Source organism: Marmota flaviventris, chromosome 2 (assembly GCF_047511675.1).
Source record: "Marmota flaviventris isolate mMarFla1 chromosome 2, mMarFla1.hap1, whole genome shotgun sequence".
Lineage (NCBI taxonomy): Eukaryota > Metazoa > Chordata > Mammalia > Rodentia > Sciuridae > Marmota > Marmota flaviventris.
In genome coordinates this window covers 71,016,150-71,160,328 of record NC_092499.1, presented here as the reverse complement: position 1 = coordinate 71,160,328, position 144,179 = coordinate 71,016,150, and the positions used below count along the sequence as shown (strand labels likewise).

The 144,179-nt window shown below is 36.1% G+C and overlaps 2 protein-coding genes, 1 long non-coding RNA gene and 1 pseudogene across 4 annotated transcripts; 3 read left to right on the top strand and 1 right to left on the bottom strand.

The window, feature by feature from the left end:
- Positions 1-30,058: 30,058 nt before the first annotated feature.
- Positions 30,059-76,020, top strand: Hif1a (hypoxia inducible factor 1 subunit alpha). 2 transcript variants are annotated; one of them, XM_027929464.2, is made up of 15 exons: positions 30,059-30,416; positions 53,732-53,922; positions 54,498-54,643; positions 54,727-54,811; positions 58,600-58,712; positions 59,362-59,564; positions 63,576-63,682; positions 64,989-65,136; positions 67,332-67,552; positions 68,208-68,494; positions 69,796-69,918; positions 70,039-70,457; positions 73,342-73,450; positions 73,907-74,033; positions 74,667-76,020. In XM_027929464.2, exons 1-15 carry the CDS (start codon positions 30,382-30,384, stop codon positions 74,816-74,818), a joined length of 2,466 nt encoding a protein of 821 aa, XP_027785265.2. In that variant the 5' UTR covers positions 30,059-30,381; the 3' UTR covers positions 74,819-76,020. The 2 variants fall into 2 exon arrangements, with proteins under 2 accessions (XP_027785265.2, XP_027785263.2); XM_027929462.2 differs by having other exon boundaries at positions 53,729-53,922.
- Positions 51,904-78,956, bottom strand: LOC117794885 (uncharacterized). Its single transcript, XR_011706639.1, has 3 exons — positions 78,692-78,956; positions 54,079-54,183; positions 51,904-53,954 (listed from the first exon to the last, which is right to left on the bottom strand). It is a non-coding gene; the product is annotated as an uncharacterized lncRNA (long non-coding RNA).
- Positions 78,957-81,392: 2,436 nt separating this feature from the next.
- On the top strand, positions 81,393-81,488 carry LOC114088307 (U6 spliceosomal RNA; annotated as a pseudogene).
- An 8,525-nt stretch (positions 81,489-90,013) lies between these two features.
- Snapc1 (small nuclear RNA activating complex polypeptide 1) lies at positions 90,014-118,311 on the top strand. Its single transcript, XM_027929663.2, has 10 exons — positions 90,014-90,195; positions 93,178-93,337; positions 93,492-93,632; positions 94,320-94,424; positions 97,450-97,608; positions 98,927-98,995; positions 99,815-99,877; positions 103,790-103,940; positions 115,888-115,986; positions 116,940-118,311. The coding sequence occupies exons 1-10, from the start codon at positions 90,068-90,070 to the stop codon at positions 116,972-116,974; spliced, it is 1,110 nt and encodes a 369-aa protein (XP_027785464.2). The 5' UTR covers positions 90,014-90,067; the 3' UTR covers positions 116,975-118,311.
- Positions 118,312-144,179: the final 25,868 nt, after the last annotated feature.

Genomic DNA, 144,179 nt, shown 5'->3' with positions numbered 1-144,179 from the left:
GATTGGGTTGTTTGTTCTCTTATTGTCTAATTTTTTGAGTTCTTTGTATACTCTGGATATTAGGGCTCTATCTGAAGTGTGAGGAGTAAAGATTTGTTCCCAGGTTGTAGGCTCTCTATTTACCTCTCTTATTGTATCTTTTGCTGAGAAAAAACTTTTTAGTTTGAGTAAGTCCCATTTGTTGATTCTAGTTATTAACTTTTGTGCTATGGGTGTCCTATTGAGGAATTTGGAGCCCGACCCCACAGTATGTAGATCGTAGCCAACTTTTTCTTCTATCAGACGGCGTGTCTCTGATTTGATATCAAGCTCCTTGATCCATTTTGAATTAACTTTTGTGCATGGCGAGAGAAAGGGATTCAGTTTCATTTTGTTGCATATGGATTTCCAGTTTTCCCAGCACCATTTGTTGAAGATGCTATCCTTCCTCCATTGCATGCTTTTAGCCCCTTTATCAAATATAAGGTAGTTGTAGTTTTGTGGATTGGTTTCTGTGTCCTCTATTCTGTACCATTGGTCCACCCGCCTGTTTTGGTACCAGTACCATGCTGTTTTTGTTACTATTGCTCTGTAGTATAGTTTGAAGTCTGGTATCGCTATACCGCCTGATTCACACTTCCTGCTTAGCATTGTTTTTGCTATTCTGGGTCTTTTATTTTTCCATATGAATTTCATGATTGCTTTCTCTATTTCTACAAGAAATGCCGTTGGGATTTTGATTGGCATTGCATTAAACCTATAGAGAACTTTTGGTAATATCGCCATTTTGATGATGTTAGTTCTGCCTATCCATGAACAGGGTATATTTTTCCATCTTCTAAGATCTTCTTCTATTTCTCTCTTTAGGGTTCTGTAGTTTTCATTGTATAAGTCTTTCACCTCTTTTGTTAGGTTGATTCCCAAGTATTTTATTTTTTTGAAGATATTGTGAATGGAGTGGTTGTCCTCATTTCCATTTCAGAGGATTTGTCGCTGATATACAGGAATGCCTTTGATTTATGCGTGTTGATTTTATATCCTGCCACTTTGCTGAATTCATTTATTAGCTCTAATAGTTTCTTTGTAGACCCTTTTGGGTCTGCTAGGTATAGAATCATGTCATCTGCAAATAGTGATAATTTAAGTTCTTCTTTTCCTATTTTGATGCCTTTAATTTCTTTCGTCTGTCTAATTGCTCTGGCCAGTGTTTTGAGAACTATGTTGAACAGAAGTGGTGAGAGAGGGCATCCCTGTCTTGTTCCAGATTTTAGAGGGAATGCCTTCAATTTTTCTCCATTCAGAATGATGCTAGCCTGAGGCTTAGCATAGATTGCTTTTACAATATTGAGGTATGTTCCTGTTATCCCTAGTTTTTCTAGAGTTTTGAACATAAAGGGATGCTGTACTTTGTTGAATGCTTTTTCTGCATCTATCGAGATGATCATATGGTTCTTATTTTTAAGTCTATCGATGTGGTGAATAACATTTATTGATTTCCGTATATTGAACCAGCCTTGCATCCCAGGGATGAATCCTACTTGATCATGGTGCACAATTTTTTTGATATGTTTTTGTATCCGAGTCGCCAGAATTTTATTGAGGATTTTTGCATCTAGGTTCATTAGAGATATTGGTCTGTAGTTTTCTTTCTTTGAAGTGTCTTTGTCTGGTTTAGGTATCAGGGTGATGTTGGCCTCGTAGAATGAATTTGGAAGTTCTCCCTCTTTTTCTATTTCCCGAAGTAGCTTGAAAAGTATTGGTATTAGTTCCTCTTTAAAGGTTTTGTAAAACTCTGCTGTATACCCATCCGGTCCTGGGCTTTTCTTAGTTGGTAGTCTTTTGATGGTTTCTTCTATTTCCTCAATTGATATTGGTCTGTTTAGGTTGTCTATATCCTCCTGACTCAATCTGGGCAGATCATATGACTTAAGAAATTTATCTATGCCTTCACTATCTTCTAATTTATTGGAGTATAAGGATTCAAAATAATTTTTGATTATCTTCTGTATTTCTGAAGTGTCTGTTGTGATATTGCCTTTTTCATCCCGTATGCTAGTAATTTGAGTTCTCTCTCTTCTTCTCTTTGCTAGCATGGCTAAGGGTCTGTCGATTTTGTTTATTTTTTCAAAGAACCAACTTTTAGTTTTGTCAATTTTTTCAATTGTTTCTTTTGTTTCGATTTCATTAATTTCAGCTCTGATTTTAATTATTTCTTGCCTTCTACTTCTTTTGCTGTTGTTTTGCTCTTCTTTTTCTAGGATTTTGAGATGAAGTATGAGATCATTTATTTGTTGGTTTTTTCTTTTTTTAAGGAATGAACTCCAAGCAATGAATTTTCCTCTTAGAACTGCTTTCAATGTGTCCCATAGATTCCGATATGTTGTGTCTGTGTTTTCATTAATCTCTAAGAATTTTTTAATTTCCTCCTTGATGTCTTCTATAACCCATTGATCATTCAGTAACCTATTGTTCATTCTCCAAGTGATGTATTCTTTTTCCTTCCTTCTTTTATCGTTGATTTTCAGTTCCATTCCATTATGATCAGATAGGATGCATGGTATTATCTCTACTCCTTTATATTGTCTAAGAGTTGCCCTGTGACATAATATATGATCTATTTTTGAGAAGGATCCATGTGCTGCTGAGAAAAAAGTGTAACTGCTTGATGTTGGGTGGTATATTCTATATATGTCAATTAAGTCTAGGTTATTAATTGTGTTATTGAGTTCTGTAGTTTCCTTATTCAACTTTTGTTTGGAAGATCTGTCCAGTGGTGATAGAGGTGTGTTGAAGTCTCCCATGATTATTGTATGGTGGTCTATTAGACTCTTGAACTTGAGAAGAGTTTGTTTGATGAACATAGCTGCACCATTGTTTGGGGCATATATATTTATGATTGTTATGTCTTGTTGGTGTATGGTTCCCTTGAGCAGTATGTAGTGTCCCTCTTTATCCCTTTTGATTAACTTTGGCTTGAAATCTATTTTATTTGATATGAGTATGGATACTCCTGCTTGTTTCCGAAGTCCATATGAGTGATATAATTTTTCCCAACCTTTCACCTTCAGCCTATGTATGTCTTTTCCTATCAAATGCGTCTCCTGTAGGCAGCATATTGTTGGGTCTTGTTTTGTGATCCATTCTACTAGCCTGTGTCTCTTGATTGGTGAGTTTAAGCCATTAACATTTAGGGTTATTATTGAGATATGGGTTGTTCTTCCAGCCATATTTGTTTATTTATGTTACTAAACATGGTTTGTTTTCCTCTTTGATTATTTTCCCCCCTTTACTGTCCTACCTCCCACTGTTGGTTTTCATTGTTATTTTCCATTTCCTCTTCCTGTAATGTTTTGCCAAGGATGTTTTGAAGAGATGGTTTTCTAGCTGCAAATTCTTTTAACTTTTGTTTATCGTGGAAGGTTTTGATTTCATCTTCCATCCTGAAGCTTAATTTCGCTGGAAACACAATTCTTGGTTGGAACCCATTTTCTTTCAGTGTTTGAAATATGTTATTCCAGGATCTTCTAGCTTTCAGAGTCTGTGTTGAAAGATCAGCTGTTATCCTGATTGGCTTACCCCTAAATGTGATCTGCTTCCTTTCTCTTGTAGCTTTTAAAATTCTCTCCTTATTCTGTATGTTGGGCATCTTCATTATAATGTGTCTAGGTGTGGGTCTCTTATGATTTTGCACATTCGGCGTCCTGTAGGCTTCTAGGATTTGGGGTTCTGTCTCATTCTTCAAGTCTGGGAAGTTTTCTCATAGTATTTCATTGAATAGATTGCTCATTCCTTTGGTTTGAAACTCTGTCCCTTCCTGTATCCCAATGACTCTTAAATTTGGTCTCTTGATGTTATCCCATATTTCTTGGATGTTCTGCTCATGGTTTCTTAACAGTCTTGCTGAGCTGTCTATGTTCTTTTCAAGTTGAAATACTTTATCTTCATTGTCTGATGTTCTGTCTTCTAAGTGTTCTACTCTGCTGGTAGTATTCTCAATTGAGTTTTTAAGTTGGTTTATTGCTTCCTGCATTTCTAGGATTTCTGTTTGTTTGTTTTTTATAACCTCTATCTCCCTGTATAGTTGATCTTTTGCTTCTTGGATTTGTTTATGTAATTCATTGTTGAAGTGATCTTTCATTGTCTGATTTTGCTGTCTGATGTCTTCCTTGAGACTCCAGATCATCTGAAGCATGTATATCCTGAATTCTTTATCTGACATTCCATCTGCTGCAGCTATTACCTCTTCTAACGTTGAGTTGACCTGCATTGCTTGTGGTCCTTTCTTTCCTTGTCTCTTCATACTGTTCGCGTTCCTTTCTACTTGGTGAAACTGTTGTGCTATTGAATTTTCCCCCTATATATTTATATTGGTCTTGTATAGTTGCAAAGTCTCCCTCGCAGGCGCGGGCGGCGGCTCTGCCCCTCCTCCAATTGGGGCAATGTGCCTACCACGCCGGCAGGCCACTGGGCCTGTTCTGCCGGTTGGTAGCAGGTCCGCCGACCTTGCAGGCGCGGGCGGTGGCTCTGTCCCTCTGCGGGCCGCTAGGCTTGTTCTGTCGGTGGTCGCAGTTCTGCCTACTTTGCCGGCGCAGGCAGCGGCACTGCCCCTCTGCAGGCCTCTGGGGCTGTACTGCCAGTGGGTCGCAGGTCCGCCTACCTTGCAGGCGCGGGGGGGGTGCAGCTCTACCCTTCCTCAGGCCACTGGGCCTGTTCTGTCTCTCGGTTGCAGGTCTGGCCTGTTCTGATGGTGGTCACAGTTCCGTCTACCTTGCAGGCGCAGGGGGGAGGGGGCGGCTCTGCCTCTCAGCAGGCCGCTGCTCCTCTTCTGCCGGTGGGTCGCAGGCCCGCCTACCTTGCAGGAGTGATTGGAAGCTTTGCCCCTCCACGGGCCACTGGGCCTTTTCTGTCGGTGGTCACATTTCCGCCTACCTGGCAGGCGCGGGGGGGGGGGGGGGGGGCTCTGCCCCTCAGCAGGCCGCTGGGCCTGCTCTGTGGGTGGTCACAGTTCCCTCTACTTTGCCGGCGCAGGAGGAGGGGGCGGCTCAGCCTCTCAGCAGGCCGCTGCTCCTCTTCTGCCGATGGGTCGCAGGCCCGCCTACCTTGGAGGAGTGATTGGAAGCTCTGTCCCGCCGCGGGCCACTGGGCCTTTTCTTTCGGTGGTCACAGTTCCACCTACCTGGCAGGCACGGGGGGGTGGGGGGTGGCTCTGCCCCTCAGCAGGCCGCTGGGCCTGCTCTGTGGGTGGTCACAGTTCCCTCTACTTTGCCGGCGCAGGGGGAGGGGGCGGCTCAGCCTCTCAGCAGGCCGCTGCTCCTCTTCTGCCGGTGGGTCGCAGGCCCGCCTACCTTGCAGGAGTGATTGGAAGCTCTCCACATGCTTCTTTCATGAGGTAACTACATTTTATTATAACTGTTCCGTTTACTGTCTAACTCCCCAGGTCATGTGTAAATTTCTTGAGGGCAGGAGTTTTATTGTACTCATGGTTAGATTGCCAGTGCTGGATATATTTATTAAATAAATCAGTTAATTGGCTAATAAGTTCAGGGTGCTATAGGAAAGTACTTTGTGAAACACATCTCACCCAGGCCTAGGGATAGCAAAAAAATAGAAAGGAGATGTGTGTGTGTGTGTGTGTGTGTGTGTGTGTGTGTGTCTTATCTTAGAAGTCAGTACCTAAACTAGACTTTGAAGGACTACTTGGAAACATTTTGGGTAGTTACGAGAGCAATTAGGTTTAAAAGTCAGAAAAAACATGCAATGAAGAGAGCTAGCATGATGAACTCGGGAATTTTCCAGGGACTTTGGCTTGATGGAGCCTGGTTCATAAAGTTTAAGAGGACGGCTAGTGAAAGATAAAGACATTAAACAAGGAATTTTTTGTAGTGCTGGGGATTGAACCCAGGGCCTTGCACAAGGAAGGCAAGCACCCTACCAAATGAACTATATCCCCAGCCCTTAAATAAGTGCTTGAAACATGCACACTTGCATTTACAAAGGGCCCTCTGGCAGCTGTGTAGTAAGGCTGGCTGCATGAAGAGCAACTGAGACAAGAAATGATCCGGGCCTGAACTTGGACTCTGTGAAAACATACTCAAGAATTAGAATTGGTAGGACTTGGTAAGGTAAAGAGAAAAATAAAGGTTAATCTAGAATGATGAGTTCAATTTCACTATGGGTTTGAGAGTTCTCTGGGCCATCCAGATAGAAATATCCATTTGGACTAGATAGGACTGAACTCAGATATGGTCTAAACTGGATATGTGGGACAAGAGTGTCCTTGGGACTGATTGGGTAAAGTTAGAAAAGGGCAAATTTATGTTTGTTGAACAAATCTTCCAACTTTGAACTTTTTTTTTTGTTTGTTTGTTTAGTTGTAGATGGACACAATACCTTTATTTTATTTGTTTTTATTTTTATGTGGTGCTGGGGATCAAACCCAGTGCCTCATACATGCTAGGCTAGCGCTGAACTTCCAAGCCACAACCCCAGCTCTGATCTTTGTTATTTTTTTTTTTTTTAGGTGTAGATGGATACAACACAATGCCTTTATTTTTATGTGGTGCTGAGGATCGACCCCAGGTCCCACCTGTGCTAGGCAAGCGCTCTACCGCTGAGCCACAATCCCAGCCCCTGGTCTTTGTTATTTTTTTATAACAAAATATTGAGGAAAAAAATGAGAAGAGGCTGAAGATGGAATATGAAGTAACCAAAACAAGGAAGAAAATGAAAAAGCAACTCAAGAGAGAGATGGAAAACTAGCCAAGGATAGTGGTATCCTAGAAATTAAGAGAGGTGTTTCAAGAAGGAGGAAGAAGTTAATGGTCCAGATTCCACAGAGTGGAGTGAGATGAGAATTCTAAACATCTATTGAATGGAGTATTTTAAACCCAAGTAAAGGAAGTTTCCTGAAGTAATGAGAATAGAAGATAGTGGGAATAAGTAATGATCAGCAAATGGAAAAGTGAAGGTAATTCCTCTAAGAAAACTTGGTTGTAAAGAAGGACAATATCTGAGCCAGGTGAGGTGGTGCACGCCTCTAATCCCAGCAACACAGGAGACTGAGGCAGGAGGATCGTGAGTTCAAAGCCAGCTTCAGCAAAAGTGAGGTGCTAAGCAACTCAGTCAGACCCTCTCTCTAAATAAAATACAAAATAGGGTTGGGGATGTGAATCAGTGGTCGAGTGCCCCTGAGTTCAATCCCTGGTAGTACCCCTCTCCCCAAAAAAGTGACAGCTAAAGGGAACTGAACAATTAAAAGTCTATGTTTAAAGTGAGCAGCATTTGAGCCTATTTGAACTGAAAAGGGGGAAATAATCAGAGTGGAGGTTGATGATAAAGGTGAGAAAGGAGATAAGTGATAGTTCCAGATCCCTGAAGAAAAAGGAGGTGATGAAATCCAAATGCAATAGCAGAGATTAGCTGCCGATAGGAGAGACATCTCTTCCTCAAAAGAGATAGGATGAGAGTAGATGCAGGAAAGTTTGTCAAGGGGAATACAGAAAGTCAAGTGAGGTCTTGTCCAAGTGCCTCTATTTATGAAATGTTGGCAAGGACAATTACTGATAGGGTTGGGGAAAGGACAGCCCAAACAGCAGTTGGCTAACCATTTGTATATATACTGTAAATGTTTACCAATTTTTATGAATTAGAGAAACATAGGGTAAAATACAATTGATGCTGTACTGAACTATATACAACATAATTTAATATTCAAATTTCATTGCCTAAGGAATATATATGTTCCTCATTTTATGATGAGGTTATATCCTAATAACCCCATCAAATATTGAAAACATCATGTGTCCCAAATACATTTCATACACCTAACCTCCCAAACATCATACTTAGCAGCATAGTCCTCTGGAGAGCATCGATTTTTTCCTCTTGTGATTGTGTGACCAACTGAGAGTGTTGTACCACATTTCAATATCAGGGAAAGATACAAATTTAAAATTCAAAGTATGGTTCCTTCTGAATGTACATCACTTTCTCACCATTGGAAAGTTGAGAAATTCTAAATCAAGCCAATATAAGTCGGGGACCACCTGTATTTTTATAAATACCGACCATAATTACAGTATAATCTGCTTGAAGAAGTGTAGAAGGAAGAGAGGAAGTGTTGGTTGTAGAAGCTTCTGGCTGACTGTTTCACTATAAGCAGATAACCTCCTCTATAATAGGAAAAAAAAGTGGTTTTCTCTTATCATATTCTCAGCACCACTTATAACAACAGACATATAGGAAAAACACCAGCTGTCTTTCTTCACTGTACTCACACTTAACACAGAACACTCCTGAGACCAAATTGTGTGGGGTTTCTCCTGTACCAACCAGCTTTGGGCAGCTGGGTGTCCTACAATTTAACTCAATTCTGACATTATCTACCTGGAAGAAGCATAAGACCCCACAGGTTTAGGGTTTGGTCTCACAAGACTGCCCCTCACTTCAATCACAAATAATAGGCCCCCAGGTTGTGTCAGCTTCTGTCTGACTGGGCCACAAATAGGATGTTCCCATGCACCTACACATCAGCTAAGCATTGGTTGCAGACCACTCTTAAGAGGGAGTACAGAATCTGGCAAGATCATTTCCTAGCTGAGGGCAATGTCCAGAAAGACACAGTTGCACCTTATCAGTTGGTATTCTCAGTAGCTAGTACATGGTAGCTATATGCCATCCCTATAGAAGGCTGGCTGGAGCACCATGGAATCCACTGAAGTCTACCCTGCACATCACAGGCCCACTTGTTTCTGACATGTTTGATACATCTAGGATTAACTTTTCCATAAGTTTTTTTTTTAAACCTCCTAGTTTCTGGGCAACTTAGAAAATTTTGTGGAATGAAATATAATCTCTGCTGCTGCAACTGATTTTAGGGTCATAGCTGATACTCATTATCCTCCACCATCTACTCTTATTTAACACCTCTTTTGGTCTAGGAAACTGGCCTGGTAGGATAACTCAGACCCTCATCCCTGAGGAACCTGAGCCTCCAGTTACCATTGCCCTCCTCAGGTGGTGGCTATTGATGGTGTCCATTTACCTATAACCGAAGTGCATGGAAAAACCAAGACAGTCCCCTGTGGATCACAAAACACATTCTTTCCTGTTCCCACTATGAAGCAATAGCCCTACCTCCTCCTCATGATGACAGGCAATTATTCTTGTCAGGATAGTGATTATTTTTCTCACTTATTTAGTCACTTGGCAAATGAAGCCCACAGTGACTAGGTGGTACCTGAAGCTTAAAATGCAGTGAAATCTTTATTACGCCTTGGGAAGCAGGAATGGTCTCCAGACCCACAAAACTCAAAGCAGGAATGGATAGTGCAGATTTCTGAGGTGGGTCACTGGAAGTGATGATTAAAAAGGGGGACATTTACATTCCTTGATTCCAAAACCCTTGTATTTTTTCTACCAGGAATACATATAACATTGTTTTGGGAGATGGTATTGTCAGATGGAACCTCAAATGAATCTTTAAGATGCTATTCCACCACCCTGTTAGGTGAATGGATGATATGATATATGATAGAACCAGTGGACCATGGTCATGTGCCATAGCTGCACTCCTTTGCTGAAACATAGGGTATATAGAAGAATCCAGCTCATGGGCAGCACCAGCTACATGACTACTTAATGGGTGATGACTCAAAATCAGATGCTGTGTCTTTAATATGACCCAATAGTCTGCAGAGCTGCTTCTGGGTGGCTTAAAGTTCTTTGCAACAGAAGGCCTGGCCTTGTGCCAGAACTCCCAGAAGTCTATGTTGTGGTTTTCCTTTCAGGACTTGCCATAAACTCCAATGACTTTTTTTCACCACCAATATCTCTAATACATGCATTTTGAATGATAGTAATATTGCCCACAAAAGGGAAAAAATAGATTCTTGGGTGGGAAAAAAAAAGGCTCTGAAGTACTGTAATGGTTTGTGATTTTCTAGAGCACAGCCCATTCTGATAAATATATATTTCCTTATTAGTATTAGTATTTTATGTTTCTTACTAGATTTTCTTGGGCATCACATGAACAATATTGACATTGACCTCATGAAAAATACACAAAAATACATAAGATCAGTTTTAGAAAACTATGACGAATAGATGACTGTGATTGGCAGGCTTCCCCTTGATCACTGTTCTATATTGGAGTTATATGGTGAGCGGTTGCCTTTGGCTATCTTGTACAGTTGTCTGTGTTTAATATTCTGTGTTTTTGTGTGTGACTTGGATTTTGACAATACTAAAAATAGTTTTTATGTTATTTAAGCCCAAAATGGTCATTTAACCCATCATCAGTTATGTCAAGTGCTAAAAAAATACTGTTGAAAATGTCTTAGTGAATATTACCCTATGGTTTATTAAAATTCTATTTAACTGAAGAACAGTCTGTGTCTTATATTTTAATAGTTCTTTTCTGAATTAGGCCATTAAACCATTATGACTTATGGATCTTTTGAGAGGGAAACATCCTGATAAGGTATGAATATGTAAAAAATGTTTCAAGAATCTCACACAGAATTTTAAGCCTTGTAACCCTGCTACTTCACTAGTTAAGAAGAACACACAAACAAATGATGATAGTCTTAGAAAATTTCAGAAATCATTGCAAAATTTGGTCATATTCATATAGTTACTGACACTGTGATATAAATGTAGACTCTGTGATTTCAAGTTATGAATCAAAATCCAGTGTTGTTTTAAAATCAATGATGCAATTCAAAGATGTGTCTGTAAGTCATCGAACAACATTAAAAAGCAGTTCACTTTGAGTTGAGTTTTGTGCATGGTGAGAGATAGGGTCTTAATTTCATTTTGCTGCATATGGATTTCCAGTTTTCCCAGCACCATCTGTTGTTGAAGAGGGTATCTTTTCTCCAATGTATGTTTTTGGCACCTTTGTCTAGCATGAGAGAACTATATTTCTGTTGGTTTGTCTCTGAGTCCTCTATTCTCTACCATTGGTCTATAAGCCTATTTTGGTGCCAATACCATGCCATTTTTGTTACTATTGCTCTATAGTATAGTTTAAGGTCTGGTATACTGATGCCACCTGCATCACTCTTCTTGCTAAGGAATGCTTTGACTATTCTGGGTCTCTTATTTTTCCAGATGAATTTCATGATTGCCTTTTCTATTTCTACAAGGAATGTCATTGGGATTTTGATTGGAATTGCATTAAATCTGTATAGTGTTTTTGGTAGTATGGTCATTTTGACAATATTAATTCTGTCGATCCAAGAACAAGGGAGATCTTTGCATCTTCTAGGGTCTTCTTTAATTTCTTTCTTTAGCATTCTGTAGTTTTCATCATAGAGGTCTTTTACCTCTTTCATTAAGTTGATTTCCAAGTATTTTATTTTATTTTTGAGGCTGTTGGAAATGTTTCTATTTCAGAGGATTTGTCACTGAGGTACAGATATGCCTTTGATTTATGGTGTTGATTTTATATCCAGCTTCTTTGCTGAATTCATTTATTAGACCAGAGACCCTGTGCCTAATAGAAGAAAAAGTATGCCCAAATCTTCATCATGTCAGATTAGGCTCTGACTTCCTTAACAATTCTCCTATAGCACAAGAAATAAAATCAAGAATCAATAAATGAGATGGATTCAAACTGAAAAGCTTCTTCTCAGCAAAAGAAATAATCAGTGAGGTGAAGAAAGAGCCTACAAAATGGGAGCAAATTTTTACCACACACACATCAGATAAAGCACTAATCTCGAGGATATATAAAGAACTCAAAAACCTGAACTCCAAAAAAACAAATAACCCAAATAATCCAATCAATAAATGGGTTAAGAAACTGAACAGACACTTCTCAGAAGATGATATACAATTGATCAACAAATATATGAAAAAAATGTTCAATATCTCTAGCAATCAGAAAAATGCAAATCAAAACTACTCTAAGATTTCATCTCACTCCAGTCAGAATGGCAGCTGTTAAGAATACAAACAACAATAAGTGTTAGCAAGGATGTGGGGGAAAAGGCACACTGATACATTGCTGGTAGGACTGCAAATTAGTGCAACCAATGTGGCCAACAGTATGGAGATTCCTTGAATAGCTTGGAATGGGACCACCATTTGACCCAGTATCCCACATCTTGGTCTATACCCAAAGGACTTAAAAACAGCATACTACAGTGATGCAGCCATATCAATGTTTATAGCAGCACAATTCATAATAGCTAAATTGTGGAACCAACCTAGATGCCCTTCAGTAGATAAATGGATAAAGAAACTGTTGATTATATATATACACAATGGAATATTAATCAGCATTAAAAGAGAATAAAATTATGGCATTTGCAGTTAAATGGATGGAGTTGGAGAATATCATGCTAAGCAAAGTAAGCCAATCCCAAAAAACCAAAGGCTGAATGTTTTCTCTGATATGTGAATACTGATCCATAATGGGTGGGGGGCGGGCAGGGAATGGGAAGAATGGAGGAATTTTAGATAGGGCAAAGGGGAGGGAGGGAAGAGAGGAGGCATGGGGTAGGAAAGATGGTGGAATGAGATGGACATCATTACCCTAAGTACATGTATGAAGACACAAATGGTGTGACTTTACATTGTGTACAACCAGAGAAATGAAAAAATGTGCTCTATATGTGTACTATGAATTGAAATGCATTCTGCTGTCATATATAACAAATTAGAATAAATAAATACTTTTTTAAAAAGCAGTTCACTGTTTCATTAAAAATGAAAAATTTGCCAGGTGCCATGGCATATGCCTGTAATCCTAGTGACTCAGGAGGCTGAAGCAGGAGGATCACAAGTTCAAGATCAACCTCAGAAAGTTAATAAAATAAAAATAAAAAATATCTCAAAATAAAAAATAAAGGGGCTGAGGATATAGCTCAGTGGTAGAATGCTTCTGGGTTCATTCCCTGGTATTGAAGGGAAAAATATCCATTCAGATTAAGTAAATAGTCATGGACAACAAAATCCTTCTAATGGCAACTGTTTGTTTCTAAAGAATTAGTTTCAGGCATGTGCCATTGCACCCAGCAAATTTTTCATTTTTAATGAGCCAATGAACTCTTTCCAATGTTATTTGATGACTCACAGGCCCATCTTTGAGTTGCATAATTACTTATAGATTTTTTATTTATCACTATTGAAATTGCAGAATAGTAATTGCAAATTTCAAGAAAGAAAATTTGTAAATTCTTTAGAAACTATATTATAATATCTATTTTTCTGCTTTAAATTCCAGTTTGATGAAACCTAAGTACTTCTTATCTGTATTAGGTGTCTTGGGCTTCTAATGAAGCAAAATTCCATAGTTAAAAGACAAAAGCTTACAGCTCACCTAAGTATACTGTATCTTAAAGTTCTTGCAATAAATTGCAATGTGTATTAATATTGACAAGTTGCAGAAAAATGTTATCCCAGCCTTTATCTCTTTTGCATTATAACTATAAATAAAATAAAATCACATTGCAAATATGATGGCCTTTTAAGAAATTTTGTGTTAATAAGAAACAGTATAGGGGCTGGGGATGTGGCTCAAGTGGTAGCGTGCTCGCCTGGCATGCGTGCGCCTCTGGGTTCGATCCTCAGCACCACATACAAACAAAGATGTTGTGTCCGCCAAAGACTAAAAAAAAATAAATATTAAAATTCCCTCTCTCTCTCTCTCTCTCTCTTAAAAAAAAAAAAAAAGAAACAGTATATGATGCTTTTTCTCCATACAGAAGTCAAATGATTTTCTGTAGAAAATTGTCAACAAGATTTGTAAGCCTTCTTGATATGATAATTCATTTTTTTTCAAAAAGTGAAGGAGACATACATTTAAGAAAAAGATTTGCCAACATAAAATACAGTTTATGATTTTCATTTTTCATACATTTGATGAAATACCATTTCAACTTCCAGCAAAAGTAATTTTGATAAAAATGAATATCAGCAGCCTTCAATAGAGAACTGGAACTATTTTAAAGCAATTTAATGAGAAAATGATTTCATGTATACAGGAGCAAGCTGTAATCAATGGATCACTCATTGAGAATAATTCAGATATTATTCACACAATCTAAATATTCAAACATCTAATCAGAAAACATGCTAGAGTAGCATGGCTAAAGAACCCCAATCCAGAAAACAGTACTCATTGTCTTGTAACCCTGAATGACATTTTGCTAGTAGAAGTCCCCACCTGTTTAGGCAGGAACTCCAATTCCCAAAATATTTCTGAGAATCTCAGAGGAATGTCTCACATGCATTAATTAATTGGTCTAAGTCATTCATTTTCTTGTGTCTGGAATCTGCCATGCTGAGTCTCTGCTGCAGTTAAATGCCAGCTGGAGACCTGTTTAAGTGCTATTGCTTGATACTGTTTCATGGATGTCCCACATCAGATACAAATGCTTGCCTACCATGTTCTCAACTTTCGCAACACTGTAACAGTTCAACAACACTAAACCAAAGTGAGAAGGAAAAGTTTTCTCCCCTTTAAATTACCCTACTTAGGGGTTGCACAGCAACCTTTCTTTAAACCTTAATGCATTTAAACCTTAATGTATAAAACAAAAGCCCCAAATGCAGAACTATTTGCTTCAGTCCCTTAACTTTTACATCTAAATTCAATTCACTCCAGGACTTTCCCCTATTGGAAAAATTGCCTTTGAGATTCAATGGTCCTTTTATTATGATTTGCTGCTTTGGGATTTTTCAGAATCTATGGGTGCCTAGATATGACTGAGATTCAATAATTAATATAATTCTAGTTATTTTCTCAGAAAACTGATCAGCATCTGCATAAATCAAATCAAATGGAATAGATGCAAATAAAATTAGGTTTAAAGGAATTTGTCTATATCTGTCCATAGCTGCAGTAGAACTTCAGGTTTGGCCAAATTAGGAGCCCTATTATAGTCTCATGATAATTGGGCAACTTAAAAAAAAAAGACATATATATTTAGGCCAGGTGAGGTGGCATACACCCGTAATCCCAACTACTCAGGAGACTGAGGTAGAAGGATTCCAAGTAAGGTCAGCCTGGGCAACTTAGAGAGACCCTGTACCAAAATAAAATAAAAAGGGCTGGGGATACAGTCCAGAGGTAGAGTACCCCTAGGTTGTGTGTGTGTGTGTGTGTGTGTGTAAGTGTGTGTGTTTACAAGGGGAAAAAAACTAAAACAGATATCCTGGAGATATGGTTTTTAGTATTTGTCACTAGTATTCCATGTGATCTCATACTCTGAACCTAGTTCTTAGTGCACTATATTAACTAGTTTTGCAAGGTAGTTTTGAAAATCAAACAGAGTGATAGATGTAAAAGTGCTTTGAGAATATTAAATGTTCTATTCACATGTGAATAATTCTTATTTTTGTTATGTTTTATAAATGAGACCCTGAATATAGTTATCTAGTTATGACATTCACTGTGTGTTTCTAAGTCTTAGTCTTCTAAGGACTGTGTGAGATAAATTATTTTAAAGGAGTTCGTCAAAAAGTACTTAGAGGTCATCTAGTCCAAATCCTATATTTTTAAGATGAGGAAACTGAGGTCCAAAGGGGGAAGGATCATCTAGATTGTGGTAATGGTACAGATTGTACAGAATGGAGCAAATGGTACAGGATGAACAGGAACTCCAGATCTTGGTCCATATGTATCACTCATTTCATCATACCTAGAAGAGAGTTTTCAAGGACATGACTTCTCCTGTTTCAGAGATTATTCCACACAGCACAGTTTTCCAAGATGCATATGCTTTAGGCCTCCAAGTAAGTTATGTAATAGTTATTCACATAATTCCTTCTTTCCAGAGTTTCTGTATATCAGTATTCATGAAGCCCAGTTTTTTTAAAAAGCAACAAAATGATATTTGTCAAGCTCCTTTTCTGTAATGGGCACTATTTGAGATACTGAAGATAAAAAAAAAATTAACTAGACAGACAAATAACATAATAGAACTTATATTCTACTGAAATAATAGACATGAAAGTACTATATGTGTGCTAAAAGTAACCTATTCTTTAAAGCTAATGGGATACATAACTAGTGTTCTTTTTGGCAGTGTATTTCTTTAACTGGAAGGCCTTATTGGAATATTTCTTCTCCTTCCTGAAGTAATATTCAAGCTTCATGTTTCCCAGAGCCATTTTTCACATTCTTAAGCAACTTAAGAGTATTTTATCTACAGAGGCCCACCTACTATAGGAAAACCACCTGTATGTCTCAAGTATCTGCCTCATGCTCAATGACACAAGTGTTTTGCTGGTAACTCAGTGGCATTCATTCTCTAAACATGGAGCAGCCCTTGGCTGAGCAGAAAGGAGGATGGAACAAGCTTTTAACATCTGTGTCTGGTCATTTCATTCTGCCTCCAAATTTTGGAGCAGTGATTCATTCAGCTATTTTATTCTCCATTTTATTTTCCTCCTTCTTACCTGCTGATACTCGACTATACATATTCCTCTTGGAACAAGACCCATAAAACTCTGAAAAGGGGAGCTGAGATCCAGGAGTCAATGGACCATAGACAGAACTAAGATGGACAGTTAAAGATTATGATGTAGACAAAAATCTGGGTGATCAACCAACTGATAGTTGAAATGTAGCCTGGTAGGGATCATACCAAAGAAAGGAAAAAAATTAGAATAGTGGGATAGCAAAAGTGGAGAGGACTTTTATAGTATCATTTCTAATCAACTTAGAAGAGGTATAATTGATATACAATATTTTTCACTTTATGTGAGTTTTATGTGTTTTGAGGTATGCATACATTTATGCATCTACTACTATACCAGTATTATAGTGTTTTAGGAAACTGTCCTATATTCCCACTGCATACTCTTTCTCAGCTGTTTCCTCCTGCAGATCCTAGCATAGCAAAGCTCTGGAATTTGTCTTTGATCCAACAGAAAGTATCAATGAAGTGCCAATATCAATGAGACCTTGAAGCAAACTCTTGTCCCTGAACCTAGTGACCAGAGATCTTGCTAATAAGATGTGAAATGGGACTTGGAGAATTCCCATGCATCAAGAATAAGAGTTGTTCTGCTGCCTGGTCACGTGAGGGATGTGGAAAGGTCAATTCAAGGATCCAGACTTTATCTGTCAAAGACAAAAACTTTTAGGAACTCATTGGATGATCATTTAAAAAAAAATTTACTTATTTTCTTAATTGTAGTTGGACACAATACCTTTATTTTATCTATATGTGGTGCTGAGGATTGAACCCAGAGCCTTGCACATGCTAGGCAAGCGCTCTACTGCTGAGCCACAACCCCAGCCCCTGGATCTTTCTTTTGTCCCTTATGACCCCAAAAGAGTGGGCAAAAGGTGCGATGTGGAGGCATAGTCAGCACTTAGAAGGTATTAGTTAACGTAAAGATGAAGAATGCTTATAATTCCCAAGATTCATCCAAAATTTGGCACATAGTACATGGTTAATATTATGATCCTTGATAATAAGATAATCCTGTGAAGCTTTGGCTTACTTGGTGCTACTGTTTAATTTACACTTTCACAGGAGAGAAGCTAACCTGTCTTTGCAAGTCCAGGTATAAAATTAATCAACTTCTTGTGACTGACTCTGGTTCTTTACAGGCAAGTTCTGACATACTTAACCAAATGAAACTTTATAAGTTTTCCAATATAGGAGCCAAATGGCTAATGTTTCTGCATTGCCCATGAAAAAAAATCAAAGGGAAAACTTTATCCACCCAAATTTTGGAAAATATGAATTGTCAATGACTTAGGGCACATGGAAAAAAAAGCAAAGTTAAGATAAATATTAAGAAATGTAAGATCCTCCATTTATTTCTACTTTAATTTTTCTGTTACAGTTTTCCACTTAAATGGTTATTTTTTAAATCCCCAGATAAAAACAGTACAACTTATAGTGGAAATTAATATCTAGAGGAAAGTATATAAGTTTCTTGCTCACTGGCAGGTCTGATATTTGGTTACTGTTTTTCTTCTGATAGAAATCACGGTTGTTGGGGCTGGGGTTGTGGCTCAGTAGTAGAGCGCTCTCCTAGCATGTGCAAGGCACTGGGTTTGATCCTCAGCACCACATAAAAATAAATAAATGAAAAATAAAGGTATTGTGTTTAAAAAAGAAAAGAAACCACAGTTGTTTTGGAGAGAATGATTATGTTACATACTAGTATATAAAAGTAAGAACTTCTGTCTAAAGATTTAGTTTGAAATTCTCTTACCTATGCTGCATTACCCAACTGCTATGCTATACTATGAAAATAAATAAATACATTTTCTTTGTAGCATTGAAACAAATTGGGTAGAGATGTACAGAAATCCTGGAAGTTTCACTACCCAGCAAGAGCTTCTTATTTAGCAGTTTTGAGCCAGAAGTTCATCAGACTCTATATAGAACTTGAAGTTGCTTCTCATTTAGAGACATGGACATATTTGAATTTTGCCTCAAATAAAGAATAATTATATAACACAAATTTGTGTCACAGCCATAATATGTTAAATTTCTAGCAGATAAATTCTTTTAAAAAATTTATTTTAGTTGTTAATGGACCTTTATTTTTAATTTATTTATATGTGGTGCTGAGACTTGAACACAGTGCCTCACACATACTAGACAAGTGCTCTACCATTGAGCTATAACCCCAGCCTATAGCAGGTGAAGTCTTAAAACTCATACTACATTACATAATTCTTAAATGGATAGTGTACTTTACGTATTTCACGTTCATAAAAGACAGATAAATCTAAGCTGGTTTGAGCTAGATTTTGAAATTGTAGTCATTTACAATGAAGAGACAGCATTCTTAGGGTTTAAAAAAATGATGTAATACATAAAATCAGAGTAGTCACTTTACAGATAGTATGGATAAAGGAAAGGGGGAAACCTAATTTTTTAACTAGGTAGAAAGCAATTTTCCCTATTTGTAATTCATTTAAGGTTAATAGCTTTTACAAACAGATAAGGAAATTGATATAATGTGGTTGGCCCAAAGCAAACTATAATATCAAAGTTGGCCTTTCTGTAAAAGTTTGTCTTTTCAACTGTAAAATGTCTCTCTTGTTTAAGCTGCCTAGAGGTGCTTAATTTTATTTGCAATCAAATTTAAACAATCCTTGTTCATAACTATTAAGGTGTAACATTAACTTAAAAATTCTTGTGAGTTTGCAGTCTGCTTCATCATACATGTGCTCATTTTATCATAAGACATTTAAAATATTATGTGTGCATATGAACTTATAAGAGATAACCTCCAATAATATTATGACACGTAATAAATTCAGCTGGTAGACAAAGGGTATACTACTGTACTATTGTGTCTTTTGTACATAAAGGGAAGGACAGGAAACACATTTATTTTGGTATAGTCATTGAATCTCTCTAGACTGATGAACAAATATAGTTGACCCTTGAACGACACAGGTTTAAACTGTGCTGGCCTGCCTACATGCAGTATTTTTTCCTAGATTTGTGACACTTTGAAAACACTCTCAAGTCTCATAGCCAGGAAATATTGAAAAAATTAAGAAAAAAAGTATGTCATGAATGCGTAAAATATATGTACGTATGTAGGTAAGTTCTATTTTATAATTTGCTGCCATAAAATAGGTACAAATCTATTATTAAAACTTCATATTTGTTAACATTTATGTGATAAACAATTACAGACTGTACAGCTCCATTTGCAGGGGAGGGAAACAGAAAACAAATGATAAGATACAGTATAAGAGCACAACTGCATAAAAATTAACTGTAGCTCCTACTGTACTACTTTAATCCTTTCGTGCCACCTCCAGTTGCTATTGCAGTGAGCTCAGGTGTGAGTGTTCACTTAAAATACCCAATGAGGCTAATCATTTCTGCATGAGTACATCATTTCTTCAGTAAATTATATATTGCAGTAAAATGTGATCTCTCTTTGTTCTTCAGCATTTTCACCATGTGTAATACATATAATATACAAAAATATATGTTAATCTATTATTCATGTTATTGGTAAGGTTTTTGGTCAACAGGTTATTAGTAGTTAATCTTGAGGGGAATAAATTTTCTACAGAAAATTTCAACTGGGAGAGGTAGGTTTAGAGACCCTAACCCCTGCATTTTTCGAGGACCAAATGTAATTGATCATAACAGTTACCTCCGAAGAGAAGGAAGAGGCAATGGAGGTCAGAAGAACTTTTCTATATCTGCTCATTTGCTTGATTTGAAATGTTGTTAACCAAATGCAATAACATATACACATGCAGTTATATTATTCCATTTTAACTTGTTCTAAAATTGACACTCCCAGGAAGATGAACTATTTTTTCTCCCTGCCCCCACCTTTCATAGCTGGGACCATTGCCTACACACATTTATCATAGTTTGAATAGCATGACGGAGTGCCATAGTCTATAATTCTGTTTTCACTGCTTCCTAGATTTCTGCTTGGTATTTTTGTCCCTTTCACTATTAACTTACTGATAACAAATGTGTGCACCACAACTCCCACTTTATAGGACTTTCATCATTCCTAAATGAAAAAGAAAATCTAAAATAAATAGCACAGAGCTTAGAATGTATAAGGCACTGAAGAAATTCTTGTTCTCATGGGCAGGGTATCAATCCCAGATTACTGGATTGCTGAGATTAAAACTGTTCCTGCCCATGAGAAGCTCACACTTTACAAAAGCACACAAACCCACAGATTAAAATAATATTATGTTTCTCCCATAGCAGAATGGATACTCAAGATATATTGAATTAAAAATGATAATAATGATATCTTCTAAAAAAGCCAACATATTGGTGTGGTCTGGAAAATAGGGGAGGTAGATTTTTAAACATCTTCCTTCTACTTATTAATGAACTCACCCTTCTACAGCCAAGCTAGCTACTCTTTAGCTATTGAGGTTGGTGATTTTAATCATTTTAAATTAATTTTATAGTGAAGAAAAATGTTAAAATTGTGTAGGTGTATGTGTCGGGAGGGAGTATTACCATTAATTTTCAAAGATGAGATTCTATTCCCTTTTCCCTTATGTCTTTCATTTCTACAAATGGAAAATCTTACAGAGCTGTACCTTTTGAGAATTTTCCAACTGATTTTGATGTTGAAAAATACCTAAATATCACTTTCCTTTCTAAAGAAATATATCCTACAAATTTATGACTATTGCTTTATTCAGAAAGATTTGAAAACCTGACTTTGGAAGGTTATTTCTTTCTCTTTTTTCCTTTCAATTAATGGGCTATTTCTTAAGCTTACAGAATATTTGAACAGAAAGTAGTTTTTAATGAACCCCTTTTTCCTCCTGCATCCTTAAATTCAGTATTATCAACATCTAGCAATAGTTTGGTACATTTGTTACAACTGATTAGCTACAGTCCGTGGACTTCACTCTTGTGTAGTGTATTTTATTATGGGCTATTCATCCACCATTGGAGTACCAAACAGAATAGTGACTCTGCCCTAAACAGCCCCTGCGCTCCACCTATGCACCCTTCCTTTCTCCCCCTCCATTCCTGGCAACTGCTTATCTTTCACTATCTCCATAGTTTAGCCTTCTCTGGAATGTCATATGGTTGGAATCATACAACATGCAACCTTTCAGATTGGCTTTCTTCAATCAGGAACATGCATTTAAGATTCATTCATGTCCTGGACTGGGGTTGTAACTCAGTGGTAGAGCATGTGTGAAGCACAGGGTTCAATTTGCAGTATGGCTTATAAATAAATAAAGATCTATTGACAACTTAAAAAATATTTTTCTAAATATTTATTTTTTAGAAGTAGTTGAACAATACCTTTATTTTATTTATTTATTTTTATGTGGTGCTGAGGATTGAACTCAGGGCCTCGCACGTGCTAGACGAGCACTCTACTGCTGAGCCACAATCCCAGCCCTTAAAAAAAAAAAAAAAATATATATATATATATATATATATATATATATATATATATATATTTAAAATTCATTCATGTCTTTAGGTAGTTTGATAGCTCATTTCTTTTTATTGCTGAGTAATATATCATTGTACAGATGAATTAGTTTGTTTATCCATTTACCTACTGATGAATTTTGGTTGCTTACAAATTTTAGTAAATATGAATAAAGCTTCCATGAACATTTTTGTGCATGTAATCTTTCAACACCCAGGAGCACAATTACTGGATCACATGGTAAAACTATGTTTAGCTTTGCAATAAACTGGCAAAGTGTCTTCCAAAATAGCTGTACCATTTTATATTCTGACCAGCAATGAATGAGAGTTCCTGTTACTCCATATCCTCACTGGCACATGGTGTTATCTGTGTTTCAGAGTTTTTTCACTTTAAGAGTATTTCATTTTGGCTTAAATCTGTAATTCCCTAATGACATGTGATGTTGACCTGCTTTTATAGTTATGTTTGTCATCTATACATCTTCTTTAGTAACGTTTGTTCAAATCTTATGCCCACCTTTTTATCAGATTATTTTCTTAATGTTGAGTTTTAAGAATTCTTTGGGTTTTTTTAAATTTTTATTTTTTATTTGTACTTTTTAGTTATATATGACAGGAGAATGTATTTTGAAATATTGTACATACATGAAGTTGAACTTCCCATTTTTGTAGTTTATGACTTCTTTGTATGTCTCAGATACAAGTCATTTATCAGAAATATATTTTACAAATGTTTTATCCCAATATGTGGCTTGTCCTTTTGTTTTCTCAGCAATGTAGTTTTCAGGGGGAAAAAAATTTTAAATGCATTGTCAAACACCAAGGTTACCTGGAATTTATCTTGTGTTATTTTCCAGAAATTTTATAACATGACATTTTACATCTAGGTCTAGGAACCATTTTGAGCTAATTTTTGTAAGATGTGTAATAAGGTCAGAGTCTGAATAATAATTCCCCTCCTCTTCCTCCTCCTCCTCTTTCTCCTTCTTTTTTTTCCTTTTGCATGTAAGTGTCCTGTTGATCCAGCACCACTTGTTGAAATGTCTATTCTTTCTCCATTAAATTGCATGAGTCTGCTTCTGGGTTCTGGCCTGTTCCTTTGCCAATACTGCAGTGTCTTGATTACTGTAGTTTTATGTTCAGTCTTGTTGTTCAGTGATGTCAGTCCTCTGGTTTTGTTCTTTTCCATATTAACTGGTCTGGTTTTTGCCTTTCCATATAAACTTTGGAATCAATATGTTCATTGATTGATTCCCACAGAGTTAGCAGCTTGGGTTTTTATTTGGATAGCACTGAATCTGTAGATCAATTGCAGGGAAGAATGACATCTTAATAATACTGTATTTTCCTACCCATGAATGTGAAATAGCTTTCCCTTTATTTAGATTACCTTTAATTTCTTTTTGAGCTAATTTTTGTAATTTCCCTAATATAGTCCTCATACACATTTTATTAGATTTCTCTCCCCCACCCCCACTGCTTTGGTGTTAATGATATTATGTTTTTAACTCAAATTCCAATTGTTAGTTGCTGTGTATGGGAAAGAGATGACTTACCTATCTATTTTAACCTTATATCCTGTAACCTTGCTATAGTGGCTTGTTTAGGGAATTTTTCTTTTCTTCTTCTTTCTTTTTTTTTTTTGGTCAATTCTTTGGAATTCTCTTTGCTACCCTTGTCCTTCAATTCTTTTTCGTATCCTACTCTTTTTCTGTTTCCTTGGTTTTATTTGTGTATTCTACATTTATTTCATTTCTTTTAACATACCCATTATACCTTAAATTTTTTCATTATTGCCCTGGAGTTTGTAATATAGCTTTATGACTAATTCAAGCCAAATTTTAAATATTACATTGCCTCACTGGTTGTGCAAGTACCTTGCAATAGTTTTTCCATTTCCTCCCTTCTGTCTTTTTCAACACTTATGTCCATAAGCTAGAATCCATATTGCATTTTTACTATTATTTTTCTAAATAAACTGCTGCATGTTTGAATAATTAAGAGTAAAAAAAATTAAATATTTTATTTACCCATAATGTGTTCCTGCTATAATGTCTTTTCTTTCTTCAAGTTTCAAGTTTCTGATCAATATTGTTTTTTTTTTTTTCTCTGTAAAGACTCTTTTAACATTTCTCATAAGGCAGGTCTTTTGGTAATAAATTTCCTCTGTTTTATTTGTCTAAGTCTTCCAGACTTCCTTTTGAATAAATGAGGATACTGATACTCTTGTAGAGGATAATTTCACTGAATACAGAATTTTAGATTGGTGAGGGGGTTTGTCCAATATTTTAACTATTTAATTCCACTCTCTTCTTGCTTGCATAGTTTCGGAAAAGCAGTTTGAAGCAATTCTTATCCTTCCTTCTCCATAAGATGTTTCCTCTAATACTCTCCTGTTTCTGTCCCCCTTCTTTCAAGATTTTCTGTCTTTAATTTTTCCAAAGTTTGAACAACACACTGTGCCTTTGTGTAGATTCTTTGGTATTCATCCTGATTGGTTTCTCTGAGATTTTTGGAATTGTGGTTTGGTATTTTTCATTAATTTTGGAAAATTTTCAGTCATTGTTTCTTCAAGTATTTCTTTTTCTCTTTTCTCCTCTGATATTCCCATCATAGTTAGATTGCCCTTTTTGCCACTGTCCGACACCCACAGTTCTTGAGTATTCTGTTATTTTTCACTATTTATTTCTTTGCATTTCAGTTTTGGAAGTTTGCATTGACGTGTCTTCAAGCTCACTCATTCTTTCATGAGCTGTGTCCCGTCTGTCCATGAGTCCATTAAAGGAATTCTTTATTTCTGTTCTGTTGTTTCTTATTTCTAGCACTTCCTTTTTATTCTTTCTTAGAGCTTTTGTGTCTGTGCTTACAGTACCCATCTGGTCTTGTATGCTGTCCACTTTTTTCATTAGAGTCCTTGGTATATTAATTGGTTGTTTTAAATTCATGGTCTTATAATTCTTAACTCTCTGAGTCTGGTTCTGGTGTTTGATTTGCTCTTCAGACTGGTTACTGGTGAAGTTGTTGGAAATGAGGTTGCTGGATCAAATAAAAACTCTATTTTTAATTTTAAGGCATTTGTACCATTTTATATTCCCACTAATAGTGTACAAGGGTCTCTGTTTCTCATATCCTCCCAAGCACATATTTCTGAAATTTTGGGTGTGTGCAGGGTTTATGTGAGTTCATTTGTTATGCTTTGTTTTGTTTTTGGCAATAGTCATCCTGATGGATACATTGAAGTGATTGTGTTTTTAGGGTTTGTTAATAATCAACAAAATTGAAGTGACTAAAAATGTTTGCCAATGGAAGTTTTAACAGAAATGATGTTAAGCACCTCTAAAATGTGAATTAAATTTTTCTGGTGAATTAGAAAGATTTGGTCTACCATTCCTTTTTCAGAAAAATGACATAGTGTAATACATGGTGTATACCTCTATGGTTCTATTGTTGATAAAGTCCCATTTGGGGCTAGGGCTGTAGCTCAGTGGTAAAGTACTTGCATTGCATATGAGAGGCACTGTGTTCGATCCTCAGCACCACATAAAAGTAAGTAAAGATACTGTGTGTTTATCTACAACTAAACAAATATTTTTTAAAAAGTCCTATTTACTTAGTAACTTTAGTTTCAAAAATTTAGGACAGAAATTGAAATGACAATTTTATATATTTAAAAAACTATCCTTAAGATGTTGTCTTTTAGTTCTTCTGGTGATTTCAACTGTTGTTATGAATATTTCTTTAAAATTTCATTGGGTCATAATATTAAAGATCATTTTAAGATATGATTTTGAAAATATACTGTCTTGTAAATGGGAAAATCTATTTTTTCATCTTTTACTGTTACTTGTTGAAAGCCAGACATGTAGTATCAGGTAAGAGGAACACAGTGGGGCTGGGATTGTGGCTCAGCAGTAGAGTACTCATCTAGCAAGTGGGAGGCCCTGGGTTCGATCTTCAGCACCATATAAAAATAAATAAACAAAATAAAGGTATTGTGTACAACTAAAAAATAAATACAAAAAATGGGAACAATACATGGGTAGATCTTTTTTAAAAAAAGAGGAACATAGTGAATAGGTCTTTATTAGGAGGCTTCATCTTTATCTGACTAGGAATAGGCTATTACTGTTTTCTGGGCAGACTAAATATTCCTGAGTGTCCTTGTTTTTGTTTCCCATGTTGTCTTTGAATGTTCCTAAGGCTCTTAAAATAGTGCCTGCGGCATGAGTTCTTTTAGCTGTAATGTCGGGTTATTATACAGGAGCCCATCTAATGTGGTGGTCAGGTGGGGTTGGCGGTAGCATTCTGTGATTAGATCTCTGTTAGAAAGCAGGAGATGGAAAAGAAAAAGAAAGAAGGCTAGAACTGGCTGGAGTTGGATCATTACCTTTCTTTAGATTGGTTAGGCTTTGGTAAACCCCAAAGTTGCTAGGCTCTGATAAAATAGTTTCCCTTGAGGGCAGATCTTGTTGAGAAGACAGAAGGGGGTAGGGGGTGGGGGGCAGGTATTTTAAAAGGGCTTTCCCCTTTTCATTGTCAAAAACAAAAGATTCTTCTCAGATCCTTACAGAAGGAATTGGATGCTCCTAGAGGTAAATTCAGGAAAGTAAAAATATAAATAAATAAATAATTGGTAACATGTATTGAGGGCCTTTAGGCCGAATCCATTTGGAATTTTTAATTCTCCATAGTCCACATGGAGCCTCCAGCAACTCCTCAATTACAGGTTAAAGTGTTTCTACAGTTATTAGCTCTAGTTGTGACACTGGCTTGTACTCCCAGCAAACTGTGATCCTCTAGTATCTGCCAGTTTGTCTCCTCATTTTTCAGGGTAACAGCTTCCCCAATTCTCTGGTGGATCTAAGAAGAGTTGTAGATATTCTGTGCATTTAGTTTTATTCCTTGTTGTGAGGATGGGACTGACAGTATCCAGACTCTTTGTGTGTAGAATAAGAAACTGGAAATCCCTGGGCATTCCTTTGCAAATTCATGGTGAGGATGCTTATTATAATTGAAAAGTGCTAGTGTCAAATTTCCAGTCTATTCATAATCTCCATACACTCAGACAAATTTTATACATATTTATACATATTTATTTTGATTCTTGAAAGGATAAAAATTTTAGTGCCTACTATTTTCTAAGCACTTTCCTTCCAAATAGTACACTTTTTTTGGTAGTTGTTCATGTTATGAATACTTTGAAGAAAGTGGTGAAAATAAGAGCAATAATAAGAAGCCAAGAATCACTTATTGAACACTAGGTCCTCTTATACAGTTTAATATGCTTTAAATTGTACACATCTAACATAGTGCACTTTTAAAAGACTCAATGCTCCACAGTTCTTGGTAGTAATCCAAAATTAAAGTGTTGCCTCCTTCTGAATCACTGTCCAATTCTTAGTAAATACGGGTGAAAGGTCAATGGAGTCATTTGCCAGTAAGCCTGTAGACTACTTAGAAAGTTCTGCAAAGCGAGTTGGAATGAACCTTGAACATTTACAAAGATTAAAAGTGATTAAATAATACTGTTCATCAAGATATACTTATATAGTAATAGTAATAATCTATGTACATTTATTAATAGATAGTTGCAAAGAGATGATTTAAAATGTTATAAGAAGTTTTGCTTTTTAAGATTATTATAAGATGAATTGAATGGGAGGCTACTATTTGGCTCCTTTATTTTAATTTTATTATTATTTTTTATTAGTTGCTTAAGACAATACAATGATGGCTCCTTTAAATAATATAAAAACTACTTGTTGAATTAAACTGCTTTCCATGTTCATATCTGTAATTATATAAAATATTATACTTTATACATCTTTGCAAAGGAAAATTGAACTTTAGAGTAAGTTTAATACTCAAAAAATGTTTTGATTGAATTATCATTCTGCTAAAACTTTTGAAAGGATGACAAAAATTTTAAGTGATTTATTTTTGCTATTACAATATGCTCATTTTTGATGTCACAAACATTATATATTACATTGGCCAGAGATTTTTGCTTACAAATATTAAGAGAAGGGAAATGACTAAAGATCTCTGCAACTATCTTCATATCTGAAGATGGGAACTCCCTGAGCAGTTCCAATGAAAACAGATAATATATGTGAATCTGCATTCTTGAATAATCAAAACTGACTAAATGTAGCAGAAGCCCAAGTGATCACTGCTAGCTGAGGCACAAATTTGGGGATAGTAAGAATAATGAAAATGAGACCACCTACATTTATTGATTGTTTCCTATGTGTCACATGTTGTTCTAAGTGCTTTATATATATTATCACATTTAATCATACCTAATCCTGTAGCATAAATATTATTTTCCCATTTTACAAATGAGTAAACAGAGGCAGGAAGAATTTAAATGATATGCTAATATCAGAGACTGTATTCAAGCTCACTCTGGATTCTGGAGCCATTGTTCTTTTTTAAAAATATTTATTTTTTAGTTGTAGTTGGACACAATACCTTTATTTTATTCATTTATTTTATGTGGTGCTGAGGATCAAACCCAGTCCTCCCAAGTGCTAGGTGAGGGCTCTACTGCCACCCGCCCCCCCCCCCCCAGCTATTGTTCTTAACACCACATTTTCAGAATATTACACTAAAATGTTCCCAATACATGGAGTTATTCTTTCTATAATTTATTAAAAACAAAACACAAGTAATAATTTTTGGTCCTTGCCACTTTTCAGAAATTTCCAAGGGTTCCTTTGAAGAATGTATGTCATTTGGTGTTAAGATTTTTAAAAACAAAAATACAAGTAAGATCACTCTGTAAACATCTTTATAGGTCTACTGACCAGTTAAAAAGCAGTGCTATATGGATTGGTTGTTGTCTTATCAGAGTTGAATGTTACATAGGCCATTGTTTTTATATGGGAATGTAATTTAAATCCACTACAGGTAGCCACATTAATATACAACCCAAAGTTAGATTATAATAATACACTAATAAAGATGAGAAGTAAACTAATCTAGTGTCAAGCAAAGTTATATGTACAGTGCTTCTTTGTTGAAACAATACATTTTTTAAAAAGTAAAAAGACTGACAATCCTAAAATGTATGATTCCAAAAAATGATTAAGTTTTATTCAGTATCTTGTGAAGGCATGTTAGCAAATAGGCAATACCCCCTTATCAAGTAAACTGGTTAGGTAGTCCCTTTCCCCTCTGTCCTCTACACAATTAACTTAATTCAAAGAGGCAAGTCTCAAACTTAACATAGTCTTCCCTCTTTTCGAATCCATTTAAGATTATCTTTGGCTCTTTTAAGAGGGGCAAGAATACAAAATAAAAGTCTATCTAAACTATTTCCCTGAAATTCAATTTTACGTTGTAAATTTATTAGTGCTAAAACCATTTATTTGTAAATGTTCAAAATAGTTTCAGATTTTAAGGGAATAGTTTAAGATTCTAAGGGAAACCTGTAACTTTATTTTCCTTGAGGGATTTAGAGCAAGAGGCATTTGTTTGTTTTATATTTTAATTTGTATTTGCTCAGTAATCAATCTTCGTTACAGAAAAACTTAATGGACTTGAGGAGTTCCCCAGTGTTCTACAGCAGAGCTGGTTGACACAGGCCCGCGCTTGGGTAACTTAGCAAAGAATTACTCCACCATAACACATCTGTGAAAAGACACCAGAAGGCTTGCTGCCACGACACAAAGTCTGCTTTTTTTTTTTTTCAATTGGAAATTCAGAAGAGCTGGGCGGGCATTCTGTCCAGCATTGGCGCTGAGAAAGAGAGCGGGAAGCTTATATTACCGCACTGAGAGCAGGAAAATGTGATGCAGGCTTGGGACTTGGCAACCGAATCCCTTCTCAGCAGCGCCTCCCAAAGCCAACCACTGTTTTCCCTAGAAGAAGGCACAGAGTCCCCAGACTCCGGCTCAGCCGCACCCCTAACCCCTTTCTCTCTCCTTCCCAGCTGCACACAGACGAGCACGTGAACGAGGCAGAGCGTCCCAGCTGTGCCTCAGCTGACCACCTCCTGATTGGCTGAGGGCAACGTGGGCTGGGGTGGGAACTGGCCGCCTGCACCGCTAGCCATTGGCTCTCGGAGAACCCGCCTCCCCCTCAGGTGAGGCGGGCCTGCGGGAGCGCGCGCCGGGCTCGGCGGGCGGGCGCGCTCCTCGGTCTCCGCTCCCCTCCCCGCGCGCCCGAGCGCGCCTCCGCCCTTGCCCGCCCCCTGCCGCTGCCTCAGCTCCTCAGTGCACAGAGCCGCCTCGTCTGAGGGGACGCGAGGACCGTCTTCGTCGCGGTTTCGGCCAGCGCGTAGGGCCAGGCCTTGACAAGCAGCGGGAGGAGAGCCTGAGCCGGACCTGGATCCCTGTGATTGCCGCCTGCTCCTCCCACCTCTGGTCTCACGAGGGGTTTCCCGCCACGCGCCCCCCCACCTCTGGACTTGCGCTTCTTTTCTCTCCGCGTGTGGAGGGAGTCAGTGCTTAGGCCGGAGCGAGCCTGGGGGCCGCCGGCCGTGAAGGCATCGGGGAACCGATTCACCATGGAGGGCGCCGGAGGCGCGAACGACAAGAAAAAGTAAGCCCCTTCCCTCGGCCGGCCGCCTTCTCCGCTGGCGCCACGGGCCGCCCTGGGCTCCCCGGCCCGCCTCGGCGTTCCTGGGGGGCAGGCCTTTTTGTTTCTGCTTCTCCCCTCCCCTCTCTTTCCCCCAACCTCGCGGGCCGGGCTCCCCCGCTGTCCACGTCGCCATCTTGTCGTGGGGGGTGGGAGACGCCTGGAAAGTGCTTTTCAGGGGCTGGGGTCCGAGCTCTGCTCGCCCCCCCACTCCCGGCCGCGGGGGCCTTGCGCCGCCCACCCTGCCGCCTCCGAAACCCTGCTTGCTCTGTGCCCGGTCCGGAGGGGACTTTACCTAGCCTGAAAACCCCGGGAAGAGAAATGAGCCGCGGCTCCGTCGCCGTTTGCACCCCGAGCTTCCGCTCCTTCCCGCCCCCATCCTCTCCAGTTCCATTGAAAACTCGGCCCCGGGGCGGACCCTGCGCGCCGGCGTAGGCTTCCCTGTGGGGTCGGGGCCTTGGTTCCCGACCGAGGGGTTCGCGTGGTCACCTACGATCTGGTCCAGCCGCGGAGGGTGTCTTTGCCTTTGTGCATTAGGGGTTTATTGCGATGGCTTTAAGATGCTAACTTTTTAGTTTGCACGTGCAGGTTTTGTTTCGTTTTGTTTTAATTGCGTTGAAGAACTTGCCTAGTCTCAGTCACAGTAAGGGAGGGGAATTTGGGAAAATAGCAACATTTTAAACATAACTTCACAATTGGATACTTAACATTTGTATCACCTGTCACGAGAGTTCAGACATTATAAATGAATATAAGCCTCATTCATTCTTGAAAATATTGTAGTGAAAATGTTTAAACTTAAGCAATTTTAATGAGATTGAAAAAATAGTATATGATTAGAGCAAACGAAATACAGAAGTAAAATGTCGTAATTTTTTTTTTACGACTGTCTTGTTTTTCCTGAAACTGAAGTATATATCTTCAACACACATCCTAAGTAAGTAATCATTCTGTAGAACTTAATGAGGTTTGAGTCTAAGGAGCACATTACAGAAGGATTAAGAATTGTGATTCCAGTTAGTGGTACTAAGAGCGATCCCCCGCCCCTTACACACAGTTTTGTCTACTTAAGAATTTTAACCTTGAGGAAATCATTTTAAGGAATTCAAGATTTATAGTGAGAGTTGTGGTTAGTACACTGGCTTTACTGTTAAGTCCTTCCACTCTTCTGGGAGAGATTAACTTCTCTTATCAGTATCAGCAGAAGATAAACTTGTTTATATTCTTGCTGTTTTGTAGATTGCATGTCTTGGTCCTTATTCAATGAAGGTTTCAAGTTATCATTTTATGCACACCAAAGAAAACCCTTAGAAAATTAAAAAGTGAACAAACAGTTCTAGATGTAATTCAAGTTACCAGAATTGCAATTAATATCGCAGAAGTGATTACAGTGCTTTTGATGAAATGACGAGACTGCTGTATTGTAAACCAAAGGCAGATTACCTCTATGTAGTGGCAATTCTCCATAGTATATGCTGAGTTCCTTTTAGTACAATGCATTGTTATACACCAGTCATTTCCCTTTTTATATGCAATATTGTATTCATTTCTTTGCCAATCATCAGTTAAGAATATTAAGAACAGGCTCAAAAGGAATGAATGAATGAATTAGCTGCTGTGCATCAGCCCCAGTTCTAAATTAGTTTTTTCAGATTTTCCTCAGACTCATCTATTATTTTAAAATTTGTCATTTGAAAATTTAGCAACCTCGGATCAGATGACCAGATGGGATTATATTTCTTAATATAGAAGTTCCTAATGTAACTAAAAAAACAACAGTATGTGGTGATGATTACTCTCAACCTTTAGATGCTGCTTATTAAAGCTGTCCTTTTGTAACTAAGGTTTTTTGAAAGATAAGAAATTGAGGGGTGGGGAATTTCTTCTTGCCACTTACCCTGTTTAAATTAGTTATCAAAGTTGGGATGGGGAAAACAATTTTGTGTTTTAAAGAAGGCTCAGAAAACTCAAAACCTGGGGAAATTGAAAGAAATCAGAATAGAGAATATGTAATAGATTTAACATGGAGCATTTCATGTTGGGGCTGCACTTATTTAATAGCACATGCTTATAGATTTTTAGATTTCAAAGGAATGTCAAGAGGTTCATTGTTCTGTTTCAGGCTTCAGGCCAAACTCTCTCAGAGTTTTCCAAAACAAATAGTTATTGGATCATTAAAGTAAAATCTCTGAAAATAGCCATTTCTGAATTTCCTTTTTTAACTTTATCCATCAAAAGTCGAGAAGCTTTTTCATTTGTTAGTAAACTTTTTTCTTGTTACAATTTCACTTTGATTTTCCTTTTGTTTGAAGAATCTGCATGTCTGGTGGTTTAGACCTTAGGATATGGAGGCAGATACCTCTAGTTAAGCATCCCAGCCTTTCCCACTTGTGAGTTTGGGCATGTTAGTGAATACTTCTGAAACATGTTTCCTCCTTTTGAAATGATGATGATGATGATAACTGTTTTAGCAGTTATTGTGAAGATCAAATGAAGTAATTTATTTTAAGCACTTAGTATGACAATGCCTGGAATAGAAATCTTGATAACACTTGTGTACTTAAAAATAAGTGATACCTATTAATGTTCTACTTTTCACTTCAACAACACTTAAAACTTATTTTTGCAGAACATTTCAAATATTTCTTTTAGTTTCTTTTCTGTCTTCATCTTTTCTATAGCTCTTAAAACTGAAAAAGCTAACATTGGATTCTTGTTAAAGCAGTACATCCCTGGGCCATGTTGGTATCTAGCATCAGTTCTTTTTCCTGAGCATCTGATCTATTCTAGGCGTCCTCTTAACACCAATGTTTTCTCCCAAAAATGGGCTACTTTGAATTTACTCTGAACTAATAGTCAGACATTTACAGCATGACATATACTAGTCATGCTGTTTATTTCATCAAGATATGTGCAAGGTGTTACAGTTTTAGAACTGATATTAACTTAAAGCATTTTTTGTTCTGATGTCAAAGTTTAGATAATTTTATAAATATTAATTTTTGTTAAAGATAATGTGACAAAATACTGCCAGTGAAGCACCTAGATGGTAGAAAAACTGTCCATTGTTTTTTAATTTCTCCAGAGTTAAGACCATTGACTTCCTTCTCAAGGCAAGGCTTCGAGTTTATATTTTTTATTTGATTTTTGTGGCTTAGTTTGTATGAAATCTATATTGGTGCCCTCTTCTACTGGTATGTGTTTATGGAACTATATGGAACTATCCAGTCGTTTTAGTGTTGCGCTTCATTCCTGTTATCCATTGCAAAGCACCTTGTGCAGTTTAGAGAAGGTCCAGTCTTTCTACCTTTTAACTTCCATTGTCTTTGTGGCTCTAATGGTGTCTGGGCTCAGTTTAGATTTTGTGGTTATGTTCTATTGTCATACGTCAAGAATGATGTGTAGGAGGTTAAGATGGGTTAGTCTCTGATCTTTCTTTTATTTTAAGAACTCAAAATAGTTTATGATCCTTGGTGGTAGAGTAAAATGTTTCCATGCATGGATGTTCAAGATTAAAGTTATAAATTACTGTGCTTTTACATAAATGTCTCCCCTTAAATGCAATTTTAATAAAGTAGATACTTGAAATACCCTGTCCCTTTCTTAATTAAGATTTTTGAAACAGTCTGTTTCTCAACTAGGCGCAAATAATTTATTATTAAATGTGTTTTTGGATTGGTTTCCTATCAAGAAATTAATTTTAATTTACAGGAAGAAAGTTTGTTTTCTTTTCACTTTAGGACTAGTTATTCAGTTGGGGGATTTTACCCAACCTTCTGTGGCTTGTGATGTATGTGTTTTGTGATTTGTTCTGTAAGATTAGAAAGAATATGAAAGTAAGACAAGCCAGTGTTCTTGATGATCAGTATTTTTGGTAAAAGTATAGTAAGAATGTTTAAATTAACCACTGGTTTTAGAATTTAAAAAATAATTTATACACCTCTGTCTCTTCAAGGATCAAAATAACTATTTGTGGTGGGCGTGTGGTTCAGTGGAAAGTGCTTGCCTGGCGTGCAGGAGGCCCCAGGTTCCACCCCTAGCACTACAAAACATAAAATAATTGGAGTTCAATAAGGTTGATGAGTAAATCAACCATTCTTCTTCTTCTCCTTCTTCTCCTTCTTCTCTTCTCCTTCTTCTTCTTCTCCTTTTTCTTTTTTCCTTTTTGTGGCACTGGAGATTGCACCCAGGGCCTTGTGCATGCCAGGCAAGTATTCTACCAACTGAGCTAAGCATTTTACCAGCCCTAAATCAACCATTCTTTAAAAAAAAATAAACATTAACTATTTGTGCATTGAGTTTGATATTGATGTTTTCTGCAATGAAAGTTAATAAGCCACAGCTATTTGCCAGAAATAATTCTTTTAGAAGATTTTAATATATAAAATTTAGAACTTATTAAACACAAACCTGGTGTGGTGGCACATGCCTGAAATCACAGCTACTTGGGAGGCTGAGGCAGGAGGATCTCAAATTAGAGGTCAGCCTCTGAAACTTGGCTCAAAAATGGGGAGGAGAAAAAAAAAAGAGGTAGTGGGTGGTGTAGCTTGAGTGGTAGTGTACACTGAGCTTAATACCCAGTATACAAATAAATAAGTAAATAAAAGTTAAGTGATTACCCCATGAGTTCCCCTGCTATAGCTCTTGAAGTGATGGTGTTGCTTTTTTTTTTTATTAAAAACACATTAGTGCAAAATTTCTCATCCTAATCACTACTAAGTGTGCAATCAATAGGATTAAGTATATTCACATTGTTGTATGATCAATCTCCAAAACTTTTGCATCTTGTAAAACATATTGTTTATACACATGAAACAACTCCCATTTTCCTCCTCCTTGGAGTCCCTGGCATCCACTTTCTGTTTCTGCAGATTTGACTATTCTAGATACCTCATACAATTTATATCTTTTTGTGATTGGCATATTGCACTTAGGACAGTCCTCAAGGTTTATCCTTGTAGCATGTGTCATAATATCCCCTTTTTAAGACTGAATTATGCTCCATTTATATGTACCATATGGTTTATTCATTACCAAATATTTGGGTTGTTTTTACTTCTTGGCTATTGTGATGTTATGAGCCATAAGTGTGTAAATATCTCTTTAAGGTTCTATTTCTTTTTAAATTTGTTTTGCTGTTGTTGATGAACCTTTATTTTATTTATTTGTATGTGGTGTTGAGAATTGAACCCAGTGCCTCTCACATGATAGGCAAGTGCTCTACTACTGAGCTACAATCCCAGCTCCTGAGGTCCTATTTTCAATTCTTTTGGATATGTTTCTGGTGAGGTTGCTGGACCATGTAACAACTCTATTTTTAATATTTTTAGGCAATTGAACCAGTTTATATTGTGATAGTGCACAAGGGTTTCTGTTTTTCCATATCCTCCCCAGCACTTATTTTCTGATTTTTTGGGTGTGTGGTTGCAGGGTTTTTGTTGGTTCATTTGTTATGTTTTGTTTTGTTTATCCTGATGGATATATTGAAATCATTGTGTTTTTAGGGTTTGTTAATAATCAGCAAACTTGAAGATAACTTTAAAAAAATGCTTGCCAGTGAAAACTTTAACAGAAACGATATTAAGCACCTCTATAGTAGGAATTAAATTTTTCTAGTGACTTAGGTTTGATCAACCAGGACTTTTTCAGAAAAATTACATTGTATAAAGTAGTGCATGATGTACACCTCTATTGTTCTTTTGTGGATAAAGTCCATTTACTTAGTAACTTTGTTTTCAAATATTTAAGACAAATTTAAGCAACATTTTTACAAATTATCCTCAGATGTTATCTTTTAGTTCTTCTGGTAATTTCAACAATCATTATGAGTGTTTCTTCATTTTTAAGTTTCATTAGGTCATAATATTAAACATAAAGATTATTTCAGGATTTGATTTTGAAAATGTATTGTCTTGTAAATGGGAAAATTCAGTGATGGAACATAAGTTACTCTTTCTTCTTCACTTAGTTTTAAAAGTCACAATGCGTTTATGCATATTAATATGAAAATGTCTATCGATACAGTAGTTTTTACTCAGTTACACATGCTCTCTCTTTCCTCCATTTTCCTAATAGTCTGTGAGAATATATTTTTCTAAGTGAAAAACACTATAGTAAAATTAAATGTAAGGTTTAAAGTAAAAAACTTAAAAGTCTTTAAGGGTTGGAATATATTTCTGTACTTTTTAATCTTTTCTTGTAGGTTTAAATGCAAAGCAAATTTCTTTAAATTGATCCCTTTTTCCACAATAAAATCAGATACATGTTTCCATGGGCAAAATCCCAAATAGACTGAAATTTGAAATTTGTGATATAAAAGGGAATACTGGCACACAGTGAGCTCTTAGTATTTGAATGAACAAATGAATAAATGGATAAACAAAGAATGCACAAAAATATTTTTGAAGGATGCTTTTTTTTTTCTTTTAAAGTATTCATTACCCTTTGTTCTGTATCTACTTTTTCATAGGAATTTTTCTCAGGTTCGAGAATCTGTCTGCTACTTAATCTTGAATTTTAAGTTTTGTTTGTTTGTTTTTGGTACCTAAAATTGAACCCAGGGGCACTTAACCACTGAGCCACATCCCCAGCTCTTTTTTCTATTTTATTTAGAGACAAGGTCTCGCTGAGTTGCTTAGAGCCTCACCAAGTCGCTGGAGCTAGCTGTAAACTCTTGTTCCTCCTGCTTTAGCCTCCTGAGCTGCTGGGATTACAGGCATGTGCCATCTGCACACAGCTTGAATTTTAATTTTTTTGTCATCCATTTGATATTTTCAGTACTTATTAGAACCAGGCTGGAGAACATATTTCCTTAATAAATATAGCTATGTAACATATACTTGGTTGCCTTGAAAGTAACTCAGTATCCTTCTTTGAAGTATGTTAAGAGTGACTGTGTGTGTATCCTTAAAACAATTATATAACATGTAATAAATGAAATATAAATGATAGCTATTGTTCTACAGGTGCTTGGTGCTGGTAATATAACATGACTATAATGGAAATGTTCTTCAAAAAATGCATAATCTACTGGAAGAGTCCTCATGGAGCAGATTGTTTAAGTACAACCTTAGTGTCAGAGAGTTTGAATTAATAGTTCTTGTGCCCTGTTTACAACCTTAAGGAAGGTATCTGGTTCAGTTCTATTACAGTAAAATGATAAAATTCCAGAATTTCATAGAGAATTTAGATACACTTCAGGTCTAGCCTTTATGTTTCATATAACTGCAGTGCAGCCCTTCTTAGAGAATATTGTTCACACATGAGTGAATGTACACATACCCTTGTTTGTAGTGTTATAAAAATAGTTTAACATTGCCCTATTAATACATAAAATTTTTCTTTTTAAAAATTATACAAATGATACATGTATCTGTTCTCATTGTAAAAAAGTATTTAACTATAAATACATATAGAGTAAAAATTAAAAGTCCCCTTCACCACTACCACCACAATCACCACTACTGCCTGATCAAAGAATTATTCTTAATAATTTAGTATGTCTCTAGTAGATCTTTTTCATTTATAGAATTTATTATACATAATTTGGAACATAATTTGTTCTGCCTAGCTCAAGTGTTTTACATTTTTTCATTTATCATTTTTCCTTTAACATTATGTCTTGGCTGCCTTTTGTTGCTAGTATAATAATTACTTTTTCTCTTTATAGCTGAACATCTCTTGGTGTGGATATATCATAATTTGTATAGTCAATCCCAATTGATGAACATTTGGGATCTAATCTATCTAATTCAGGGGCTCTCTACCACAGAACTACATTCCCAGCCCTCTTTATGTTTTATTTTGAGACAGAATTTTGCCAAGTTGAAGATGGCTTCAAACTTGTAATTCTTTTGCCTCAGCCTCTGGAATCTGGAATTATAGGTGTCTGTTTCTGGCAGTATGTTTCGAATGTATTGCCATTATGAGCAAGGCACAATGAACATAGATGGGAATGTGTGTGTGTGTGTGTGTGTGTGTGTGTGCGCGCGCGCGCGCGCGCGCGCTTGCTTGCGTGTGTGTACATATAATTTTATCTATTCAAAATCACAACAAAACATTGGGAAAATAAATGTAAATACAGAAAAAATATGCTTATAATTCTATCACTTAGTGATAACCAGTTAACTTTTCCCATATTCCATTTTTTTAGTGTGTGTACATGCATGTTTTCATTAGCTAAAATTATACTATTTGATGTACTTTTATATCCTTTCTCACTTTTTATGAGTATTTTTTGCATTTTAAAAGTTTTCCAATGTCAGTTTGATCCACTGAAGCTTAGAGGCATTACAGAGGCTTCATGACTAAAAGCACTGGTGTCAGTAAAATGACTGCATTTGAACCTAGTTCTGTTTCTGGCTAGTTTTGGCCTACCTTCTCTGTATTATATAACGTCTCTGTGTCTTAGTTTTTTTTTTTTTTTTTTTTTTTTTGTCTATAACTGTCTTAAAGTTAGCACAAGTAAAGTGTTTAAAATAATGCTTAGTCAATATTTGTATGATGGTGTTTGCCATTGGTATCTTTGGTATTATTAACCTTGTATTAGACACTGTTTTTAAAATTTTTGTTAGTATAAATTGCTGTGAAGATCTTAGTTCATAATCAGGAATACAAAGACTTTAAATTTAAATATTAAGGCTTTTGATAGCTAATTTTGGATGACTGCCTAATGATTCTTTAATCTTATAAGGCATTTGATTGTGAATGTTAATAATCATAGGATACCAAGACTGGCTTGCCAAAGAATGAGAAGTTTTAAATTAAAATTCTCCTAAGAACTATTTAATAGAGGCTAACAGCATCAGCATTATTCTGAAGTTTACATAGCCTTTAAGAATTTTGGGGGCTGGGGATGTGGCTCAAGCGGTAGCACGCTCATCTGGCATGCGTGCGGCCCGGGTTCAATCCTCAGCACCACATACAAACAAAGATGTTGTGTCCACCAATAACCAAATAACTAAATAAATATTGAAATTCTCTTAAAAAAAAAAAAAAGAATTTTGGGATTGGGGATGTAGCTCAGTGGGAGAGTGATCCTCTAATATGCTTGAGGCCCTGTGTTAGATCACCAGCACTGCAAAAAAATTTTTTGTTAAGACAGTTATTAATAGTCAGTATTTTGATCCACCAAATCTCCCCCTTTCTAAATCAATATTTGGCAGTTTTGAGAATATCTTTTTGAAGAACATTTGAGTGCTTTTTTGGGTAGGTGGGGGGTTACTGGGGATTGAACTGAGCTACTTCCCCAGCCCTATTTTGTCTTTTATTTAGAGACAGCCTCACTGAGTTGCTAGTGCTCATCATTGCTGAGGTTGGCTTTGAACTCATTATCCTCCTGTCTCAGCCTTCTGACTGTCTGGGATTACAGGCATGTGCCACTGTGCCTGGCCATTTGAGTGTTTTTTAGTAGTGCAAATGAATATCATTTAGTATCTAATATGAAATCCTTCACTCCTCCTGATTTTGAGTTTCGAATTTTTATTTTTTAGTTGTAGTTGGACACAATACCTTTATTTTACTTATTTATTTTTATGTGGTGCCAAGGATCGAATCCAAGGCCTTGCATGTGCTAGGAGAGTGCTCTACCACTAAGCCACAACCCCAGCCCGAGTTTCCAAGGCTTAACAGTTATATAATGTTGTAGTTATAATTTGAAGCATAAACGATGATCTGTAGCTAGAGATCAAATTTATTACTGACTATGATTGTAAATTAATTGGTAGATGTAATCCAAGATGGTAATAAGCTTAAAAATCCCTGAGTCTTAAAAATCTGTTAAATATATACCATAACATAAATCTTGTGTTGAATGCCGTGAAGAGCACATTTATTTTTCGGATCTATGATATAGGTATCTTAAGTTTGGTGATGAAGAAGTGTATCCTCAACAATTTTTCATTTGTTTTCTTCTGTTTTGATATTCCCATGCAAAGTCAGTGAGCCCACATCCTCTCCAGGATTCTTGGAATGAACCACAGGATCTTTATATCAGACCTACAAAGTGTTTCTCACAACCTTTAAGCTGTCTTGTCCAGACTGACCTATCTATTCTTTCAGGCATTTCACTCCTATGTCTGAGCCTTTTCTTGCTTCACCTTAATTTTTCTTCGTGTTTTACTTCACCTGTATCTTCTCCTTTTTATTCAGTTGTCTTTTCTGAGATTTGATTGATTAAAAAGTTAAAGAATAATTCTCCTTTGACTTTCCTTGATATATGTATGAAAATTCCATTACTTTCTACTTTCTTCACAAAATGTACTTAAACCCTAGTGAAAGATATGAATAAGAATAGGCATGACACCACTGTCTTCTCCCATGCTTATAGCAGACATAGCATCACTCTTTTTCCATGGATAACATCATTTGCTTCATGATTTTATTCATAAAGTATTTCAGGCAGTTAAACCTTGTCATACCTATTATCATTCTTGCCATACTGTGATACTAAAACTAATTTTAAAAGAAATCTTTTGACGTTAGGTACAGGTGTATTCTGTTTTAATAAAACCTGCTACAAAGTTGGGAATTGATTGATTATTCTTATTGCTTTATAATGGCCTTTAAATAGGAGTTCCCTGGATATATTAAAAATAATTTGATTTGGCTAACCTATTTTTTAAAACATTTAATGTACTTTGAAAGTTTTTGGTGGATGGAAAAAACTTGAGAACCACAGGAATTCAGAAAGAAATATAATTACCTATAATCTCACTACCTAGAAAAGAGTGTTGTCTGTATTTTGGTGACTATTTCTATCTTATTTCTACATATACATATATGTGTGTTTCAATAACTGTGGAATTAGGGTTATTTATTATGTTTTTTAAAAAATATTTTTTAGTTGTCAATGGACTTTTAATTTGTTTATTTATATGCAGTGCTAAGAATTGAACCCTGTGCCTCACATATGCTAGGCAAGTGCTCTACCACTGAGCCACAATCTCAGCCTCTGTTTACTCTGCTTTTAAAAAAAATTACATCTACATTTTTTTCCAGTCTAAAAAGCATGGAAAAGATTCTTAGAATTTTGTAGGATTGTGATGAGGATTAAATTAGATAATAGTGTATGTGGTTAGTATAGTATATGGCTCTTAGTAGTCTTTAGATATTGAATATAATCTATTTACCCATTATTACCTTTATATTTAAGTCTGGTCTCAAAGTAGGAAAAGATATTATGAATACATCACAATGACAGATTCTTTCTAAGACTCTGTTTTTTACTATTTTTCTCAGATTTTTGCAGTTTGTTCAGGAAATAAAGAATATGACTAAGGAAATGATTTACGTGGAATTGTTGAAGGGTTATCTAAAAATGTTTGACTTTCTTATGTAGTGAGCATTTAAGTACTATTACATTGCCATTAAATATTATAAAATTTTTTGTTTACCACACTGGGGATTGAACCTGGTGTACTTTACCACTGAGCTACATTCCCAGTCCTTTTTATTTTTTATTTTGAGACAGGGTCTGGCTGAGTTGACCAGGCTGGCCTCTTAACTTGTGATCCTCCTGTGTCAGTCTCCTGAGTTGCTGGGATTAGTCTCTGTCACCACCGTGCCCAGCTTTGTAGTAGTTTTAAAGGCTGAATGATATTGCATTATGTAAATGTCCTATCATTCCCCTATTTGGGACATAAATTGAATCTAATATTTCCCTTATTAACAGTTTTATGATGAATAGAGTATAGTTGATGGTTATTTCTTAATTCTAAAAAATAAAGTCACTCGGTTAAAAAGTGTAAATTTTAAAGCTTTCACTACTATTGCTTGTTTGTCTTCTGGAAAATTTGAACTATTGTACATGCTCTAGTAGTACTTGAGTATCATCTTGAACTCTATCATTAATGTTCTTTTTGAATTTCAAAATGGAAGCTTGGTAAGTATATTAGGATTCTTTTTATTGTAAGTAACAAAGTACAACTCAGAATACTTTAAAGGGGGGAAATGCAGTTACTGGCTCACACAGCCTAACTTTGCTATAAGAAACAGTTAAATACAGAATTTTAAATGATGTTCTCAGAGTGTAATCCCTGCCTTTGTCTAATTTAAATATTACTTTGCTTATATATCTTTGCTCTCTGCATGCTAGCTAGCATCTTTGTATTGCTGACAGGCAATACAAAATAATATATCTATGGTATGAAAGATAGAAGATAGTAAGTGGCTTCTCTACATCTGTACCCATACAGTTTATGATTTAAAAAAAAAATGAAAAGAAATTCCCTTTGTCTTCTAGTGTGCTTGTATCAGTTTCCTGGAAGAATACCAATTTACCCTGCCTGGACTATTGTTAACTATGTGATTGGGGTTTCCTGATTACTTGTTAATATCTTATTATATATTATTTGGCTGTCATGTAGATTTTCACCTCACACAGAGGACCCTTGATCAATGCTGTTATTTTAATAATGGTCTGTGGGTTTTTTTGCATATCACCTGAAATTATATTCTATAGAGCTTCTTCAAACATAGTCATTCTGAAATTGTTCTTGCCATAACTTTTGGGAAGCTTAAATTCTCTTCTATGGAATAGTGTTTTCATTTCATCTCCTTAAGAAAAAGATAGTAAAAGCTAAGATCAGATCTTGAGCTGTACTACTTGTGCCACTTTCTCACTGTGTGCCCTTGCACAAGTTGCATCATCTCTCTAGGTCTCACTTTCCTCATCTATAAATTGGGATGATAAGAATAATTTTCTTATAAGATTGTGATGAGGATAAAACAAGATATTAACCCATGTGAAATACTCAGAACAGTTCTTGGAAAAGGTAAGGATTTCATATAAAGAAACTATATTCATATTATTATAGTATCTGTTAAGTAGTTTTCAGAGGAGTTTCACTCCCTTGAACTCTGATGAAACTGTTTGGAATCACTCAAGCCTTCCTTGGGATAATCCAATACAGGCTATTCCTTTGGGCCAAGCCACGGTGAACCTATGTTGAAAAAACAGAACAAGATGAATGGATAAAGAAAATGTGGTATTATGTACACAATGGAATGTTACTAAGCTTTTAAGAAGAATGAAATTATGGCATTTGCAGGTAAATGGATGGAGCTGGAGAATATCATGCTAAGCAAAATAAGCTAATCTCAAATAAACAAAAGCCAAATGTTTTCTCTGATATGCAGATTCCAGTTCACAATGGGGGTGGCACTAGGGAAAAATCAAGGTATTTTGGATTAGGCAGAGGGGAGTGAAGAGAGGGGAGGGGATAATAGGGTCAGAAGGATAGTAAAATGAATTGGACATTATTACCCAATGTACATAAGTGATTACAGGAGCGGTGTGATTCTATAACATGTACAACCAGAAGAATGAGAAGTTATACTCCATTTATGTAAGATGTGTCAAAATGCATTCTGTTGTCATGTATAACTAATTAGAACAAATAAAAAACATATCTAAGTTTACTTATGATCAAACCTGCACCAATTTGATTTAATCTGCAAAGGATAGATATTTATTGAAAAAAAAAATTAAAGGGAAAAAGTAGCATTAACTCAACAGTGAAATAGTTAATGCTACTTTTCCTTTAAGTGTTCATCACAGCTCTAGCACCTTGGCTACAATAGCCTTTAACAGATTGTTGTGCATTATTTATTCAACAGATCTTTGTGTATCCAATTTATTGAGCTTGGCACTTTTGATGGTTCAGGCCACAGTTGAATATTCAGCTTTTTGTGTTGAGTCATCTAGAGCATGTTCCAGTTTTTAAATTTTTTTAGTATAATGCAATTTCAAAGCTGAAGTTCATGTAAAATATTGACTTAGATATAAGTTTAATCACTTAAGTATCAACTATTATAGGAGTATTATCTATAGTCATGTTTACTAATTTGTCCAGTCTATTTTTAGAATTTCTGCGAAATACAAAAAGCATTCTCACAAGACCCTCTATTCATTTTGGGCAGCTATACGGGGTAAAAATGGGAGTTCATAATCTGCTTGAATATGAAATATGATATGTCAAGAGCTTTGTAATGTTTTGAACAACTAATAATAAAAAAATAAAAAATAAATAAAATTTAAAAAATAAATGTTAGAAAGTTCTTTATTCCAGTATTTCTCAATTCTGACTAATATTTAGATGTCTTCTAAAGGAAAATAATCCTTGTGAACCTTTGATATGTGCCCAGTGACCTCAGTCTGAATATACTACATTAAAAAAATGTGACCCTATTCTTTTTAGTGATCATTTGGTGCAGGTTTGATCATAAGTAACCTTAAATGAAGCCTTGTAGCTGGAATACAGAAGTATGTAGACATGATGTAGGTGATCCAGAATATGCTTTTTTTTTTTTTTTTTTTACATTGTCACCAAAATGAAAACAGTTTTAAAATTCTCAGAATGTGCCTTCAATACTGCTTTAACATTATTGAATAAACCCCTTCCATGTTGTAATTCCCACTTATTACTCTCTGGAGTATCATAAATCACTAGATCTATGACATACTTTTCTGAAGGTAGCTATCACTTTTCTTTCTTCTCAAGGAAAAAATTTCCCAAACTTCTTTTATCTTTTAATATAAAAGTATTCATTTACATATCTAATTTGTGGAAAGGCATAGACCATATTTTAAAATGTAGCTTCATGTTTTCAGGTGGAATCTGAGTCCTGCCATTTACTGATCATGTTTAAAGACTAGGAAACAGGCCAGGTACATGGTGGTGTATGCCTGTAATCCCAGCAGCTCGGGAGGCTGAGGCAGGAGGATTCTGAGTTCAAAGCCAGCCTCAGCAAAAGTGAGGTGCTAAGCAACTGAGACCCTGTCTCTAAATAAAATACAAAATAGGGCTGGGAATGTGGCTCAATTGTTGAATTCCGTTGAGTTCAATCCCTGATACCCATCCCAACCCCCTAAGAAAAAGACTGAGAAACAGGATCCCAGGGTTACTTGGGAAATTTTATTTGGTAACATAGGTTAGGATGGATTAATGTAGGTCAAAAACAGAGACTCTTGCTTCAGGAGAATGTTTCCTGTGTCACCATTTCCAGACTCTTCATCATGGTCAAGGTTTAGAACTAAATGGAAAAGTTTTTTTGAGTATGATTTCTATGTATGTGCTTTTGTTCCAATCCATGTGATTTTTTTAAAATTTTTTTTAGGTACTTAATTACTATAAACTTATACATTCTCCTTCCTATTCAAGCAAATGAATTATTTCAAGGACATGTTCTTCTGAATATGCACAAAGTTTAATGTCGCTGACCTTCTTAATTACTTAGACCATGTAAGACAGGAAACTAAACTATTTACAAGCTGAAGAGGAAGTACAGTTGTTGGCCATCTGTATCTTTGGGTTACACATCTACAAAATCAACTAATCATAGCTAAAATATTCAGGAAAAAACAATTGCATCTGTACTATATATGTGCAGATTTTTTTCTTGCTGTTATTATTCCCTAATCAATACAATACTAGAAATGATTTAATGATACAAGAATATACACAGTTACATGGAAATACTGTGCCGTTTTATGAGACTTGAGCATCCATGGATTTTAATATCTGGGAGGGGTTTCTAGAACAAGACTCCTAAGAATACTGGGACACTCCTGTACTGCAAAGGGAAAAGAGTTAAGAGTAGGTGATATGATTTGGGAAAGCCAGTAACCCAGCTGTCATCCAAAGATGGTGATATCTTAACTCTGATGTTTGTGGCATTCATTAAGTAGGGTCTTAAAAGGTGATTTTTCAAAAAATTGTTTCAGAGGGCTGGGGATGTGGCTCAAGCGGTAGTGCGCTCGCCTGGCATGCGTGCGGCCCGGGTTCGATCCTCAGCACCACGTACAAAGAAAGATGTTGTGTCTGCCGATAATTAAAAAATAAACATTAAAATTCTCTCTCTTAAAAAAAAAAATTGTTTCAGAGAAATGGCGGCGGGGGTGGGGTGGGGGTCCGCACAATTATCATGTTCTTCAATTGATCATATTTGAACTATACTGATATTTTTGAGGCAAAGTTGCCTTGTATTTTATTAAATCATTCATTTTTGCTGTTTTTGTCACTGGTTTTACCTCTAGCATCTTATTCCCAGCAACTGCTCTTTACTAAACAAAGTATTGCATGGTATGTGTATTTAGCTATAGTCAAAAATAAATTTTCCTCATTGTTTACAATATTTGCTGCCTTCCTTGGTTAAACTTCTGCTATAAGATCTAGTGGTTCTCCAATTTCTGTGGCATAAGAAAGAAATCAACCAAGTATTTAATGTGCATTCAAGTTTTATTTGCAAAATGAATGTTTTTTTCATTTTAGATTACTTTACTAACTTATGCTATAAACAAAATCTGTTTTGATCCGGAAATGGTATTGAACCTCTAAACAAGTCTTTGAGCCCCAACTAAATATAAGGTAGTATGTTAGATAAATAAAAGAAAAAGTGTGTGTGTGTGTGCGCGCGTGCGTGACGTTTTTACTCCAAGATGGAGGATATCAAACTTTAGCTTACATCACAATTCCCTGGAGGAGTGCATGGAGTTTTTTTTTTTGTTGTTGTTGTTTTGCGGTACTAGGGATTGAACACAGGACCTCACTCATGCTAGGCAAGCACTTTACTACTGGGTTCCCTATCCCCACCTAGACCTTTTTATCTTTTGAGACAAGGGTAGCTAAATTGCCTAGACTGGCCTCAAACTTAATATCCTCCAGCTTTATCCTCCCAAGTAGAGTAATTGGGGATTTACAGGTATGTGCCATCTACCCTGCTCCACAGAGGAATTCTTAAAAGCACAGATTGCTGGATTATTCTGGGGGCTATTATAGAAAAAGACTACAAAGTGCAAAGAAACAAGGAGATGAAAGAAAGATTTTTTTACTCAAACTTACATCAGGTATGCTTACTTTTATTTAAAAGTGCAATATCCATGTAATCACAGTAAATTCGAATATTATGCCTTGTTGGTAGTACTGACATAGCTATGCTGGTTAATTGTGATTGTAATATATGGAGCACAAAAGCACTGATGAGCACAGATCAAAGATTCCCCAAAAAGAATGCATAAAGGGCAGTTGGCTTTTCTTTGCCTAAAATCAAAGCCATATACCAGATTATGGCCAAATACCAAAGTTAAAGTCAGACTTTCACACATCTCTGCTGAAGACACAAAGATGAATGAGGCAGTTTCCTATCCCCAGTTTCCTATAAGGGTTGTTGAGGAAGACAATATAGCCAAATAACTGGCATGATCAATTCAACTGGGAGAGAGAGAGAGTTTTGAAAGACAACCCCAGAAACAAAAATGAGTAGACTCTTGAAAGTTTCTTGTGTAAATTTACTAAGCCGTATATTGAGAAGAGTACCACAGGAAGATGATAGAGTGAGCAAGCCAGAAAGGAATGAAATAGGGTGCTCTTGAGTAACTGCAGTGTGGCAAATGATGAAGAGGTACACAGGAATTAGGTAAGGGTGCTTCCTTTTTAAGATAATTAGATTTTGTCCTTGTGTACATTGGTAGGATTTTAAGCAGGATATAATATCAGATTTTTTATTAATGATGGTGATTTGAAGGCAGTCATGGTTAGTAACAATGATCGTCAATGGTTCCCAAACGTCACTATGTATCACATGCATCTTGGGAATTTTTAAAAACCCAAATTTTGGGACTCTGCCTCATATATACTGAATCTGAATTTATAAAGGAAGGACCTACAGATTTGAAATATGTAATATCTCCAAGTAATTATGATACTGCCAGACTAGCATTTGTGAATATAGCATTAGGAGGCTGTTTAATAGACTAAGTAGGGGATCATCTAAGTTCCCCAAGAGCTGTTCTGCTCATTACTATATGGTGCATGGTACTGCATATGCGCTTTAGCCTTTATTCTTCAGTTTGGCCTAATATAAGTTAGAACTTTGTAAAAATGGGTAAAATCATAATAAGGAAGTTGTTGTAACTGCCGCACATATGCAGTATCATGCATATGTGCAATTTAGAGTAGAATTGTATATTTTACTGTTTGGTACCAAATTGAATGTTTCCTGAAACATGCAAAAAATCTAGTTTTCCCAAGTAGGAGCACTCAGCCAGGTTAGTCAATAGTCCTGTGCGAGTAGCAACACAATGCTCAGTCAAGGGAGAACAGTTAACTGGATTCTCTTATGGAAATGTGAGATTTTATACCAAGAAGTTATTGTTTTTTAATTTGTTTAGAGGTATTCTGTTTTTTAAATCCCTTCATATGTGCTGTGAAATATAAACCAAGAACTAGTAAATCTTTCTTTTGTTTTCCTGTGAAAAATGATGGAACTGAAAATGTCAGCATTAGAACTTGAGCGTTACCTTTCAGTATTTATGCCATGATCATACTAAATTCTAGAGGCAGATCTTTTCTTTTCTTTCTTTCTTTTTTTTAATATTTTTTAGTTGTCAATGGACCTTTATTTTCTTTATTTATATGTGGTGCTGAAAATCGAATCCAGTGCCTCACACATGCAAGGCAAGCTCTCTACCACTGAGCCATAACCCCAAACCCAGATCTTTTCTTACTTAAAAACCAGTCTCAGGAATATAGCTCAATGGTAGAACCCTTACCTAGCATGTGCAAGGCCCTGGATTCAGTCCCCAGTACCATAAAAACAAAAAAACAAACCAACAAAATTCTCAGAAAGCACATCTCCCCTTAGAAGAACGCATATTATGTGCATTGGTTTAAAGTGTAGATCTAAATGTTTTTAATATTAAAAAAAAAGACTTCAGCCTTTATTCTAAAGTTTGGTCTAATATAAGTTAGAACTTTGTAAAAGCAGATAAAATCATAATAAGGAAGTTGTTGTAACTGCCACACTGATCAACAAGTAAAAAACAATAGTGAATTAAAATTTTCAAATAGCTGTTCTGTACAGATACAAGTCCAGTGGAGTCTACAGCATAGATTAAATTACAGTCCTCTTGTTCTCTCCCCTCAGTGGTTGGCTGGTACATATTTAAAGGTTGCTTTGAAGAGCTGGTAGACAGTGAAGCAGAGAGCACTGATCACCATTGCAGTAGGTGCCTTTCAATTAAGATTTTGACTTTACAAGCAGACTCAAAAAAGGCTTGGTAATGAATCCCTCTGAATAGCTTAGGGTCAAGTTTTAAATTCCAGAGCCAACCCCAATAACTTCTTTATGCCTTTGGATTTGTGAGGTTGACAAATTTTAAACTTTGTAATAATAGCCTACACTTATGAATACATGTCTTGGTAATTAGAGTGAGTTTTTGAGAAGCAGCGTAGTCCAATAGAAACTATAGCTAGACTGCTCAAGTTAAAATCAAATCTTACCATTTATTAACTGTGTAACCTTGTGTAAGCTATTTAACCAGGATCCTTATCTGTAACATGGTGATGATAATGAGAATTAAGCAAGTTAATAGGTGAAAAAATGTTTAAAAAACCACCATGTACATAGTAAGCATTGTAGTAGGTGTTTGAACTTAAAGGTGCAGGCAAAAATGCCAACTAAAGAAGCAGCATGAAAAACTTCCTTGTATTTTTCTTGAGCCTGAGACTTTAAAAAGTATAGGTCAATTAAAATAGAGATGGGTTGGCAAAAATTAATAAATACAAAGATCCAACTTGTACTCTGAACAAAGCCAGAGTTTTTCATCAAGTAGAACTGAGGGCTATTTTTCAAAAATTTTATACATTAACTTTAGTAGAAATAAGTCTGATCATTTGCTAATGTTTTAAATGCTTATGGTTTATCTTCAGTTATTTTTTGTATGGGAAATGGGGTATTGATTCCCCCCGGGTGTCTTTTTTTTTTTTTTTTTTTTTTTTTTTTTTACAGAGTCTTACTAAGTTACTTAAGGTCTGCCTTGCTAAATTGCTGAGGCTGGCTTTGAATTTGCTATCCTCTTGCCTCAGCCTCCTCAGTTGCTGGGATTACAGGCATGTGCTACTATGCATATTAAGCAAAAATACTACCACTGGGCTTAACTTCAGTTCTTAAAGTTACTTATCTTTATAATCAAGAATGCTTAAAGGGTTTGGGGATGCAATTAGTAATAGTAGTATAAATAGATGACTTAATGCCTGCAGTTATTTTTTGCAGTAATCTCAAGTAATAGGCATTCTTTTTAAAACAATTGTTTATTCACAAACTTTACATACAAGCTTAATAAAATGGGCTTAAAATGATTTTTCTAAATATATTTTCTATACAAAATTTCAAGGCATAATTATTGATATGTACAATACTTTTTAACTTTTATTTTATTTTCTGTGGTACTAGGGATTGAGTCCAGGGATTTATGCATACTAAGCAAGAATACTACCACTGGGCTACATCCCCACCCCTTGACCATACTCTTAACAGACAAATCAGTAATGGACCTTGATCTGTACTTCAAAACAACATAGATGTAATTGATAATTCATTTGCATGCTGAAAATATGCTTAGTTCCTTCTAGTCTACACACCTTTTATTGTGTGATCTAAAGAATCGTCTTTGTGGGACCCAGATCCCTGACAAATAATTCTTGATCAGTGCTGTAATTCTGTGGTATATGACTGATAAAGTAGGCCTTCCTGTGAGTAGACAAGAAATTGGGCAGTTCAGATGCTGAAACTCCTAAGAACTTTGAAAGCTTTAGCTTAAAAAATAGAGAATTTTTTTTTTTTTTTAAGAGCTCCCACTCACATGGGAAGAACATCATACACATTTCTCCTTTAAACCTTTTACTATAGGGCTGGAGGTGTAGCTTAGTGGTAGAGGGCCGGCATGCTTAGCAAGTGTTTGAGACCTTGGCTGGGTTCAATCCCGAGCACCTGGTTGGAGGTAGGGCTGTGGGGGGTGTCATTTATTAGGTCCCCTGGTTTTGATTGGTGCCTTGTAGAGTTTTTCAGCTCATATCATATTACTTGTTTTCTTGAAACTATTTTCTTCCAAAATTCAGGCTCATGCTCAAAATTTTTTTTCTTACAGTCTACATGTACTAGCTTAAATGTTGTAACCAACAGTATTGTCCTTTAAATGTTTTAACTAACCTCACATTTCTAATGGATTTGCCTTGAAGATTATTGCCATGCTTTATACAAGTATTTCAAAAGGTATGGAGACATATATCACCATTGTTGATACTTTTAAATGCATGTAACATTTATTATAAGGATTTCAATTTTTTACCATGTCTTTCATTTGGGTAGTTATTTGTTAGTGGCTTAGATTAGTTGAGTACTTCAGAAAAAGGAAGCCAGTGAGTTTGATTCAAGTTGTTTGTAAGATTCTGAAACCTGAACCAATTATTGCATTTAATATTCAGTTTTATCCTAAAGTTGATCGATACTCTTTTTGATGATTTTACTTAAACTGATAGTAATGCTTCCCATAGCTATCACTTTCTCTCACCTACCAATTGAAGAGGGGGAAAATTGTGAAGGAAAAGCATTTGTTTAGTTGGTATGGATCTGACCAAAGAGTTTAGGGGGGAAAAGAAAAAAAAAAAAACTATTGTACAATTTATTTTAAAATTTATTTGAAAACATTTAGTCAGTGAGAACAATGAAGCAGTTCTAATGCACCTAGAAAATAACAGTAGCAGGCTGTTGACATTGTTGCATTTTCATGGAGTCTCAGGGTCTAATTTTTATTGTAGAGAACTGAGAAAACCATGCTTCATAAAGATAATTAGTTACAAATGATAGCTTGAACTGAAAATTTTTATCAGTTACTATAATCAATGTTTACATTTTTATTAAATCATAATAGTCACATAAACACAAACTTAAAAACGATAGTATCTCTATCGTCAAAATAAAACTGTTAGGTATTTTCATGTTGTACAACATAACTGAGAAAACTGCTTGTTACTTGAGAAGTTGTTTTTATGATTGTACCTTTTAGCTTTGAAGATCTTTTAAAGGGAGAGAGACTTGAGGTAGAGACAATTATGTACTTCATTCATAGGTTATGAGGAGGATTAAGTGAAATAAGGCTCTGTTACACTGCTGAATGCTCAGTAAATTTCAAGGGCTGTTTTCAACATTTAGTAAATAATTGACTAACAGGATTGAGTTGAAGGGCAAAGAAGATCAGCTGAGTATTTAAAACAGGCAGCATTTTATATTAAGAGAAAACTGTGGAAGAACAGATTTGCTTTTAAAATACCTGCTTTTAAATTATTTGCTACAGAATTGCTGATTTTAACCAGCAGAATCTGTTTCCTCATTTGTAAAATACGGATACTATTTAATCTATTAGGCACCGATTACAGGGCAGTGTTTTGTACATAATAGGCTTTAATAACAATAGCCATTAAAGAAGCAGCCAAGAAAAGAACCAGATTTAGACTTAACTTCAACTCCATCAATAAGATGGAGCTTAGTAGTTAAGCAAAGGAAGTCAATTTGTGTGGTCTGACTTTTGAAAATCTGGCTGAATTTATTCTTGGAAGAATTCCCTAAAGATTTATCATTATATTAACACCTTTATTATCTTCACCAACCTGTCCCTTTAAATTTTGGTATTGTGCCACATCTTTATTTCCTCCATCCTCCTGCATTTTTTTGTTTTATTGATTTTATTTTTTTAAATACACGACAGCAGAATGCATTACAATTCTTATTACACATATAGAATACAATTTTTCATATCTTTGTGTATGGAGTATGTTCACACCAAATCATGCTTTTATACATGTACTTTGTTTTCCTGCATTTATTTTGTACCCATTACTCCAGTAATAGATAAAAGGCTGCTAAGGAAGTAGGCAACCTGAAAAAAGTAGCTTATTATAGCTTAATATGAATTTCTATAGCTTACTGTTGGTGTTCCTCATTTGGTAGGTAGGGTAGAAGAGTAGAACAATACTGGGGTCAAAAGAAAGTTACATTAAAAATCGGTGTATCTACTTAACAACTATCTACTTAACAACTCCTGTTCTCAAGTTCTTATGTACAACTTTAGGTTGGTTTCTTTTTGTTTAGACTACATATGAAAGACTATTAAGTACACACTTAGATATGTAGGTCTCTTGAAGTTTTTAGCTAAAATAAAAACGTCTCGAATTTGACATGCTAAAGAGGAAACACCTGCTTTGGCAAAATTTAAACCTTAATCTTGGTCTTGTGAGAGTTCCTTATGTTTGCAGTGATCCAAAATTGTAGAGTCATCTTGTATAAGAATGCATTAATCTACTAGACAAATCTCTTACGATTTAATTACATGGCATCTTCTAATCCTGTGGTAAGAAAAATGTAAAATTAATTTTATTCAAGGTAAGGCATATTAGCTTATATACATTTTTTGTCTCTTTTTTGTTGTTTTTGTTGTTAAGTAGGATAAGTTCTGAACGTCGAAAAGAAAAGTCTAGAGATGCAGCCAGATCTCGACGAAGCAAAGAGTCTGAAGTTTTTTATGAACTTGCTCATCAGTTGCCACTTCCCCATAACGTGAGCTCACATCTTGATAAGGCTTCTGTTATGAGGCTTACCATCAGTTATTTGCGTGTGAGGAAACTTCTGGATGCTGGTGAGTTGCTTTAAAAAGGATATATAACAGGCCTGGAAATTAGAAATTAGAAGTAATTAGAAATTATTATTAGCAGGTGGTCACTGATGATTTTCTTTTATGCCCATGGATATAAAATTTATATTTACCTCTGCCTCCCTTTTCTTGTTTACCTACCTTCTAAAATATGGTCTTTCTTTTTGTTTTTTGGTTTGGCTGTATTACTTCAAATAATTATGAAAAGCAGTTTGCAAAATCTTAGTCCTCTCAGCCTTTATTGTTCTGTATTAAAATGAAAGCAATGGGGAAAAATTTAAATATACAGAAAAAGCAGATACTGTAGATTTTTTTAATGTATTGTTTTATTTCTAGATGGACACAATAACTTCATTCCATTTATTTATGTGGTGCTGAGAATCGAACCCAGTGCCTCACGTGTGCTAAGCAAGTGCTCCACCACTGAGCCCCAGTCCCTGCCTAGATACTGTAGATATTAAGAAAAGTATCTGGGAGAAAACTTTATAATAACATCTAAACATTACATCATTTAAGTCATAACTTTTTAAATTATTTTCCTCCTCTTCACACCTTTTCAGGTGACCTGGATATTGAAGATGAAATGAAGGCACAGATGAACTGCTTTTATTTGAAAGCCCTGGATGGCTTTGTTATGGTGCTCACAGATGATGGCGACATGATTTACATTTCTGATAACGTGAACAAATACATGGGATTAACTCAGGTAAAATGTCCACATATTAAAAGCCCTTTGGATGTTTTTATGATTTTATGATGTAGATCTAATTTTTAAAAATATGTTTACAGTTTGAACTAACTGGACACAGTGTGTTTGATTTTACTCATCCGTGTGACCATGAGGAAATGAGAGAAATGCTTACACACAGAAATGGTAAGAAAAGTCTATTGTTTGATTTAATGTGACAAGAGGTTTTACTTAATCAGATATGTTACTAATTTTTAAATGTCGTTATTGTACTCATCTAAGGCAAAAATGTTCTTTCACATTTAGTAAAATGCTAACACTGTTCTTTGTTAAAACTGTTCTACTTTTTTTAGGAATTTCATAGAAATACTTTTTTTTGTTGGGTGGGGGTACTGGTGATTGAACTCAGGAGCACTTGACCACTGACTCATATCCCCAACCCTATTTTGTATATTATTTAGAGACAGGATCTCACTGAGTTGCTTAGTACCTCTCTTTTGCTGAGGGTTCCTTTGAACTTGGGATCCTACTGCCTCAGCCTCTGGAGCTGCTGGGATCACATGTGTGCCACAGCACCTGACTACAATTTTTTTTAAAACTGACCTAACTTCCTAAATAATTATACAGACACATACACATGAATAGTAAAATGTATAAATTAAAATGAAGACCAAGAAAGTTATAAATTAAAATAAAACAAAACATTATGGCAATAAGAATTGAAAATGACAGATAACAGGATTTTACAGTTATTAAAGCTAAGGTGCCAGTTTAGATCCAGGTTTTTTTGAGACCCAAGAAGAAAAAAGGATAAAGTTGACTTAGAGTTTTAAGAGCACAATAACTACTTTGATTTCTCAGGATTTTTAAAAAATAATTTGAAGTTACAAATTACAAATTTTTGTAATCATGAATGCTCACACATTATAAAAGACATAAAACTTTAACTCTTGTGATTTGTTAACAATAACAAAATATTCCAAGATTTTTGAAAAGTACCTTTTGAATTACAAAAATTTAATAATTAAAGTTTTTTTCACATTTGTGCCTTCCTCAGCCAAGTATACTCATTTAATTCTACTTTTCATGACTGAAAGTTACCACAATGAAAATTTATTATACTTTGCTACCCTCTGATTTAAATAAGTTTCTCCGCTTCTGTTTTAAACAACTTCAAGTTTGTAGTACTTTCTTGAATAATATTTAAGGTTTCCTTTTTCATCCCATTTATTATAATAATAGCTAACCTCTATTGAGAGAATACTCTGTGGACACTTCAGTGACCAAGACACTGTCATCTTCATTTTATAGCTTGAAGTTCTTTGTTCCTCATAACCCTGTGAAGTTACTGTTGGTTTCCATTTTACCAAGGAAATTGGGGGTACCTAGTTACTGGGTAACTTGTCCAGTATTACTTGGTTAGCAAATTGCAGAGCTTGGGTTGAACTCTGGGAGACTGCTTCAGTCCATGCTTGTTAGCACTTATGAGCTTTTTTAGTATTCTTGAATTCTAACTACAATCTTGTTTTTTTTTTTTCATCATTTATAGGTGCCCTGTTTTGCTTTTTAATTTCATTTTATGTTTTTACTATGAAAATGGGAAACAAATGCACAATTTTTAGGTTTCTGTGTAAAGAACAAGTGAACTTAGAATTCTGTGTAAAAAATAAGTAAATATGCTCTAAGCAAGGTCCTAAATGGGTTTTCAATGAGTTAAATAGTTTTTAGGCTTGAGGTTTATATTGACTGCTTGGGGCTTCCTGCCACTAGACCATAAATGGATACTAGGCAGTCTTGTTTTGATTTAGCAATCATGTTAATGTGTTGTTTGACATCAGATTAGTCACTTAAATGTGTTTTGCATCAAATGTACTTTTTTCAGGCACACAAATTTTTTTCAAATCAATCCTAATGTGTTAATAAACAATGCAGATTTTCACTTATTTGAGTGCTCTTGCAAAGCATTATATTTTAATGATACTTAAGAGCCTGTAGTGTGTTTACACAAATAGTCCGATTATTCGTTGAATTCTAAAAAACTTTTAGAATTCATAAAATAAAAAATATGACTTCATTTTTAGAGAGCTGAAAATATAGTTCTTCTTTTTTTGTGGAGGGGTTGGTAACCAGGGATTCAACTCAGGGGTACTCAACCACTGAGCCACATCCTCAGCCCTAGTTTGTATTTTTATTTAGAGACAGGGTCTCACTGAATTGCTTAAAGGGCTTCGCTAAGTTGCTAAGGCTGGCTGTGAACTCTCCATCCTCCTGCCTCACCCTATCAAAGCCCTTAGTTTCCAAAGAGCAGTTTAATTTGAACTTAGATTATGAAGGACTGCAAATACCTCGAGGAGTTTACCCACAAATCTCTACTGCACCTTTCATAACCATCATCACCTGCCTCCATAATACACCTATATCATCATTAAGACCAGTGTGATTTTGTGGCATTATTTTAAAATCAATTCTTAATGCTTCTAGGGAAGGCAAATTCAGTCCTAGAACTCATCTTCCTTAAGAGTCTAGCATTTCTAGCAAAGCATACCTAAATTTAAACTTACTCTTTTGTTTCTTTTCCAATTGACAATGTTCTTCAATATACTAACCTTAAAATTTCTAGATTTTTTTTTAAAAATTATCTCATCAGTGTTTACAGATTGTACTTCTTCATTTGCCTTTTGCCAACCTTCTTTTTAGTCCTACTACTGCTACTGGCTGAATCCCTCAATACTATCACTCTATCAAATTATATATTTAAGTTGAACTCCTCATTTGGGTATCAGAGTCCCTCCATAGTAATAACCCTAACCTTTCCTTCTAATTTTGTCTGACTACTCTTCTACATGTACCTTATCCTACAGACACACTGTACTGTGTACTATTTCCTGAACATGTGCTATTTTTCCTTTCTGTGCTTTTCATTCTCCTCCTTCTTCTGTAATACCCTTTTAGCCCATCTCTACTTACTGAAGTTCTAATGTCTCTTTTTCTGAGAAAGCCTTCTTGGTTCTCCCTGATGAGAATTTACTTCTGATCTGTTTCTCTTAAAAGCATTCTTAAAAAGTCTTGAGTACTAATTCTGTATTGTATTGTTGTTGACCTTACAAGAGCTACTGCATGCTTAACTTCTTCAGGAAAAGGAATGTGTCTGATTATTCATCTTTGTATCACCTGCAACATATAGTTCAAGTTCTGAATAATGAGTATTTTTGTATTTGTTTTGAACCAGACTGACCAATGAATGAATATAAGAAATCAAAATATTATTTGCTTAATCACCTGAGTGTAATCTCATTATTTAGTTATGATGTTTGGAACGGGAGTAAATAGACTTGAATTTATTTATTTCTGTAATCCCACCCCACCCCCACCCACCAGTGCTGGGTATAGAACCCAGAGCCTCAGACATAGTAGGCAAGCCTCTACCTCTTAGCTATATTTCAAACCCCTATTTCTGTAACCTAGTTATTCAATCTGGGTTTTTTCCCCAAAGTAACACAGTAGAAATAATTTCTTGCCTGCTTTCCAGGATAATTTAAGAAAAAAATAATATATGTAAAAATGCTTTTTTGCCATTAAAAAACTTGTTGTTTTAAAAGTTCTATAAATACATTGTTACTTATTGAGCTATCGCATTTGGTTATATGAAGAGTTTGCTGAGGTTCTTTGTTTGAGCATACTTAGCACTGATAGCATATATGTTGATAGGGCAAACTTATACCATTTTCCTGTTTCCTTGTAATTTGACCAAATTTACTGGCTTGAATGATTACCTATTATACCAATATGCCGTCCTCCTGCCAAGTGAGGGAACCACTTAAGTATTATAAATACTAGTACTGAGCGGAGCCTGTCAATTCTCTTGTATATGTTAGAGTGGGTAAGGCTATGAATATGTTCATGCTGAGACTCACTTTTATTGTAACAAATTCATATGTTTAGTGTTTTAAAACTTTATTTCATGTTTTCATTAGGCCCTGTGAAAAAGGGTAAAGAACAAAACACACAACGAAGCTTTTTTCTCAGAATGAAGTGTACCCTGACTAGTCGGGGAAGAACTATGAACATAAAGTCTGCAACATGGAAGGTAAATCATTTTTTTTTTGACTTACGACCGATTATGTGCTTGATTTATAAATAAATTCATACATCTAGACATTGCTAGAATTAAAACAGCTTCACAATTGTGAGGGAAAATTTATAGTTATTCCTTGGATTTACCATTTGCATTTTCAAATGATGAGTGTATAATTCTCAAAAATCTAAAAAAATGTAATTTTACAACTTGAGGCACAGACTAAATTATGTGTTTTAAGATTTGTGTACCAAGCTAACTGGATCAGTTGGCTTAGTAAACAGTCAGTGTTAGAATCCTGATAGAGTTTAATTTTCTACTCATTGTATCGCTTCTTTGCTCAGTGTTGAAACACAGTCATCGAGGCAGAAGCAGCCAGCAACCACAATAATCAGATTAAATGAAGAAACAAACACCAGGCTTATACAGGGTATTACTATCATTATTATTAATGTAAGAGTAATGTAGGGTACTTAGGAAATATGTCATGGGGAACATGCTTTATTAATTTTCAAAAAAATACATTTAATCCACTAATGACAGTAAATTTAATTAAAGCTTATTTACCTGTCAGACTCAGCTATTTATCTCTGTGTTTTTATTCTCTCTAGCATTACAACTTAGAAAAAAAAAATGTTCCATTTTTCTTCTTCCTACCCAGGTACTTCACTGTACAGGCCATATTCACGTATATGATACCAACAGTAACCAATCTCAGTGTGGATACAAGAAACCACCAATGACATGCCTGGTATTGATTTGTGAACCCATTCCTCATCCATCAAATATTGAAATTCCTTTAGACAGCAAGACTTTTCTCAGTCGACACAGTCTGGATATGAAATTTTCTTATTGTGATGAAAGGTAAATTAGACATAAAATATTACTTGAAATTTTTAACTTGTCTAAGGTTTTTTAAATATTCACTGAAGACTCAATGGCATATTATGTGTTTTCAGTAAGATTAATGGAATGATATATCCTGGAACCTACTATGTACACGTTACCAGGTGCTATTCAAAAATTATTTGATGATGTCGTTTTCTTTAAGGACTCTTATTATTTAAACAGAGAAAATAAATGTCAAAGTAGCATGTTTTAAGGAAGATAACTTGTGGTTATAGACTAGATAGCAAAAGTTTTTTGGTCGGCCTCATCTTACATCTTTTTCAAGAACCATCAATCCTGCTTGTGCTTTCTATCCCCATTTCCCAAATTTATTTCTGTAACTACTTCTTTGTAATTGCCAACTTGATATTTCTGTCTGGCTAGCAATTTCTCTGTATTGTAAATGTTTTTGTTACTGAACTGTACCACTGTTGTTCTCACACAACATAAAAAAATAAAAATAATTATTTTCTTCCTATAATGTCCATCATTGTTAACATACCACCCATGGGATGTTTTAATGACTAATGCCTTTGCCTTTTCCCATTCTGCACTAAAAAAAAATTTTTGTACTTTCTAACACATTCTCACTTTCTACATCTTTCCTTCTGCATTTAAGAAGAAACTATACTGTTCTTGTACACAACTGTCATAACATTTATTTTATGGTTTTATTACTTGTCCCATTATTTACTTAAGGTTATATAACACAGTGTTAAAAACTGATTCTGTAGCCAGATTACTAAATTCTCTGGTGCCTAAATCAAAAGGATCTTAAACAAACTAATTCTTTTCTTTGAACATTAGTTTCTTAATCTTTAATAACACCTACTTTATGGGATTAACTTGAAGATCTTATGAGAAAACCAACTTTAAGCACTCAATACAAGTAGACAAAAATTGCCCATCCTTTGGACAAAGAAATGTTGATAAAGCACTTGCTTTGAAATCACATAATCTTGCATTCAGACCTGGCTTGTAGCTCTGGTACTTAGCTGTTGTAAGACTCAAGATTCCTTATCTATAAAAATAAGGGTCATACCTCAAAAAGCTGCTGTGAGGACTAAAGGAGTTTGTTGAGTGCCAAGTACGAATAGGGAATACCTCACCATAGCTATCCAACTTTAAGAAAATGAAGATACAAAAGCTAAAAAACTATTTCATGGTGTTTATTGGCAGTGTTAATATGAATATATGATGGAATAGTGATGTCCACCCTACTTTAGAGGAATTTTTTTTTTTAACTTGAAGTATAGGGATAGCTGAGGAGAAGGGAAAGAAATGGAGTAAAAATGAGAAAGGAATGACATTTATCTCTGGGTCTTTCAGAAAATTAGCATGATGATTATGACAGAGAAATTAAGACCAAAAGCATCTAGCCTAAAGATCTAAGAGAGGGAAATGATTGTTTTCTGGTCAAAGCTCTTTCCAGCAACTGTAACCCTTGAGCCAAGACATGGAAAAATATTTGTCCAATTTTAAGAAAATCTAACACATTAAAGTAATCCACTTGTAATTATTCAGTACATTTATTTGAACATCTACTATGTTCATGCCACAAAATAGAAATATATATGAACAAATCCTAGAGTGAATTTGTAGAGCAACTGCTTTAGTTCACAGGTTTCCCCTATCCATTAAAAATACTTTTTGATCAAACTTTCTAGATCTTTCCTCCCCTATAAAATTAAATTTATCTTGTTTCTTCCTATATGAATAAAGTTGACCTTCAAGGAAAACTATCAACTGTTTATATTTTGACTTCTTGACATCCCTTAGTAGTAAACATACCTCAGATTGAGAAGTACTAACATCTGATTAAATAAAAACCTCCTTTAAATAATATACACGACTCTCATCAAAGTGATCCTCTTGTCGCCTTCTCCAGCATCATCTCTTTCCACTTGCCCCCACTAACCAACCACACCTACATGTACACCATGTTAAGCATTTTCTCTTTGTACTGTACCTTCTTCCTAAAGTGGCTTTGCCTTCTCTTTGACTCTCTTTTATACAAAACTCTCTCACAAGAAGCTGTCCCTCACCCTGACCATTTCTCCTCATGATAGAAGTAGTTCCTCTGATTCCTAGAACAGATACACATCATTGCATTTAATACCTTGTTTCACAAGTTGTATGATAAGTGCACCAGAAGATAAGTCATACTTAGAACAATGCCAGGAGCAAAGGTTATATAGATTTGCATAGTGAAAAAGTATTTAAATTCCATGAGAATTTTATTTAAATGCGTAATATACATAAGAGCAATTAAAACTGTTTTTAGGTTTGGGGTTATAGCTCAGTGGTAGAACACTGGTTAGTATATCAAAGGTCCTGGATATGATCCACAAATAAATAGTTTAAGGACAGTATTTGTTTTTGTAATGCTGCCACCTAGTGTTGATGTGTTTGGGAATATCTTTGTGAAGAATTAAGGTTTTTCTTTTGCTTTTTTTTTTTTTTTAATGTAAAAGTAATGATGTAATGACTATAAGCAAGACAAAGCAATAGAATTGTGCTTCTCTTGCAGACTAGGGACAATGAAATGTTTAGCTACAATTTTCCATACAAACATGAAACAATATTCATATAGAATAAACACCCTCCAAGATAACTGATGGGTGATGAACAAATACACCAAGTTTGACCAAAGCAAAATACAAACTGAAAAGTGTTGGGATTGTTCATGTTTTAAATTTAACATGCTTGTTTTATTTAAAAAATACCTATAGAAACTCATCATAGATTGCTTGTATTTCCAGACATTACAGAGAAGGCATACTCCATTGTTAACTGTTGTTAAAGTAATGTTTAAGTTTGAAATTATTCTTACAACACATATTAAAATAACTTTAGATAAAATGGCTTCTTCCAACAATTAGCTGGTTTATTTAAAAATTTGTTTTGACTTTTCTCCAATAACGTGTTTGCTTTGGTTTTGATAAATAAGGTTTCTATTTATTTTTGAACAAGCTATTATAGCAGGTCTTGCCTTAGAGCAGTATTAGTTTTATACCTTAATAACAAAGTTGTATTGCCTGTGTCCTTTCTGTAATTAGGTGTTTTTGGTTTTTGGACACAGTGTAATATAGAATTTTTGTTTGCTCCTCAGTAAAAAAGTCCTTTGAAATCAAGGCTGAGAAATCTAAACATGTTTTGGTCCCAGAAAAGCTTTGGAAGAGAATATTTCTGTTTAATATAGTGTTAATAAGAGCACAGCCTTCTCTTTCTCATAACATGGGTTCTCATGAAGTATTCCAAACTGGATACAGAGAATAAAATCTAGTCTCTATTCTAAAGGAATTTCTAGGAAACCAGATGGAATAACTAGATTAGTTTTCCACCCATTTTCAATTTGATATCATTGTTTCATCTGAAATTATTCCTAAAAGTTCATATAACTAATTTTAGAAACTAAATAATAAAGCATCTTCTAAAGCCTTCTTAATGTCTGTTCCTTCACTTCCCATTTAGTGTAGGTACTCTGTAGATAAATGTCAGTGACTACCTTTACAAATTTTATCATTTAGCAGTACTTCATATCTATATATGTATACTTTGCAATGTGGGTACAATAGAATGTGATGAAAACAGGTAACAAGTTTGGGTGAAGGGAATAACTAATGGTCAAATAGAGGACTTACAGAAATGCATGGTGTTGTACTTAATAACTGTAGGATTTCTTTCTTTTTTATATACTTATTTTTTAGTAGACTAATTTATTTTTATGTGGTGCTAAGGATCAAACCCAGCACCTTGCACATGCTAGGCAAGCACTCTACAGCTGAGCCACAACCCCAGCCCAATAATCGTGGGATTTCTAAAGGTGAGATATAAATTTATTTTAAGCAATGGGCAGTCTTTACTATTGAAAACTCACTTGTCCATAAGGCTAATGAACATCAGTTACTTTGGAGAAGCAAAAAATAATTTTTAATTAGTCCTTGTTCTTTTTTGTTGTTGTTAACTTACATTTTTTACTAACAGAATTACTGAATTGATGGGATATGAGCCAGAGGAACTTTTGGGCCGCTCAATTTATGAATATTATCATGCTTTGGACTCTGATCATCTGACCAAAACTCATCACGACAGTAAGTATAATAAAGGGGAAACTCATGCATATTCTAATTATTTAATCTTTTCTGTCTATACATCTAACTTTCTGGTTAAAATTAGTCTTTCTAGACTAAATTGTTAACATACCTCTTCATAAGGATTTTGGTCATTAAATCTTTGAGATTTATTACAATGAATACCAATAAAAGTAGAATCATTTAGTAATATATAAAACATTTAGCATTTTAAATACAAAGACTTTTTTTTTAATAACTTTTATTTATTTTTATGTGGTGCTGAGGATCGAACCCAGGGCCTTGCACATGTGAGGCGAGTGCTCTAACGCTGAGCCATAACCCCAGCCCCACAAAGACTTTTAAAACAACCAGATATTATAGAATATTTAACAGCATCCTTTTCAGAATCCATACTTAAATAATTGGATCAGTGATTGGCATACCGAAGGCATTCAGAAAATACTTGTTCAATGAATGTGAAGGTGTTCAACATCATGTACATGTGATAACAAGTACTCTTGATAATAAGATGATTCTTAATTTTATTCAAATGAATGTTATTTAAGATCCAAACTTAAGTTAAACTTTGGAATTTCTCACCTGCCTATTTAATCTATCTAAACATGACTTCCCAATGTGATTAGGAAGGCCCAAATGTCACTTAAAAAGTGTGATTAGCCTTGAATTACAGAGCCCAAATCCATCTGCATTCAGGGCCTGAATACTCATAATAGCATCAATATGATTTATTCACTGCTTTTTTTTTTTTAATCTTTATTTATGTGGTGCTGAGGATGGAACCCAGTGCCTCATATATGCAAGGCAAGCGCTCTACCGCTGAGCCACAACTCCAGCCCCTTATTCACTGCTTTTTTCCAAATAAGTTAATTTTACATTGCATGAATTGCCAAAAACCTACATTATGGTATCAGTTTATATTCAAATATGCTAAGTGCAGTTTTTTGAAGTCTGATTGTCTAGAAATTAGAGCAGGAATTTAAGGAAACGGTAGTATTGCTTTCTTGTAATATCAAGCAGTGATCATTCTCTAGTCTGGCACTTTCAACACAAATCAAAGTAATTTCAGCCACTGTTCTCTCTTGGCTTTTTGTTTTATTTATAGTAAAGATTGATTGGGGGGGGGGGGCATGTTTTCAGCTATCCTGGGGCTTTCTCCTTCAATTTAAATAGTTAACAACTGATACCACTAAAGTAAACATTTCTCCCCTTTTCTAAAACAGTGATCTACATTCAACATCTGTCCATTTGATTGAAAATTCAAAGCTATTTCCTCTGTATCGTTCTTTTTCTTTTTCATTCCCAGTGTTTACTAAAGGACAAGTCACCACAGGACAGTATAGGATGCTTGCCAAAAGAGGTGGATATGTCTGGGTAGAAACTCAAGCAACTGTTATATATAACACCAAGAACTCTCAACCACAATGCATTGTATGTGTAAATTATGTTGTAAGGTAAGCTGGCAAATAAACATTTTGGGGAGACCAAGTAGTTAAGTTTTGGGACACTCTTTTTTAAAAAATAGTTTTTTGTTGTTGTTGTTGTCAATGGACTTTCATTATTTTTTATTTTTTTATATGCAGTGCTGAGAATTGAACCCACTGCCTCACATGTGCTAGGCAAGTGCTGTACCACTGAGCTACAACTCTAGCCCCTTTGGGCACTTTTTATAGGAAGAGGAAATTGTAAATATTAATTTTATTTTCACTTTTCTATAGAATTATGATTTTCATGTCAAATAGTTCACAGTGATTCCACTGAATACTACCAGTAGTTGTCTATCCACACTTTGACTCCTATTTTTTAATAAGACCTTGAAAAAAAAAAAAAAAACTTGATCTATGGATTAGTTTGCTTTAGTCTTTCAATTCTAGGCATATACTATCTACATACACAGCTCAAGGCAGCTGTTATTTGTGTAGGGAGAATACTGGTCTTAGAATAGTCTTATGTCATAGCTCTGCCACTCATTAGATCTGTGACCTTGGAGAAGTCTCATTTCTCCTAATTCCATCCATGTAGGTAAGATAATACCTGAAAAGGTTTTAACAAAGACTATATGAAAGTCTGGGTGAGGCTGCTATAAAAGGCTATAAAGTGACATGTGGCTTTTGTTATATTCTTGAACTCCTCTCTTAGTTCATTAGTTTGTAACTATATGGACATCTTAAACTAATCTTGTATTAGCTTTATGCCAGTAGAATCTACCCCATTTAGTCTGTTTTCCACATTATCACAACATTCTAGTTCATCTACCTGACTGAGCTTTCTATGTAGATATCATTTTCTCACTGTTCTTTTTAAAAGATTTTAAATAGTTTAAATATTTGAGCAAATAGTAATTCATGAATTGGAAAGGACTAAACTCAAAGGGGGCTTGGGCTCCATTGATGTACCATAAAGGATAGACTTTTAATAGTGAATTTTGGAGTAATACATCTTTACAATTTTTTTTTAAAGATCCCTTTATTACTCCCAAGATAAACTCCTGTCTACTTGCATGGCATCACTTCTTGTTATCATACTCCCTTGTTTCCATAGATTTAGCTCTTCCTCCAAAATCTCTGATCTTCCTCTTAGGAAGACTTTGGTTATTTGTTTTTATTTTTTCCACTTGTGACACTATCCTTCAGAGTTTCAATTTTGTGTCAAAGAATTCTTGTGGGGGCTGGGGTTGTGGCTCAGTTGTAGAGCGCATAGCGCGCTTGCCTGTAGGCACTGGGTTCTATTCTCAGCGCCACATACAAATAAATAAAACAAAGGTCCATCAACAACTAAAAAAATATTTTAAAAAAAAAGAATTCTTGTGAACTGGGGTTGTAAATCAGTGGTAGAGTACTTGCCTAGCATATGTGAAGCACTGGGTTCGATCCTTAGCACCACAATAAAAATAAATAAAAGTATTGTGTCTATCTACAACTAAAAAAATTGTTTTAAAAAAAAGCATTCTTGTGTGACATTACCATTATGTAAGAATACTCTACTCTTCCCCTCACCTCACTTTGCCTAATAACTACATGTGAGTTCAACTTTCAACTTGTTAGCCTTTCTGTTAAGTAAGTCTTCTCTGTTTTAGCAGTGATCACATTTGCAATTTTATTTTCACACGGGGTTATAAACTTCTTGAGGGCAAGGTTTGGGTATTTTGATTTTTATATCCTCTGTTCATTCCACAAAGTGAACATTTAATATGTTAACTAAAGTAATAATAAAATTTACATTGAAGCCAAACATAAAACTGGAGCTATTGTTCATCATCCTTCCCCCACCCGTATTCTGAAGGTGTTACCACCATATCATCTTCCTACCCCCAAAGAAAACAAGTGCCCCTTTTTAGAAAGAGTATAGTCATCTTACCCTTATATCTTTATATTGTAGAACCATCCTTAGGCCATGCTTCATATATTAGTCCCAAAGAGTTGTTTTGTGCCAATTTCATTAGTCAAATATTTGAGTTAACTTCTGTGAATTTTATTAGGTCTTTTAAAACATATGTGACGAGTATGCATGAGAGATCATCCATCTCAAGGAATATTAAAATGTTCATTTTTAAAAAGGAGAATGTAAGAGACAAGATCATTTCATAGTCCCCCTCACCCTTATTGTTTCAAGTAATCATTTAAGAATTACTAATCTCTTTTTTTGACAGTGGTATTATTCAGCATGACTTGATTTTCTCCCTTCAACAAACCGAATGTGTCCTCAAACCAGTTGAGTCTTCAGATATGAAAATGACTCAGCTCTTCACCAAAGTTGAATCAGAGGATACAAGTAGCCTCTTTGATAAACTTAAGAAGGAACCTGATGCTTTAACTTTGCTGGCCCCAGCTGCTGGAGACACAATCATATCTTTAGATTTTAGCAGCAATGGTGGGTAGTTAGGTATTTTCTTAATCTCCTAAACTATGTTTGTTGCTATACGCTCCATAAAATGTTAGTCGTCATTTGGATACTGCTTATGTTTTGTTTTAATAGTCTTCTTGAAATTATTCACTGAAATATTTTTACTCTTATGATTTCTTTGCATTCCTGCTTTTTAAGTATTTTGGAGAATTTTGCTCCTAAATGTCCTTAAGGTATTTTTTCTTTCTGCTTTAATTTTCTCTAGCTACTCTATTTCTATATACTGCTGTCAGATTTTCTGTACTATTTAGTAGAGCCATATTGCAGTCAATGTAGTTGAATTAAAGGATAAATAAGAAGTCATACCATAATAGTAAACACTGAAAATGGGAACTAGATTATTGTAATTTCAAACTAGGTTAAAATTCAATGTATAGAAAGGTTAGAAATGCAGGTCTATCCCATATAGATTAGCAGAAGGTGCCAGTAGTAGACTAAAAAGATAAGTCAAGACTTATGATTATACCATATCTGTAAACTTTCCAATTAAGGAAAACATGGTTTACATTTGTCACCATTTGTCACCCAAGTGAATTACACAAATCTGGTAAAAAGAAACAACCTTCTATGGGTTAAAATTTTTATATTCTTTAGGTTGACTCATTTTTTTTTCCCCCTTCAGACCCAGAAACTGAAGACCAACAACTTGAAGAAGTTCCACTGTATAATGATGTAATGTTCCCCTCATCCAGTGAGAAATTACAAAATATAAATCTGGCCATGTCTCCATTACCTGCCTCTGAAACTCCAAAGCCACTTCGAAGTAGTGCTGACCCAGCACTCAATCAAGAAGTTGTATTAAAATTAGAGCCAAATCCAGAGTCACTGGAACTTTCTTTTACCATGCCCCAGATTCAAGATCAACCAGCCAGTCCTTCTGATGGAAGCACTAGACAGAGTTCACCTGAGGTAGGTGCCATGATAAGAATAACTTTCAGATTTTAAAATTCAGGTATATATTTTTTAATTTGATTTACACTTATAATTTGGACATGTCACTTTATATATTAATCTTTTGGGGGAGAAGCAGTTTTGTTTGTTTGTTTGTTTGTTTTTAATGTGGTACTGGGGATTAGAACCTTGTGCATGTGAGGCAGGCACTCTACCAACTGAACTATATCCCCAGCCTCTTATGTGTTAATCTTAACACTCTAAAATTATGTATAAGCTATCAGCCTAATGTAGAATTCAACATGTTTTAGGCTCAGAGACAGGAACATGAGAAAGAACTGGCTTCGTATAAACCTGAATGTAAAACTTAGGTTATTTACATATCCACAGAGAATACAACTACTTATGTGTACTCCAGGTAGCTCTAGCCTATACCTATCACCTCTTTGAACTAGAAAACTCTCCAGTGACAAAAAGCTTAGCAGAGTTTAAATGGGAAAGGGCTTTACAAGTTCTGTGCCCAATTTAGTTCAATTTTTATCACTATTTTGTAATTCTGGATAAGTATAGCATGAAAATACAAAGTCTTACAGATTATATATTTAGTGATTTTCAATCTGATTTCTTGATATTAATAGTCCTAAAACTCAATAAAAGAACCTCCTTTTACTAAAACTATGATCAGGAGTAGGGCAACTTTGATCTGAATGGTATGTGAGGCACAAATAAGTCAATAAGTGGTAAATAATCCTACATTAAAGTAATCAAAATTGGCATGCTAAGAGTAGGAGATGTGAAATCTCAGTCTTTTGGAAAATATATCCTTTGCTCTGATTGCTTAGTTGAGTACCACAAAAAATGTTTGATTATTTTGTCTTTGACAAAAGTGAATTAAAAAAAAAAAAAAAAAAAGCTATAATGGGGGAAAGTAAAATTTTATACTTAAAGTAGCTGTAAGATTTTTAGGTAGATCACCACAGGAGTATGCCTTCTCTGTACAGAGGCAGATTCTAGTGAACACATCATCTGCTTAATTGGCCAATTAGCTACCATTATGGGTTAGGTAAGTTTTATTCTTTAGAATAATAGATGAGTGCATCTTTTAATCTTAATTTTACAAATGATGTCATATAGTGTGGAATATGTATATTGGCAAAATTCGTTCCAGTTAAAGCTCAAGCATGTAACTTTTTGTTAGATTGTTTTGTTTATTGGATTTTGTCTATGTGTTTTCGGAGGTCTGAGGTGGAAATTGTAGGCTAGCATAACAGATGGAGGCTTCTTCAGGGAAACATAAACACATTTAATTCCTTTTACAGCCTAACAGTCCCAGTGAATACTGTTTTGACGTGGATAGTGATATGGTCAATGTATTCAAGTTGGAATTGGTAGAGAAACTTTTTGCTGAAGACACAGAAGCAAAGAATCCATTTTCAACTCAGGTATATGGATTTGTTTATTTTGTAATGAGTTTAATTAATTTGTAGTCTAAAGTTACTAAACTTATTTTTCTTTTACAAGGTATGACCATTGTAAAAATTCACGTATTTGTTGTTTTACAGGACACTGATTTAGACTTGGAGATGTTAGCCCCCTATATCCCAATGGATGATGATTTCCAGTTACGTTCCTTCGATCAGCTGTCACCATTAGAAAGCAGTTCTTCAAGCCCTCAAAGTGTGAGCACAATTTCAGTATTCCAGCAGACTCAAATTCAAGAACCTACTATTAATACCACCACTGCCACCACTGATGAATTAAAAACAGTGACAAAAGATGATATGGAAGACATTAAAATACTGATTACATCTTCGTCTCCCACCCATGCACCTAAAGAAACTACTAGTGCCACAACATCATCATATAATGATACTCAAAGTCGAACCGCCTCACCAAACAGAGCAGGAAAAGGAGTCATAGAACAGACAGAAAAATCTCATCCAAGAAGCCCTAACGTGGTATCTGTCACTTTGAGTCAAAGGTATTTATATGTAACACTGAAGTTATAGTTCTTCTGTTATATTAAAGTTATAGTTCTTTTATTATATTATGAATGTGATGTTACATGATTTGTAAACAGAGCACTGGCATGGCATATATGAGGCTCTGGGTTTAGTGGCTAGTATTGAATAAAAGTTACTCTTATTTTTCATTGGATATTTGTACAACATTAGCTATATTATAGGTTAAATGTTTTTTTTTTTTTTTTTTTAAGGCGGGGTGGGAGGCCTGTACCAAGAATCCTACAGTGACTTTAGCATTGCTTCTATGGAATGAAGCAATGTTTGAGCAAATATGTGGCTATAATCCAATTTTTAAGTTATAGCTAGGTGTGGTGGTGCACACCTGTAATCCCAGCCATTCAAGAGCCAGGTGGGAGTATTCCAAGTTCAAGCCTAGCCTCAGCAACTTAGGGAGGCCCCAAGCAACTATGAGAGACTCTGTCTCACAATAAAATGGGCTGGGGATATGGCTCAGTGGTAAAGCACCCCTGGGTTCAATCCCCAATACCAAAAATTTTTCTCTATGTAATTTGTAATTGGATTTGACATGTTTTAAATTTAAAGCTATAATTAAAGGAAAGAGGTTTTAGGTAGTCAGTATAGAGAAGAAAAGTGATTGCTTTACTATATCTAGACTGAACCAGCTGTCAACAGCAATAGGAAAGAACTACCATAACCAGAGTATATGCCCTTCTTCCCCTGTCCTGCATCCTACCTTGACCTACAATGCCAGGGAAAAAAATCTGGGGGCTTTAGATTTAAATTCAGAAATAGTTTACAAATTACTACAACAATGACTGACTTCCAACCCTGAGCTCCACTAGGGCAATGTCAGTGTCTTAGGCATTTGAGTGATAGTAATACTTAGCTCAGTTCCTGACAGATAGTTTTTGCTTGCTGGAGTGATAAAATGGATATAATAATATAAATGATAATAACCTGTTGTTTACTGCATACTATCAGCTATAGAAGATGGGATATTCAATTTTCTGATCAACTATTCCTTGGATTTTTAGTTGTCAAAACCAAATCTAGGGGTTGGGGTTATAGTTCAAGTGGCAGAGCTCTTGCCTCGCACATGTGAGGCACTGGATTCAATCCTCAACACCACATAAAAATAAATAAAGTATGGGCTGGGATTGTGGCTCAGTGGTAGAGCGCTCGCCTCGCACAGGTGGGACCCGGGTTCGATCCCCAGCACCACATAAAAATAAAGGCATTATGTTGTGTCCATCTACACCTAAAAAAATAAATATTTTTAAAAAATTAAGTAAACATTAAAAAAATCTAATATCAGATCACTTAGTTCTATAACATTAGCTACAAAATCATGGGTACACTTGTAACTTTCAAGTTTATATGGAGGCTTTTTTCTCCCTCCTTGTTAGGTAATTATTTACAAAATCAAAGTGCTATACTAAACCAGAATATTTGTAGTTTTAGAGTGAGAATTAAAGATAAATTACTAAAAGTACTACTACTACTAAGTACTTACATGATGACTGAGTTATGTTTCATAAATACAATATATTTATAAGAGTTTTAAAACCTGCCTGTCTATAGACTAGAGATTTTATACAATTTTTAACAGAACAAAATGCATATAGAAAGGGAGTTAGAGTGATATTGCTTACCTCTCCACATTCTCAACTATCTGGACAGACCAAGGAGCCATTATGATATATATTATGAGAGGGAGGGGTTCTAAAAAAGCCAAAATAAATGTAACCCACATATTTGGCTCTTTATTACAATTCTTCACCACTTAATATTAGTTTTACATACAGGTAGCACGGGTTTGATAACCAAATCAATACTAAGGGCAAAATTAACAATAATGAGAAGGCCAATAGAGGAAAGGGTGGATCTGGAGACCTGGAGTGTACTTCCATTTGTGCAACTAATTAACTGTGGGACTCTGACCAACTTACCTAATAGGCTTCAGGTTTCTTAATTATAAAATGGGTATGACAATACCTGTCATACATACCTTAGAACTGGAGCAAGTTTAAAATGAAGTAATGAATATGAAATATTTTAATAACTGAAACACTAGACAAGCGTGAAATCAATCTTACATTACAGTAATCCTGAGAATATTGGTGTATTCTTAATTAAGTGGAAAAAAGGCTAGTTTCTAACTCTTTTATCTACAATAATGACAACTGAGTTTTGTTTGGTTCTACTTTATAAAATAGGGTTATGGGGGCTGGGGATGTGGCTCAAGCGGTAGCGCGCTCCCCTGGCATGGTTGCAGCCTGGGTTCGATCCTCAGCACCACATACAAACAAAGATATTGTCTCTGCCGAAAACTAAAATGTAAATAAAATATTAAAAAAAAAAAAAAAGAGCTGGGAATGTAGTCCAGTTGGTAGAACACTTTTGCCTAATGTGTGAGGCTCTGGGTTCAATCCCCAGTATGGCACCCCTTCTCCAATTTTCTTTTTTTTTTTTTTAAGAAATAAAATAGGGTTACATATGGTTTAGAAAATTTTCTGTTGTAAAAAGTGAGCTTCTGAGTGAGGGGTATAGCTCAGTGATCTTGTATTATGCACAAGGCCCTGGGTTAAATCCCTAGCTTTTGCTTTTTTTTTTTTAGTTTTCGGCGGACACAACATCTTTGTTTTCATATGGTGCTGAGGATCGAACCCCATCCACTCACATGCCAGGCGAGCACGCTACCGCTTGAGCCACATCCCCAGCCCCTAGCTTTTGCTTTTTAAAGTGATAAATGTTAGCAGTCAGGAAAGTTCCATTATGTACACAACATTATATTCCTTAATGTTGGAAACTAGGGCATATTATGCATTTTGTTTAAAAGAGCTTGATTAGATATTTTATCTAGAACATTTTCTTTTCCAGAAATACAGTTCCTGAGGAAGAATTAAATCCAAAGATATTAGCTTTGCAGAATGCTCAAAGAAAGCGAAAAATGGAACACGATGGTTCACTTTTTCAAGCAGTAGGAATTGTAAGTGTGAGAGTAAACATGTTGCTTTTCTACTCTAGCTAATGTGCTACTTTCAAGTTATATATAGGCAATTTAAGAAGTGATACATTGGGCTTTCTTATTTGATACACACTAATTTTTTAAAATACAGTTAATGAATGCATTATTGGAGTAAAAATTCTAAACAATACAGATACATTCTGAGTAAGAAATGAAGTTCTCACATTTCTCCACTCTAGATATCACCTCTGATCTCATTTTCTTTGTGTTATTCTCCCTTATTAGTAAAACCACTGTGTAATAATGAATAGCAAATGGCTTTACCATAGTTATTATTAGGAGAAAGAATAAAAATAATATAGGGCAGTATTTAAGAAACCTGCCTATATGTTGCTATTAAACTTAAATGCATTTCAAAGTCTAATTGTAAAAAAAAAAATTCAACATAATAAACTTGAAATAACTTACTCTTTTTAGGGCACACTATTACAGCAACCAGATGATCGTGCAACTACTACATCACTTTCTTGGAAACGTGTAAAAGGATGCAAATCTAGTGAACAGAATGGAATGGAGCAAAAGACAATTATTTTAATACCCTCTGGTTAGTTTGTTTTGCCCTCAAACATCACAAGGACAATTACAATAAATGAAATTTTTTTTACCAGGAGCTTTACTCCAAGTGAGAGTGATTTAGATTCCTTAGCAAAATGGAAAAAGTAAAGTGTATCGCATTTATTCTACTGACTGTATTTAGGGTAGATACATCAAGATGGAACTTTCACTCTGTAGTAATTCTTTCTGATGTATCTAGCTTTATGTGCTGTCAATATTGATAGAAGAGGAATCTTATGAATTCTTTTACCAAACTGATTTATCACTTTTCTATGCCCTCATTGTCTCCTGTAAATATTTCTGATGTGGGACTGGGATTGTGGCTCAGCGGTGGAGTGCTTGTCTGGCATGTGCAGGGTCCTAGGTTCAATCCTTGGCACCACATAAAAATAAATAAAATGAGGGTATTGTGTCCAACTACAACTAAAAAATAAATGTTTTTTAAAAAAATTTCTGATCTAGCACCAATAATACTTGACTGCATTTATTTGTTTACATTGCTGTGGTTTTGGCCAAATGACTAAAAACCCATCCAGAAGTTTGTTTTATTTTCCCCCAAACCTAATGCATAGTGGAAGTTTAATAAATTTAATGAATACTTGTGTGTTTCTTTCTTTTTTAGATTTAGCATGTAGACTGCTGGGGCAATCAATGGATGAGAGTGGATTACCACAGCTGACCAGTTATGATTGTGAAGTTAACGCTCCTATACAAGGCAGCAGAAACCTACTGCAGGGTGAAGAATTACTCAGAGCTTTGGATCAAGTTAACTGAGCTTTTTCATGATTTCATTCCTTTTTGTTTCTTCTTCTTTTTTTTTTTTTTTTTTTTTTTAATTTTTTGGACACTGGTGGCTCATTACCTAAAGCAGTCTATTTATATTTTCTATATCTAATTTTAGAAGCCTGGCTACAATACTGCACAAACTCAGATAGTTCAATTTTGATCCCCTTTCTACTTATTTACATTAATGCTCTTTTTTAATATGTTCTCTAATGCTAGATCACAGACAGCACATTTTCACAGACCTTTGGTGTTTAAACCATTGCATTGTAGTAGCATCATTTAAAAATGCACCTTTTTATTTATTTATTTTTGGCTAGGGAGTTTGTCCCTTATTGATTTATTTTTAATAAGATGCCAATATAATTTTTTAAGAAGGCAGTAACCTTTCATCATGATCACAAACAGCTGAAACATTTTTACTCATTTTTCACATTTTACATAAACAATAATGCTTTGCCAGCAGTACATGGTAGCCACAATTGCACAATATATTTTCTTAAAAAGTACCAGCAGTTACTCATGCAATATATCCTGCATTTATAAAACTAGTTTTTAAGAAGAAATTTTTTTTGGCCTATAAAATTGTTAAACCTGGAACTTGACATTGTTAATCTTATAATAATGATTCTTAAATGCTGTATGATTTATTATTTAAATGGGTAAAGCCATTTACATGATATAGAAAGATATGCATATATCTGGAAGGTATGTGGCATTTATTTGGATAAAATTCTCAGTTCAGAGAAATCATCTGATGTTTCTGTAGTTACTTTCCCAGCTCAAAAGAAAACAATACCCTATGTAGTTGTGGAAGTTTATGCTAATATTGTGTAATTGATATTAAACCTAAATGTTCTACCCACTCTGTTGGTATAAAGATTTTGAGCAGACTGTAAACAAACAAAAAAGTCATGCATTGTTAGTAAAATTGCCTAGTATGTTAATTTGCTCAAAATATGATGTTTGGTTTTATGCACTTTGTCGCTATTAACATCCTTCTTTTTTCATATAGATTTCAATGATTGAGTAATTTAGAAGCATTATTTTAGGAATATATAGTTGTTGTAGTAAACATCTTGTTTTTTTCTATGTACATTGTATAAATTTTTCATTCCTTTGCTCTTTGTGGTTGGGTCTAACACTAACTGTATTGTTTTGTTATATCAAATAAACATCTTCTGTGGACCAGGCCCCCTTTGATTAGCTTTTATGTTTAAATAGTATTTGCATCATCTCCAGCTCATGAAATTGTTTCCTAACAATTTAAGTACTTTATGAAAATTATATTGTACGCTTCTGCATTTATCTCATTGCCATTATTATCTTAATGTATGCTGTGTCCCTAAATGTCATGTTAACTAATAACCATAGTATTACATTGTAAAGAGTATGTTTTTAGAAAAGAAACCTGCCGTTTGTAAATTTATGAGCCTATTAAAGTGTAAAACACAAAATTTTAATATTTTTAGTATAAATGAAATGAGTGAAGCAAATCATGGACATTGTAATCATATACTATTGTAAAGGTTAGTGGTTCCTCTAAAGATTTCTAATCTATTCCCATTAACAGATGAAAAAGTTTAGACTGCAAATGATGAATGATTTGCTCAAGCCATAAAAGTAATAAATGTAGACCAAAGATTTAGCTTAGGGCTTCTGAATCTAATGTTAAACCTACAACAAACATTTGTTGTTTTTGTTTTAATCATTCTGTATTTTGATTTTAAATAGCTTTCTTTCTGCTATGCTTTTCTTGTATAAACAGCTATTTCTTTTACAGTTTCTTTTTTAAAAGAAAAACATAAGTATAGAAAGATATGAAAATAAGAGACAAAAATCACTGTTAATCTCTGCACCTAAAGGTAACAGAAAGTGCACACGTGTGTGTTGCTGGGGATTGAACCCAGACACAAATACAAAACAAGCACTCTACCATTGAGCTATACACTTAGTCCCCCAAATTTATTTATATTGATAAATTACATGGGCTGTGCCAGAGCCCTGGGTTCTTTATCTTGAGGTATGTATCCTGAACAAGATGAACTAGCTATAGATCTCTTAAATAGCTGTTCTTAGAACGGGACAACAACTACATGAAAATTTGGGAACAAAAGTTCACAATACTGATATTAAATACAGAACCTTGGGGACACAGGTATAATTCACCCCAAATACTATGACCCAACGTACTTCTCATTTAGTAACAGATATTACCAGAAGTGACACTTTAGAATAAAGTAGTTGCTTAATATTCCCAGATGACAAAATTTTAGAATTATGCTTATTGATTAAGAAAATTAGTTTCAGTTGAAAACTAGAAGTTTATAATTTTCAAATGTAAATAAATGGGATTACTACACAACAGGCCAGAAGTCTGGGAAAATGACCTGTGAGGACGATGATTTAGGAGGGAAAGCCATGTTAAAGAACAGGTGAGCTAGAAGAAAAGTACCAAGTGCTCAGTTACTCAGAAAAAAAGTCACCTGGAGTGCTTAGAACTATGTAACACATCTAGCACTTCCTTCCCAGCACTGTATGCCATCAGGAATTTCTTTATAATGCCTTCATCCAAAGAGTATAACCCAACAATGTCATTTTATCCTTATATTTCTCTCTCCTCCCTATATGTCTATGCTTCCTATCTCTTTTCTGGTGCAATGAATGAATGAATGACTTTAGTATTACTTTCATCCTGAGGAAAGTGTGGCAGAAGGAATTAGCATATTTTGTTCATCTGTTACTGTTAAGTGTAGAACTGAAACTAGTTACTGAGCAAGCCTACCACTGCCAGGTACAGTGCTCATAGATTAAAATGACTCTAACATCTGTTGAATACACTAGACTTTGTGCTAAGCATTTTGCTTGTTATCTCACACTCTTCACAAATCCCTATGAATTAGTACTTGTATCTCACTTTGTACATTTGAAAATCTTGGGAAAGTTGGTCCAATGTTCAAAGCTGCTGAGCAGGCCATCAGTGATTCCAAAGCCCATGGTGCTAACCACCATGCAGAAAGTACTAGTCACTCCAGTAGAACAAATCCTTGTCCCCCATTTTCAACTGTTCAAATAGTAAATGGGGGGAAATAAAGGGAGTGTATAAAACTGAAGGCCATTTGTCACTTGGAATTGAGGTCACCCAGGACATTGAGGGATGTCCTAAAAGGAGTGGCATGACATGTAGAATAGAATTATTTCAAAGAGTTATTTAGTGGGTTTGGGGTCTGAACTAAAGATTCAGATTCCAGATTATAGAGACATTATTAACTCACTGGTAAACAAGGTGTAGTGTGTGGGAAAGCATTTGAACTATAAAAGGCTGTTACGTATGGTATGGTGGACTTTATGGCATAACAGACAGGTTCATTTTCATTTGCGCTTGTATAACCTCACAATTAACCCTTCCAATCTTGATTTCCTCATGTAAACATCCAAGAGGTTTGAAAGATAAATTTAGTTACCAGCTTTGCAGAAACAAACATTCTAAAAGGTAAGAATTTTAATGTAGCAATGTCAAAAACAAGTTACAAAGAATACGAAATATTTTTTTAACTTTGTAATTTGATTAGCTAAAACCTTTGCATACATGTTGCTAGCGAGAACCAAGGAAAATGTAAAGAAGAAAAACCTTATTGGGGTGTTTTAAGTTTGCCACTAACCTCTTTGCTTATTTCTTCCCTTTAAATAGCGCTGAACCTGTTATCCATATTATTTCGCGTTTAAAGCAATGTGTAGAATCTAATTCGACATAATTTCCTGTCGGATAAAAGCTACACTTGACCACAAACCTTACTATCATCGCCTTCTGGAGTTTGTTGTGTTCACACCTTCCAGAGGTTTGGATATAATGTTTATTCTTACCTTTAATTGACGGTTTTTATCCAGGATGGTGCCAGACACCCGATCTCCGTGTACTATTTTAATTTCCTTCCCGGCTCCATTCTGGGACGGAGAGAAAGGCAGGTGCCTGAGAGCGGCTGTGGCCTGAACCTCGGCGAGGAAAACACCAAGCACGCGGAAGGAACGCGGCTCGCTCCTGCTCCCGGCGCCGCCGGTACTACTACATGATGAGGATGCGAAACGCTAGCCGCCCGGAGAAACTTCCGCAAGCCCCGCCCTCCGCCCTGCCGGCCACGCCCCGGTACGTGCTCGGGCGCAACACCCCGTCGTGGGCCCCCGCCCGGGCCGCGGCCCCTGGGCCCCAGGGCTCCAGTCCGCACGCGGCGGCCGCGTGTGCTGGGCGCGGCTGCGCCAGCGGCTCCCGCCTACGTGTGCGAGCGCATGTGCGAGGATCTGCGGGCGGGGAGGGGGCGCGGCGGCCCGCCTTTGTCTTCGGTGACCGATAGAGCCATTCCCTCAACCTTGCCTTTGACAGCTACGTCCCGAATTCCCAGGCGGAAGCTTTGGGATGTGAATCTATCCTTTGAATAGGAAAATTTCTGAGGTCTCTGAATACTTTAGGCCTTAGTTAACTCTACTATGGCTAAAACTGTACTTTAAGTTAGTCCTCATATAATCTGAAATAGAGTTGTTTAAATATACCCCCTTTAATGTCCATGAACACTCAATTCATTTTAAATAAAGCACTTTGAGATATGACTAATAAATAAATGTATAGCTGCCCCAGGGGGTGAGTTTTTTTGTTGGGTTGTTTTTTTGCTCGGTTTTTTAATTTTGCTGCGCGTCAGTTATTGAGGGTCTTTTGTGCTAAAGGTTAGGTGAATTTATAGCATACAAAAAGTTGGGGCCTTAAATTTAATCTCTATAGTTTTGGTATGTTGAGTCCACTGTTAATTGTAAAGTAAAAAGGCCTAGTATTGTTTAGAAAAAGTATCCTCACCTCTGCTAATCCATAGCTCACCATATTTTATATTTTAAGCTGCTTCTTTCAGGAAACGTAATTGTGGTTTTTCAAATAGAATTTCATAGAAAATGAGGACCGTTTTTAAAAATCGTGGTTGAGGGCTGGGGATATAGCTAGGTTGATAGCTTGCTTGCCTTACAGGCACAAGGCCCTGAGTTCAATCCCCAGCACCACAAAAAAATTAAATTAAATTAAATAAATAAATAAAATTGTGGTTGAGGTGTTTCAAATGCTCTTTGCTAATGAAAACAGATCTATAGTATGTGTTTAGACAGGTATCATTTAAGGAGAGTGCTATAGTTCTTTTGGTCCTATGTTTGCTTAAATCATTACAGATGGACAATTCTCCACAGAGAAGAACAGGCTGGGTGGGACCTGTAATGTTCATCAAAATGGTCATGTCTTTTAAAAAGCTGAGAACTGTTACATATATAGCCTGACAAGTAGACTAGGATTCTATGAAGTCGGTTCTATCTTTAGAGATCTTTGAAATATTAAGACGTTAAAAAGCACTATATTATGCAGGATTCCTTTCCAGATATTTTGGGATAATATTATTTGCTCTTTGGGATGGATTTTTAAAACATGGTTTTACATATAATGCTATGACAAAAATCTTTTATAGGTAGGTATACTACATGAGCTGTGGCATAAACCGTTATAAACCCCTAATCTCCTGTAGAATATTTACAGGGAAGCCTAATAGAGTCCTACAAGAGAAAGTTAGGAGATAGCATGGTCTGAGTAGGTGCTTTGCATCAGTCCATGCTGCTTCTTAGAGCCTCCTGAATAGCAAACATTTGTCACCTTTATAAACTTACTTATCACTACATCTTTCATTCTCTCACCTCTTTTTTTTAACTGTATGATAATTTATAGTTGTCTTATCTCCCCTATTAAACTTAGTTTCTTTGAAACACAGGTTTCCATCTGATTCATCTTTTTTTTTTCCAAAAGCCTTCCACTCTGCTTATACAAGAATAATTAACATAATCGAAGGTAAAAGAGGATTTAATGTGTGACATGAGGACTAGATAATTTTGACCAGAGAACAGAATGGGCAAAACAGGACTATTTTCTATCTTCTCTAGTGGAATTCATTTATTCAGTAGGGCTGAGAAAATGCAAAATATAATAAATATTGTAGCCAGGTACTATGGCGTACACCTTTAACCCTAGCTACTCAGGAGGCTGAGGCAGGAGGATCCAATGTCCAAGGTTGACTTAGTAAGACCTAGTCTCAAAATTAAAAAAAAAAAGGCTGGGGGGAGTAGCTCTGTGGTAGAGTGCTCTTGGGTTCACTCCTCAGTACTGCAAAAACAATAATAATAAGTAAATATTGTAGAATGTGGTTCCGGTCATCGAGAGTGGTTAATTCCCATTCTATGAGGTACTTCAACATCATTTAACTGTAATTGTGCAACTACAGTTCAAGGCTAAATAAAATTTATATTGGTCATTTAAGCCATCATAAACTAGACTGGGAATGTAGGTCAGTGTTAAGAGCACTTGCCTAACATGTACCAGGCCCTAGGTTCAATCCCTGGTTCCAAAAAGAAAAATGAAAAAAAAAAAAAGAGAGATGTTTTAAACCACTATTTCCTTTTCTGACCTATCTGTAGCTTGACACTCTGTATCACCAGCCCAGACTGCTTTCTTCAGGTGCCTCACATTTGTCCTGTCTAAAGCTAACTCCTGGTGCTTACTTCAGCAGCACATAGATTAAAACTGAAATGATACAGAGAAGACTAGCACAAGGATGATATACAAATTCATGAAGTGTTCCATATTTTTTAAAAGAACAACTAACCCCTTATCTATCTTCCAAATGGCTCCTCATCCTGCATCCCCTGCTCAATGAATGGCACCACTCAGTCTCAGAAACCAGAACTGTAGAGGTCAATTGTCACTACTGCCTCACCCACCAAATCCAGTTTGGCACAATCCTTTATCTGGCTTAAATTTTCGTTGTGGGAACTTGAACATATACAAAAGTAAAGGGAATAATGCCAAAAATTCTCCAGTTTAGGTTCCCTCAGAAGTAGACTCTGACATAAAACTGCAGGTGATTTTGGGGGGGAATGCTTTTGGGATAAGCACATGTGAAAGAGAAAAGATTAGAAACAGGCAGAGAGAGAGAGGCAGGAAGCTGACACACAGTCCCAGTCGCTGCCTTCACCAGCCACTTGGGAAGCTCTGGAGCTGGTCCTCAAGAGTTGTCTCAAGCTACTGGGAGGGTCTGGCCTTTACACTGGTCACCAACTAGTCATTGGATGCAGGCTGCCCCCAGAAGGAGACGTGACCTTTCCTCAGCTTAGCAATTCCCAGAGGACTAACAGCTGAAGACCATCTGCTACATACCCATAGCCGGGAAAGTAAATATGTCATTCCTGAGACATCTGGTGTCTCATCACAGTGTCACCCACAGTACCAACTTCCACAATTACCAACTCAGGATCTTTTTTTCACGTATACCTCCACACATCCCTCCCCTGCCACCATGATTTTGAATGAAATCCAGAGAAATCATATAATTTTATTTAGAAATAATTCAATATGAATCTCTAAAAAGACTTTTCTTTTTGGACAACCACAATATAACATCTAAAACTATAACAATAATTTCCTTAATTTCATCAAAATATTCAGTCAGTGACAGTCTTTTTGGTTCTGTTTCTGTATGTTCTTTATAATCTGTCCCTTCTCTACACTACCTCATCAGTTTTGGCCTGGTTTTCTTCTACTTCCCCCCCTCATCTGCCCCATCCCTGCCACATCTCATTGTTGCCAAATTAATCTTTCTAAAACAAAACTATGATGATGTTATTTCTATATGTAGCATTCCCTCAAGGAAAATAGTCTAATGAATATAAAATAGTCGTTGTCCTTGGGGACCAAGTGCCAGAGGACATTACTTCTTACATAATTCATTCTTCTTTCTTTGTGATGCTTTATAGGAGGGACGATTACTTTCCTTAACAGGAGAAATAATGATTTCTAAAATTTAGTACCTAATGATTATTTTCAGGTGGGAGTTTGAATGCTTGTGTAGTTGACGTTAAGGTCCAAACTGCAAAACTGTGAGGAGTTTGTGATTTATATGTATGTATATGTACTGATAGAAACACCAGCAAACAGGCCGTTTATTATTCAGACAACATATTAATGCCAGTTCCCATGGGCTACATGATGATGGCCACATATTCACCTGGATATGCAGTAGGGTTTTACGCTATAGGAGAGGAACACTGCAACTATGAGACTTGGAGTTTGTATGTTGTGGCTGGGACACCTGCCAATACCTGTAGAGAAAATTGCTATGAAATGTAAACAAATTTTCTCTGGGGAGGAAGAGGAAGGGAAGGCCTTTATCTTTCTTTCTTTCTTTTTTTTTTAATCATTCTGGAATGTAAGTAAATGGCTCCAAGGGAGATAGGTCTCTAAATCTCTTCAGCATTCTCTGTCTTAGGATAGTCAATTATCCTTCACTGAAGAGACTCACACTTAGCAGACAGACATCCAGGGAGAAAATTTACTGGTACAGGTCCAGGCTTTGAGATCTCTTATATATTGTTCCAAACACTGCCAACTTCTTTTCCTTGCCTCTCTTCCCCCAGTGATGGAACCTCCTAATATGTTCTCTAATTTTTTTGTGTGTCTTTGTACTTGCTTTTTCTGTATGTCTACAGCATCCTTCCTATCTCATCTCCATATCCTTAATAGTTTCCCTCTTTTCAGAACTCAGTTCTACTTTAGAAAGTATACTTATTCTCTTAGGGCCTGGATTAGGAGATTCTCCTAGGTGTTCCCATGTTGCATTGTGCTTAACTCTTTCATAGTATTCATCACACTAATATTAAGTATAGTTTTATAATCTGCTTGAGGTGAGTGGATGGTGAGCAACTTGATGACAAGAGTAATGCCTTTAAATGCATCTTCAGCAAATTGGCAGTGTAAGAAGTTCCATGGATACACTGCTCAATGAAACAACTATAACTAGTGAAAATGTTTAAGGAATAATTTAGAGTTCTTGGAATTATCTGAAGCCAATGAAGAAACATTTATTCAAAAGAATCTACTAAATCTTGGTAAAGTAGCAATGGTGAATGGTACTTAAGCCTTGATTTGCTGCCCACTGCCTTTACCATGAGAAATTCCACTCAGGTGAGTGGAGCCCTTTCCCCCAAGATCCAGTAAAAGAATATAGTATTTCCCAGGGTGGGGAGGCGGGCAGTTTGCTAGGATTTTTTTTTTTTTTTTGTCTTGGTACTAGGGATTGAACACAGGGCGCTTAACTACTGGGCCACATCCCCAGCTCCTTAGTATATTTTATTTTGAGACAGGATCTCACTAAGAGGAGCCCTAAACCAAGTTGCAAAGAATGGCTTTGAACTTGCAATCCTCCTGCCTCTGCCACCTAAACTTTTGGGATTATAGGAGTGTATCACTGTACCCTTCAGGATTTTTTTCATTTTGCTTTGCTCTAAATTGCAGAGACTGAATTCCATGCTGCACGTTGCGAAGAGATTGGAGATAAATGGGATTCCCAAATTGGCCTTACCCCAGCTCACACATATGATGGGAGTTTCATTCCAGGGTAGGTGGGCTGAAAATAACAGAAGCCACAGCCCCCTCCCAGAGCTCTGCCCATAAATCAGGAGAGTGACTCTGAGTGAAGGCCACCATCTGTATCCTCAGTTCTGAAACAGTGGCTAAGAGATTTTGCCCAGAAGGAGAGGCACCTGTAAGAACAGAGAACTCTGAAGCTCTCCCCAGAAGAACTGACTTTATTTGGAATAGAATATGGAGAAATTTAACTCTAAAAGAGATCTTGAAAACAATGGATGCTTGAGTAGTAAGCAAGTAAGAGGAGGCTGGTAGCTCCCTGAGAGAGAGAAACAATAAAATGCAGGCCAACTAGTTTGCCAGAGAGAGCCAGGGAAGAGGCAACCAAGAAGAGCAGCCCTGGGAATAGATCATACCCCAAGACAGCTCAAAATTACCTCTGCAAAGGATCCTACATTTAATTGGTTTAGACTGTGGTGCAATTTATGCCCCAGGGCATTGTCAAAAGCAATACAGCAATTAGCTAGTAATTAGAGAAGACTAACAGCTGGGTGTGATACCAATGCACAGGGCAGAGGGTTTAATGAAGAGATCAGGAAAAAAGATAAAGAGCATGTAAAAATCACTATCACCCCAGGGTGACTGTGTGCATGGTCCGCACTACCAATTCTTTTTTTTTTTTTCTCACTGCTATTGTTTTTATTTCTCTAAGTTGTGGACAGGACATATCATACAGATAATTTAAATGAGCAAGGGCTGATATGACAAAAAATTTTTCTGTGGGATCACTGCTAGGCTTAACTAAAAGCTACCCAAAGGAGCAAGTTAAATTGTCCCCAAGTTGCCATGGGGTAACAAGGGCAACGGGCAGCTAAGACAGGACAGTACCCAGAGTTAGAGTAACCAGCAGTCCCATGAGAAGGCTATTCTTGGAAGGAAAGAGACAGCACTTATGGGCTCTTGTTTCTGAAACAAACACATGATGGAGAGATTAGCAGCTGAGCAGCTCCCGACCTTGCTGGTAGACTGCTCAGCCCTGACCCCTCAGCTAGCCCTTTCCCTCCCCCAATACATCTACTGCAGAGAGAAGTGTTCCTGTGCACAAGCATATACACTGTGGGAAGTGCATTACTGCTGGTAAGTAATGTGGTGCCTGCCCTGGTAGATGGGAAAGGGCACACCTTTGGAGAAGGTACCTGTGTGAGCAGGACCGCACTACCAATTCTAAGGAGCAACTTTGCAGTTGCCAAGTTATGAGGCAAATGAACTCATTAAAATAGTCCTGCCAAGTCACTAAACATGCAAACAAAAAAGAAGTTACAGGGGCAAGCCCATCAATATCCAAAATTAAAACAATAAGTTACCAAAAATGTTTTTAACAAAATAATTGTGAGACATGGGGGGAAAGCAGGAAGTTTCTATTCATAGACAAAAAAGATAGAAATTATCTGGAGGGTCCAGATAGCCAACTTAACAAAGAATTTAAAGCAGTCATTAAAAATATATTCAAAGAAGCAAAGGAAATCTTCTTTTCATATTTAAAGATGAAAAGGAATCTATTGTGACAATGGCTTGTCAACTACAAATAAAAATAGATGGAAATTATTTTAAAAGACCCAGCTAGAAACTATAGAGTTGAAAAGTAAAATAACTGATTCAGTCACTAGACTCTTCATTAAGGACCTGCTGTGTACCAAGCACTCTAAAAGAGTGGTAGAACAGTAACAGACACATAACCAAGCTTCCATGTTTATATTTGACATAGTACAGAAAGTCTTAGCCAGAAGGAATAAGAGGAGAATAAGAAATAAAAGGAATAAAATTTAGCACACACCTGTAATCTCAGTGATTCGGGAGGAATGAGGCAGGAGGATGGCAAGTTACAGACCGGCCTTGAAAAATTAGTGAGAATCTCAGAAAATTAGAAAGACCTTGTCTTTAAAAAAAAAAGAAAAGGGAGGAGGAGGGCTGGGGATATAGTTCAGTGGTAAAGTGTCCCTGGTTTCAATCCCTACTACCAAAATAAAAGGAATAGGGATTAGAAAAACAAATTATTATTATTATTATTATTATTATTATTATTATTCACAGCTTCTGTTATGATCTACACAGAAAATCTTTAAGAATCTTCAGAAAAGTTATTAGAATTAACAAGAGTTTAACAAGGAGCTGACTGACATTAGATCAAGATGTAAAGTTCAATTGTTTTGGGGGGGTGGAGGTGGCTACTGGGGATTGAACTCAGGGCTGAGATACATTCTCAGCCCTATTTTGTATTTTATTTAGAGACAAGGTCTCACTGAGTTGCTTAGCACCTCACCATGAGGCTGGTTTTGAACTCAAAATCCTCCTGTCTCAGGCTCCTGAACCGCTGGGATTATAGGCATGAGCCACCATGCCTGGCTCAATTGTATTTTTATATAATGGATTTAAGCAATTAGAAAATGTAAGGAAGTAAATGATACCAAATACAATAACCACAAAAAAGCATAATGTACATAGGGAAAATCCAGCACAAGACAAGTAAAAAGTTCATAGAGAAAAATTGTAAAATTTTGTTAAATATTCTAAAGGTGAAATGTTTATAGATAGGCATTCTCAATATGATCAAGATGTTATTCCTTCCCAGACTGACTTATATATTAATGCAACCCCCTAATAGTGCCATTAGTACATTAATAATGTACTAATGTACTAATGGCACTATTAGGTAAATGTAACAAGTCAAGTTTAAAACTTGCCTGGAAAGTAAAATCTAAGAATAGTCGAGATCCTCCTGAAGAATACCAAGATAAGAGAAATGTCCTTCTTAAATATGAATTTTTTTAAAAAAGCTCTGGTATCTAGACTATGTTATTCATGTAGCGCAATCTAAATGGGGCCTTGCAAGTAGATAGTAACCCCGGAAACAGATTCACACTGGCATACTTACTGGAGGCCTCTTCTTGTGCTGGACTTTACTATTTTAAAATGGTAAAATGGTTAGGGGATTCCAGGGAAGGGGAACAGGTGATCTGAATGGTGCAGTTGAGAGTGGTAAGGAGGCTCAGAATAGTAACTATTTATTAACAGTAATGGAAATGGTCATTTTAACAATTGTATTTTAATAAAAGATACAGAGCCATACAGTTATGCACTAGTTGCAGTTACCCATATACCCTCCATATTTGAAAGAAGTGACTTTCAAGCATTGGGAAAGGATGCACCATTCAATAACAGGTGATAGAACATTACACACATGGTAAATACATGTACATACAGATGATTGTACATATGGAAAAATGGAATTGAATCCTTAGCCCATACTATACTGAGAAATCATTTGTATATAGATCACAGTAGATTAAAAGTGAAAACTTTAAATACTTTTAGACTTCTGGAATAAAATTGTAGCAGAAAAGTCTGCACTACAATAATGATTTGTGTACCTCTTCCATAGATTGGAGCTGTCACTGGGAAGAGGTTGCTCAGTTAGGTACTAAATTTCTCACCCCCCTTTGCTCTTACTTGGGTCCATATGACCTGAATTCTGGCCAATGCAATGGGGACTGAAATGGTGTATATATGTACTTCTCAAACTAACCATGGTAATGTGCCATCCTTTCACCCATTCAATCACGGACTGCTACAATAAAATAAATTTCCAGAAAAAAATGGAATTTAAATCATACCAAACTGGGCACACACCTGTAATCCCAGCTACTTGGGGGAGGTTAAAGCAGGAGGATGACAAGTTTGAGGCCAGCCTGGGCAGCTCATTGTGATCCTGTCTGAAAAATAAAATATAAAAGAGGGGAGCATGCTGGTAGGATAGCTTAGTGGTAGAGCATCTCTGGGTTCAATCCTCAGTACTCACACACACATAAGTCATACCAAATACAAACCCATTTTTATTATTATATTCAACAGACATGATATTATTTTAGCCATTTATCATAAAAAGTTTACAGTCTATGGGCTGGGCTGTAGCTCAGTGGTAAAGCCTTGCCTTGCCTGTGTGAGGCACTGGGTTCGATCCTCAGCACCACATAAACATAAATAAAGATACATGTGTTCATCTACAACTAAAAAAAATTTAAATATTATTAAAAAAATTTTACAGTCTTGGGGCTGAGGATGTGGCTCAAGTAGGTAGCATGCTGGCCTAGCATGCGTGAGGCACTGGATTCGATTCTCAGCACCAAGTAAAAATGAAAAAATAAAGATATTGATTGTGTCTACCTAAAAAAAAAAAAACCTAAAAAATAAATATTAAAAAAATTTTACAGTCTCACTTTCTATACTCTCCTGAGATGGAGAGGTAATAAACAGTTTGCAGACCAACAGGGATCAGCAGACCACCCTTTGTGCACCACTTCCAGGCCTGGCCCAGAAAAATCTACAATGGATAAATGTATATTAACACATTGGAATATCAGGTGAAAAATGAATGAATTACAGCTATGAATAACAACATGAATGAATATTACAAATAATATTATTTAGAAAACAATTCAAAGATCTGGGTGTGGTGGTGCACAACTGTAATTCCAGCGACTCAGGAGGCAGAGACAGGAGGATGGAAAGTTTGAGGGCCAGCCTCAAAAAATTTAGGGAGACTTTGTTTCAAAAGGAAAAAAAAAAGCAATTCAAAGAACATGTATTATAAATTGCAATACCCTTTTCGCAAGAACTATATTACTTAGAGATACATACACAGGTGATAAAATATATACAAAAGAATGAGAAACAAAGTAAAGGGTAGATGTTAATAAGGTGGGGCAAAGTAAGGTGAACTGGTTAGAGGAATTCAAGATTGATATGAGGGTGTTGATAATCTTCTGGTTCCTAAATAGGAACGGTGCACAGAGATTTGTTTTACTATTATGCATATTTTATACACCACATAAATTTTCTTTTTACATAAAATATTTAAGAAATCTAAAAGGAGTAATGAGGGCTGGGGATGTGGCTCAAGTGGTAGCGCGCTCTCCCGGCATGCGTGCGGCCCGGGTTCGATCCTCAGCACCACATAAAACCAAAGATGTTGTGTCCGCCAAAAAAAACTAAAAAATAAATATAAAAAAAAAAAAAATAAAAGGAGTAATGATCAGGAACGTTAGTGAGTTGATCCTTCATCTCCAGTAAGTCCAGTGCTTTCTATGCTATTACGCCAGGATACTTCTAAGAATAACAGCATGACTTGCGATCAAAGAAATATTCTAAAGCACTATTACTTTATAGCTAGCTCCTGGGAAAAGCTAAGAGGTATAGTGTACATAGAGAGTCAATTCAGTCAAACAATAAGTAGATACTCTAATTCGGTTCTAGATTGTGGCATGGTGTGTGTGTGTGTGTGTTGGAAGGGCTGTTTACAAGAGGGTATGAGATAGAGCTCCTTGTCTCAAGTGCTTGTAGACTACCAGGTTTATGAGAGCCACAAATTAAGCACATTAAGTGGGCAGACTATAAAGGATCTCAACAATGAGAGGGAAAATGAGTTGAGCCCATTTCCTTGTAAACGCTCTTCTTTAAATCCTCTTTCCAGGTGTAGTGGGGTTGAGCTTGTTGACTTTTGTCACTCCAGGGTTACTTTAAAGAAGAGGGACAGACGGCCCTCTAACGTAGTTCTCAGCCAATAGGCCTTGATGCATGCGCAATAAGCACACCAACGCTACTATAGGCCCGGATGAAGGCGGAGCTGAAGGTGCCGGATAGTGCGACACGGAGAGCGCGTGCGTCACGTCGCAAGGGGCGGGGTTTCATGACCCGGTTTCCGCAGCGCCCGCCGCAGGCTGGTGTGTCCGTGGTATGCGGGCTGTGTAGGCATGGGGACTCCTCCGGGCTTGCAGACCGATTGTGAGGCGCTGCTCAGTCGCTTCCAGGAGACTGACAGCGTTCGCTTCGAGGACTTCACGGAACTTTGGAGGAACATGAAGTTCGGGACCATCTTCTGGTGGGTGTTTCTCCACTGAAAATTGCTTCCTTCCAGTTTGTAGCTCCGCACGTGGAAATGGTTAAGAGAGCAGTCCCCAAAGTGGTCTCCATCTCTCCTGGGCCTTCGTCTGTGTTCGCACTTTCTTTGGGCGATTTCATAAGGCCTCGATTGCATCTTTTTTTTTTTTTTAATTGTTTTTCTTTTTAAATTTATTTTTTAGTTTTAGGTGGACACAATATCTTTATCTTATTTTTATGTGCCTTACGCATGCTAGGCGAGCACGCTACCACTTGAGCCACATCCCCAGCCCCTCGATTGCATCCTTTTGATGCCTCTTCTCGAATATACGTTTCTGGCTAGTCTCCTAAACTCTTCAGCTGTACTGCCTCCACCCTGATCTAGGCCATTATCTTGACTTCCCCCAGTCTGGTTCTTCTAGAGCCCCATGTTTAAAAAACTGAACAGTCGCACGAGCAAGGATAAAATCCTGCATGATTGAATTCATTTTTCATGCAGCGACCAACAGTGTCTTTTTAAAGTGCAAAATTGATCACGTCACTTCCCTGCTCACCACTCTTCAGTGTTTGTTACTGGTTGTCTTTGGGATAAAATTCAAATTCTCTAACATGGCAGGCAATTCTCGGTGACTGGCCTCTGCCTGTATCTCCAGCCTCCTCTTCCAGCCCCTTCCATACACTATCTTGTTCCAGCAATTGCCCTTGGCGTTTTCTAAGCCTAGAGTTTACCCTCTACTTCCACTTGTTTGTCCCCTTTATTCTTCACCCACTTTATGTCCAGATGCCAATTCCTTGGAGATATCTTTCTCCCTTCTAAGCGGGTGTTCATGCTCTAGCCCCTCTCCCCTGGTTATTTTATCTCACTGATTATCACATCTTATTGTGTAGATGAAGAGCCAGTATAGGATATGTTAAGAGTGCAGACAGACCATAGAGCCCAGCTATGTGAATTTGAATGCCGAGTGCCCTAACTGGGATTTGGGATAAGTTATTTGCTTGAGCTTCCTTATTTGTAAAATAGAGGCAATAGTAGTCCTGAGGATTAAATGAGCTAAGAAATATCAAATGTTTCCAAGAGCTCACTAAAGTTCATTGTTATTACTTTTCAATTTTCCCTCCACTAGATTGAGCTTTGAGGACAGTGAATGGGTAAGTTTCGTGTTACCATTAGCACAGCACATATAATATTGAAAAGGCTAAATAATTGAATGAATGAAACCTATGACTAAACTGTGTCTTGCTGAGTAAAATATAAAAGTTCTCTTTTCTCTCTGTTGGTGTAAACTACCTGTGTAGTTTGTAAATTACAGGAGATGAAGGATGACTCTCTATTTATTATACAGCTGATGAAAAGAGAACTAATTTAAAAAAATACTAAATGTAATTAATTTATAGCATAATTTACTTACTTCATAGAACAACTCTGAAAGCAGATATAATTATCCTTGTTTTATGGGTGAAGAAATTGAGGTTTAAGGAGGTTGAAGTAATTTCCTCCACATTGCAGTTAGAAGGTGGTAGAGCAGATATTGAAACCTATATGTCTCCCTGTTTTTTTCTTTTTGTTTTTGCAGTATTGGAGATCGAACCCAGGGCCTCTCACATGGTAGCCTCATACTACTGAGCTTTTTATTTTGTTTTTAGAGCAAAGTCTCCCTAAGTTGCCCTGATTGGCCTCATCAACTAGTCATCTTCTGCTGAAGCCTCCCAAGTAACTTAGATTACATATGTGCAGTGTGTTTGTATTGCCTGGTTCTAAAATCAATGATTTTTCATGTACTACTTTTGGGGAAAAAAGGCATTTCAGGGAAAGTTTTCTAGGGTTACCCCAATTTTTAGCTAATAGAAAAATATCTGAGGAGCCAGTCGATTACCTTCCCTACTTTTTTTTTTAATATTTTTTTTTTAGTTGTAGATGGACACAGTATTTTCATTTTTATTTTTAATGTGGTGCTGGGGATCAAACCCAGGGCCTCATGCATGTGAGGCAAGCACTGTACCACTGAGCTACAACCCCAGACCCCTTCCCTACTTTTAATCAGCTATAATATAGGCTCTGCTTACTGGCTGCATGGATAATTTTTGTTTTATACTGCTGTTATAAAATGAAAATTTCTACATATCCTTATTTGCATTTTGTGTCAAATTACTTGTGTCTATTAAATAATACACTTTGAGACATTTAGCTAAGGTATTAAAAATTAGGCACTAATCTCCTCGTTTCAGGGTTTATATAGAATCCATAATATGCTTAAAATATGCCTTCCTTCATTGTTTTATCCAAAGTTGTAAGAAGGATATTACATTAACTTTTGGCAAAGTAATGATCTTGCTGGCTTTAAAAAAAAAAAAATTTAAAAATTTTGGTTAACTTGGCACAATTTTGGATAGTGTATTAATAATGCCATGTAGGTGCACGGAAATGTATTTCCTGTGTCATTACATTGATTTCTAAGAGAGATGTATTCTCTGATGGATGTTTGGACAAAGCTTTCGAGAGTTGATGAAATCTGCTCTTATATCCCTGCTCTTCTTTCCTATCATTGGCTTTGCAGTGCTCTGGAGAATGGTAGGGTGGGTTACACTGTATTGTTTCTCTTTTTCATGTAGGCTTCCCAAGGATAGTGGAGGTTAAATGCAAATCTCTGGTATATTAGATTGCACACAGTTTTTGGTTTTGTAACATGACCATTGATTTAAATATTAGATGTTTTAAATGTTTCTCTAGTACTAATTTGAATCCCCTTCTTTGCTCTCCAATTTGGCAAGTAAAGTTGGTGCTTTGGGGAACTGTATTTTGTTTATGGTTGTGCCTCACAAGGGGAAAGTTAGCTCTTTGTGCTTGAGTCTTGAAAGGATTAGCCTTTGAATCTTCATCCAATTAGTCACAACTGTTGTTTAAATAAGTATATACCTGTTTCTGGTTTTTGTTCATCTTTTATTTTCTTAATGAATCATAATATATTTTCTTTATGTTTTCTAGTGGTAAAATGAGAAATTTAGAAAAGAACACATTTACAAAGGAAGCTTTAGCTTTGGCTTGGCGATATTTTTTACCTCCATACACCTTCCAGATAAGAGTTGGTGCTTTGTATCTGCTATATGGATTATATAATACCCAGCTATGTCAGCCAAAACAAAAGGTAATACTTGGTAAGTTGTTTTTTCACAGCAAAAATTTGACACAATGTTTTTGTAATAAACTGACTTAAATAGAAATGGTAGTGTTTTAAAATTATAATACACTTATGAAAAAGACTTAAATTCATTACAATTTTTTACTCTTTCTGATTGCAGATCAGAGTTGCCCTAAAGGATTGGGATGAAGTTTTAAAGTTTCAGCAAGATTTGATAAATGCACAACATTTTGATGCAGCTTATATTTTTAGGAAGTTACGACTAGACAAAGCATTTCACTTTACAGCAATGCCTAAATTGGTATGTTGCCTAAAATAACTTTTGTTTTTTAAATGAGAAGTTATACTTTATTGTCCATTAAGCACCTCACTTTCCATAAAGATGGAATGACTATTAATAATATTCAAAAGTTGTAGCCTACTTAAAAATAGAAGAAAATGTTTTCTGATTATGTTTTTTTCCTGCAAACAAAAGTTTTTGAATGTAATATGTTTCTGAATGATATGCATTAAGTAAATTGTTATAAAAGGAAATGAGATTGGGCATCTGAATTTGCTCATGTATTTCTTTATTCAAATGAGAATTTACTGAAAGAGGACCAGGAAATTTTAATATGTAATTGATGAAAAGTGAGTAATTGATGAAAAGTTAAAACTTCCATTAAAATCTGTTATTTCTTCAGTCTTGTGACAATTGAGAGACTAGGTTGAAGAGCACTGAAGAAGGATCTAATTCTGCTGTTAGCTGGCAAATCATGTAACTTCTCTGAATCTCATATGAATTTGTAAGCTGGTGGTATGATATCTACTGGAATAATTGAAAAGTTTAGTAGTCTTTGGAAAATAGGTATTTAACAAATATACACACATAGCTGCTTTTGTTTTATTCATGCTTATTGATAGACAAGTTTTTATTGCTAGTTTATATTTGAATACTTTAAAAATATCCTTTAAAATGCATCCATTTTAAAAGACATTTCTTGTATAGCTTTCATATAGAATGAAGAAGAAAATTCAACGAGCTGAAGTTACAGAAGAATTTAAGGATCCAGATGATCGTGTAATGAAACTTATCACTTCTGATGTATTAGAGGTAAATTTGATTTTATATCCTTGAAATTAAAAAAAAATGTTTTATTGCTGATTATACATTGAGGTTATAACTTCATCTACTGGATATTGACAAATTTTCTTTTAACCAATCATGGAATGCTCTTACTCTCTCTAAGTATCAGAAATAGAACACCCTAAATGTATCAGGATTTGTAAATCTTGAAGCATAAGAAAGAGAAAGATGTAAAATACTGTTAGACTCAGGATCTGTGGATTCATATACTAAAACAACCATTTGTGTTTTTTGTTATATTGAAAAATAAGAATTTAAAGTAACTTTATCTCTATCTATCTATCTGTCTATCTATCTATCTATCTATTTATTTGTGTGCTGGGGATTGAACTCAGGGGCAATCAACTAAGTTACATCCCCACTCCTATTTTGTATTTTATTTAGACAGGATCTTACTGAGTTGTTCAGCACCTCACTGCTGAGGCTGGCTTTGAACTTGGAATCCTCCTTCTCAGCTGGCTCTAATTTTTTTAACAATAGGAATTTATTTCCTAAATTCCTTTTTATAATATTTAAAAACCTATCATTAAAACAGGCTATTTTGACAAATATTTAAAATCAGGATTTATGGATATGCCTTATGGTTTTAAAGTAGTTTTATCATCTAATATATTTTGATATTTTATTAGAATTGTACACTATTTAAAAAAATCTCTTTTTGCACAGATGAATAATGGTACTCTCAGACTTTTTTTTTTTTAAATATTTTTTTAGTTGTAGATGGACACAATATCTTTATTTTATTTATTTATTTTTATGTGGTGCTGAGGCTTGAACCTAGTGCCTTATACGTTTGTGTGAGGCAGGCACTGTGCTACTGAGCCACAATCCCAGCCTCTCACAGACTTTTATATGAATAGAAAAGCATTGCCTGAGGTTAATATAAAATTCCATTATAGGGTTGGTTATAGCCTTTTCTAATCAATGAATTTCAAAATAACATATACAGTGGAGATTGGAAGGGGAGACCTTGGTCATGGTTTTTAATCTCTTTGAGCTTTAGTTTCCCCTGAATTAATATAAGGATTACTATCTTTCCCTTTTCTTTTTTCCTTTCTGTTTTTTGAGACAAGGTCTCATTGTATTGTCTAGGCTGGCCTTGAAATCCTGGCTTAAGTGATTCTCCTGCCTCAGCCTCCTGAGTAGTTGGGACTACAGGCATACACCACCAGACCTGGCTAGGATTGCTGTCTTTATTTCTCCTCACTATGAGAACTGAGATAAGCTGATGGCTGAATACTTTGGCATATGGGATATAGACCCTTAATAAAGAATCTGTTTTTCCCTGTCTTATTCACTGTCTTCCTAAATCAGCAGTAAAAGAGGGGTCAGATTTTTTATTTACTTTGTCTGGATTCCCCACAGAGCATCAGCCTGTCACATTACATCTATGATGTTTGTAAATGTTTACTAAATATCTGAAGTAATGGAGTTAAGGTTCATATTCATTTCTGAATCAATACAGTGCCTATTGGTTGGATAGTAGGACCTGATCTGAACTGGAACTGGGGAAAGAAATTCATCATTTTTAGCAAACATCTGATCATTTGAAGTAAGATTTAAAAAAACTAGGTTCCTTCCCTCTAGCAGCTTGGTGAGAAAGAAGTATGAGAAAATAAATGCAATAAAAGTACTTCAAGTCAGGCATGGTGATGCATACCTGTAATCCCAGTGATTTGGGTGGCTGAAGCAGGAGGATTGCAAGTTCAAGGACAGCCTCAGCAACTTAGCAAGGCCCTAAGCAACTTAGTGAGACCCTATCTCAAAATAGAAAATAAAAAAGAGTTGGGGATATTGGTCAGTGGTTAAGCACCCCTGGGTTAAATCCCTAATACTCCCCCAAAAAGTACTTTGTATAATCGATGGAATTAATATGTTCTCTTTTTGGTAGAGAGACATCATTGAAAATTTTTAGAGATTAGATTTAGTGTCTGGACAGTGCTCTATTGCAGATCCTGCTTATCTGAGGACTTATCACTACTGAACAGTTTACAATTTCTTGAACAGCTAGCTGTCCATTTCACCAAAATCCACTAGAAATTAATTGAATTGAGTAGTCTAAGTAGTCTTAATAGGCTGTTCAGATGTTAAAGTGATGTTAAAGTGTTAATTCTCTGCTGATCTTACAGCCAAGTTCCTGTGCCAGGATTTATATGGTGTCTTAAGTCTGGCTACAGTGTGCTATCTCCCTATCCCATAGGCCTATTTGGCTGGAAGTTTCTTAAAGCGGAAGATTTGATTAATAAATGATGTCTTACATGGTGACATAAGTCACCCTTTATTTATTTTAGTTCTTATTACTCAAGTAATGATGAAACTTAAGGGAATGGGATGGAATTCTTTGAAGGGGTGGGCGAGTGTCATTACAGAGGAATTTCTAGCCAAGAATGAAGGACTGTGTATATGTTCTTTGTGTCACACTTATGATGTAAAATATCTTGGTTTTCTGGGTTGATATATAATGATATGTTGTATTACAATAATTTTCATTATAAGTTAGAATATAATTCTTTGCTCCCCTAATTAGTCTTTTCCCAATGTTTCCCCATAACAATGTGCCTTGAGTTGAATTCAGTAAACCCATACCACTGGAAAACAGTCTCTTTGTTAATAATAAAGTTGTACTATTTTTCTTACATGATTATGTTATTTTCATAGTACCTGTAGCTTATTGTTTCCTGTGAACTCAGTCATTTTGTAAAGTGAGTGTGTTTTGCATTGGTTTTGCCTTTAAGATTGTCCTCAAGCTGGGCATGATGGTGCATTCGTATAATTCTAGTGACTTGGGAGGCTAAGGCAAGAGGATTACACTTTTGAGGCCAGCTTCAGTATCTAAGTGAGGCCTTAAGCAACCTAGTAAAACGCTATCTCAAAATAAAAAAATAAAAAGTTCTGGGGATGTGGCTTAGTGGTAAAGCCCCTCTGAGTTCAATCCTCATTACCCACCCCCACCAAATAAATTGAAATAAAAAACTCATCTTTTTACTTTTAGGAAATGCTGAATGTTCATGATCATTATCAGAACATGAAACATATAATTTCAGCTGATAAGTCCAAGCCAGATAAAGCCCTCAGCTTGATAAAGGATGATTTTTTGGATAATATTAAAAACATAGTTTTGGAGCATCAGCAGTGGCATAAAGACAGAAAGGTAAGCAGTTGCATGTTTGATCACTTACTGTACATTGTACATGAATATTTAGACATGGTGGTATGTTGAGAGGCAGCCTGGTTTAGTGGGTACTTTCCTGTATAGTGAAGATTTCTACTTAAGGTTTTGTCAGTCATTAGCCATGTGGCATCATTTGCCCTTACAAATGGAATATACAACACACAAACACACATGGACACATACATATATATCAGGAATAAGTATTCTTGTATATTATATTCTTATAATCTTTGTAATTTGGGCTAGGCTCAGCGGTAGTGCAAGGACCTGGGTTCAATCCTCAGCACCCCATAAAAATAAATAAATAAAGTAAAGGTATTGCGTCCAACAACAACTAAAAAATAAATATAAAAAAAATTAATCTGTAATTTGGCATTTTTCTAGAGGTTACATACTGACAGCCTTTGGGCCAAATCTGACATATAGATATGTTTTGTTTGGCATAGTATTGATTTCAACATTGTTGTAAAATTTTGAATTAGTGACCAATATGTAAGTATTTGTAGACTTCACCTAAAATTCCAGAAAACCAACTTCACTTCTAAATCAGAATTTGTAAGTGGTCTCACTTTCCTGCATAGTAGCAGATCCTGAACCTGGGTTGTGTCTATCTGCTGTGTCTTATCCATTTTCAAGTCTCATCAACAAATTTTTAGTTTGATTTTTCTGATTCAACAGTATTAATCTTGCCTGTATTCCACATTGGCCTTATTCTGGAAACCTAAGTGCCAGACTTGCCAAATTTATCTTTGAAACTATGATTCCATTTTATTTTAATAAATACTTCCAGGAAAAAATAAAAAATAGAACCAATTTCTGGTTACTTTACTGTTGAATAAAGTATTCAGGTATTTTATTGATGAATACTAGAACTGTTATGAAACCTAATTGTGATCTTAGAGTTTGGTAGTGACCTATGTTGCAGTACTGTGAGATGATCTTTTGGTTTTTTAGTAATTAAAATAATCAAGCGGGGCTGGGGGATGTGGCTCAAGTGGTAGCATGCTCGTCTAGCATGCGTGAGGCACTGGGTTCGATTCTCAGCACCACGTAAAAACAAAATAAAGATATGGTGTCCACCTAAAACTAAAAAATAAATAAAAAAAAAAAAATAAGCATCCTAGTTGCATGTACAGATATGCCACAGTGAAGCCTGTTCTGTACAATTAAAATAGCACTAAAAGTGAAGTAATTGATCCTTACTGTTGTAAAATTAATTTGTAACTAATTAAATTGTAAATATGTTTATATGTTTTTATAAATATGTCTATATAAATAACTTTTTTTGCTCTTTTAGGATCCTTCTTTAAAATCAAAAAATAAAGATGGAGAAGAAAAGAAGGAAGAAAAGTCACAAGAATCAGAGGTCAGACAACTGCCATATTATTGTTTATGGGGCAGCAGTTTGATTAGCTTTTTTTACTTTTGTGTGGCTATAATTTTATATATTGAACATTATGGTCTTTGGTCAGCATTATAATAATATCAGAATCTATGATTCAGAATTTTCTATCTATGAAAAGTTAGTCTGTTCTTTACTAGAAATCCTATAAAGCCACATCAGGTATAAGTAGGTAGTAAGGATAACAGTTTTTAGTGGTAATGATGGTGGTTGAAAGTGCCTTTAAGAGGGATAGGGTAAAACTTTTACTGTCTTTTTTTCTGTCACTTGTCAACCTTTCAACCAGTATGGAACCCAAGCTACTGTATGCTGTTTCCTGTCTCCAGAGTTTTCACCCGTCTTAGTAGATGAGACAAGGAGCCATCTTTGAAATAGGCAAATGAGGAAAAATGGCTGTCAAGGGCTCTGCCATGTCACTAAGGCTTTTATTCACATTATCCTCCTGGAGACCTGAATGAAATGAACAAGGGACTGGTGATATAGCTTAGTTGGTAGATGCTTGCCTAGCATGCACAAGGCCCTGGGTTCAGTCCCCAGCGCCACAAAAAAGAAAAGAAAGAAATGAAGAATAACTGTGAGGATGATATATATTATGGCATCTGCTACGTCTATTGTCTATTGAACGTGTTTGTACTCAATTGAGCCTAGTAAGCATTAGTTTCCTTTACCCTACCTTCTGTCTTAAATCTTATTTCTGATAGAAAATACTTGAGTATTCATAATTTCACCTAACATTTGTGTGTTTTAACTTTGTTTTTTCCTTGTTATTTATTTTTCTTCCAGAGATGTGAAAGGGCAGAAGCATTAGCAAGAATAAAATCAAAAGCCTTTTCAGTTGTTGTTCAGGTAAGTTATTTCTTTAATAAGGTAATTTGAAAATTGCATGTTTTTAAAATTATATTTTGATTTTTCTTTTTTTTATTTAATTGAATTTATTTTTTTAAAAAATACGATAGTGGAATGCATTATAATTCTTATTACACATATAGAGCACAGTTTTTCATAAAGTATGTTCATGCCAATTCATGTCTTTATACATGTACTTTGTGTTTTTTTACATTACAATTCTTATTACATATATATATACCACAATTTTTCATATCTCTGTTTGTATATAAAGTAGGTTGACACCCAATTTGTGTCTTCATACATGTACTTTGGTTAATGATGTCCATTACATTCCACCGTCTTTGCTAATCCCCTGCCTCCTCTCTTTCCTTCCCTCTCCTCTTCCCTATCTAGAATTCATCTATTCCTCCCATGCTCCCCCTCCCTACCCCACTATGAGTCAGCCTCCTTATATCAGAGAAAACATTCGGCATTTGTGTTTTTGGGATTGGTTAACTTCACTTAGCATTATCTTCTCCAACGCCATCCATTTACCTGCAAGTGCTATGATTTTATTCTCTGTTCTTGCTGAGTAAAATTCCATTGTGTATGTATGCCACATTTTTTTTTTTTATTCATTCATCCACTAAAGGGCATCTAGGTTGGCTCCATAGTTTAGCTATTGTGAATTGTGCTGCTATAAACATTGATGTGTCTGTGTCCCTGTAGTATGCTGTTTTTAAGTCCTTTGGGTATAGTCCGAGGGATAGCTGGGTCAAATGGTGGTTCCATTCCCAGATTTCCAAGGAATCTCCATTACTGCTTTCCGTATTAGCTGCACAATTTGTAGTCCCACCAGCAATGTATGAGAGTACCTTTTTCCCCACAATCTTTCCAACACTTATTATTGTGTGTCTTCATAATAGCTGCCACTCTGACTGGAGTGAGATGATATCTTAGAGTAGTTTTGATTTGGATTTCTCTGATTGCTAGAGATGATGAGCATTTTTTCATATATTTGTTTTTTTTTTTTTTTTTTTAATATTTATTTATTTTATTTTTCCGGCAGACACAACATCTTTGTTAGTATGTGGTGCTGAGGGTCGAACCCGGGCCGCACGCATGCCAGGCGAGCGCGCTACCGCTTGAGCCACATCCCCAGCCCTCATATATTTGTTGATTGATTGTATATCCTCTTCTGAGAAGTGTCTGTTCGGGTCCTTGGCCCATTTGTTGATTGGGTTAAAGGAGTAGGAAATGATGGAGCAGGAAACTGTTGGGTTACATATATGATTGTTGGGTTTTTATTTGACTTTTAAGCTGTACATGTTACTTTAATTAAAAGTCTATATATAGATATATTCATATTTAATTCATATATAACTCAACAATCACTTATATAACCCAACAGTTTTCTGTTCCATCATTTCCTGCTCCTGTAGGAAATGACCTTGAGAGGCAACCATCTTCAGCTTGTTCTCTTCTTATTATTTCTGATTCTGGAAGTTTTGGGGGTTTTCTCTTTATCCCTGAAGTTTGGAAGCTCCATGGTGATGTAACTTGGTATAGCTCTTTTGCATTCATTGTCTTTGTCACTCACGGTAGCTGTCCTTTCAATCTAATAATCTTGGGTTCTGAGGAACTTTTTGTAATTCTTTGATGATATTTTTTACAGCATTTTCTTTCCTTGAACATTTCTATTTTCAATCTCTTTCTATTATCAATTTTTTAACATTATCTTCTGAACCATTAAATTGATTTTTCTATTGATACATATTTTCATTATTAAGAATTTTTCTTATTCTCTCTATCTCTTTTTACTTTAAAAAATAATTTCCCCCACCTCAGGATGCAGTATCATTTTCTCTTTAAGGATGTTATCTAGTTTTTTGATGTTGCCTATTTCCTTTGAATTTCTTTTTTGTTTATTTTGATCTCCATCTTTGATTTTACTGGCTTTTTTCCAAAAGATCAAAGACCCTGGATACCTGTTCATATTCAAAAGTGGTTAATAGGAAACATTTTAACCCCATATGTCTTTTGTTTTTTGAGTCTTGTCATTTTTACCAGAGAATAATCTTTTGTTCCTTTGTCTTGGGGTGGGTGGGAAATTTCAAGGTTCTGCAGAGAGTCGCCCAAGAGGCTCCTCATGCCTTATACAAGTTGCTTTCAAGCTCCCTGTTTTCACAGAGGTCTTATTCCCTTAGCTATACAGTTTCCTTAAGTCTATAGACTAGTAAGCATTAATTTCCTTTACCCTACCTTCTGTCTTAAATCTTATTTCTTTTTTATGGGAGGAGGCTGGGGAATGGGACACTATTCCCTTTTAGGTTTTTAGGACATTCACCCATTTTTTTAGTTTCATTTCTGCTGATTCCAATTTCTGACCCATTTGGATGAGCTTGCTGAATTTTTACTAACTTCCTCAGTGCAGGCAAGTAGGTTTTAGCCTTCTTCATTTTGTTAAGTCAGCTATTGCTGTCTTTTCACTTTCCATCTTCCAAAATTTTATTCTGTTAATAGTTGTATTTTTTTTAATAGTTTTATTTTATTTTTATGTATTACTGAGGACTGAACCCAGTGCCTCACACATGCTAGGCAAGCACTCCACCACTGAACTATAACCCCAGCCCTAATATGTATATTGTTTCCTGTTGTCTCTGTTATTGTGAGTTTATGCAATTTTATTCTTTTACTGTTACTTTAGTGTGGTTTCAAGAGGGAGTATTGATAAGTATATGTGTTTAATTTCATGTATTTTTCTCATGAATCTAAAATGTGTTTATTTTATGGGAAAGTATTATCATTTCCTAATTGTAGAAGTCAAAGGTAATAAAGTAAAAATGAAATGGAACTCTAGATTGGTTATATGTTATTTTTTACATCGTTAAATAATTAAATGGTATTCTCCATAGATTGTTACTAAGTGTGTCATTGCATGGTTGTAGGATTCCCGCCCCCCTTTGAGGTAAAGAGTTGATTGCTTTTTAAGAATTGTTAATATCTATACTGCATATACAATTAACTGAAACTTTTTTGCTTAAGCAAATAAGGGAATTCATTGACTGATAAAACTACAAAGATATTGTTAGGACCAAGCCTCCATTTCTGACCTTGAATATTGCTGTCATTGTCTCTAAATGCTATTTGTAGCAGCTCTAGTGTTGCATGGTCCCAGCTTCAGGTTCAAAAGAAAGGGAATTTTCCCTTTCGAATGGTTAAGCAGTTCTAAAATAGAATTACATAATGTATTATACAGCTCACATGCCCATTCCTGAACAAATAAATAACAGTGGCCATGGGGACGTGAAACTCATTTTGGCAGCTCTAGGCCACACCTAGAGCCAGGCATGAAGTAGATCCACTGAAAACTCATGGTGGTACACACGGAAAATAAAGGAGAAATAGGTTATTAGAAATAGGATCAGGCCAGGCGTGATGGCGCATGCCTGTAATCCCAGTAGCTTGGGAAGCAGAGGCAGGAGGATCATGAGTTCAAAGCTAGCCTCAGCAACTTAGGGAGATCCTAAGTAACTCAGCAAGATGTTGTCTCTAAATAATATATAAAAAAGGGCTGGGGATGTGGCTCAGTGGTTGAGTGCCCCTGTACCAAAAAAAAAGAAAGAAAGAAAATTAAAACAGTATGTGCCTCTCTGTCTGCATTTCCTAATCAATCCAGTAGTCAGAACAATTGTATTTTAATCCAATGTGAGTAAATGATGATTATATCTGCAGGAAACATTATGATAAAGGTAAAAGACTATGTATATGGCACAAGTAATTTTATTATTAAGTCAGTGTGATAGTTAATACTTTACTTTCTTATAAATCTTTCCTTGTCTTTACGTATTTCTCCTTTCCTCTAAATTATCTGTCAGTTGTATTCATTTTTGTAGTTCATTGTGGTTAATTGGATTTCTAAATTTAAAGGCATCCAAGTCAAGACGGCATCGTCAAGTCAAACTTGACTCTTCTGACTCTGATTCTGCATCTGGTCAAGTACAAACTGAAACAACTAAGAAAAAGAAAACCAGAGGAACACTGAAGTCAGCAGGAAGGAAGATTTCATCCAGAAACAAAGGTACCTCTTAAGTCTTACCAAGACTCATCAAGGCAGAATGGGTCTTATTCATAATTTCCCTATACCTTTATTTCTTTATTAAGATGGATAAAACTTGTTTGAGAACATTATGGGATTTAAAATTAAAAATAAATTAATTCTCTTAGATTCTTTTTATTTTTATTTTATTTTTTAGTTGTTGACAGACCTCTCGAACCCAGTGCTTCACACACGCTAGGCAAGCACTTCATTGCTGAGTTTCAGCTTTAGCCCCTCTTAGATTCTTGGGATCTCGTTGCTGAAGAGACCTGAGGAGTTATATTTATTTTTCATAGATGATGAATTTAGGCCCATATAGATTAAATAGCTTGTCAAAGTGATATAGCTAGATAGTTTTAGAATCAGTGAAGAATTATACAGTGCATGCTTTGTTAATGATTTTTTTTTTTTTTTGGTGTATATCAAATTTGTGTGTAGAATAAGCTAATGATAATGCATTCCGTAAACTATTTTTCTATGGTTATATTAATTAAGCTGTCTCTGCTTTTCTTTGGAAATACTGAATCTGTAAAATTACCTTTGCTATTTGGTTCTTAAATAACAATATATTTAATAGTTTGATTTTTTTTTAATTGCATAAGTAAATGTATTATACATAAAGTTGATTAACAGGCTTGGGGAGGAAGTGAAAGTGTTAGAAATATTAATGTATATTAATATGTATGTAAATATTTAATGCTCACTGTAAATATTTAATGCTATCAAACACATTTCTAGCTACCTCAGGCTACTTCAGGAGTATATGAAGATAATATACAGTCTTTTAATGTGTTTTTTTTTCTTCCTATAATGTGACAGTAGAGGGAGAATTAAAGTTTAAATACCTTTCCTGTATTTCAGACATGATTAAGTGCTATAATAGTTGCTTGAAATACACTGAGAATTCAGAGGATATACCCTATTTGTTTAGAGTGATTAAAATATTCTTAAAGAAAATTTTTTATTTTTCACAAAGCTAGCAAATACATAGGAGAATATGTAGAGCAAATTCACTTATTGAGTTACACATATCAAAAAGGATCTGAGCTGGGCACGGTGGCACAGGCCTGTAATCCCAGCTGCTCGGGAGGCTGAGGCAGGAGGATTGTAAGTTCAAAGCCAGCCTTAACAATAGTGATACGCTAAGCAACTCAGTGAGACCCTGTCTCTAAATAAAATACAAAACAGGGCTGGTGCTATGCCTCAGTGGTCAAGTGCCCCTGAGTTCAATCCCTAGTACTCAAAAAAGAAAAGGATCTTTTCTTTTCTACTTACTGTAGTGTACTTTCCCCATGATACTTCAAACATCTTGCAATTGATTAGAATCTGTTAATATAATTTATTATATAAATATTTTAAAGGGGAAAATGTGGATTAATTTTAGTAGTTATCAAAGAGGACAATGGATAATATCCAGCATCCACTTTTGATTTAAAACAAAACAAAACAAAAAAATCTCTAGATCAGCAGGTCAGCAAACTGTTTCTATAGCCTGGTAACAAATCATATAGTCCCTGTCACTACTGCTCAATTGCCATTATAATGTGAAAATAGCTACAGATAATTCAAAAACAAATGAATATGTTCATGTTCCAATAAAACTGTATTTACATAGGAGGTGATGGGCTGCATTTGGTTTGGGAATCATAGCACGTCAACTCTTATTCTAGATAAAAGAACTAGAAAGTTATTTATTTATTTATTTTTTAAATATTTTAAATTGTAGATGGACACAGTATCTTATTTATTTATTTTCATGTGGTCCTGAGGCTCGAACCCAGTGCCTCAGTGCCTCACACATGCTAGGCAAGCACTCTACCACTGAGCCATAACCCCAGCCCCACTTGTTTAATTTTTGAAGTGTGTGTTTGTGTGCACATGCATATGCACACTTGTGTTTGTGTGATAAACTATAAGCCACTTCATGTTTACTAGTAAACATGTATTAGTTTTATCTGCAATTGCTTTTGAAGAGCTAGTCAATGTAATTAGACAGGAGAGTGAAAAAAGGTATTTTTTTAGTCAGCTGTTTCACTGCTGTGACTAAAAGATCTGACCAGAACAACTGGAGAGGAGGAAAGGTTTATTTGGGGGCTCTGGTTTCAAGGGTCTCAGTACATAGATAGCCAGCTCCATTCCTCGGGGCTCAGGGTGAGGCAGGGCATTGTGGCGGAAGAGTGTGGTGGAGGGAAGCAGCTTACATGGCGATCAGAAAGTAGAGACTCCACTTGTCAGATACAAATACATACCCCAAAGCCATGCCCTAATTCTCACCTCCTCCAGCCACACCCTACCACTCTAGTTACCACCCGGTTAAATTCTGTCAGGGGATTAATTCACTGATTGGGTTAAGACTCTCACAACCCAGTCATTTCTCCTCTGAACCTTCCTGCATTGTTAGAGTCTGTAAACAAGTCAAAATAACATCTGGCATTTTGCCAGGGGAATGTTAGAGTTGGTAAACAAGTCTGGATGGTGCCTGGCAAAATGCCAGAAGGAGTGGTTTGAGAAGTAACAAAAGCGAGCCATTAAGTGTGAAGATTCCTTATTGGTTGACTGATGTATCTAGTTTATGCTAATTAGATAAGCTGTGTGGAATGTATAAATACTGCTCCTGTCCTGCAATAAAGGGCTTCCACTCCTGCTGTATCAACATACACAAGTTGTTCGTCACCCCCCAGTTATTTTGCTGCAGCCAGACTGCGGCACTGCATTATCTCACATATGAGCTTTTGGGAGACACCTCACATCCAAACCTTAACAAATATGGAATCAAAGAAACTACAAATTTTCCATGATTTGCAAATGAATGATTTTATGTCTAAAAAATTTGCAAAGAGAATTTGCTGGGGGGAAAAAAAGGAACAAAAAATATTTTGGGATACCACTGCAAACCTTAGAGAGATGAAAAGGTTAATAAGAAAAAATTTTGAATTTTATTCCAGTAAGTTAGATAGCTAAATAAAATGGAAAAATTGTTTCCAAAATTAACATAAGAAGAAACAGAAAATCTGAATAGTCCTATGTCTACTAAAGAAATTAAACTCCTAGATGGCTGTACTGGGCATTTTAGCAAGTATTTAAGAAAGAAAAATATCAGTCCTTTTAGAAAATAGAAGCAGGAATACTTTCCAGCTTAATAACATTACAAGAAAACTAAGGACAAATTAATATCCTTCATGAGCATACCTATAAAAAAAAAAAAAGTCCTGAAAAAATATTAGCAAGTTGAATCCAATAATATATTAAAAGGTCAGTGATATTATGAGCAACTAGCATTTATCCCAGGAATATAAGGTTGGTTTGATACAAACCAATGTAATTCATCACTAGCCAAATAAAATACGATAATATAATCCTCTCAAGAGATGTAGACAAAAATATTTGATAAAATCCAGCACGTACACAAGATAACCCTGAGCGAATAGAACAACACTTACTTGGTCTGATTAAGGACTTCTTTGAAAACCTCTGGCTAATAACATCATACTTATTGGTAAAACAATGGTTTTCCCCAAAAATTCTTAGAATAAGCAAGGATGCCTGCTTTTAGTATTCCTATTAAACATTATGCTGGAAGTCCTAACCAGTGTAGTAAGGTAAGAAACAAAAAATTAATGGCCATTCAGATTGGAAAGGAAGAAATACTATGCTTGTTTTCAAATAAAATTAACTTTTCCATAGAAAATCCTAAAATCTATAAAATAGCTATAAGAACTAATAATCAGTGAATTAATTATTTTTTCAGTGCTGGGGCTTGAACCTAGGGCCTGAACCTAGGGCCTTGTGCATGTGAAACAAGGGTTCTAACACTAAGCTATACCCCTAACCCTGAATAATTGAATTTAGCAAGGTTATAAGGTAACCTTGTTAATATTTCTCTGTGATAGCAAATGTATCATTAAAAATTGAAATTTTTTGAAAAAAGTGTAATAGCATCTGAAATACAAATTACTTTGGTATATAGGTGATAAAATATGTGTAGAATATGTATGCTGAAAACTACAAAATTATTGATGAATGAAATTAAAGAAGACCTAAATTGAATGGAGACATGTGTGGTCTTTATGAATTGCAGACACAATATTAGGATGTCAGCTAATTCCCAGTTTTTCTGTACAGTCAATAAGATCCCTATGAAAGGGGCTGGGGATGTGGCTCAAGCGGTAGCGCGCTCGCCTGGCATGCGTGCGGCCCGGGTTCGATCCTCAGCACCACATACAAAGATGTTGTGTCCGCCGAAAACTAAAAAATAAATATTAAAAAAAAAAAAAAAAATCCCTATGAAAAATTCCAACAGTTATTTTGTATAAATTAACAAGCTGATTTTTAATTATATATTATAATGAAGAGGAATTAGAGCAGTCAAAACAGTTTGAAAAATAACTAAGTCTTTGGAAAGTAAGATAGTATACTACCTCTGAGACAAAGGTCAGTGGAACAGAGGTGTAGAATAGTTTATACCTATATCCAAAAAAGTCCTTAACTCGTCTCATATATAAAAAATAATTCAAAATGGATCATAGACCTAAATGTAAAACTCAAAATTACATAACTTGTGGAAGAAAATATAGGAGAAAAAAAGGTTTGTGTTCTCAGATTAGATAAAGAGTTTTTTTATATTTGACATGAAAAACAAGGCATAGCTGGGCATGGGGTTGCATTCTTGTAATCCTAGCTACTGGGAGACTGAGGCAGAAGGATTGCAAGTTGGAGGCCAGCCTGGGCAACTTAGCCAGATCCTGTCTCAAAAGGTCTGGGGATGTAGCTCAGACCACTTGCCTAGCATATGTGAGGCCCTGGGTTTAACTCCCCAGTAACACACACTCAACAAACCCACAAGGCATAAAAGAAAAAATTGATAAATTGAACTTCCTCAAAATTAAAATTCTTGTCTTTATAAGTCATTAAGAAAATGAAGAGGCAAGTCACTGGAAGAAGATATTTGCAAAATACAGCCCTAAGTCTTACATCCAGAATACATAAAGAACTCTCAAACTCAATAATAAATAACTATCCCCTTAAATTTGTAAAGTATTTCATTAAAGAAAATTTATGTGTATGGCATATAAGCACATGAAAAGATGCTCCACATCTTTAGTTAGTAGGGAAATGTAAACTAAAACCACAATGACATTCCTACAAAACAAAACATAAAGCAATCATAATAGCTGGGGAGGGTTCCAAACAAGTGGAATCTTCGTACATTTCTTGTGAGAATCCAGAATGGTATAGTTGCTTTAGAAAACTGCCAATTTTTAATAAACATATTTACCCATCCCTTAGTATTTACCCAGTTGAAATGAATGTTTATGTTTGCACAAAAATATGTTCACAAAAGTTTACTTTGGCTTTATTCATAATGGCAAAAACTGCAAGTAGGTTAAATACCCTTCTGCTAGGAGTTGAATAAACTGTGGTATGTCCATCTGTACAATGAAATACTACTCAGCAGCACAAGGACTACTGTTGTTTTTAACAATATGGATGAGTGTTGTATGCATTTGTTAAGTGAAAGAAGCCAGTCAAAAGAGTACATATTCTATAATTCTATTTGTATGACAGTCTGGAAAAAGTAAATCTATAAAGACAGAAAATAGGTCAGTGGTTGCTAGGGACTAGGGAAATAGGTCACAAGGGAATTTGTTGGGATGATGGAAGTGTTCTGTATTTTGATTGGTGTAGTGATTGCACAATTACAGTTATCTAAACTCCTACATCTGTATGTTAAAATCATGAAATATATTGTATGTTGATACTTTAATAAACCTGGACCAACAAACAAAACAAACCCAGAGGCAAGGAAAATATTTTTTTATTATATTTTGAAAAATGAATTTCTTGTATATTAACATTTTTTTTCCTAAAATCAAAGTTACTTAGGTTTAAAAACCTGCATAAGCACTTTTTACTAGCAATGAACCTTAGTACAAGCACAGCAGGGATGTGAGCTGCTTATCAAATTGCTTCTTAAACACCTGAAAAACATTTTTTTTTTCTGTTGTTGAGGAACAAGTGCAAGACGGGAAAGAAATTTAAATGAAATTTCCTTTGACAGGTATAATCTATGAAATATCACTTACTTTACCAGCCAACCATATTTTATTCCTTAATGTAGTTACTGAAAACATGGTTTTATAAACTCTGAAATTAGCATACATATAGACTCTGTAACACATCTGAAAATTTTTAATTGAATTTATTTAGGGTGTCAGCAAGAATTTAACCCATGAGAAAGAATGAAAGTATAATTAAATGTGACCTGAATTCAGATGTTTGATTGTAGCTTAAGTATTCCAGCTAATATGCTTTGTAGCTCTTGTAAAATCTCTGAAGAAAAGGAAAGGTAAATACCTGGATAAAGATCTAAATGTGTCAAAGTTTCTCTTTAAAGTAGAAAAAAAAAATTTTTTTTAAACCCCTACCTTGCTTGTGCTGGGCAAGTACTCTACCATTGAGCTACCTCTCAGTCCTTTTAATTTATTTTTAAGTAGGTCTGGCTAAGTTGCCCAGCCTGGCCTTGAGCTTGTGACCCTCTTCAGCCTCCCAAGTAGCTGAGATTATAGATATGCATTAGTTTATGGTCAGCCTAGTCCAGCTCTAGGCTCAATGTGAAACAGAACATCAGAGATTATAGATATGCATTATCATACCCAGTGGAAAATCTGTTTTTAATTTCGGAGTTATTTCAAAAAGAAGAGCTTTATATTCCATAAAAAGCAAAAGATATTATAAAACTATTTGCAGCATGTTTGATAATTTTAATTTTCTAATTTTAGGGGCCAGGGGTGTAGCTCAGTGGTTGAGTGCTTACCTCACATGTGTGAGGCACTGGGTTCGATCCTCAGCACCACATAAAAATAAATAAATAAAGATATTTTGTTTATCTACAACTAAAAATATATTTTAAAAAATAAATAAAATTTCTAATTTTAGAAGAGCTCTTAGAAATTGATAAGAATAAGACCCGGTAGAAAAATGGGCTTAGGACATGAATAGGCAATTCACAAACAAAATGAAATGTAATTGTATACATGAAGAGTGTTATTGTTTGCATATGACATGTCCTCCAAAAAGCTCCTGTGTTAATACAGGAATATTCAGAGGTAAAATAATTAGATTGTGAGAACTGTGATATAATCAGTCCATCCTAGTTTGGATGGACTAGTGGGTGGTAACTGTAGGTAGGTGGGGCATGGCTAGAGGAGGTAGGTCAGTGGGGATTTGCCCTGGAAGAGTTCATCCTCCCCGCAGCTCCTTCCTACCTCCCCTTTTTCTGCTTCCTTGCTGCCATGAATGGAGCAGTGCTCCTCTACCACACCCACTTCTCCCTTGATGTTCTGTTTCACATTGGGCCTAGAGCTGGACTAGGCTGACCATAAACTAAACCTCTGGAACTGTGAGCTAAAATAAACTTTCCCTCCTCTAAGTTATTCTTGTCAGGTATTTTAGTCATAATGACACAAAGCTGACTAACACAGATATTTAATTTTGTTAATCATTAAAGAAGTATAAATTAAAACATGATTTTGATATTATTTGATAGGTCAGCAAAGATTTAAGGTAACTGAATACTCATGATAATGAAGGTGTGAGGACATAAAAATTACTGAATTTAAGTGGGAGAGTAAATTGGCACATCCTTTTAAGACAGCAATTTGAAATCATCTGTCATTGTGCATGCCATTTAACTAAGAAATTCAATTTCTAGGAATTCATTCTGTTCAAATGACAAATGCATAAAGACATTCATTGTAGGATTATTTGAAATGGCAAAGACTATAAACAACTCAAATGTATAATATTTAAAAATTTGGGTAGATAAAATTATTGTCAATCCTATATAGGAGTACTTCACAGTTATTAAAAAGGTAGAGAAAGCGCATAGATTAAGACGAGCAGAGGGATCAGCATGAAAAAAAAGACAAAGCACCTGGGACATAGAGTGAGGGTTTCATTTTGGTTGGATAAAAAAGATGTCTTCACTATTAATAATGCTGGAAAAATGTGTTGGATTGTATTGTGACTTGGCCTTAAGCGTGCAATGAAGAAGTTTAAAATTAATTTGGTAGCTGAAGGGTCTTCTAAAACTTTTGAAAGAAAGTGGAGCCAGAAGGGGTTTTCCTTAAAAAAGATCAATCTGGGAGTATTATGGTAGGTAGGAGATAACAGGCTGAAAAAAGGAATATGTAGAAGGCTGACATAATAGTTCAGGTTTGGGAATAATGACTATCTAACCAGGTAGTTGTAGGAATTTGCAGAGAGGCTAATAGCTGTGAGAGCAAACATGAGGGCTGAAGGAAAGGGATGAGACAAGAATGCTGCATGCCTAAGCAGTTGGGAGAAAGTTGGAGAAACATGGATAGTATGATGAGCATTTCATTTTGAGGAGAATTTGCCTCAGGCTGTCTTGCCAGATTCGGTTCCTGTAATAGCTGTCTGGCACATAAATAGGTGCCTAGTATATTGATTGAATTTATTTGTATTATTTCAGTTTCAATTGTACTTGTTCATCATTCCTAGAATGTAACATGCGTGTTGTCTGAAGGACATCAGTAATAGTAATAATAGGATGGTAAAGATGATGACAACCGTGATTATGTAACACTTGCCCCCTACTAACATTTTTCTCACAGGTTCAGGGTCACACGGCTAATAAATAGCAAAACCAAGACTTGTATGAGTCTACCTGAATCCAGACCTGAGTTGTTAATTGTGCTACCTCTCAGGTAATTGAATATGTGGATCTGCAACTCAAATTAGACATGCATTTAAATTAAGTTCATTCTTAGTTGTATTCTAGCTGCATGTCCAGTAGCCATTTGATCTATAACTGATGGTTGCATTCCACAGAGAGTAGCTTTGATCATGGTATAAAACTATCTATCTGACACTTTCTGGGGAATTAGTTTTGTGGATACTGGAGGTTAATAATTTAAATGTCAAAAGTTACTTTAAAAATTTTAAGAGCTAGGGTTGTAGCTCAGAGGTAGAGCGCTTGCCCCGCATGTATGAGGCCCTGGGTTCGGTCCCTCGCACCACATAAAAATAACAAACAAAAATAAAGATATTGTGTCCGTCTACAACTTAAAAAAGTATTTTTAAAAATTTTAATTACTTTAAAAAATTATTTTTGATACCTTTGTAAAATATATTGTTTTCTTTTGATATTTCTTGTTTCCTAGGGTTCATTTATCATTTTCATATGCAGGAAAATAATAAAAAATGTATTTTATGCTCTCATTTCTAGGTCACTATGTCCTGAACATAATTTAATTTCTCCTGATGGTTTGTGGTTATTATCATGAACATATTATTTTTCTGAGTTTTATAACACAGTAATCCTATCAAGAAGTATTTTAACTATGTGGGGCAATTTATTTTATACTAAATGGCTTAATGCTGCAGTACTTCATACTTAGGCCTTATTTTTTTTAAATGGTTTTCTGTGACCTATACTATAACTGGGTCTCTTTCTATTCTCAGTGTGCAGCCATAAAGCAATTTTTTGCTGCCTCTATACTTTTAATGGCCTAGGAAACTGGTTAACCATTCATTTCAGTTTTATATCCAATAAATGTAATGAGTTCTAAGTAAAGGTCTGAGGAACACACTTGTGAGTAGGTGGACCTTGAGGTAAACATCCTGAAGTTTTGTGTGATTCTTGGTTTCTGGCTGCCCTCTAGGTAGGTAAAACACTGTATTTGTTATGAGTTTTTTAGAGAACACTGATTGATTTAACAGAGATAGATCTCTAAAACCTTATTAATCCTCCACTAACAAGGTGACACTTTGCTTCTCAGCTGTCATTTTTAACTTGAAATCCTTCCCTTGACATTGTTGGATAGATTCTTTTAGGTAAATATGGATTTTTAAAAACATTGACAATATAAATGAAGATGGCTAAAAGATTGTGAAGAACAATATTAGTAATTTTGGGCAGGTAGTACTAATTATTGTTTTGTGAACAACTGAAAAAATTTATGGGTTCAAATTCTTAAAAAAAGATATAAGCTATGGAAAGAGGTTTCCTAGAAATTTATCTGTCAGCTTAACGATCAAATAAAAAGTCATTTTGTATAATACTTAGTACTTGCAGGGCTGAAATTATAGCTCAGTTAGTAGAGTGCTTGACTCGTATGCACAAGGCCTTGGTTTCAATCCCTAGCACCACAAAACAAACATACAACAAAAAACCCCAAATACTTAGTACTTGCAAATAAAGGGTAAATCCTATTTTAATGACTTAGTGTAAATTGATATTTCATTAAGTTTGAATCATGTTTTAAAATGGAAGCATATTAGCTCTGTGTGTTGGTGCATAACTGTAATCCCAGCAACCTGGGTGGCTGAGGCAGGAGGATTGAAAGTTCAAGGCCAGCCTTAGCAGTTTAAGCAACCTATGGTCTTAAGTGGAGTCTTAAGTGTGACCCTGTCTCAAAATAAAAAACAAAAGGGCTAGGGATGTAGCTCAATGATAGAGAGCCCCTGGATTCCATCCCCAGTAAAAAACAAAAACAAAATGGAAGCATATTACTATAGGTTACTCAACTTTACCTTGGAGCAGTCTCCATTCCACAAAATCTATACCCCAGTAAAATCCCAGCCCTGGGCTGGGGCTGTAGCTCAGTGGTAAAGTGCCTGACTCACATGTGTGTGGTCCTGGGTTTAATCCTCAGCACCACATAAAAATAAATAAAACTTTGTGTTTATCTACAACTAAAAAAAAAAAAAAAAAATTTGGAAAAAAACCTAAAACCCAGCCCTTTTTATATGCATCAGAGTGGAAAGCTTAAACTCATGTTTTTAAATTTCTTGCCTCCTGGATTAATAGATATTAACATATCTGTAGTATGAAATATCATATTGAATCCTTATTTACTCATTCAGTAAATGTATTGAGGCCCTACTATGCCAGGTACTTCCATATGCCGTGATATTGGGCAAACATCAATAATACATCATGTAAGCAAAACAGAATCTATCCTGTGGTACTTACATTCTAGTGGGACGATGCAGACTGTGAAGAAATGGATTAATAAACAATGTATGAAGTGGTCCAGGTTTTGTGGAAAACAACTGGCAAAAATGTGTTTGGGGGTTGCTTCGGGGACATGAAAATTGGGTGTTAAATTGCACCTGATATGACAGTGGTAATTGATTAATTAGGCTATTTCTTCAAGCACAAAAGTTTATGTAGAAAATATCTAGTTGTTTTTTTTTTTAAATGGAAAGTCAATGGTAAATTTTGACTGGAGAAATATATCTTGTAGAACATATATATTGGAAGAAGAAAATGTGTCTTCAAAAATAAGGCTAGGGGCTGAGGATATAGCTCAGTTGGTAGAGTGCTGGTCTTGCATGCACAAGGCCTTGGGTTCAGTCCCCAGCACCACCAAAAATAAATAAATAAGGCTAGCTGGGGATGTAGCTCAGTGGTAGAATGCATGCTCATTGTGCACAAGGCCTTGGGTTCAGTCTTGAGCACACACACACACACACACAACCTGCAAAACTAAAAACAGAAGGCTGTTCAACTTTAACATTAATTTGTGATTAACAGATAAAATTGATGTGACCCATGTGGTAATTCTTTGATGTGTGCAGATATTTGTGATAAAGACCAAATGAGGCATCTGTTTTTGGCTAATTTTGTTTCTTCTCTTTTTCCTCTGTTCTCTTTAGTGGAAGAATTATAGACTATTTTTAAAGCATAGATATGGATATGGTCATTCTTTAAAAAATATGTATTCTAGAATGCATATTTCTGTTTACCATTATAATTTCAGTTTTGGGTTCAGACCAAAACTGAAACCATTCTAGTATTTATGTTCCTGGAATAACATTATTTGTGTACAATTTTCTTACAGATTAATATTCTTTGTTTTCATATAAAATCATTTTTCCAAATATTTCTAAATGTTTACAGGTAATGTGAAGAATGTACATAAGGAAGAAAAGTCTTTAAGTCTGAGTATGCCTGTAATTACAGAAGAGGAAGAGGAGACAGAAGATTTTAGTGAAACAGGTACAGATGAAATTTTGTCAAACTAATGAAGGAAATATGCTCACAGATCATCAAGGTTTAGAATTCTTGGAAAACATGACAGTTGGCTGTGTGTTCTTGTGATCCTTCTGTCTTGGCTCTTGAGGAATTTCAGTATTAATCATACCATTAATATGACACTTTGAAATACAATAAATGAATGAATACAGCTATCTGTTAGGATCCATCAGTTTCATCTTGTTAGAGAAAACTGTGCCAGACCTCTGCTCTGTCATCTGGACAGAGTTTTCTTGGCTTGCTGTACTTTTCATCCTTGTTCCACTCTCTTCTAGGAAACTGTTTCTTTTTTGTCCTAATTTTTTTTCCCTTTCCCTGCCATTCCTTTTGTGTTTTTCCTTGGTGGAATACACAGTCTTTCCTAATTTTCATGTTTTTGTGTCTTCTATTAAAAATGGGTGATACTTTAAAGCTATTGATTATGACGTCTGCTATAGTAGCCAGAAAGACGTATGATACTAGTGTTTTGGGTTATATTTTCAGGTGTAATTGAAATTTAAGCCTTAGACATTTAATCCCTCATAGCATTGGCCTAGACATGTTTCAAATATGGCACCCTAGGTCAACGCTAATTATAGGGAGGGCAGACCTCTATGAAACATCTTCAGAGTAACTTACTAAATATTAAGTAGCATTTAGGATGACTAAGATCCATTATCTCAATAGATTGGCATCTCAATGAGATTGAGATATTACTGTCTCAATGGAGTCAGTGAGTTTTAAATTGCAGTATTACTTTGAAGAAGAAAATTCATGTGCATGTCAGACTTCAGATTTTTGCATCTTTGCTGTGAGGGCATTCTTGCATTCTGCCAGTTAAATGGCCATATAGTTTAAGTGTATATTATTAATTACTATCATTTAAGTGTCAGTTTTTTTCTTTAGAACTGACTAACTTCTTAACTTTATGTCTTCAGAGTTCACTGTACCCAAGAGGAAAAGAAAACACTGAATGAAGAGCCTGATGTAAAGTTTTACATTTTGAGCTTTCTGACAGAAGAAAAGGTTTATATTTTGTGAATAGGAGGACTACCAGTATTGAAAATAATTCTTCTGGGAAACAGTAATTTCTTTGAAATGGGAATATCTTATCATAGTTTAAGAGTTGGACTAGGAATTTACTCTGAAATTTAATTTTTAATGTTCTGTTATAAAATCTATATAAGTAGAGATAAAACTTGCATTTAGAATATAATAGAAATAATCCTGTTATTTGCAGATTATTGCCATTTCCTATAACTTTTTGTGATAGCCTACTGTCTCACAATTCTGATAATATTAACTTATTTAAATTTTTTATTGAAATATGAATATTTATTACATATAAGTGAATTTTGTATCTATTATATGGTAATAGATTTGTATGTGATGTATATTTACTAGTTTTTCTGTTGTATGGTTAAGTTCAATAAAAATTTTGCCTTATTTGCTTTATTTTTTAACAACACTTATGAAGTTCAATATCAAATATGAAGCTCAATAGCTTATGTGATTTAATAACTTAAGTTCACAACTCATTTTCTAATTCAATTAATTTTTTTTTTTGGTTGGGGTGTACTGGGGATTATTGAATCCAGAGGGCTGAACAACTGAGCCACATCCCCCAAGCTTTTTAAATATTTTATTTAGAGATGAGTCTCACTGAGTTACTAAGTTCCTTGCTAATTTACTGAAGCTGGCTTTGAACTCTCAATCTTCCTGTCTCAGCCTTCCAAGTTGCTGGGATTACAGACCTAATTACATATTCTTTAGTGCTTGTTTTAAAGCCCTCCTTAGTCAAATAAATACGTGTATGCATTCATCTATGTTTGTGTATATGTGGTATATATGTACATTTGTGTTCATATAGATATAAAGAGTAGTCAATAAACTATTTAATCATAATACTTAAGTATTATTTCTAATAAAACCTTTAGGAGTAATATAAAGTTCAGAATGTATCTCTGGTACAGAATATTTGGTAATCACAGAAAATATTTCTATAGCTTCATGAATGGACCACTCTTAATTTCTTATTGCAGACATTTAAATAGAGATTGCTTGAGCTATGATATTTGATTGCTGCCAGTAGCAGATCATTTCCATACCATGTGATTGGTTCAACCTGACTTCTGTTGATTATGCTTCATGTTGTTTTCCACATTGTAAGTTAGGAATTAAAGTCTTGGTTGAAGAATAAATCCAAATCTGTGAGTGTTCTGTGGAGTGAAAATGTGTATCTTGTATGTAATCTTTTTGCATTAACATACTAATGCTGACCCTAATAAAACTTGTGTTTATTAAAATTCATGCTATTGGGGCTGGGGATGTGGCTCAATCGATAGAGCGCTTGCCTGGCATGCGTGCGGCCCGGGTTCGATCCTCAGCACCACATACAAACAAAGATGTTGTGTCTGCCGAAAACTAAAAAATAAATATTAAAAAATTCTCTCTCTCTTTCTCTCTCTCTCTCTCTCTCTCTCTCTCTCTCTCTCCTCCCTTTAAAAAAAATAATCAAAAAATTCATGCTATCATATTAGTTACTAAAAGCAGGTGTTTCCCTTAACTGACATCAGATGTGTCTGGTAATAGTTGGGGCTGTTTTCATGATCTGGACATGGGCAGGGCTTCTGGGATTCTTAAGATTGGAACATCCAGTGTGGTTGTACTATTGGCCACTTTATACCCGGTTATTTGCTAGAACTTGTCTGATCATAAATATTTTTTAAAAGTATTGGTTTTCTTAGTTGTACATGACAGTAAAATCCATTTTGATATAATTACACAAACATGGAATATATCCTTTTCTAGTTAGGCTCCCATTCTTGTCATTTACCAGTATTGTCCAGCTAATGCACTGAGTTGCAATCTCTTTTACAGTAGTACTTATAAAATACAGGATGTCATTTCACTTGTACAACAAAGAAACTTTAGGATGGGATGTGCTTTGCTCACATTTATGAAGTTAGTAAGTAATGTGTTGGATATAAACCTAGAGTTCAGGCCTATAATTTCTTATCTTTTTATATAAGCCAACAGAAATGGAAATCCAGAGGAGTGTTTTGACTCTAAGTAGTAAAACTAAAAAATGTCTTAAACAGTAAGGAAAGTTTATTTTAAGACTAGTTGAGTCCTAATACTAGGTGGCTTTGGCTTATATTGTTGCCTCATCATTTCCATGATAGTGTCATATATCCAGGTGTGTGTATGTGTGTGTGTGTGTGTGTGTGTGTGTGTATATATATATATATATATATATATATATATATATTTATATTTTTTTTTTTTTTAAGAATATTTTTAGCTGTAGGTGGACACAATACCTTTATTTACTTGTTTATTTTTTTAAATGTGGTGCTGAGTCTCGAACTCAGTGCCTCACGTGTGAGGCAAGTGCTCTATCACTGAGCCACAACCCCAGTCTCTGGGTTTAGATTTTTAAGGAAAGCTGTATGTAAGAGTATGGAACAATTTCACCAGCCAACATCCCAGATGCTAGCCAAGGGCCAACCTTGGAAGTCGACCTTTCTAAGGGCGGAAATCTCAGGCCTGCTGTGTGAACTTTATTTACAGGTTTATTTGTCACTGTTTCCAACAGTGTTTCATTTACCTGTTTATATCTCGTTTCACCTGTATTGGTTTTCTTTTTTATTGGGGGATGGGGTACCAGGGATTGAACTCAGGGGCATTTGACCACTGAGCCACATCCCCAGCCCTATTTTGTATTTTATTTAGAAACAGGTCTCACTGAGTTGCTTAATGCCTCATTTTTTGCTGAAGCTGGCTTTGAACTCACCATCCTCCTGTCTCAGTCTCCCAAGCTGCTGGGATTACAGGCATGCACCACCATGCCTGGCACTGTATTGGTATTTCTGTTGGATGAATCTGCATGTGAATCTGCTGGGTTAAACTGTACATATAAAATTTTGTTAACTGCCAAATTTTTCTCTAAAAGAACTGTCAGTCTGCATTCCTATAGTATTTGCAAATTACTCCCATTTTCAATTTTTATGATTGTCAATTGAATACACCTTGAAGCTTAGCAGAACTATAGGTAAGAGTAACAAAATTGTGTTAAGCGAGTTATTACATAGTATATCTGACAGTGCAGTGGTTAAGCTAGAGAATTTTGTTGTGTATACTTTGAAGATAAAGTATGATTCACTTGATAGATTTACTTTAAGTGTGAATGAAAGTGGAGTTTATTGAACAGTAAATAAGACATTTATATAACAATGTTATCAGAATTAAAAGGTGATATTCAAATATAGCTTACCTATTAAGCTATTTTTAAATTACCAACTTGATTATAATAAAGTAAGTGCATTAAGTCATAAGTACATGATCTCAGTATTATTTATTTGTTTATTTATTGGTATCAGTGATCGAACTAGGAGTGCTTAACCACTGAGCCACATCTCCAGCCCTTTAAATTTTTTTTTTTAAATTTGAGACAGGGTCTGGCTAAGTTGGTTAGGGCCTCACTTAATTGATGAAATTGTCCTTGAACTTTTGATCTTCCTACCTTATCCTCCTGAACCACTAAGCTTACAGGTGTGTACCATTGTATCCAGCTCAATATTAAATATTTATTGAGTTAGTGTTTTGTGGGGGGAGAGGTTTGTGGCAGTATATGTCAACGTAAGCTTTATTTTAAAACTATATACCACTGTACTTTCAGAAATCCCAATATGTGGGGCTGGGTATGTAGCTCAGTGGTTTATCTCTTTCCTACTATGCACAAGGACCTGGGTTGGACTCAATATTTAAAAAAAAAAAATTAGTTTCTTGAAAAAAACTCTTGGAAATTGTAGTACTCTATGAAAAAAAAATTCATAGTGTGTTGTCTTTATTTTCTTTTGTAGTACTATTATGAGTTCTATAATCCCATATGAGTTTATAACCCATCCCTGTTAGTACCTTAAAGGTTTTCTGACTGTAAATGGATATATTCAGTGAGGGAAAATTCCTAGTTTAAAGAGTTTGTCCCCCGGGACAGACACAGTTGGGCCATTTGTGAGCCAAAGGGAAGATAATGAAATAACTGGGCAAAAAGACTGTCTTTTTCAGAGATCTTCCAGAATAGTGCTATAATAGGCATTATAATAGCATTAAAAGCTTTAAATGGTACAGAATGATTTTGCTGGCTTATTTGGGAATATTAAGAACGGTGTAGGTGCACTGAAAATGCAGATGTGAATGTCAACCTTCAAAACAATTACAGCTGGAATAAGCTTTAAAAAAGTAGTCGGATGTCAGTTAAACCATTATTAGTGCTTAACAAGACTGTTGAGGCAATTTTCTTAAGTCATAATAATTGAAAGCTTATATGTATTTACACAGCTCCTCAAGTTGATGAGAAACCAAATTCCTATGGTTTGATTGACAGCTGAAAGAGACCCCAGTTTCCTTTTTCCAAGTCATTAGGTACAGTATATATCCTCTTCCCAAAAATCTACTTTGGTTAAGATGAAAAGATAACACACACACACACACACACACAGGGAGAGAGAGAGAGAAAATCTTTGCATTGTCTTCAAAAATGAACTGGGGTGAAAATTACTTTCATTTTGATATAAAGAACCTGAAAAAATAAGCATCCTTACTAAATGCCTTCCTCACTTAGCCTTGATTCTTGAATTAAAGTACAATTTGAAGAATGCTTGCTTTTTAAATGGCATTGAGAGAACTCTGTGGGTGCTTAACTATTCACATTTCCATTTATCTTTTGAACAATTGTGTAGTAATTTTCATTGCGTTTTTCTTATTCCCCATATTAAAGTAAATGTCAAAGCCTAGACTTCAGGTTGTATAATCCCTTTTTATGTGGCATTATCTATGCCTGAATTATTTATTCTAATGTGCTATATTGCAAGTCTGGATTTTTATTTTTTTTAAGACAAATTTGGACAAGCTCTTTCAGGTTGCAAGGAACAAACGCACACTCACGTTACCTTAAGTGTTGGAGGCTTATTGTAAGAATACAGTCAAGTAAGGAAATGGCCTCATCCAAGTCATGGCTTCTTGGAGAGTTGGAAAATAATTTCATCATCTAGTGAGAAATAGAACTAGATGGCTGAGCTGTGTCCTCACTTTCAAAGTGGTTGTGCAGTGTTGTGTGGTCACAATATGTACCTTATTCATGTGTTCTCCAACTTCTCTGCCTACTTCCTGCTCTGCTACTTCTACTATCCTCTACTGTCCCCCAAAGAGGGTCTGATTGATTCTGTTCATTATAATCCCAAACAGAGCCACCTAGGTGGGCAGAGATTATTCTACTGGGTCATTCTGCTACTGGCCTCCCTTATGTCTAGTCAAATGGTTGGCTTCCCTTAACTAGGGCATATATCCCTGGTACAATCATTTGTGGCCTATGTACCACAGGGTACCACAAATTATATGGAAGGACCCATCTCTGGCAACTTAGAAGAGGTTGTGAACAGGGCAGACCTTGGAATCTCAGGGATTTCTCAGTGCAATCATGGATTTGACTAAAATCATACTGATGTTATACATTATTGTCAATATTGCAACTTCATGTAGTGGCAAAAATATTCACTTGACAAATAGCAACATTGCATGGTGGTAAAGAACATCGAGTTTGGAGCCATATTACTTTGGGATTGCAATGTGCATCTGTGATTTAATAAAATTATCTGTAATAAGTTAGGGATCTATAACCTTAACTATAGTTACATTTTATCTCTTTCCATCCTTTCAGATGTTGTTGTCATATAGTACCTCAATATTATAAACCCCATCATATATTCTTATTCTTTAATAATATATAAGAATCTCCACTTATAACCTTATTTGCTCCCTTTATTCCTCTGTGCAAACCTGTGCTTTCATCTGGAAAAATTTTCTTTTAACCTGAAAAAACTTCTTTTATTATTAATCTCTTTAAACTCAGCTCTGTAGATACCATTTTGATCAGATTTTGTTTGTCTCCAAATGTCTACTTCACCATTTTTTAATGATTTTTTTCTGGATTTAGAATTCTAGGTAGACAGCTTTTCCCCCCCCTAACATATTAAAGATTGTTTCATTGTCTTAAGCCTTCATTGTTTCTGATGAGAAGTTAGTTCTTATCCATGTAGTGTGTAGTTTCCTACATATGTGCCCTTTTTCTCTGATGGCTATTTTTTGGGATGGGGGTGTTAGATATTGAACCTGGAGCCTGGTGCATGAGCTATACTTCTCTGGGTGATTTTAATTTTTTTTTTTTAGCAATTTGATGTGATGTGCTTACTATGCTTTATCTTTCCAGTGTATCATATGTGTTTTTCTACACTGGTCACAGTTCTCTTCCTAGGACTGCAATTACATGTCTGTTAACTGCTTAGTACTGTCCCAGGGATTGTCACCCACCCCCAATAATTTTTCTCTTTGGGCCTTAGACTGGATGATTTCTTTTATTTATTTATTTATTCTAATTTTTTCTATATGACAACAGAATGCATTTCAATTCATAGTATACAAATGGAGCATAATTTTTCATTTCTATGGTTGTACACAAAGAAGAATCATATCATTTATGTCTTCATATGTGTACTTAGGGTAATGATGTCCATCTCATTCCACCATCTTTCCTACCTCCATGCCCCCGCCATTCCCTTCCCTCCCATTTTCCCTATCCAGAGTTCCTCCATTCCTCTCATGTTCCCTGCCCCCCATTATGGATCAGCCTCCAGTTATCAGAGAAAACATTCAGCCTTTGGTTTTTTGGAATTGGCTAACTTCACTTAGCATGATATTCTCTAACTCCATCCATTTACCTTCAAATGCCATGATTTTATTCTCTTTAATGCTGACTAATATTTCATTGTGTATATATACCACAGTTTTCTTTATCCATTCATCTATTGGAGAGCTAGATTGGATGATTTCTTATAACTTATCTTCAAGTTTAAAATCTTCAAGTTGATGATCCTTTTCTTCTATATTTAATCTTCCATTAATCCCATCCTATAGCTTTTTAATTTTAGATGAATCATGTAATGTTTTGGATATGAGGTATCCTCCAAAAGCTTATGTGTGAGGCAATACAGAAATATTTAATGACAAAATTATTAGATTGTGGGAACTGTAATCAGTAGATTAATCTATCTGATGTATTAAGAATTCAAATGGACTACCTGGGTTGTAACTGTGGGACATGGCTAGAAGTAGGTCACTGGGGCCATGCCACCAGGGATTATATCTTGTCCCTGGCTTTCCTCCCCCTCCCTCTCCCCCCCCCCCCTCTCTCTCTCTCTCTCTCTCTCTCTCTCTCTCTCTCTCTCTCTCTCTCTCTCTCCTTCACAATTGCCATGAACTGAGCAGCTTTCCTCTGCCACACTCTTCCACCATGATGTTCTGCCTCATCTCAGGACTAGAGCAACAAAGTTGGCTAACCATGGACTGAACCTTTGAAACCCTGAGCCTAAAAAAACTTCTTCCTCTAAGTTGCTCTTATCAGTTCTTTTGGGCACATCAATGAAAAGCTGACTAATACCAATTTCAATTCATAGTATACAAATGGAGCATAATATTACATTTCTCTGACACATACCAATTTTCAGTTCTAAGATTTCCTCCTAGTTCCTTTTCATATCTTTGTTGAAGTGGCTCATTTACTTACCTAGTCTATCCATTTTTCTATATATTATATGTATTTATACCATAGATCATAGTATAGATACTACAGATTCGTACTATAGTATAGATACTGTAGATTTTGTTATCATGATAATAGACACCTGAGATAACTAATTTATGAAGTAAAAAAGGTTTATTTTGGCTGACAGTTTTAGACATTTCAGTCCATTATCAGTTGGACCTATTGCTTTGTGCCTCTGACATATCATGGCAGTCATGATAAGAGTGTGTGGCAGGGCTGAGGTTATTGCTCAGTGGTAGAGCGTTCGCCTAGCACACATGAGGCACTGGGTTCAATCCTCAGCACCACATAAAAATAAATAAAGGTATTCTGTCCATCTACAGCTAAAATAATTTTTTAAAGTTAATTAAAGCCTTTATATAATTATATTTTCCATAGGCTGACGTTAAATACTGTATTGCTGTAGTAATTAAGTGGGCCATGCTAACATTAAATGACTACTTTTAGAAAAGAACTGCTCATCAGAGCTGTTGAACCTGAACTGCTTGTGGTGTGTGTGATTTTAAAGAAAGGAATTTTGCTAAAGTTTCATAAACTGTTAACTCTTCTACTTTTGATAAATGTTTGAATGGCTGGTTTATCTCTAGTTTTGCATTGCATGATTAGTAAACTGCCTCTTTTACCAACTGTACACATAATTTTTATTGCCTTTTGTTAACTGAATGTGTTCTTTTTATGAACCTTAACTAGTTGCCCATAAAATTTACTTTTGTAGTGACTTTTGGGTTGCTTTTAAAAACCAAATACCCTGTCCTTTATGAGAGACTATGTTAGGAAAGACATCCTGTTTGTAATTAAATATGAACCAACCAATCAAAAGGTACAGTTTGTTTATTTTAGTTACCGTAGACATATAATAAAATATTACATTGCTAAGAAAATCACCCATATACACATTGGACCAGTAAATAATTCTGTTACCCTTCTTTTAAAAAAATACCTTAAATTTGCCAATGTGATGTGTTCACAAACTACATTCTACAGACTTAGGACTAAATCTTTTTATAATGTTTCTAGATCTCCATAATTGGGACTTAATTGCTTCAAAGAAGAAAATGAGAAATGGAGAATGACTCCTCAGGGCTGTAAAGTCAGAATCTCATTGTTCTTTGCAGATTTATATATTTTTTCTGATGTCAACTTTCAATAAAATGAAGAAAGTAGCTCTAGCAACTTCTATGGTCTGAGTGGCTACAGGAAATGAAATAAGGCAGGCATAGTCTTTTAGGAAGGTCTCCTTAGGCCCTGAAATTTTGGTACCAAGAAGGGTGATGGGCTAGAACATGGCTCCATCCACTTGGTTTTTAATTTCATCTGTCCACCTATTTTTTTTTTATGTTTTCTTGTCTTTGATCAGTTTTTCAACTTCATTATTAGTATTTCAGGCACAATCAGTTTATATTCTCTACCTGACCATTTCAGTTTTGAAGTTCAGTAGGTCAGTCTTTTATTTGTTGTTCTTAACCTTAACTTCTGGTAATTCGTGTCCTTGGTGAATTTAGTAATTTTTATTGAGAGTTCAAATTTCCTTGAACTGAGTCCTGTGGACCTCATTTGGGATGTTTTTCCTTTAGAGGAAATTTATGATTGCTTCTGTGGTGATCCCAGAATACTGTTGTGCTGGCATTTCTGAAAACCTTCAAGTCCTGGGGTCTCAGGTTAAGCTCCAAGATTGGTCTCTTGATTGCAGGAGTAATAAGGTCAGCTCTACTTCTCTGGTCTCCACTCTGCATACTTACAACTTACTGTCTCTTGCTCTGGTTTCATCTCATTGTTTTCTTTTTCCCCTTGGAGATTCTTATATTTTCTAGTGAGCATACAAATGCACTGAAAATAATTTTTTCAGTAATTTTTTTTGTGGTGCTGGGGATTGAATTCAGGGTCTTGTGTGCATACTAGGCAAATACCCCACCACTAAGCCACATTCCTAGCCTGATTGTTCTTTTTAAGCATAATGAAGAACAGAGAAATGGAATGTCCATTGAGAGGTGGAACATGAGATCAAGAGGTCAAGATGTTTCAACATTTAGAACATAGAATCACAGAGATTGATACAAGAAATGAGTTACGAAAGCCACGATTTTTTTCTAACTTAGATTAATATCACAAACCAGCGTTTTAAAACCTATTTGCATGTTCCCTCACTCTTATCCAGTGCTATTCTCTTGTGTCAAATGGAAAAAATCCTTAGAGGTAAAGTAGATGTTTTATTTTCTGACAGCCATAAATCCTTCCCTAACTAGTAGGAGTTATTCTTTAAATAAAATGTGGCTTTGAAAAAATTGTATCCTGTTATTTTAGCTAAGAAAAATCCAATCTTTGCCAAAGAATTGAAATTACTTAGCCTGTAAAAAAGAAAGTAGTTATGTGGTCCCCTAATTCTTGGAGCTTCTTATTACTGCTGTGGTCTGAATGTTTGTATCCCCCAAATTCATGTGTTACAACCTAATTGCTAAGATAATAGTTTAAGAGATGGAGACTTCTGAGCTGATTAGATCATGAGGGAGGGTGGAGCCTTCATGAATGGGATTAGTGCCTTGTAAAAGAGACCCCAGGGAGATCTTTCACCATTCCTACCATGCAAATTTACAGGGAGGAATAGGCCATTGCTTTTGGATTCTATTGTTTATAATCACCCTGTTTATGGCATTTTATTATAGCAATCTGAATGAACTAAGTCAAGTATTTTACAGGACTTAGTTATGGAATTGTGAAAACAGAATATAGTCCTTTATCTTTATGAAGGATAAAAAGATAAAATGGGGCTGGGGTTGTGTTGTGGCTCAGGGGTAGAGCACTTGCCTGGCATGTGTGAGGCCCTGGGTTCGATTCTCAGCACCGTATATAAATAAAATAAAGATCCATTGACAACTAAAAATATGTTTTAAAAAAAAGACGAAATGGACTTCCATTTTTACAAGACCAGTGCTCTGACCACTGAGTTATGGAGCCCAATTACTGTTGGACTTTGATTTTTAAATGGCTGCCTTTAATTAGATATAAGAACCATTTATTGAAAAAAACAAAAAACAAAAACTGTTAATACTAAATTTGCTTCCTAGTAGTTGCCTCAATGTTTCTGTCTATGGTCGAGAAGACTGAAACAGGAACTCTGAAGTCTGAAATTCCAGGTGCTGTTGTTACCCTGTAACCCACTGCTCTTACCAGGGCCAGAGGTTTTCCAATATTAGCATCTCTTAGGACACCTGGGAGCATGTTTAATATGCAGATTTAGAGTCCTATTACCAGCTTCCAAGCCAGTATATAGTTGTTAAGGTCTAAAAATCTCATTTTTAACAAGTTCTCGAGGTGATTCTGGACTAATGGTCTGAGGCCAATATGTGGTTAAAATTGGCCTAGGCTTGCCTTTTCAAAAGTAGCAAAAACCTCCTATGAAGCATTTCTTTGGCCCTGCATATTCCCTCCTTCAAGAATACTTGACCGCAGGGTAAATATCTTGCTTGAGATTTTGAAATATTATTTCTATAATTATCGGTCTTTTTGAGGGGTGGTTTTGTTTATAGAGCTGGATATCAAATCTGGAGCCTTACATATGCTAGACAAGTGTTCTACCCTCTATCACAGGGCTGTACTCCTAGCCTCCCTCCCTTTTATTCTTTCAGTGCTGGGGATTGAACCCAGGCCTTTGAGCATGCTTGACAAGTGCTCTACTATTGAGATACACCCCCAGCCTCTAACTGTATGGCTTTTTGTGTTTGTGTGTGTGTGTGTGTGTGTGTGTGTGTGTGTGTGTGTAGGGGTGTACTGGGACTCAAACCCAGGACCTCATGCATGCTAGGCAAGTGTTCTACCACTGGACTACCTCCCCAGCTCATGTGTGTGTGTGTGTGTGTGTGTGTGTGTGTGTGTGTTTAAATGAGGACTATTTTTTGAATGACTGCTAAAATGTGCTTTTTATTTTATTTTTTTAAAGGCTGCACTTAACTCACTATTAAGGAAAAAAAAATCAATGCATTATTCACACATACGAGTTCTGAACAGCAGGAACATCACTATGACCTGTTATTTGTCTTTCTCATCTCCCACTCTTCCCTAAAACTAGTTCCCCCTTTTCCTCATTTAAATTCCCACTTATATCTCTTAAAGACATGTCCTATCTTTACATGTATAGATCATTTAAGGGCATCCTGCATGAGGAGACAGACAACCATGAATTCTTAGTTTTCTGGGTTTAGGCCACAGAGTCTCTGCAGTATCTTGGAATGTTACTGCAAGGTCAGGACCCAGACCCTGCCTTCCACCTTCTACACTAGAATTTCACCTGATTAGTCCTGTCCTACTTCTGTCCATTCCCCATGTGATTTGCAAGGGTTAAACCAGAATATAATATCATTTATTTTCTTCTGGCTATTTTTAAAACCCGTATGTCTTTATTGCCATAGTTTATGTCATATATGAATACAAATATATGAATCTAGAGGCTTGGGACATATACACAGACACCATTGCAAAGAAATGCAAACACCTAATGAAAATCAAAGATAAATTTTATAAAACAATCTATCAAAACTCCTGCTTCAGTGGCAGATAAAAGGCTCAGTAACTCACACACAAATCATTATTAAAATAACTTCTTTATTTTCATCTACTGTAACAAAGAGACAGGCAATAACTATTTTGACCAGAAATAGTTCCCACAGTGACGTAGACCCACTGAGCAGTGGCTGCAGCCCTTTACCCTCTCTTGCTCTCATATTATGTTTATAGCCAGAATGTTGACAGAGTCAACAGGATGTGGTAATAGGTCAAAGGCAAGAGAGCTGACATGGTGACTTCCATGCAGTGTATGTGAGAGATATTTGTTGTGCCTTATTCTGGAAGTGAACTCAAGCAAGATGGATGATGACATCTAAATCACAATTATGGCCAATAAGGACTCAAAAGAGCCTTGCAATAATCAAATAACTTTAGGGAAAACATTCGAAATGCAATTGCTTGGTCCTGTTCTTCCTCTGTCCTGCCTCCCATTATGTATACAGCCCTGAGAGAGAACATTCTCCCAGACCATCTGAGCATGTCCTCCTACTTGTAAAGGTCTCCAGGCTCTGGGCCCCTCAGCATTCTCCCTGTCCCTCCTCATTCCCACTGTGGCTTTTCCCATCCATCAAGCCCTCTTGAGCCCTGTGGCTGGCTATTTGGGGATATAGTGATTTAGAATTTTCAAGTCCTATCTGAATCCATTACTGGCTCTCAAATGGTTGCCTTGTATCCTCTGTGCCTGGGGCCCAATCCCTCACTATTGACTAGAATTTCTTTTCATCTACTGATCCCTTTCATTCTCTCTCATCTTAACAGGCAATCTGAGTTCTAAGTTCTCCTAAGGTCTAAGTTTCCTAAGGTCTCAGCCTCATTTCTGTACACCCTCTGTTTTAGTCAGCTTTTTCACTGCTGTGACTAAAAGACCTGACCAGAACAATTGTAGAGCAGGAAAAGTTTATTTGAGAGCTCAGAGGTTCACAGGCGTTAGTCCATAGAAAGCCGGCCGCATTCCTTGGGGCTCACGGTGAGGAAAACATCATGGCAGAAGAGTGTGGCAAAAAGAAAGCAGCTCACATGGTGATCAGAAGCAGAGAACGAGGTCTCCACTTGCCAGATACAGATATATACCCCCAAATCACGCCCTCCAATGAACCACTTCCTCCAGCCATACCCCATCTTGCTCCAGTTACCACTCAGTTAATCCCATTAGGGATTAATTCACAGATTAGATTAAGGCTATAGCCCAATCATTTCTCCTTCAAACCTCCTTGCATTGTCTCACATTTGAGTTTTTTCAGGACACCTCACATTCAAACCATAACCACCATCATACTCCCTCTTCCAACCATGAAGTCTTTTCATATCATTCTCTTTCCCTCAACTGAAAACAGCTCATTCTTCCCAACGTGAAACTCTTGCCTGTGCAAGCTATGTTAGTCACTCTTACCCAACACCTATTCCCACCTTTCTTTATATTTTAGATCTTTCCTTTCCAATGGCTCTTTTTTTCCCCCTGTGTAAGTGTACTAGAATTCTAGCTTGATATTGACATGTATTTTTAATTCTTGTTATGTAATTTCATTTACCAGGTGCAATTCCTGTCTAACTAGATTTTAATGTTTAAGGGCTTAGGTTGTGTGAAGAAACAAAAGACCCCCAAATCTTGGCTTTTTGATTTCAAAAGCTGAGATTCAAGTACAAGCCATATAGATTTGCAGAAATGAAATACAAGATGTTTTTAAGAGTCTGTTTTCCAGTCCCTTAGGATATGGATTTCCTTAGCTATGGAGGGATCGTCACAGTCATAAAGGAGCAAAACCAATTGAGATTCTCTTGGGATGTGAGAAGACAATTGCAGACATTGAGGGAGCGTCCAACAGCCATTCCTACCCACTTCCATGCTGGCAGAATCCACTCTATGCCATCAAAGCTGAAACTTGCTTCCCATTGGAGAGAGAGAGAGAGAGAGGGAGGGAGGGAGAGGGAGAGGGAGGGAGGGAGGGAAGGTGTCATTGAGTGCCTTTACAAAGATTTTCTTCTTTGATAAATTGAGGAAGACTAGGAGGGATATCCTTATTTCCCCCACTCCCAGCATGCTTTTGGAATGTTGTCATGTGAAATTTCACTATTGATGGGATTGCAAACATAACCAGTATAAAAATCAGTATGGAGGTTCCTCAGAGACTAAGAATGGAGCCACCATATAACCCAGTTATATCAGTTCTTAGTATTTATCCAAAAAAATTAAAATCAACATATAATAGTGATACATGTATACTCATGTTTACAGTAGACATTGAGGGAGCATCCAACAATAGTTAAATTATAGAACCAGTCTAGGTGTCCATCAACAGATGAATGGATAAAGAAAATGTGATATAGAAGAATGAAATTACATCATTTGCAGGAAAATGGATGAAACCTGAGAGAATTATGTTAACTGAAATAAAACTCAGAAAGTTGAGGGGTCATATGTTTTCTTTCATATATGGAAGCTAGAAAAAAGGAGGGGAAAAAAGGTTTGGATGTTTATCGAGTCTCATGAAAATAGAATATAGACTAGTAGTTCAAAGAAGGAGGGACCAAGAAGAGGGAGGAAAAGAGAGAAGGGGGTAGTATTAGGGACCAAATTATGTGCATGTACCAATATGTAACAATTCCACTATTATGAATAATTATAATGCACACAAACTTAAAAACAAAGATGAGGTCTTGTGCTACTGCTGCCTTGTTGTGATCATGAGGAGATACGCTGCTGACAAGAAGATGGTGCAGAAAGTCAGGAAGAGTATGAGTTCCCACTGACATTGTTGAAATACTAAACCAACTATGGGACTACTTAATTTTGGATTTCTTATTATGTGAGATAATAATGAATTCTGCCACTGTTATGCAGATACAGGTAGCTGAAAGCATCTTATACCCCTTCCTAGGAATTTCTAGGAACAAGGGAGATAATGGAACTTCCAGGTAGTTTGGGGAAATTGAGACTTAAGAGGACTCTTTTCTTATATCACATTATACATCTTATTGGCCAACCATGCAGAGGTCCCCTTCACAACATGGTAGAAGAATAAGAGAGAAATGGTTGCATGGTTTATGAGGCAGAGAACACTTGAGACTTCTTCACAGTTCCCTTGTTTCCTCAGAATGGAATGGGCAAATAGTAAAATATTTCTTCTCAAGAGCAGTGGGAATATTAAGGAAAATAAGTGAAACCTGGAGGGACTTTGGTGTAAATGACAGGGCAGAGCAGTGATAACTTGAGATCATCCGGGACAGAGGGGCTCCAATGTCCAGACATAAAGTTACATTCCAATGAGAACAGATGGTGCCTGATACCTATTATCATCCTTGAGGCTACCTATTCTTTCCTCCAAACTTGGATATGACCCCCAAAAAAGCGGAGAGGGGAAAACTGAGTTACCTGAGAAAACCCCAAATTGATAGAGTTTACCCTAAAGTGAATAAAATCAAGCTTCCTAACAATAGGTGTAACAGGGACTTAAGTCGGAAAGTTAATTTGGTTATAGAAAAGTGAAAATTTTTTCTTTTGTATACTTGAATATTTGAACAGAAATAGCTTTCTTGCTGAACAGTCCTCTTTCTTAGAGGGGAAACAACAACAAAAACAAAGAAACCCAACAACCCATCTTACTTCAATCCTGTTCTTCCTTCTCAAAGTTCTCTCTCCTTTCATTCCTCACTGCCATATATATATATATATATATATATATATATATATATATATATATATTTTTTTTTTTTTTTTTTTGAGAATTATTTGTACTTGGGGCCTCCACCTCTTTGAAATCTACTTTTTTTTTTTTTTTTAACCCCATGTGACATCTGGCTCCACAGGAATAAACCTGCTATCCAATAGGTAACCATTCAGAAAACATTTACTAAGTATATACTCTTGAGGTGTTCTTCTTTTTCTAATGTGGAAAAGTAGTTTCAATTAATGAATAAAGAGCTTCACAAGTAGCCCAGTGTGGTGGTGCATGCCTGTAATCCCAGGCTCCAGAGGCTGAGGCTCTAGGAGGATCATGAATTCAAAGCCAGCCTCAGAAAAAGTGAGGCGCTAAGCAACTCAGTGAAACACTGTCTCTAAATAAAATACAAAATAGGTTTGGGGATGTGGCTCAGTGGTTAAGTGACCCTGAGTTCAATCCCCAGTACCCAAAATAAACAAACAACACTTCACAAGTGTTTCACTGATCCTTTGAATGAGCCTGAACTCAATTGTCCCCCTTTAAACCACTTTAATTTCTTGCTTTGTGAGATTCAAATAGGTTCAAAATTCTGAGATCCTCCATAATGCTTTCCTACAGCCCATTGCAAGTTTTTTTGCCTTTTAGGGGCCTACCACAGAAGGTTATAGGAAACAAAACCCAGAACTCTCTGGTTCTTAACCTAGAAGTGAGCTTAAGAATTAGCTGTGTTAAAACTGACTAAAACATGATGGAAGTCCCACTTCAGGTGCAATGAATTTATGGAGCCTAGTCAAAATATTGTCTTCCTCATCTGAGCTCTGTGGATTGATCAAGAAGGATTCCTGGGTAGCTCTCTGGTAGCTTCCTGAGTCTCCTTAGTCAAACAGCAGCTACTTCTGACTTTGCTTTACCCCCGGATCTTCTCTGTGTCTAGCCCAGAGCTGGGATGATGCCTACCAGGATCCTTGCAGATTGGGTTGAATGTCCATCTCTGAATGCATCAAGCGGATTGTGTTTGTAAGAAATAAGTAGCACTCCATGTACTTTGGGATATGTGTTTGAGCCATTTGATGCTTTGTGTAGGGTTATGGTGATGGGGCTTCTTATGTACTACTGTCTCCTAATATACTAAAAATCCATCAGAAATTGGTTTCTGGCCTTCACGAAGATGTATAGGATACAGGTTTTACAGGTAGCTTCAGTTCAGAGTCCTTCTGAACCATGATGGCCTGTGAAGCACTTCCCCCCCCCCCCCCCCCATTCAAGATGGCCCTCTTACGCTAGTCAGCTGGCAGGGCTGGGTTCTGGCCCATGATTATCCAACAATCAGGTGGTTCACTAATTGTGAGCCAATCAGTCATTCATATATTCACTCATTAATTCATGCGGGTAGCCAGTTATAAAGTCAACCATTCACCCACCTTCTAGACATCTTGAGAGCCTACCATGTGTCAGGTACTATTTTCACTTGGGACTTAAAACACAGGGTGACACGAGGAGCACTGCACCCTTGCAGCCTACCAGGATGGTGGTGAGCGGTTTTTCAAGCGTTCTGTTGCCCTGGAGGGTTAGTGTCCTGCACCTGGGTGAACCTTGTCTCCCACCCCCAACTTGTTTCCTGCTTTGCTCCTTTCAGTCGGGGCTGAGCATTGACTCTTGGATTTCAGCCCCGCTGGTAAGAGGCTCCAGATATGGGCCAGGCGGAAAATCGGAGACAAGAAAACAAGTATGTAGCAGGGGAATATAGTGGGAAAGGTAGCCAGATGAGGCGATCCTGGCCAGAGCGTTTCCAAGTTGGTGCCTTCATTGTTTTGGGGGTAGGGAAGGAAAGGAAGGGCAGATGCTGCGAGGCTGGGAGGGGTAGGTCCAACCGCTGGAGCCGGGGCTGGGCTCTCGGGGCGCGGGCGGCGTGGCAGGCGGCTGCTGCGGGGCGCGGGGCGGCGCGGCGGGGGCGCGCGGCGGGAGGGGCTGTGCGCTGCGCGGCCCCCGAGCGCGCGGGGCCTGCCGAGAAGCGCGCGCCGGCCAGGCTCCGCTCCTGGTACCCCAGCCGCTGGCGGCCGCCGGGCAGCCCCTCGCCCAACCATGGCGACTGACAGTAAGTGCGTTCCGGCCTCAGAGGCCGTGGGAGGCCGCGGCCAGGGTGGGAAGTTGTCTTTCAGACGCCTGCCTTTGTGCTGGGCTCGCGGGAGCAGCAGCCGGGTACTCCTCTCCTCCCGGCGGGCCCTTGCCCCCGCGCTCATCACCCTTTGCTCCCAGGCAGGACTAGAGAGGGCGGGAGGGATGTGGTGGAAGGGCGTGCGCCAGGCGCCAAGGCGGAGGGGACACTCGATGCCATGGGGTAGCGGGGCCTGCCATCTCAGCCGTTTGAGGGCACTGCCCCCAGGCCTGGAGCCAGTCTTCTGGGATCCCTGCCACGAAGACACTGCGAGTTTTTGGAGCTGTGAGTTCAAGGTTCGCCTTGAGTTCTGGGTTGGGTTTGTGCACCCGCCTTCTGGGGATCAGGATGGCTTGCAATGCCACAACCCCACCAGGGTTATGTTCCCCTCTGGGCAGCGGAGGGCCAGCTAGAGACCATGTCTGGCTACCATGGACAGTGAATGAGAAGCTCGCGGAGACTTCAGGTTGAAAATCAGAATGGAAGTGTTGGAAGGAGCTATTCGGCCTGTCTTTGGCTTCTTAGAACCTCTGCTTTTTTGGCTTATGCTTTAGGTTAGGTCCACATCTATGAAAACTGATTAAGTTAGATGTAGCTGAAGCTAGATGTGTTAGTAAAGCCTCAAAGGAAGTTCAGGGGAAAACCATTGAGTCACACCTGTCCCATACCCACCTCAGGCCTATCACATTTTAAGGGCGCAGGAGAGACCATTTGAAAGGTGTTTTGAGACATGAGATGGAGCAGAGATGGGAAGATGAGGGTCAAAATTTCTGCAATTAATTATTTTTCTTTGAAATTATTAATCAGCCAAGAACATAGTGCAAAGAGCATAGGTTTTGTAGTTGAAACGCATGTATTTTATATTCAGAATTCACTAGCAATGGGATCATGACACTGTCCACAATTTCTCTACTGAAAACCCTGACAGCTGTCATATCTCAGGTGATGGTAACACAATTGGCTCTCCCTACCTAGCAGTTGCTCTCCCTCTCCCCATTTGCCATAATTTTTCTTGTGTGAAGATGCCAACATGCTCTCTCCACTTTCAGGTTTAAAAGTATATAACAGTTTTTACAATATAATCAGCTAATATGGGCCAAGCTTCCCTTTTTCTCAGTTCTGCTCATTTATATGAAGAGTGGTCTAGCATTTTTTTCCTAGGAAAAGAAATTTTGGATTTGAACTTTTATTAACTAATTAAAACACAACAAACAAGTAGATAATTAAACTTGGCCTTATTCATATATTTCTTAGAAACAATAAATGGTAAAGGGACTCAAACAGGCAGTTCATGCATTCCATGAATGCAACGGACAGTTCTTTTTTTTTTTTTTTTTTTTTTAAGTTTTGGGTAAAGATGATGCATTTGGTATCCTAGAAAAAAATTTGCCATGTTTCTTTTTCAATTGAGATAAATGTTACTTCTACTTCCTTATATGGTATGTTCAACTCTACGGAAGAATCAAACTTTATGCCATTAATTTTTGCTTATGAAAAAATTATGATATTTGACCAGCTTAGCTCTTGAGGTGATTTGGGCCCAATATTATGTTTACTCTCAGCTGAAATGGAACTAGAAATCAGATAGGTTTCCAGAGTTTAGAGAACAGTTAGTATTTGTTCTTATTTATAAGTAACAGGAAAGACTTACCATTTGTCCCTGTGGAAATGAAGAGAAGGCAAGTATTTTCAGTGAGTATTTTGAAAAATACCCCCCAAATCTTGAATGTATCTTCAGTTTAAAGTTCCACAACCTTCTATAGTTAGAATAGAGGTGATTCTATAGTGTAGAGCCCATGATTCCTTCTAGACACAGAGTTTTTTTAGTTAGCTCTATGGCTGGTGAAGTAACTCAGTGGTAGAACAGTTGCCTGGCATGTGTGAGGTCTGTGTTCTATCCCCAGCACAGGGAGAAATAAAAAAAATAAAATAAAAAGAAAGTTAACTTTGTTTCCAGCCCTGGCTGCACATTAGACATATCCTTAAGAGCTTTAAAATATACATGGACATCAGTATTTTTTTTTTAAATAGTCTGACTTTCACAGGCATGCAAATCACCTGAAGTGCTTGTTAAAAGAACTTGCTGTACCCCACCCCCAGAATTCCTGATTCAGTAAGTCTGAGTTATGGTCTCATAGTTTATATTTCTAATAGCTTCCAGTGATATGAAGCTACAGTGCTCCTAGTGCTTCTTACCTCTGCAGGTGAGGGAATAGTAGATGACAGGCAGGTAGGGGTATACAGAGAGATGATAATTTCTTTTGAAGTCTTGTCATCAGACGGTGTGTATATGGCCTTTTTATGATAAATCAAACCTGGGTTCAGTATTGCCTAAGGACTACAACTGATTGCTTTTTTTTTTCTTTTCTATTTTTCTCCCCTCTCCCAAAATTTTCCCTTGAGGGAAAAATTGGCTTAAAGCCAGGCAAATTCAAATTCTCTCTTCCATTCCTTTCCTGATGGAATCCAGAAGGACTTTCTTTATGAAGGTGTTCTGAAAGTGTATATCAAATATAGAGATTTTGTAAAAAATAGTTGCCTATAAACTTATAATGTTCACAAAGAAGAATGTTGCCTACAGAAAATGTCTTTATGTCCGGACAGCAGGATGTCTAAGGGCAGGTTCCAGAAGAGAAATGAACTCCGGAGGCTTAGTGTGGTTTTCAGTAAGTTAGCATGAGGTATTAAGCAACTTTGTTCCAATGTGTAATGTGTTGTGGTAGTACTTAGGTATTTGAACTATGTTTTATGATTTCCTCAGTAGCAAGTGTTCCAGATAAGTCTTTGTTTCCAGATAGTAGTGAAGAATTTTTCTCTTTTTCTTCCATTTATGGCATTTGTTGAATTATTAATACTCCTTTTTATGGGTCTTTGTTTTTTAAGTCACTTGAGTCTGCTTGTAAGAATTAAATTCTCAGGAACAGTCAGGGATGTTAGGCAATGTTGGAAATAACTAACTATATTATGTCTCAGAAATCTTGAGCAATTCTTGAGTGGTTGTGTCTTGGGGCTGTTGCTGATGAACATTTGGTATTACCAGGGAGACATCTGGTTGCCTATGGTTGTTCCTAGTCTACTGGTTGATCTTGTGTCATTTTTTTTTTTTTTGCCTCATCCATCCACAAATGGATTGTTGCTACCCCACAGGCAGTATCTATCCACTAGTAGCCATTCTATCCCTCCTACTTTCTAGTTGAGGGAGTTTCTTTTTTCCCCATCCTCCCTACTTCATCAGCAATCTTTGTACTTGATCCTGGAGAACGGAAGGAAGAGAGCCAAGGAGGGAAAAATCAAATGTAGAACCTCGGCAGGAAATGATGGGGAACCACTGCCAAATATTTGCTTGAGATATTCAGGATGTAGGATGTCTCAGACTTTCACAGGCATGCAAATCACCTGAAGGCTGTAATTTAGTCATTACCATGATTTAGGATTATGGATTGATTAAAGGAAAATTGCTTGGATTTGAGCGAAAATGAAATTGAAATTCTTGAAATTTTTTCTAGTAATTATTAAAAAAGGTTACAAATGCTGCTAAGTAAAATGTACAGAGAAGAAAGTTAGAAAATGATAATTTACATTAAAATGACATTACTCACAAAGAAGTGATATAATTCACAGAAAATATCCTTATGTCCTTATAAACATAACAATAGTATTGAATCAAGAAATAATCATCCATGGAGCACTGTGAATACAATACCACTTATACCAAAAATGTATAGCCTGGTTCTAACCTTGAGAAAATATCAGAAATATCAGGTGAAAAATGCTACCAAGGACATTTGAATATGTATTCTGTTTGGACAATAGCATTGTGTCAAGGTCAGATTTCATAAATTTGAAAAGGAATGCCTTTCTTCTTAGGGGAAACGGGTATAGTCAGGATGAGGGGGCTTATGTCTGTAACTAAATCTCAAATGCGTTAGGAAAAGACATATGCATGTCTGTATGTCATATGAAAAAGAGATAAAGCAAATGTGGCCAAGTGTTAACATTTGGTGAATCTAGGAGTTCCTTGTACTATTCTTGCAACTCCTCTGCAAAAAAAAAATTTTTGGAGGAAAAAATGCTTATAAATGACAGAACTGAGATGTCAGCCAGTATTCTAGGCGTTATGGTCTAATACTATTGAGATGACTTTTTGAAAGAATAATGTTGAAGGACCCCCATTTGTAGATTCCTCATTCTGGTTTGGGATGATAATATTCACAAAGCTTTATGAAAATGTCATATGGACACAAAAGAAAACAGTCTAATGAACCCTGAGGCACCAGAGTCCGCTCAACTGTAAGAGGTGTCAGCATTTCACCACTCTTGTTGCATCTCTTTCCAGCACCCTCCTAATTTTCTGGAGAATGTGTTTTGAAAGTGTCTTTATCACGTTATATTAACCACTGTCTCTTCAGCATGTCTCTGTGCACACTTACCCCCTGTAACTGCTAGGCTGTTATCCCACTGAAGAAAAGGACCCTACAATAAGAGATGATAGAATTCAGATATTATTAATGTCGTCGACTAGCAATCAGTGTTCTGAGAAGTGCATTGATTTGATACATATGGGTTATACTCTTGCTTTAAGTTTGAAAAGCTGACTCAGCCTGGGTAATTATAAACAGTGTAGAAGAAAAGAGAAGCTGCTTGTTCTCGTTTTGTTTTCCAAATTCTTCCTCCTGTTTTTTAAACCAAGAATTAAATTCTAGAGAAAAACATAAAGATGTGTCTGGGGACAGTATTCTGGACTGATTTACTCAGTTGGGATTATCCTATTGAAACATTCTGGAAGTATGCCAGAATAAACACTTTCATACTATTTGAGTAGAATTCCACTTTATAAATTTTCTGATTGGCATCTCTGAGTTGGTGAAACTTTTTCTCAACTGACTTAACTTTCTAATTGTATGTAAAACTTGGTCTACCTAGCAATGGGTTAGATCTCTTGGGAGGAGTAGATTTGGATGACATTTGTTGTTTTAGGTCACTAGGCTATCATTTAGTCATTACCATGACTTAGGATTATGGATTGATTAAAGGGATGCAAATGATGGTAAAATTCATTAACAGGTATTTCTAGTATATTAGGGAGATACCTGAAGTACACATTACAAATAAAATTCTTAAGTGCAGTTGTCTTTCATTAAGGATTATCCACACCTGACTTTTTTAGATTTTTAATTTATTTAATTTTTTAAAAATTTTAATTTGTTATATGTGACAACAGAAATACATTACAATTCATATTACACATATAGAGAACAATTTTTCATATCTCTGTTTGCACACAAAGTAGAGTCACATCCTTCATGTCTTCACACATGTACTTAGGGTAGTGATGACCATCACATTCCACCGTCTTTCCTACCCCTATGCTCTTCCCTTACACTCCTTTCCCTTTTCCCCTTTGCCCTATCTAGAGTTCATTTAATCCTCCCACCTCCAGCATATTATGAATCAGCATCCTTAAATCAGAGAAATCATTCGGCATTTTGTTTTTTGGGATTGGCTAATTTCACTTAGCATTATACTCTCCAGCTCCATCAATTTACCTGAAAATGCCATGATTTTATGCTCTTTTAATACTGAATAATATTCCATTATGTATATATACATCACATTTTCTTTATCCATTCATCTATGTAAGGGCACCTAGGTTGGTTCCATAGTTTAGCTATTGTAAATTGTGCTGCTATAAACATTGATGTGACTGTTTTTTAAGCCAAGAATTAAATTCTGTATGTTGTTCTTAAGTCCTTTGGGTAACACATCTGATTTTAGGTAGTTTACATTTATGGATGAATACCATTCCTTTAGAATATATTTTCTTTTATTACCAGACTAAAAGATCCTTCTGGATTCTAATTTTAGAAATGCAGTAAGTCACATTTATAGTTTGACTCACAATGGAGTGGAGGTTAAGAGATATACAATGATTTTACCTACCTTAACATGAAAATTCCCCTTATTTATTATACCATAAGCATAATCTATTATCAATCTCAATTAGGTATTCAATTGCCTTAGCTCAGAAATTTCAGAAGACTGGTTAACAGTGTGATATGGTAGAATGAAGTTCAGGCTTGGTTTCAGAGGTGCCTGAGTTTTGATGTCTGGCATTACTACTCAGTGGTTGGGTGATGGGCTCAGGTAGATTGACTTAAGTGAGGCTTTGGCTTTGGCTTATTCCATTTTGAGTAATTGCAAGAAGCAAATGAGATGGTACAGAGTAATGCCACGAAGAACACAGCCATTAATTCAGAAAACTGGTGAGGGGCGATGGGGGATGAAGAAAAGACAAACAGACATACATAGAGAAAAAGCTGGGGCCAGGTGGGACATCGTCCCCTGATGGAGGATGAATGATCCAGAGCTAGCTCTGCACATTTATTATATAGATTTAATCAAAAGGTTATTTGTGGGAAAGTTTTAGCAAAGCAGGCAATCTGAAGGATGCAGGACTGGCAAGACATTAGGATTATCATGTTATGTTCAGAAATCTCTATGCCCAGGAGTTGGTGCCTGAGCTCAAGTTCCTTACTGATAAATTTCTGTGCCTTTGTACAGAGCCTCCTCAGTTAGGCATCACCATAGCAACTGGGCCATCTTGACCTGTACCTTTGCACAGGAAGTTCCCAGTGCAAATGCTGCCATGTGGCAATCAGAAACCATGGTTCAAGTCACTGCTCTCCACAGAATAGGTGTTCAATAATAGGTGTTCTGTCTCTTCACCTGATGCTTTCTGTAATTTATAGCTCATATCACAAGAACAATCTGACCTTCAGAAACAGGGTGCCCAGTCACTGACATTTTTCTGTGTGAAGAATATAAAATTAAGTACACATGTTCTGTTAAAAATGTAAGACTCTAGGGAAGAGAATCTAGGACAAATCACCCAAAGGTGCAGAACTCAGATTTTAAATAGAAGTATTAATCATGATGTTTTTATCCCCAACACTAATTGTTTTGGGCAAGTGTGTTTGCAGCATCTATCATAAGCATATGAATTTGTGGTGCATGTGTGCACACTTAGCTTTTATTTAGTGGCCTTGGGAGAATTCAGTCATAGGCTTTTGAGGGGCTAGCACAGCTGCCTCTTTATTGAAGATCCAAGAGGATTCTGAAGATTTCTCTGCTAATTTGCATTTGGTGATTTCTTTTAGACTTTGTGGCCTAGCCTTCTCTTGGATGTGACTCATGGATAGGTGTTACACTGGATAGGTGTGTTGCCCCTTCAGTGACCTTGGAAAGCTTGAGGGTATTGCTAGTTGTTCCATTATTGTGTTTTAAAAGACCTTAATCTTCTAGTAATGCCCACATTGCCTGCCTGGTGTCTCCACTGGTCCTGACCTCAGTCACCATAACAATTTCTGAGAGTAGCCCATCTTTTGACTGTGGCTCTGTTGGGGGCCTGCTGTTGCCTGTCTCGACATTCCCCATTTCTCTTCTTTTCAATGTGCTACCTCTCTGTATCTGCCAATCCGATTTCTCCTTTAGTTTTACTATTTCTTGGAGTTTGGGCTGAGACACATGGACTTTATTAATCTAAGATTTGCAGCATCCTCAGCAGCTTAGCTGCCTTCAGCCAGCTTACTCCTGATTCTCCAACAGGGAGGAGGGAGACTATAACTCTTCACCCCTGATCTCCTACCATCCTTCTCCTTAGATTTTTTAGAAGTATATTGCAGTGTCTTTCTTTACTGGTCCATTAGAATAAAATCAATTCTTAAGATTTTAGTGGTAACAATTCCAATCATAATGAAGTCATGTTTTTTCCTACAGTGTTATTTTTTTTTTTTTTACTCCTCTGTATTTGTTGTCTCTTGTTGCATAACAAATCACTAAGTGCCTAGAAGCTTAAAACAACACAGTTTGTTATCTCATAGCTCTGTACGTCTGGGGTCTTGACTTCTGGGGGTCAGGGTGTCAAACAGGGTGTCAGCAAGGACTGTGTTCTCATCTGAAGGTTCAACTGGAGAAGGTCTACTTCCACTCCAACAAGGGGTTGGTAGGATTCAGGTCTTTGTGGGCTGGTAAACTGAGGGCTTCAATTTTATACTGGCTATTGGCTGGTGGCCTCCCTCAATTCCTTTCTATGTGAACCTCCCCAGTATGGTCATTTGCTTCATCAAAGTCAGCAGGGTCATCTCCTAGGAAGCTTATAAATGATAAAAATCATGGAAGTGAGTGCCAAAGATTCATACCTGGGCTGTTAATTCAGAAACCAGACAGGGGGAGATGGGGGATGAAGAAGAGACAAACTCTGATGGAGTTTGACTGACTGACCAAGAGCTAGCTCAGCACATTTATCATATAGGTTTCATCAAAAGGTTATTTGTGGGAAAATTTTAGCAAAGCAGGCAATCTGAAGGATGGAGGACTGGTGAGACATTAGTGTCATCTTGTTTTGCTCAGAATTCTCTATTATTGAGAGTTGGTGTCTGAACTCAAGGCCTTGACTGATAAATGCTACATACCCTCTCTGTGCTGGCATCACCATAGCAATTGGGCCATCTTGACCTGCACTTTTGCACAGGCATCTCCTAGCACAAGGCAGCCATAAGAGCGTCAGAGGCCATGATTTAAATCACAGCCCTCCACGATCCCATCATCTTTGCTGTTTTGTTGGTTAGAAGCAAGTCATAGTTATGACTCTTGATTTTAGATGACATTGGGATAGTAAAGCCTGAAATACTTGCTTAGGTCAGAAAGGAAATTATTTTTCTTTTATATTTTTCATGGAAGCAAATGGATTTTTTAAGGTACACTGCTAATGTGTGAGGCACATTATAGGGATAGGATATTAGTTGTAGTTTTAAGGCTCTGTATGCTTGCATCATATACTATTAATGATTTAATCCAGTTATAACTATTTTCTTATTAAGAAGGTGACAGATATCTGGAAACTGGACAGTTCCTGACTGTCTCATAATATTGTTCTGAGTGACAACAAATTACTGATAAATTCTCCTTTTTATATTATTGATTTAGAGTTTAGAATATGAAACCAGTTTTAAGAGTTCGCTTAATGGAAAATATTGATTTTTATTGTATGTCTCTGTCTTGAAATTTTTTTTTTTAATGTATTTATTTATTTATTTTTTTAAGAGAGAGGAGAGAGAGAGAGAGATGGGGAGAGAGAGATAATTTT

What these genes read in the sequence shown, in the direction of transcription:
- Hif1a (XM_027929462.2), top strand. Translation starts at nt 30,382, where the DNA reads ATGGAGGGCGCCGGAGGCGCGAACGACAAGAAAAA. An exon ending in AATGCTTACACACAGAAATG is followed by an intron (nt 54,812 to 58,599) that starts GTAAGAAAAGTC and finishes TGTTTTCATTAG; the next exon opens with GCCCTGTGAAAAAGGGTAAA. An exon ending in AGAATCCATTTTCAACTCAG is followed by an intron (nt 69,919 to 70,038) that starts GTATATGGATTT and finishes GTTGTTTTACAG; the next exon opens with GACACTGATTTAGACTTGGA.
- Snapc1 (XM_027929663.2), top strand. Translation starts at nt 90,068, where the DNA reads ATGGGGACTCCTCCGGGCTTGCAGACCGATTGTGAGGCGCTGCTCAGT. An exon ending in AAAAGTCACAAGAATCAGAG is followed by an intron (nt 98,996 to 99,814) that starts GTCAGACAACTG and finishes TTTTTCTTCCAG; the next exon opens with AGATGTGAAAGGGCAGAAGC. An exon ending in GATTTCATCCAGAAACAAAG is followed by an intron (nt 103,941 to 115,887) that starts GTACCTCTTAAG and finishes AAATGTTTACAG; the next exon opens with GTAATGTGAAGAATGTACAT.